Genomic DNA, 144,179 nt, shown 5'->3' with positions numbered 1-144,179 from the left:
TATTCACGAGTACTTATTGATAAACGTTTTTTAAATGAATTAACATGACTTCTAGAAGACAAAATTTAAAATGTCCGATATTTGGTGTAAGTGCAGAGTTGAGAGAGAAAATCCTACCTACGTATGAAAAAGTGATGAAATTCTACGAATGTGTTCGACAAGACTTAAAAGTAAGGAATAACACAACAAAAAAACCTACGTTTTTGGAAATTGCCGAAGTAGTTTGAACGAAAATTGAAGAATTGTGGATAAAATCTTCTATTCCAATTGTCACATACAAAAGAATCTTACAGTTACTAAAAATTTATCACTCGAAGTGTTAATTTGAAAAAGTCTTTGAAGAAACTCAAGGATGAAAAGTTTGAAGACTTCAGAGTACAGATTAGAAAGATTTTTGACATAGCTGCAAGTAAATGTCAAGAATTTGTACGCTGTACTTGTTTGAGAGAAAACAAAGTGCCAAAAGAGGAACAAATGTTTTTAGAAGACCAACGCACTAACTGACTAATGGCTTTAGGAAGAACGGATCTTATCCATAGTAAAAAAATTCTGAATAGAAGATTACGTACTCTCAAACAAGAAATGAGGCACAATAGATAGGATGAAACTAAGAAGAATAAGACAGAATGAGACGCGAGCAAATTTTAACCGAAGAAAGAGTAACAGAAATTCCTTAATTATATTTCGATGGAAGGAAAGACAAGACGGCTAAAACTGTTTTAAAAAGATCGAAGAGGCTTAGAGTGATTGTACAGGAGGAACATATTTCGATTATCAAAGAACCAGGTACTGTTTATGTTGGGTATGGGGTTCCAACATCGGGCAGTGTAAGAAATATTGAAAGAGCTATCCACAGATTTTTAACGACTGAAAAGATATCACATCATGGTTTAATGGCTGTTGGCTCTGATGGAAAAAACACAAATACGGGGAAAACAGACTATCTCGACAATTGCAATGGATAATTTGTTTCTTACACGCCAATGAGTTACCATTGAGGCATTTGTTTACCTATTTGGATGGCCCTACTGCAGGACCTAAATCATTTGCAGGTAAAATTGGTAAAGCATTAGAAATATGCAAGACGCTGCCGTAGGCCAATTTTGAGAAGGTAGGCGGTGAACTACCTCCACAAATATCCACAGATCTCAGTACAGACCAGAAATATTTACAAGAAATTACTACTGCTGTCATAAATGGATCCTGGTCTCCTGGATTTATTAAAGAGAAGCCCAGGTAAACTACCCCATGCCGGCTGGTTGACAAGAGCTAATCGCATACTGCATTTGTATATTTTTACAGAAAATCCACAACAAAATCTTGTGACTTTAGCAACGTTTGTCGTATAATCATACACTCCTGTCTGGTTTGCTATCAAAACACATTCATCCTGCAAAAATGGTTCAAATCATTTATGGAAGCTCATTAACAGCACTAAATATTTGTCCACGAGTTTTTAGCGATAGTGGAGCCTGTTATAATTCTAAACAGTTACTTTGCTCATCCAGAAAACTTGTTGTTGAGTATGATAACAGATTCACGTAAGCACATTAGAGAACTCGCTGCAAGACGCATTTTAAGGCTCGTCAAGTTAATAAAAATTCTGTTTCGCGCATTTTTGAGGTGCCAAAGTGGACTTAAATGTATGTTCTTACATAGACATGATTGACTGGTAACAAAGAATATACGAACCCTCAATACCAATACTGATGAATATTTCCGATGATCACTTTCAAGATCTTATTGAAAATAGAGAAGATACAGTGTTGAAGTTTATGAGACTGCCTTGCCACACCCAGGCTGTGGAAAGATTTGTAAAAGTTGTGACAGAAGCAGTTCTAAGTATATTCGACAAGACAAGACGAGAGGGATTTATAAAATCTAAATTAGCATCTCGAAAACTCATGCCAAAGTTTGAGCCTAAAAAGGATTTTTGCTATAAAAAATGATTTTATTCAAATCAACATAACTTTCTGAATCTGTTTTTAATTTTGAAAAAAATATTTTTATTAATTAAAATCTACTTTTATTTTATCATTTCATGCATAACATACTATATTTACTTATTATTTTGTTTATAGGGTGTTTAATACAAAACGTCTATAAAACCTAAAAAAATAAAATTTCAAGTCTATGGCGGGACCTCAAGATGTCGAGCTAGAACTTCCAAATTGAGAAGTATTAGTTAGAATTACATAAAGCAACTTTTACCTGGTATTCCAATTCGAATTTCGAAAAAAAAAAATTGTCATATAAAAGTGTTCCACCCTAGTGTACGCCTCACCAGGGGGAAGTGTTTAAGTAGATCTTCTTGGGCTCAACAAAACAAAATAGTAAAACGTCCGATACAGCATTAGTAAACGAAATCAGAAATGCATTTTCACATTTATCAGTTAATAGTCAACCGAATTTCAGGTTACAATCAAAAAATTTAACCGTTTCCGTTATATTTTACAAAATACAAAAGGGTTTCGCGACAAACAATTCTGTATTCAATGTTTTGAACAGCTTTTTAAAAATACAAGCTTTTTCAACTGCGTTCAATTGAAATATTTTCGACTGCTGGGCATTTTTTAAGTCTGCGTTTTGATATGTTAAGGGTCTTCGTTTTTTATTACATTTTCGGGACATAACTTTCTACATGACATTTTTAATGGAAACTTAAACGGAGCAAAATTTTAGCATAATGCATAGTAATATCCCAACTCCCAACCCCTTTAACTTCAAACCATCCCCAGTTTGTGATGTTGTAGTGAATAATTGTTAGTAGAGATAGCACAAATAATTTTGAGAAACACTGCTCTATAAATTTGATGGGTTTTTCATTTTTTTAAATCTAGGTATTTGGCAACAATGATTTAAGTCATGGAGAGTTATTTTTCTTAGAAAAGTTGCCAGGTATCGAATCGTAATAAAGGTACTTGCCCCAATAATTTCATATCGTACCTCGTATAAAAAGATAATTTTAAACATGCAAAAAAACTGCTTCTTGCAACACTTCGCGTGGGTTTTCAAATTTGTATTGCTTTATCATAAAAATAAAAAGAATTATGTTTGAAGATATTTTGACAGCCGAATAACAAAAAACATAGTGTGTTTGTATTTAGTTCCCCTTCTGACGGCAAAAAAACTATACAGATATCATTGACGAGCTATATGGGCCGGCTCTGGGCCAAACGCTGTCCGGCGCTACTAAAAACTTCAATGGCGCTATATTAGGCGTCTAGCACAACGCCTTGGCTCCTTGACGCTTTGGCGCCTTGGATAGTCCGACTCAAATAAACCGCTCACTAGATCGATATCTTCGGACTTTTTGTATGAAACAAACTAGACCTAAAAACCATAGATATTCCAATTTATATACAGTAAAATTCACATTCGGAGCCTACTTATTATAGGTACCTACTATTAACCAACGAAAAAATCTGAAAGTTTATTCCATCGAATTTCAGAGTTTTTCATTGGTGGATATAGTTAGGCATCCATATGACGTCACAATATTTCGGTTTTAATTTTAGATCCGAGTTATACATCCCTGGTCGGACTCATAAATAAACCACTCTCTAGATCGATATCTTCTGGATTTTTGCACGAAACAAGTTGGTTTATTTAACAATAGATATGTCAATATTTAGACAAATTTTACGTGTATAACAAAACTACATCACACACCATTGACGAGGGTGAGGAAACTCAAAAAAGGTGCGATCACAGACAATACAGATAATTTTCGTTTGGAGCCTACTTGGCCTAAAATATGTAAAAATAAAAATGTTCTAGAGGAAAATTAAAAACTTAGTTACATAAATAAAATAAATAAATTATACGTAGATACAGGTTAAATCATTAATGAATAAGGTAGAAAGATGGAATTCTACCTAGCATTATATAATCACGATCCAGTATGGCCTCACAATATCCCTATTCCTAGCAAGATCACGGATACTGTCTGAAAAAGCAAATAGATTCATTTTTGCGGTGAAGTTGAATTAAGGAACTACAAATTCGCAAATTAGCAACAAAACGAATATAGATTCTCACATGTTTTTTAGTTACAAACACGTGTTCTATTTTGTGTTCGAGATGTCAAGATTAAGCGTTGGCAACGCGTAATTTCATATTGAACCACTCGGCCTTTTGCTTCCGATTGAGAAATGAGAGTCACAATAATATATTAAAATCCTCCAAAACTACACGACAACGGCGTAGTTCGAAATCAAAATTACAAACTACCATAGATGTACAACTCAGCCATTACTCAGTTGTCTACAGTTTTTTTTCAAAGACATTTAGAGTTTTTCATAGGTGGATATAGTTGCAACAATATGACTACAACAACAATAAGTACATTGGTGTCCAATTTGGGAAAATTTGTGATTCATTTAAAAAAGGTGTTGAAAGCTATTCGAGGTTGTGGTGAATGTAAATCATCTTACATTCGTGATTCATAATATATGATCCCATGAATTCTTTCATACATAATTCTCTCGCGAGTACTGTGCCACAAATAGGCTTTGCCTGAATTATCCGACTAAAAACTTTGCTCTACTCTTTTTTACTTTCTCGACATTATAATGAATATCTTTCAACACCTTTTTAAAACAGGAAATACAAGAATATATAAGTGCAAAACACATTTTAAGTATTTTTAAATTGTCTTGGTACACCTTCTAAATGTCTTTCGTGTTTATATATTATTATATTTCCTGTTTGTGTAATATCTACATATATAATTAATATACAATATATATTGATCATTTTATGCAATACAACCAAAGTAAAAATCGTGGCTCCCTTATCAAGACAAAAAAATTCTCTTTTCTGATAAGAAATACATGACCAATAATGATAACCTTAAATATAATATCTTGTAAAATATATATATATGTATAAATGTAACGAAATACAAACATCTACTGTGTTTTTAATTTTTCTGTTAAAAGCAGAAAATGTAAAAATTCGATACTGTCGTAAAAAGCACAAATTCACATTTCATGTTTGATAATCTTATAAATGTTTCAATTCATTTTAGTTTATTTTTACGACAGATTGACTGTTCATCTCAGCAAACAAATTTCACCTGACATGCGCTGTCCTGAAAAAATCTGATCTTTCTTGTTGTGAGGGAATATTTCGACATTTCAAACATTTTCATTCAGGCTAGTGAATGGGGTAGGCTCCAAATGAGAATTATATTGTCTATGGTTGCGCCTTTTTTAGTTTCCCCTATCCTCATCAATGGTGTGTGACGTATTTATGTAGCACGCATAAAATTTGTCTTTCATATTGGCATATCTATGGTTAAATAGAGGACCAATTTGCTACGTACAAAAAGCCCGAAGATATCGATCTAGTGAGTGGTTTATTTATGGCTGCTACTAAATAATAACGTAATTAATGTGGAACACCTCGACTTTAAACAGGTACCTACCTACTACCTTGTAGGTAATAATATTATGTAGATTGTAGATCGAAACGCTTTTTAAATTTACTGGATCTGAGAACCAATAGAGAGGTTTTTTATTTTTAGATGTGCAATAAATTTACAGTAAAGTAATAATATTATTTTTGTACGAAAAAGTGACATACATATTTTTTTAAAGAATTCATTATTTTGAAAAAAGAGCCCTCTGGTGATATTTGTTTGAAATACTTTCTATTTAGTCCATCCATTATCCAAACCACTCATTCGCTTTTAGAGAAATCTGTAACTGCCATCTATGTAATAATGTTAACATTTTTGTCTAAACCTTTGTACAGATTACTATGACACCGACGGATTTGAATAGTTCGAGCTCGAATCTCCAATTGCGCGCTTCAGTTTTTCCGTATTCATCAAAAAGTCACTTTAGTCAGTGGTATGTTAAATTACTTCAATAGTAATGTAGAGTAACTTTATAGTATGCTTGTACGGATATTAGTTTTAAAACTCGGAGGTTTTTATCCAGCAATCCAATAGTTCCAACAGGAACCAAGATTATCAAGAAGTAGGAACATGAAAGTATATTCGCCGGAATCGATACGAAGAGATTTTACTTTACTTATTATAATAAAACGACAATCGAAATAGTTTTTTATTGAATTAATAATGTGTGTATAAATATTTATAATGATTCTCTTCTCATTTAGTGATACATACCGAGTGAAAATCTTGTTGTTATTAGTTAGAGATACTTGGCTGATTAATTAGTACCTGTCACTGATTGACAGATCAAAAGAAATTTGTTTATTTTCATCGAGGGATATTTTTTATAATTTTTAACCCTGTTCCTGACAAAGGTAGTGTCAAGTCGTGATGGAAAACAGTGATATTGGTGAATCATCTTGTAGGCGAAAACCCAACATCGACAAAATGTCCGATTCAGAGCGTCCTCTGAAAAAGGCAAAGTTTGCTTGGCAAGTCAAAGGCAGATATCACCTGAAAGATCAAGAAGAAGTTGCTGAGAATAACGTGGGAGAAAATAATCCACAGATTTCTCCCGCTCCTAATATTGTTAATGTTGAGCAAATTGAGAGCATCACTGAGGGAATTGAAATGACTTCAAAGGCTGAAGAAAACTTGGAATTACTCGGAGATTATCTTTTGAGGCAACAAGATTTTAGTATAGCGCCAATCATTAATAATTCACCTGGTCAAAGCAGTGCTACTGAGGTGAAATCTCTTATAATTCCTCAAGAGGAAATAAGTGGTCCATCAAGTGAGATTGTTTCCGCAGCTGTTGTTCCTTTAGAGTCCAAAAGTGAAGTCGAAGTTCCTGTTAAAAATTATACGTTTAAAGGTTCAGCGCCAAGTTCATATTATAAATCGTTTGCTGATGATTTCAAATATACACAGCCAATTACAATGCAGCCGAGGCCAGTGAAGTCAGAGGATCAGTACTTGGCTAGATGGCAAGCCCGACAGGTAAATTAAACAATAGAATTATCTTGCCATTTCACAATTGAAACTGATTTTCCAAATCGAGAGGAGCGATAAAGTGTAAGCAACTGATAATATTGACGGTTGTTTTGCATTACAGCTGTTTATAGTTTAGTTTCTGCACTTTTACTTTTTCAATAATATATTTCTCCAGTTATGCAAAATATCAAACAACAATATTTCTCAAAAACAGTAAAAATTCTGAAACAAAACTTTACATAGCTCCTCTGCCAAACTACAAATTTGCACGTCTGACATTGTTCTTGGAGACAATCGATGTATTTTACAAGACAATATTTTTTTATTCTATATTTGATATTTGTAACATTTTTTGATTCTTAAGAAACAAATATTCTGTGTTTTCACCTTAGCAAGTCAAGGTACATTGTGATTTTTCACTGGTAATAACCTAATAGTATATAATGAAATTGAGTATAACACGATTTCTTATAACTTTTTTCTACTGAGATAATTTGATAAGCGATTTGTCGTTCATTTTCCTTATTCAAATTGAGCATACAACAGAGTTTCTATTATTTCTAGAATAAACTGCGACACTTTGCACACCGAAGCGTTGTTTTGTATTTTGTTCTAAATTTTATATCACGGCCTTCTACTACTAGACGTATTATATTTCTCAATGATTTACGCAAACTTTACCTTCTATTGTAGATTGCAAAAGGATTTGTGGATAACACCATCAACAGAGTTCTGGATTCCTGGCTGGTTGCCCCACTCCCCACAACATATGGAGATAGCCAGAACATCGCCATTGACGTTGCGGAGTTCTTCGACAACCTTCCGGCAAACAATGCTGTCGAGAACGAGGGCATCTTGATGGCAATATCAGCTCACGGACTGCAAAACAATCAAAATGGATCTCAGAGCAATGATCCGACACTGCTAAACAGATCTTTTGGTTCTAGGACTCAAAGAATTGAATTATCCGAACCTGATTTTCCAATTCACGACCAGAATTTTCTGAGTAGAGACTCATCGACGCAATATTTATTTTGTACAGACATTGATGGAAATGATGACAGTTTATTTCCTCTGTGTAAGGGTTACCTAAGTAACCCCTCCTCTTTTTCTAAATCGACTAATCTTCCAAATAACGAAAACGATTCTTTAAATCTTAATTATAATTCCAATAAAGATAAATCAGATTCGTCAAACAGTTGTAAAAGTGCTGAGAGTTCTGATAAATGTAATGAAACGTCTTCGTCATCGGAACCTTCTGCGTGGAGGCATTTAACGGAACCTTGTAACTGTTCACACACCCCACGACGGACAAATGTCACTCCCAACATTCCATTTCATCGAAGAGATAATATCGATCTCTTATCAAATCTCACGCCAATTCAGGGTGAAAGTATCTCCGTGGAAGAAGAAGTGTCCGCTGAAAGTTCATCAATCATTGAATCGAAGAAAGAAGATAGTCTTGCAGATGACAAGTCTTCTGATGACAGTACTAATGAAGAGGACTGCCAAAGCAGTAACAATCAATCCTCCAGCAGTGTCTACCCAATGACTGAACCCAGCGATCAACCATTTGATGAGACTTTTGACTTCATGGAAGCTGCTGTTGCATTCGCTATTCAAAATAAAGGGCTCACATCTTTTAGTAGTGTCGACTATGGATAAATGATGCATCCAATTGTGCTACTTTTGTATAACTGTACATAACATACTACATATATATTATTCTGTGTGAATCAATGCACAAATTTTTTTTTAATTTTTTTATTTCATCGTAGTAATTATAGAATACATGATATTCTTGTGCCATTCTTTCAATAAACACAGTATCATATCACATTCCACTATACATGTCAACATATTTTTAGTTTATTAGACTTATCGACCCTGCCTAGTGGAAAATGTTATTAACCAGAAATATTATTGCATATTAGATATTTTTTTAAAGCATGAAAATGTATGCTTATACAGTTTTTTTTAAACATTAAACCCACACAGGAGGCCCAGTATGGGTTTACATTCAAAACAAGATATTTGTATCTTGTGAGTCAATTACTTTTAAGAAAAGCTCTTGTGTGAATTCCTATTGCAAGCGCCCTCGATGTGTGTATGGATCTATACTGGAACATTAAATTATCCCAACCGTTCCTCTTTATTTAATAACCTAATTAGTTTCTTAATAACAGTGGATACCCGAGCTATTTTAAGTTGAACCTGTAATATTTTGTATGAGTTTAATCTAATAAATTGGTGTTCTGTTTCAGGAATCACATTTCACGTCATTAAATACTAACCTGACATTAAATTTATTGTTACAGCAATTTATTGTATGCAAACAAAACAAATGCATATTAAATTGTGCATACATATTAATATATCTGTGCTGTGTCATAATCTTTTTCTAAATGAGATTCTTGAATGGTCAATACATAACATGTCTTGAAATGCGACTAAGTAAAAGTCTGCAGTGCATTCCATTGTGGGTCTTTTCTGCGCAGGATCTTACAACTTTCTGTTTATTTCAATTCCTTTCTGACCCATGGGATGACGAGCTTAATCTAAATGCTAACAAAGGTAGGGATGTTCCACCCTCTGTCACATTTGATTGCCAATCAATTCGATGATCAGCGCCAATCTAAATTTTTAACATTGTGGTGATTGTCGATTCGATTGTCAATTAAATATGCTGAAAGTTGAAACACCCTTACCGAAGTCAGCAATAAATTAATATCCTCTTAGTGCTGCCATAATAATGAATCACATGTCATACTCTACATATGACATTAATTTCTGACATTTTAAAAGTAGGCGCCTGAATCATCTGTTGTACTGTGATTTTAACTTGCAAAAAATAAATTTCTCTAAAAACCTTATTTCAAATTACTAATAAATAAAAAATGGTAACTTATTTTATCCGAACAGGTATATGTTTATCATAACTCTGTAATTTTAATATTTAAAATTCCTAATAAATTAAAAATGGGCAGTTTTTTTAATCCAAATAGGTACCTATTCATGATACCTCTGTTCTGGCAGAATATGCTAACTAGTTAGATTTACAATAGACTAATATAGAATTTATATTTATTTCAAATTTTTTTCCACTAATTGTCTAATTGTATAAATACTTTATGACAATGTTATGTATAATATTATGCGTAATGAATTTGTTCACATATTTTTGTCCACTAATTGTCTAATTGTATAGATACTTAATGACAATATTATGTATAATAGTATGCATAGTGAAAGTGTTCACATATTTTTGTCCACTAATTGTCTAATTGTATAGATACTTTATGACAATATTATGCGTAATGAATGTATTCACCTATTTTTATTGAACTAAATTTTATATTTTATTCCCGTACAATGTTACTAACTCATTAATGTGAAAATTCATGAGTAATAAATTTCCTATTATGAGCCATTCTTTTCGCTATAATTTTTATGACAATGCTTAATTTTTTTTGAAAATAATGGTTAATTTTGAATGATGAATACAATGCTTTACTTGAATTGACAAAATTAAGGGCCAGTTGTTTGACCATCAACTTAATATTTGACATTATCACAAATCGACAATCAATGCCATTTTGAATATTTTCACTTTGTATGATACCTGTTAACTGTCGATCCTCGGTAAAATAGCAGTTTGAAAAATTTATTTTAGGTTATTTGATCAGCCGTTGATTAAACCGTCAAGCACAATGGTCATCATAAATTAACCAAACGCTGACAGGCCGACAATCGGCGGTTATTGAAAACTCTTCAAATATCATAATATTCAAAATAGTGCTGTCAAACAACTGGCCCTAAGACAAAGATTATTACAGTCTGATTTGTCTTCTTTACTCTACTTTGTAGCAGACTACATACATACATATATGATATTATATTATTTCTTGTACTTCAGATACCCACCTTCTGCATTCTATATGGCATAAACACTATTAATTCATGCATCATATAATTTAATTGTTTAAAGGATGCATTAATTAGATGTTTCGATGCTGAGTTCTGTAAGTTGCATTTTTGATTGATATTTTTTCAAGGTTATAAACTTACAAAAGAGAGTGTTTGAAATAATCTGTGTATTTGGTTTTGATGATTTATAAACTAAGGTTATTATTTCATACCAAAAGTGTTCCAAACATGAGTGTTTATGACAATAAAAGATGAACAAAGATCTCAGTATAAACAAACTAACATTTTAAGCCACCATCTTCCCTAAGTTTTGTTACACTTTGAGCGAGTGTGGACATCTCGTCGATTTACTATTTCACCTACACTTTAACAGATCACAAAATATAAACCATGACCAACAATATCTCTTTATAACACTACATACTATAAACAAAATCTAGTTTTGAATAATAAACAACTCCTTAATGTGAATAAACGACTGCTCGGAAGAATTCGGTGGATATACTGCGCAGGTGCTTGAGTGACGAGGGAATTGGCGTTATAAATATTTATACGAAAGGGATCCATGACACCGCTTATGGACAATTATGATTTAGGAAAATAAACAGAATAAAAATCTTGCAGATGTCGCTAGCACAATGAAAGTATTTCGATTTGTTTGAAGATTTTACAAAAGTAGACTACAGGATTCTGACTTAGTCAACACCAAAAAACCCAAGTGTTACAATGTTTACGTACGGGGCACGGCCACTCGCAACCCAACTACTGTGACATCCATACATTTTGCTTTTATTAATTCTCCGATATTAATCTATCTTTTATGATTTATTGCTTTAATTGTATCTCTTTAATTGCACTTTTGCACAATGTACCTATACAATTCAAAGTTGTATTCTCAAATTTATTTATTACTGCAGGTTTGGTCTATTTATGTATTCACTCACTACATAATAATTGATAATTTCTGGCATATATCTTATGATATAACTTCCATAATATTATACGGTATGACTGTCAAAAATTGAAAATAACAACACAAAACAACTTTCAACGCCTGAGAATTTATTATGACCATTTGAATATTTTTGTGAAAAAAATTTGTACGTTGGAATCATGTATTTTATTTTATTCATTAAATTCGTTGTATTCTACATTCATAATGTTAATTTATTTACATATATTATTATTAATTAATGCGAGGGTTTCACAATATGTTTACAGTAATTGAGTTGTTTTAAATTTAGAAATTAGTTACTTCTTTCTTCTCTTCAAATAAGAATCCAGTCTAGCTTTAAATTGGTTTATATTAATAGCATCATTGAGGTGTATATTATAAGTACATACATATTGCATCTCAGATTTATAATTTTTATAACAACTCAGTTCATGTTTACTTGATGACAATATTAAATATTTATGGTACTAAATCATATTCGTACAATGTAAAATTGAAGTGCCGGTTGACGAATAATATCTTAGTTGAAGAACATTCAACATGGTGAAGTTGTAGTACTACTACATTTTTTTTAAATGACTCTTAGTCCTGGAATACCAATCTATTGGCGCATATAGACTTATAAAGACAATATGCGTACATAGACTCCTAAAGTGCTTGAAGTAAGGCAAGGCGCATGGATGACTTTTGTCACCACAACAGTTTCATCACTGTTTGAAAACACATTGCAGTATATTATGTAGTGCCGTGACATTAGAGTGACTTTTCAGTTATCAGTATTGATTTTGAAACAGTATAACACTAGCTTGACAAAAGTCATCCGTGCGCATCTGTTCTAACCACTTGTCATTGAAATAATTCTATGTGTGGACAGGCCAATTAAATTTTACAGATTTTTTTCATGTTATGAAAAGCTAATTTGTTTTCTTTTGAATAACACCAACTAATTCAATGTTTAAACTTTGTAAATAGTGCATTTTCTAATGTGTAGTGATTTTAATGAGTAATCTAGTGATAATAATCATGTGTCACTGTTCTAGCAGAAAAAACACTTGACTCTGGGCAGAAATAGATTGACCTATTTCAACAAACGAATTGCAATCTTTGGAGCACCAAAGTCAGGTGAGAATGCTGTCATTGTTCTACCAGTATTTCAATGGAAGATGGTCATAGGAACTTACGTTATTGATCCCTTCGGCACCGGTGCCTAGTCTGGAAACACACCAAACATCACATGAGAACAGACAGCTCGGCTGTGTAATGATTTACCGGCTTCTGTGGTTCTTCCCTCCTACCAAATAGGTCTCTTCATGAACCATGTTAATTATTTTCCTCAGGGCCTACTGTGTGGAATTCTTGTAAAAAAAATTAAACAGGATTCTCTCAGTATGTATTGCATTGGTTGTTACCATTCAGAATCAAAAAGTTGCTTAAAATGACCTTCAAGAATGTTCAGTTTGTAGATCTGAATATCTAGATACGCAACCTTTCCCCTCCATTTCATTCTGACTCACGACATTCCCTAAATGGGGGTGACCTGGGCTCCGATTTGAACTCTTGTGCGGTGTAAAAAATATATATGAAAGGTTTTCTGCTAGAGTGTGGACAGTGTGACGTGGCAACAATACTATTTTAAATTAAAAATTCATGTAAATCATTACATTATACATTTTTCTGATATCGTTGGTCATAGACTAAAATTGGGATCCCACCTCATCTATTCTACGATGTATTTCATAGAATCTATGAAATAGATCAGTGACAACACGCTTTCTATAGCAGTTCCGTAGAGAGGTTGTATGTGATGTCATTGCTCTAATGTCTTTTGTCTTTTCGTTTTCGTACAAGACGTGTGACAAGAAAGATTGTTCGTCCATGAAATACCTACCTACAATCTCTCTCTGGGACTACCATATACGATAGAAACCCAAAGTTGAATGGACTTCAACTTTGGTTCAATGAAATAGATGTAATAAGGTGGGAATCCAGCATTCTATTTTATTCCAATATGATAGATTGTCTCGTATTTCCTAGTTAGTGGTCAAATATATTAACATATTCTTATCTTAGGCAATGAAATAATAATTATTACAAAAGTTCAGTGTTTCGTGGGAATTATTATTCTTAGAGAAAAATGTGTGTTAATTTAGATACCCTTTTACTAGGAAAGTTAATTCCATGCATAATGTTGATAATATATTTTAATTAAACGATTTTTATTTTACTATAGTGGCTCCACTGATAGATTGTCCGTGGTGAAATCATGAACTACAGATGTCTACACACATTTTAAAATTATCATAATATTTTTCATACTAAAATATGTACTTCCTGATTTTACCAGGTTCAATCGCTCAGTTGCCGAAGTATATGCTTTTGATAGAATGTGACTGTTTTGTAATAATTCTGTATTGAATTAATGATTAAAACATCTTCATGCCTACTCCTACTTATTCTTTTAATGAAAATTAGGTATAGTGTGTCTTTTTTTAATACCTTGTGGCTTTCCCATAATTCATTCTTCAACTGTACTTCCTGTAGGAGGTTTGATATCATCAGTAAATTCAGATTGGTCGAGAACATCACGGAACTGACTGTCCAAAAAACCTATATTAAAATAAGTACAGTCAAACTTGGTTATAACGAGCACGAGGGGACCAACTAAATTTGCTCCTTATAGCCGTTAATATTTATATCCAAATAGGTTTTTTTTTAAGTCGTATGTACCTACCTAAATGCCTCTGCTATCAATATATTCGAAAATGTGCAGTATATTTTCAAAATACGAGTAGGTATTACCTATTAACAAAATAAATTTGAAAAATACACTTATATTACTCAAATTTATTATTAATGATTTTTTTAAAGATTTTGCTTTCATGTTTCTCAATTTCCTCTTCAAAACAATCAATCAAGAAAAATATCACTAAATTGTGTATCTTTTTATCACTAGTTTGTGCGTGCTGTACCTACTACCTACCGCTTGTAAAATCGCACTTGTCATAAATGCGGGATTGTTTTAGTTTTCGGCTGTAAAACATTATTTGTCACAAACCAGTGATGCATTCTTGCGGCCCGCATGTCAATTTCATATGGCCCACTTGGCTGTAGAGAAATGTCTAAATGTTTGGGGTAATTCTTGAACACCCTTGCTGAGAACATTTTTTATAGAGTTTTGGTTAATTTACGCTGTATTTCCTAAATGGAACCAAATTTGAAGAACCGGTTTGTATAACAGAAAATTCAACAGAAACCTAACTCTTGAAATTCGCTGTCAACCCCCTCCCCCTCAATGAAATTAAAAAAATCCCTTTGTAAATTCGCAACCTGTTCACGAAAATAGACAAAGCGGCCCCTCTGTTGAAAAAGTTGTGCATCACTGGTATAAATTTACCCCGTGCAGGGATGTACTCGTAACTAGGTACCTTCACAAACATATTTATTGGTTTTTAAAACAAAATTGACGATGAGTTGTAATACAAAAGAAGATGTAAAAAGGGAACCAACGCGCGAAGCTCAAATTTCGCAGATTTTATGACAATTTTACATTGTGCCCGATGGATAGCAAACGGTTCACATAACCGACAATCTTACACAGGTAGTGCCATAAAAAATATGAATCCGTCCCTAACGGGATAGGAAATTCCCGCCCCTTTGTTTGTTACTACTTACTTCCAGAATAATTCTTGAATAATTAACCCATTCCTGTATTTAAAAATTGTGTTGATATAATTATTTGCTCAGTATATCAGTGAATCCACCTCGTTATAACATTTAACAATTATATGAAGATAAGCCTGAACTAAAATATGGTTTTGCAATTGCTCATTATAGCCGTGAACTCGCTATTGCCGTGATCGTTATAACCAAGTTCGACTGTATATAATATTTTTTCTGAGTTAGGAATTGAATCCGCAACCTCCCTATTTAATGTTGGTGTATACATGCCGAGAGTCCACCAATATTTTTCAAGAATAATAATTTTATTATGAACTAGCTGAAGACCCCGGTGTTGCCAGGGCTAGAGCTACGCAGAGTTTTTCGAACTCAGATGTAGACAATTGTCCTCTTATTTTTAGAGCATGAAGAAAAATCAAACTTCTGCTCTAAAGGTAAACATAATGTGCGTTATAATCTACACATCATAGATGGCGTAAATTTAATTATTTATGAAAATACACATTTATATTATACTAGTGGGCCCGGTCAGACGTTGTCCTGCCACAGACCGCCTTCTACGTAAACCGCATATTATATGGACCTCATTCTATGTAGACCTCCTTTTATCTGGTGGCGCTGTTGTCGGATATTTTATGCGTTTGACATACATAGAATACATGCGTAAGTCACATGCGTCCTAGATATTGTTTTGAGGTTTCATTTGATATTGAGTTTTATTAAATGTCTTTGGTTCCTCCTGTTGCATCAATGATTCCTTCCTTCCATACAACATATTATTGTCTTATGTGTAAGGATTTCATTTGAACATAAAATATTTTATTAAACCCTCATTCTCATTGTTTTATTGAGTGTTAAGAATAAAATGTTTAACAAAACACTTTTTTAGTTTTAATACAAATCACATGAGGCACTCAAAAAAACTAAGTAGTTAAATTATTTCGATTTCATTAGCAGGCTCAACTTGATCCTTTACATCGACATTACTACCGAGTCCGTTGTACCATCCATGTTATTCTTCAAGTATAACTAACTCCCCTGTGACATAGTTTCAGTAGGTCATTTTTCTTGGCATAACTTATCGCCAGTAGTTCATCATAGAGTTGTTTCAAGACCCGGAGAATAATATGGGAAACGTATTTTTATCTGTAGGCTAGGTGAAGTAAGATATGATCTTGTAATTAACTTTCTATTAGAGTAAGGGGGTATTTCACCATCCTGCTCCTAAGCTGTCAGAAGCACTATGCATAGAAGAAAGTATTCTTTCCCAACGCTCAAAAACGCTTATGTGTAAGATAAAGTCCCTCTTTACTATAGGGTACTTGAATCAGCTAATAGTGGTTATTTGTCGGATATGTTAGTCGAGTGTTCTACCTATTGCCTTTCAGTACGTTTTGACTAGACACTGGACACTTTTGACTGCTGTGAAGTTTACACTTTTATTTAGAGTTCAGTGTTTATTTTACTTTAATGTGGATTAATTGAGGATTTTGCCAGATTTTAAGATGCAGAAGCACATGACGGGTTGCGGGCGTCAGTAATGCGAATACCAAGAGTGAACAATAAGCTTGTGAAAAAAATTTGGAAGTCTTGAATGAGGTAGATTTCCATTCCGCTTTTGACTTATGAAAAATGCTGTTAAGTAATCCACAACCGAATCATCGACAAAATATCTTGGAGAACCACCACCCGGTATGTTATTTTAGTACAAATACATAACGAAATGGCTGTACTTAACAAAAATAATAACAGTCTATGCACCCAGTGACGTTAGTTACTGTGTGTAATGTTATTTTGTGTGCCCACATAATATATCGACGGGTTCCGGGCTATTTGTATTAACCGACATTTTTTAAACTTTACACAAGAGCAGTTTAAAGTTTCGATTTTTAGAAAAAAAAATATAACTTTAGCAAATCGCATTATTTTTTTTAAAAAGAAGGATATTACTGTTTTTATAACATATTCCCCATATTCGGATTCATTTTTTTTTTAATACATATTCCTATTTTTAACGAAGATAAATGTCGCTTAATACAAAATGACCTATATTTTACTTTTTTTTGTTCCAGGCTAAATGACTTAACCGCCTATGATTATTGTTTCTTATTCTAGGCTAAATGACTAAACCGCCTAGGTTTATTATTTCTTGTTCCAAGCTAAATGACTTAACCGCCTAGGCATGCAAATAATGGCTCTAAGCTAAGTGCTTTAATCAAAGAGTTGGTCATATTTCAAACCTAAGCTAATTGATTTAAATACCATATCTTAAACTTATTAATGTATGGCTAATTAGTTTATGCGACTGATATTTTTTTAATAAATTGTTTGTAATCATACTTGAAAAATGAAGTTTGTAGAAATTGGCGGTTAAAACATTGATAAATTAAAAGGTAGGTATACATAGGGCCCGTTCCCACTTCCGTTTTAAAAACGGAGGCGGGTCCCGTTTTAAAAACGGATCTAAACGGCGGCTGTATGGAGCTGTTCACACTTGTCCGACACGATTTGAAAACGGATCCGACATTTTTTGTCGGATGGATCGCCAGCGCAGCACGTCCGTTTTCAAATCGTGTCGGAACTCGCTCGCTCATAGTTTTGTATGGAGCTGTTCACACTTGTCGCCTAGTCGTTCTGGCAGAGTCCCCACCACACCCCGACCGCTCACAGTCGCAATGAAGCAGGCACGCTGCGTGCTTGTATTTGGTTATTTTGTTAAGTAAATAAATTAAAACGTATTTTTATCCTAGCAATCTAGCTCGCTAAAAACTCACGGACCGCCACTGGAAGACCCAGTAGCCAACAAACTACAATATTTTATTTTTGATTAAATAAAAACAAAACGCTTGGTGTACACTACTTTTTTATATCAAAATTATCAACATGTTTCAAAATTTATTTTTTAAACCTTACTTATTTTTCTTTATTTTAAAGCTTAAATGGACAAACTTTCTTAAGACAAACGCTTTCTTAGGACAAACGCACTTATTTTTCTTTATTCTTTATTCTCTCAATTTTGTATTTTGATGCGTTAAGCTCTCTGAAATTCGTTCCAGTAGATGGTTAAAGGAAGTGATAGACATTCTAAAATAATTAAAGAACTTTAGTTAACAGGTTCGCTGCCGCCTATGCACAATATAACTGATCCTAGGTGCCAAGCGGCACCACGGTTGAAAATCACTTAGCAGGTGCCGGCGGTTTCGTCCGTTTAGTCGCACTCTTTTTACTCTCTTCTTATTATTTTGATAAAACAAAAATAGACAATTTTTTTGTCTTTTGTTCAAATAATAACTAAAATACAAGTAGCAATTCAAATAAGATAACGAAAGTAACACACATCTCATGAAGAAAAAATATTTATAAAATTTGGTGGTACTCATTGACGCACTCAAGTTCATTTTCTAACTCCCTCTCAATGTCTTCAACTTGCAGAAATTTACGTAAGGGACGAGACTTTTTAGGACGAGATGGTCCAGCATCATCACTCATTATGACAATAAGAAAAATTTTACACAAAAAAATTAAAAAACACAAACTTATCGATTACTTTTTTAAATGGCCCTTTACAAAAATAACCTAATTTTTTCTTGAAAACCAATTGCTACAAAATGTTGATACAATTGTCAACAACAACGCCAGCTACAGAAACAATCATTCGCCGCGAGTGCCGGCAGGAAAATGATGTTTGTGCAGACATACTACTCATGGCTCCGGCCGGAGCCGCCGGCACCCAGTGCCAGACGCCGAATGGCTCCGACCGGAGTCGGCGGCAGCGAACCTGTTAATCACTTCTCAACTCACCAATTAACACTTGGAAAGTTCCTACAAAAATCTTTCACCCAAAATTTTCATTTTTTTCCTTCTTTTTAATAAGTACCTACCACATGACAACAAGTACTTCATCATCATCCATTGCGCACGATCATCTACTGAAAAATGAGCAAATAAAATGTTTTGGTTGAATTGACAATTATTTGTTTTCGTAGAGTATGGTCCGATTTTAAAACGGATCCGTTTTTAAAACGGAAGTGTGAACAGGGCCGTAGAGCACCCGTTTTTAAAACAGGACCCGCCTCCGATTTGAAAACGGAAGTGGGAACGGGCCCATAGGGTGTACCTATCTTGTTAATAATAATGAAATGAGAAATAAAACACACATTATAAATTGTTCAAAGATAAGTTTTTTATTTAAAATGACAATCACCTAGGAACAGCAGTAACTTCTTAGCTTACCAAGGTAACAACTAAAGTTTTTATCACAATTGTATAGGAATCAGAAGTTAAACAGTCTTTTTATCACGTAGCCTACAGTCTTATTACCTGAAATAATTATTCTCATTCTTCTTCATTTCTAAACTTTAACATTTAAGTATTTAAGAACTGTACCTACTTTTTAAAAAACAAAAGAAAAATCTCTTCAATTACAAAAAAAGGTTCTATAGAACCAAACGAAAATAATTTCTTAAATAATCACAATAAAAATGAAAATATTTACGAGCGTTTCTTTGGTTTTCATTTCATTACTTATTTTCTTCTATATTTTTTTCTAACTTTCTCAGTAATCAAATCAAAAACATCTCTCGTTAAAAAAAAAGTTTAGAAGTTTTCTTATCTATTATAGATACTATCCCTAGTTTCTCTTCAATAACAAAAATAATTTTTATCTCCTATGACAATAATTGTAGTTCACTACAGTAACAAAAAAATTGTTATACATAATAATCAAAATTATAAAAAATATCATCTTAGTTAAAATTCAACCAATCTTTTCCTTCTTACTTTCTAATTTATTTTTCTTCTTCTTTATACTTAAACACTTGTTATTTTCCCATCAGACATAATGAAAATTGCTTAATTTGGCAGGTCTGTTTCGTCTTCAATATCAGTATCGATCAGTGTATCTTTGCCAGTATTGCTGGATGGTAGGTTGATATATTCTAAATGAAATATTCTTGGGATAGTCACTGCAAATCAAATATTGAATAACAGAAATGTGTTTAGCCATAATCTTTAAATGTTTACTGTTGAAATCCTAAATAGTTAATGCGACCGACATAATCATTATCTACTGCAAGCTAAATGGTTGAAGTGACAACATCTAACATTTCATGTACAGAGCTAAATGTATGGGTCGACACTGGGTATGAATTTGACAATGAGGCTAAATGTATCAAACGATATTCTTGTATATTTATAAGGTAAAGCTAATTGTATTAAGCGACATTTCTATATATTTATAAGGTCAGGCTAAATGCTTTAACGTACGTTGCCTGTAAATTGTTGCTCCAGGAAAAAAAGTTACGATTGTCTGGTATTTGGTAGTGAGCTTAAGTACACAGTTCCTAAATTTGTCAATATTTTGTGTCGCTTCATACATTGCAGTCCAAAATGGGCCCAAAAATGTGGTTGTATTAAGCGACAAAAAAGTGCTCCGATTGTCACCAAACACAGCTCAAACGACGCAGAAAAATTCGTTGATTCCAAATATATATAAAAGTCTATATCGCCCAAAGTGTCGCTTAATACAATTAGCCCGGAACCCGTCGATATTATTTTACCAACATTATTCTGCTAATAGATACACCATTATATAATTGTTTTCAGGAATAATGCTGCACCAAAAAGGAGTGTTTGGAGGCAATTGTACACCTTCGTCCAGTGTACGTTCACTTCCCTGAGGACCTGGCTCCCAAAATAGGTTTATTTATAATTTGGCTCGGTTCCTAAAAGCTATCCTACAAACATGTTGCAAATCGCAATGTCACCAAGTAAAAACCTCTGCTACTTCAATAACACACTACAGTAGTACATACTATAGCGATAAATAGTAATTCCAATCAATGGAGACTATTAAAATAATGAAAGCGCAAGCCAACTTCATTCACAAGACTCATCGGACAAGTGACAAGCACAGTGTTGTCGCCTGATGGCATTGCCATTGCACTGAAATAATAATTTTGATTACTGAAATTACTTTCCCTTATTTCAGGTGAAAAAATGCTGAAATACACCTCAAAAGAAATGGTGTGTTCTGCATGAACACGCAAGTAATCTGCGATGCCAATTTAATTATTGGATACAATTGTTTCCAGGAGAGATGGCTTGGATCCAGTCAGGAGATCATTGAATAATATTTCTTGTTTAATAATCCTATATAATTTAAGTTCCATATTTGTAAATAATTATCTTTAAAAAGGCAATGGAAATAAAAACAACGAGACGGCGGCTTATTTGAGACAGTGACTGCTTCACACCTAGGGTTGCCAGATGGTATCCAAAAGGAGGACATGTCCTCCTTTTCCATGTTTTGTCCTCCCGTCCTCCCTTACCTACTGTAAGTCCTCCTTTTTGCTAAAAATCAGGCGGGACTGACGGGAGGCGAAAAAGAGGATAGGGCGGCTGAGCGGTGAGTCACCGCTCACGCCTCCACGCAGACCACGCACCAGTCCGGTACGGTGCGTTACGGCGCGTGGTCACGCAGCATGTGCAGAGGCGGTGTTTGTTATTACAATTAGATATTTGTTTGAAACAATTGGTTTTTATTATATTAGATATTGCGCTCACGCGAGGAGAATCTTAGTGATTAATTACTAAATATTTGAGTATATTTAACTTAGTCATTATGAGTAAGCGGAAGTGTAAATTTACTGAAGTATTAAGAGCCAAATACCCGTGTTTTACTAGCGGGCGAGACGACTTCGACGCCAAATGTTCTATTTGCGACTGCCATTTGGATGTGGGCAACGAGCCTTTCCTAAGGCTCAGTAAAACAAGGTGGCTTAGCCTGTTTCCATGCGTAGAAAGAATTTTGAAGCTCTATCCAGCATTAAATGAATAGTGAAGAATATTTCTTAAGCCAAAGAAAAACACCATACATAATAAAAACATTTTTCGAAAACACAACTTCAGAAGCATATTTATGGTTCACACATTCTCTGTATGTCTATTTACGAAGCAAATTTGGCAAAAGTCGAAGAGGAACATAATTTCGTTCTGGAAATTTCAAAGATACTTCAATTCGTACTTCATATGCTTCGTAATTGAAGAAACAACAATTTTTTGCCTCTAAGCGTAAGAGAACAGCTTCGTGATAATGACGAAGTCGAGTCCACTTCCAACGAATTTGTCAGAGTTTACAAGGCTTGTGAAGATTACTTGATGGAATGAATAAAACCCTTGGAAGATTTCAGATGTTTTAAGTTGACATGACATTGCTGAAAGATAACGAAAACCTAAAATATGATTTAGTTTCATTCATTGAGTTCTTGAGCATCAGAGGTGTAAAGATTGACGATGTTAAGCTACACGATCAATTTTGTAACTTGATTTCATTTCTTAAATCAAAATCAGATGAAGATGAAGCATATTATGATTTGAATTTGCACGAGCAGTGAACAATCTTCAACAAAGTGTTAAAAACATTGAATGTTTCTAATAACTGCTCAAGATCTGCGAGTTTTATTTTTGTATAAGCGCACATAACGCAAATATGGAAAGAGTTTTTTGACTGATTAATACTCAGTGGAGCGAAAAGAGGAATAGACTAAGTGTGCAGTTAGTTAAATCTTTAATTCTTACTCAATTCAGCTTCAAAAACATGCCATGTGAAGATTTTTATAATTATTTGTTAAAAACCAAGAACTTCTTTCCAAAATTGGCAGCTCAGCTAAATATGATTAAAATAAAGTAAAATAACATACAAAATTCGTTTAATTTCTGAATATCCTCATTTTTTACAGAAAATCCTCCTTTTTAGACCCATCTGCCCTCCTTTATCAAATTATCATCTGGCAACCCTACTCACACCAGACACCGGCTGCGGCTGCCTGTTCGTTAAGGCGTGCGCAGCAGGGGGATGGTCCAACTATCCCACGGCAGAAGGTCTGAGGCGGGGGCTTCGGGAGCGGAGACTGCGTACCCAGCAATAGCCCTGGAAGTGGACGGCTATTGAGGAATGCTTCGTCTTCATCTCCTTCTATGAAGAACACCTCTTCTGCAGTGGAATTCGGATTATCTGGAAGTAAAAGAGAGAATACTGCACTTTCAGTTTGCATTTGATAATTTACTATAAACGCTCCCGAAATAATTCAATTAATTCTATGAAACAACATTAAGCGTTTGAAAAATATTGGTCAAGGTTTGCAAATTTTTATATTATGAAAAAAATTTAAGGGACAGTAAATTTTGTAATACCTTTGTCTAATTAAATACATTTTTTTTGTTTTGTGTAAAGTAGTAATTACAGTTTGTACGGTAAAAAAATATTTTTTAAGCGACTTTAAAAACATTGTCAATTTTATATTTTTAAGTGCATAAGTCAATTTCAAACACTTTTTATTTTATTTTGAAATACATTAAAACATAGCGAATTTATATGGAATATGGAATCTGAATTCTGACAGTTCGAGATGCACTTTGCAAGGCTTTAGGGAGGGAAATTAAATTTAAAGATTAATTTTTTTTTTATTTTTATATTAACTCCACACAGGAGACCCTGAAGAAAATAATTTCCCTCAGGGCCTATGACATCTTTGGGGATGCTGTGTGGAGGGTCTTTTTGTGGAGAGGAAGGAGTGAACATGGGTCTTGAAGAGTCCCATGTTGTAGGAGGGAGGAAACACAGAGGCCGGCAGTTCGTTCCACAGCCGAGCTGTTGAACTTAAGAACGAATCGTAGAAGCGACCCGTTCTCATGTGACAAATGTCAACCGTGTACAAATGTTGGGCGCGCGTTTGGCGTGTATTCCGACTACGCACCGGTGCCGAAGGGATCAATGACGCTAGTTCCTCAGAGCATTTTCCATTGTAATACCGATAGAACAAGGACAGCATACCTACCCGACGCCTGTGCTCTAAAGATTGCAGTCCGTTTGTTAAGATTGGGGAATCTATCAAACGGACCGCCCGTTTCTGCACAGAGTCAAGAAGTTTAGGGATTAACAGAAAGAAAAATAATTCACAAGAATCATTGCGAAAACATTGTGTGACTTTGAAATTAACGTTATCTCCTAAGGACATTCCCGAGTCGCTTTTTTATTTTCAAGTAGTTTGTTTACACTGTCACTCGTGTTTCGTAAAATCAATGCTTCGATCTCGTTTATTCACCCTGAAAAATAAGACAAATCTATTAATTCGACTCAAATCTCTAGTAAGATCGCATTATAATTAACGAAACCAAAAACCAATGTAATTACCAATAATTAATTAGCAAAAATGTCGTCTGCATAAATAAACCACGTCTGTTTACCGTTTTGACGTTTGCAATTCCATAGAAACAATCGCATTTTAAAGACAGGCGTTGCATTAGACATTATAAAAGCGTTGTTGCCAGACAAATTCGTGTAATACCTATGTAGCGATCGACACTCCTAGAAGGTATATATAACGACAATTATATATACCGATATAGAATGCATGGGTCGCGAACTTTCCGAGACATTTTGCAAGGCACAATTAATTGCGTAACGTAAATAATACCGGCTACCTGCTGTCTACGAGCACCTACTTGCGACGTCTGAGCGAACTACCTACGTCAATACAATAAATTGCGAGTTTGACTAGGTACATTACGCGCATCCGCCAGAAGGTTCTAGGCAATTGCCTAGGCATAATTCTAGCGTCACCAAAACATCTAGATCCAGCGAGGTCAGTCGTTTACCAACGGTCTCGCGTAGCTGCTGCCGACATCGGCTTGGCTATATAAATAGACCCGATGCAGTGAGTCAGTCAGTCAGTCATTAGTCGTTCAACAATTTGCAGTCTCGCGAGTGACAACCTGCGCGCCACCCCGCGCACCGGACCTCCGATACATACACCCGGCTTTGCACGGTTCACCAATGGACTCCTACGGGATCATCACAGCGCCCTGGCCTCAGCATTCCTGGCCAGCGCAACATCCATGCGCCTATACCCCGCGGCATCCTCGCTGGCCTAGATCTCCCGTTCAACCGCCGACAGGTCCATCGTATACGTATATAGTATATACAAACTAACAAAATAGAATAGATCTTATTAACAAGTTACTAATACGCAACACTTGCATTCTGCAAATAACATTGTATGCATGGACATTTTGGAGGTCTTGTTTTGAAATTTTAAATGTAGACTCGTTGTATCAAAAAAATTAGCGTCCTTGCGAGAGCTCTGAAGGGGTACCATCAGTACCTAAAACAGGGCGGGGAAGTGGTGGGCCTCCTCTAGGTCCATCGTATCTTCAGCTACCTTTTTCAGCACTGGAGCACCCGGAATACCCATGGTTTTCACCAGTTTCATCACATCCAACACATCCACGAGTCCGGTCTCAGCGCGCCGTCGCCAACTACCACCTAGACCACTTAACCTCCTGCATCCGGTGTCATCGCTATCGTCCTGAAGTCATCTCCCATGCTGCATTCTGACTCAACAATAAAAACACTGTGACCTTCACAACCTCTTTCGTTGTGTCATCAGATCCCCAAAGCTATATGGGACCAATGGGACCTTGTTTTCTGTGGTGGAACGCACCACAGTTTATAAGCTTGTTTATACTGTTCATAATGTTATGTGACACATAGTTATAGTCAACTTTATAAGAGTTTTGTGAAAAAGCACCTAAGCATTAAATCGTCTGCAATATTTATGTGATGAAATGTGTCCGACATGTTATAATCAAAGAAGATATTGTTAGTTTCTCCTTTCACATACCGTATACTTTTTATTTTCAACCATTTAACTTGGTTACCTTGGTCGTCCTATGTTATATATATCATAAATTTGCTAGCGTGGTCTTTCACATAGATGAATTCGTAATGTTTGAACTATTTAACTTTGTATGGGCTGACGATAACTGGTCAATTCAGCGTTCGTTCATGTTCTATGCTACCATGCATTGAATCTGCTTCCATATGCGTGTGACCAGATTCAAGAAATTTCTGCTCAGGTATGTGGATGTGCTCAAAGTGTTGTACAACCCAAAGTAATATTATTGCTACATATTGGTTCCGGTTCTGCCCCCACATGTATCAGGGAAAAGGCTTATTTCCCTAATATTGTTTGGCAAGTCATTTTTAAGTAGTAGTTCAGGATTGTGCCTATTTCGCAACTTCCACGCTTTCCATTTATTTCGGACCATGGAAAATAGTATGCAAAAAAAGGTGTATACATGAGCCAAATGGGAAGCATTAAAAAGTTAGAACAAATGTTTAAATACAATGATGTGATGTACCGAGGTCAAGGTTACAATTGACACTTATTGTACCTTGTTGTTATTGTACATTGGACGGGAGTCCGCACAAGACTGTAGATTTGGGCGCCGGGTCCAAACCGTGTCTTCAACCGATGCGAATGCTCTTTAACGGCCGATGATGATGACGGTTGTATGAATTATTGCAATCTGCCTCCCGCACCCGGTGCTCGGTGAATGTTGGGCACTGGGTGTGCTGTTGTCTCTGCTCGCTTCTGGCGTTGGCGGTTTTCCTAGGCAGGGCCAGTTGGTCTTGAAGAGGTAACACCAGAAGATTTGGAGCAGAAGACTAGGCGAGGTGAGGCAGTTGGAAGGCAGGAGTCGCTTGTTGAAATAAAAACACTTGTTTTTTATGGTAAAGTTGAACTGATTTAATTATTTTAATGTCGCTGCGTATATTCTATAAGGTTGACTAGCAGCCGACATTTGGCTGGCGACCGAAAAAGGGTGGGGATTTTACCCGCGCCACACACGCGTACATAAGCCACCGTAAAACGTTACATATTCATTTTGCCGGTGGATTAGCTGAAGGCAGACACTTGAATTAGAAATTTTGCAAAGATTTTGCAAGCTCACCTATATTACAATTATATAGTTTTATTACATAGTAGCTATAACAATGTGTATCAAAAAATAAGAAATGTTTGTAAAATAAAATTGTAAAAATGATCTTGAAGCGATCAAATTTTTAAAATGTTTATTGCAGTATTTTTCGCAGGTCCCCCGTAACATAGCGCTCCGAAAAAGGAAAGATTCACTATGCTACGAGGTTCCTGGATTTTTGTAGAGGCAAATATGTAAAATAATTATAAAAAATGGTTACCCTATCTCCTCTGAGGAGATGTACAAGTTAAAATAGGCATGAGTAACATTTTGTAAATTATAATTTTGTTGGTAGAATTTTTTAGAGAAAAATCTGAACATCGTACCGCTCGGCCGGGGTACGTGCAAGATACGGTATTGATGCTTTTCGGGGTCAGAATTTTTGGGCAATTTTGGCTGAAACGGGATACAAATGAGCAGTGTCGGAGAGTGAGGAATTTGTCAGTGGCGTGGAGTTGGCACATTTTATAAATGTAAACATATTTTTTTTAAATGAAAAATGTGGCCAACAACGTCCATTACACCTTGTTGTGTAAGACTGGTTGATTAACTTTTTTGAGAATCAAGAACATAAATGGGTAAAAGGCTAATGATTTCAACTAAAACCGAATCACACTATAGAAATCGGCTTGTGAGATCAATGGTAAGAATCATAATTTGTAGATTTCGCAAAGTTTGTAGTGTATGACAGTAGTTGATTCTGCCAATGGGGTACAAACGTAGGAACAGGAGTGATGATTTCTATTGTTTCTATACTTCCAGCCTTAACAATGTCCTTTATGTGGTAGTTGCCTATGTGTTTTCCAGAAATGTCGGACAGGGTGTACAGTACACCAGATCTGAGATTTTTCTCAAAACTTTTGCCTTGATAAAGCGGGGTGCCAATTTGGCAGAGAAGTATATAGCACCTTGTGACAATGTGTTATTTCTTCTCCGAATAATATCTTCTTTATTGAAAGTGATATGTTTCCTGCGTAGGTTATATCTATCCGAACTTTTTTGGTGGGCCAGTAATAAAGCGTCTGTTACTTTGCTGTGGATAGAAGAAAGTTCTTCTAAACGGCGGGCATACTCTTCTATACGGTCTTCAGACGAGGGGACCGATGAAGGAAAATCAATATTCCGATGTAGAGAGCCGTGAAAAATTTGTTCCATGCCGTGATTGAGGAAGAATGGGGTGTAACCGGTTGTAAGATTTACCATGTTCATAGCTGCTTGAATTTTTTCCAAGTTTTTACACCAAGTACGCTGGTCTTTATCAACTAGGATAGCCAGGGCAGTATTGATTTTTTGGTTTGTACTGGACGGGAGTCCGCACAAGACTGTAGATTTAGGCGCCGGTTCCAAACCGTGTCTTCAACCGATGAGAATGCTCCTTTACGGCCGATGATGATGATAGTAGAAATATTTGATGATGAAATCTGCCTCCCGCACCCAGGCTTGTGAATGTTGGGCACTGGGTGTGCTGTCGTCTCTGCTCGCTTCTGGCGTTGGCGGTTTTCCAGAGGAGGGCCGGCTGGTCTTGAAGAGGTAACACCAGAAGGTTTGGAGCAGAAGACTTGGCGAGGTGAGGCAGATGGTGGGCAGGAGTCACTTGTAGATAATAAAACGCTTGGTTTCGGTGGTAAAGATGAACTAATTTTATTTTATTATGTGGTTGCTTATATGCAATAAGCATGACTCGCACCTGACATTGGGCTGTGAGTAGAAAAGTGGTGGGGGATTCTATCCGCGCCAGTAATGTGTTTATATGCCCCGGCAAAATGTTGCATATTCATTTTGCCGGTAGCATGGTCGAAGGTAGTCGCTTGAATTTGCGAGTTAGAAAAGATTTTGAAGGCTTACATGAATAACAATTACATAGTTTAAATGCATAGTAGTTATAAGAATGTGTATCTTGACAACAGGATTTTTTGTTTGTCAAGATACGACAAAAAATAAGAAATGTTTGTAAATAAATGTGTAAAAATGATCTTAAAGCGATCAAATTTGTAAAATATTGTTAAGTTAGCATTTTTCCCAGGTCCCCCGTAACATAGCGCTCAGAAAGAGATAAGATTCACTATGCTACGAGGTTCCTGGATTTTTGTACACGCAAAAAAGGTAAAAAATATTGTTCAAAAATGGTTATACATATATGTGAAAAACAGCTTTTTTAGTATCTCCTCAGCGGTAATACATAGCAAATAGTATTTATTTAACTACCGCCGAGGGGATGTACAAGTAAAATACAGTCATTTGCAACATTTAAAATTTGATTTTTCCTAGTAAATTTTGAATAGAAAAAATGGAACATCGATCCGCTCGGCAATGGTAGACGCGCGATGCGGTATCAATGCCGTTCGGGGTCAAAGTTTTCAGGCCGCCTGGGCCAAAAATTGGAACAAAATGACCCCAGTGGCGTGGGGTAGGCACATTTTATAAATGTAAAACATTTTGTTATGAAATAAAATGATGTGGCCAACTACGTCCGTTACACTCCCCCCGTTTAGCTATGCTGAACTAAAAAATAGGTTTGTTGGTACGGCGCAGTCCGTGGCGGCCAGTTCCTCTGGGATGGTGCTGGGCTGGTGGCACAGTTGAGTTGGTAGGTGGGGCCGGCAAGATTATAGCGAGCTTCACAGCGGGGCGGACGTAAATTCCGGTGCTCGTCTGGATCCTGGCGGTCCTCACTTGGCCGTCTGCAGCAGGGGTGGCATCAAGGACTCGACCGCGTGGCCAGCTGTTGCGGGGCATAGCGGGGTCCATGATGATCACGAGGTCATCCTTCTTGATGGGGATAACTGGCTGTTGCCATTTTTGGCGAGCAGCCAGGGTGGGGAGATATTCGCGGAGCCACCGTCTCCAGAACATATCAGCGAGTTATTGACTGATACGCCACTGGCGACGGAGGCATACCTCCTCATCCTGCCTGTCGTATAGTGACAGATGAGGCCGGTTTCCGGCTCTTCCCAGTAAAAAGTGGTTGGGGGTGAGGGGCTCTTCGTCCCTGGGATCAACCGAGACGTGTGTGAGGGGGCGGTTGTTTACGGTCCACTCGGCCTCGGCAAACGCTGTCCTCAAGGTCTCTTCGCGTGGAGCTTGTTCCAGCAAGATGGCCTTTAGGGCGTTTTTTACTGATCGCACCAGGCGCTCCCAAGCTCCCCCCATATGAGGAGACATTGGAGGGATGAATTTCCATTCGATCCCCTTTGTTGTCAAATGATCCCTCATCCGGGTATCATTTTTGAGTGATTCGATGGCATCCTTCAGCTCGTTATCAGCACCGTGGAAGTTCGTACCATTGTCTGAGTACAGAGCTTTTGGTTGGCCTCGGCGCGCCGTCATGCGTTGTAAAGCCATGATGGCGGAGTCCGTGGTCAGTGAAGTTGTCAGCTCAAGGTGAATGGCACGAGTAGATAGACATGTGAAGATTGCTCCATATCTTTTCTCCCGATGTCTGCATACGGTGACTTCCATCGGCCCAAAGTAATCGAGTCCACAGTTTGTGAATGGAGGAACATGGTGGGCTAGCCTTGATGGCGGCAAGGGCCCCATCAGTGGGGGGGCTGGCTTGCTCCTGCGCATCTTGCAGGTGGGGCAGTTGTGGGCGATCATCCGAATATTTGTTCGCAGTCGCAGCACAAGGTAGCTGCCTCGCACCTCAGCCATCGTTCTCTCCGTACTTGGGTGATCGGCTTCCTGGTGATGATGTCTCACCAGAAGTCGTGTATAGGCGTGATCACCATCTAATATAATAGGTGTCCGCACTGCTTGGGGCACTTTACTGAGGGCTTGTAATCTGGAGTTCATCCTCAGTAGGCCGTCAGGTCCAAGAAAGGGGCTCAAGGCTTTGAGCCGACTGTCACTTGTCGCTAATGTGGCCAACTACGTCCGTTACATGGTTATAACCACGGAGGAAGGAAAAGAGTGGAGGTGGTCATAGAAACTATTTCTACGACAATTTTGTAGCCAGTTTGCGGTAAGAAGTAAGGTCCGCGCGGTAAGTATGGGTGGGAGTTAAAATGGACACACCCATCCATCTAGCCAGAATGGGGTAAAATCCCCAGTTTTAACCACTTAACACTATTATTTCTTATATTATTTAATTTTTGTAAATTAATTACAAGGATTTTTAATGACAATATATAAAATATCACATATTAATAAACTTTCTTTTATTAGATATCTTATTGGTAAAATACACAACAACAAAATAAGCATTGGAGTCAGTGGCCAGGGACCCCTGATGAAGTCATGGAGGAATGATTTTTTTAAGAACTATCAAAAATAATTTTGATACTTAAAATCTGTTTCAATTTCATTACAAAAATATGTGTAAAATTACAGACCGATGGAAAAAATGCAAAAACCCGTTGGATAACAATACAACGTTCCTTAGCCTTAATATTCACTGATGATAATGTATTTACATCCGATTCCAAAAGCAAACTCTTTTTTTGAAGAGTATTCAGTATTGACTGAATGCTGGATATCTGGAAAAAATGATTAAATCAGATAACTTCTTTACTGCTGAGAACACAATTTATTAAATATTGTTTCTAAACTTCCACGAAGTCACAGATAAAGTGTATCAAAATCGTTTCTGGAGTTCAGCGTCTGCATTGGTTCTAAAGAAAGAGGTTCCTACAAAAAAACGAATTATATTAATTACGATAGTACTACAATATACGTTATCCTATGGATAAGCTATAAAGAGTATGGTGAAATACTCCCTCATTATTGTAATAGAATTGTTTAACCCATGGAACTAGGATCAATGGAAGCGGCATAATTTGTCGAGATGTATTAAATAATACGCAAAACCAATGAAGCTCCCATGATTGTCAACGCCCTTGTGGGAGGGGATAGAGACGGGGAAGAGCGGTAAGCGAGCGCGGAGGGGGTCATGGGTCAGAGATAAGGGCCGAACTGTGAACGGGCTGCACATTATTTTATTTATTTTTTATTAAAAAAACATCCTTAATTTTTTATCACATTTTGGGCATACAGCGCATTACGCATTATTTGCCAAACAAAGAATGGTGGTAAAAATATAAAATTAACTAGTTCGGAAAGGGAAGTAACAAAAGACATACATATTGTTTATTTTACCATACATGTTATTGTACCATACATGTTATTGTAAATTACCTAAATCTGATTTCACGTAACTCTTTTTTTGCCAAATCAAGATTATGATCGAATCGTGTAGTGCGCGTCCAAATAAATCGGTATCAATCTTCAGGAAATGTATAGCAAGTGCAATTGGGTGAAAAACTAATGTTATGAACTTGCTGAAACTCGCAGCGCCATTCCTCGGTGCTAACATTGCGCAATTCATCAGTTTGAATAGGATTTTTTTTTGTATTAGGTAGAATTATTTTAAATAATCAATAGATTTGCAGAGTACAATTTTGTGCATTATTATATTCTTTCCTAATGTAAACTGGTGCTTGACTTTTAGGAAAGGAGTTGTCGTTAATAATATAAGAAAAAAACTTAAAACTTATCCATCACACTAGATGAATCAAAAAGACAGAAAACATTGCAAGTTATAAACCCATATTGCGATGAAGAAACTTAATTTATTTTGTAACAAAAATTGACAACATCCTTCCTCCAGATAAAAAAATATTGGAAAAGTTTCATGAATACAAATCAAAAATAAAAATCTGGCTGAAAGAGTTCGATGAAAAAACTCTAATAAAAACACTAAAAACGATATAAAAGTCAAATTAAATAACTTTACAGTTTTACAGTATATCAACTATATATATATACTAGCTGACCCGGAAACGTTGTTCTGCCATATAAATTATTTTTAGATAGGGACACCCCATTTTTTCTGAATAGGGACACATAATCACCTATTGGTAAGAAATATACTTTACGACCTATTCTCATACCTAAAAAATATACATCCAAAATTTAATAAAAATCGGTCGAGCCGTTTCGGAAGAGTGCGACCACAAACACCATGACACGAGATTTCTTATATATACATATATAAAGATTTATTTTCAAAGAAAGACAAAAATTCCCAGATTACGAATAACTTGATAATATAGAGTTAGGTAGTATTATTTTATTTAATCAACAGATTTGCATAGTACAATTTTGTGCATTATTATATTATTTCCCTATGGAAGCTGGTGCTTGGCTTTAAGGAAAGGAGTGGTCGTAAATAATATAAGAAAAAAACTCTACAGTTGTACAGTGAAAACAAAAAAAAAAACAAAAAAATCAAATTAAAGATAAGTACAGGAGACATGAATAACAATTTTAAATAATTAATAAAATATTATGTTATAAACACAATTTATAGGCATGATACAAAATGAATAAATATAAACATCAAGCTATGGTTCCAAAAATACGATTAAAAAACACGGAATATCTTAGAATATTTATCTACACCGGAAAAAAATAAAACGTGATACAAGTGAACTTTAAAGAGTTATTTATCGAAAACCTAAAATAGTGACACACATCTCGTCGTACCGACGCGCGCACATGCGCGATTGTTCACAAAAATAGGATTTAAAGTACGACCTAGGTATATATATATAGGTACGACGGTTCCCTGATAAATCAACACATCGACAATTCAACACACATTTTAAAAGTACATTATAAAGTCATTAAAAACGAAGGAAAAAAAACCTAACCTAACCTACTTAACCCAGTTAATAAAGTTTTTGTTTTATCACTTTCCATGACTTTATACCACTTTTAAAATTCGTGTTGAATCGTCGATGTGTTGATTTATCAGGTCACCATACAAGACAAATCATTATAAACGTGTGTTATAATTAATAAAAAATAAAGGTTTGTTGGTAATTTTTAATTATTATAAAATAAGTTGACTGATTCGGCCCATTGACATTCGTCAGCCGCGTGATTCCGAGATCGCGTGCTGGCGTGATGGCGGTTGAAATGAACTCGTCAAAAAATTAACTATAAAATGTCTATTTGAGCGGTGTTTAAATACTTTCATGTGAAAGGTAAGACCGTCTTTCTTCTTAATTTTCTTCACAGAATTGCTTTTACACCATTTAACGGCGCAGTTGACCATTTTTCTATGTTTTATCAACGTTTTACTAGGAGCTCAATACGCGACCGAGGTGTAAAAGCTAATGTCAGCCGTCTCCGTAAAATTCCACAAAATTCACACTTGGAGCGCGCGGGCACACTTCACATGCTGTCTCTCTAGTATCCATACTCTTTGGTTTAACCTATCTTTAAAATACTTTTAATGATACACGCCTTTTAATGATACACGCCCAAGTACAAATCAGGGATAGTTCCGGTCGCAGTTTTCTATTTCCGTTTTTGGTGGTATAAAAGTCGTCCTCTTTAAAGTGGTTAGAGCAAATTGTTGAATATTTTGTTGGATTTCAACCATTTTTATCTACAAGCTTTTTCCACTGCTCTCTTACCACTGAATCTACCGGAAACCTGTTAAAATCAAAATATCAATAATATACCCGCAGCGAAAAATGGCCATAACTGGTAATCATACCTACTCTTTGGAATAAGAACGTCCCATCTCACAAATCAATGCTGTGCGATTCTAAGCTCTAAAGTAAGTTTCTTCAAAGCCCAGTATCGCATAACTTTGCCATCATCTATTCCGTCAAGTCGGCTACCTGTGACAAAAGCGTGCGGAAAAGAGCAATTTATTATAAAAAACAACAGTAAAAATACTTACAGGTGAAAATTAATGTCATCTGTAGTTTTTAACTGTTTTTCTGAAGGGTTTTTACATAAATTCACGCTGCACTTCATCGCTTAAAAATAACAAAAGCACTTTACAGATTATAAAGGAAATGTCTGCTCAAGCCGAGCGGTGAAATTATACTGGCCTAGTAAGCCCGGTAAGCCGCGCCCATTCCACGCCCATTTGGGCTTAGTTCATCTTGTTTGATGCGCTGGGACTTAGTTGCCCTAGTGCCAGCTCCACTCTCTTCCTTCTTCCGTGGTTATAACTCTCTACAGTGTTGTTCTGTTGCGAATAAAGAGTGTTATAAAAATGTCCTTTATGCCATATTTGGACAAGAATTCCTTAAATTCTATTGCGATGAATTATTTTCCGTTATCTACGATAATTGCACGGGGGGTTCCGTAAAGTATAAATATGTGTTTTTCCAAAAGGTTTACGACTGCAGTTGCGGCAGCTCTTTTTAAAGGAAAAATCCAACAATATTAGGTGAACAATTCCACTACACTGAGTGTATGCAATGCATGTGTCCAGCATAACTTTTAGGAAAATGTCCAATAAGATCTATTGATAATGATTGCAGTGGTCTATCGGCACGTTTATTTTTACCCATAAGACCAGCAAGGGGTACAGTGCTGTGTTTATAAGCATTAAAAATGTCGCATTTAGAAATGTACTTACGCACTTGTTTGAAAAGTCCGTGCCAATAATATTTCAAGGTTATTTTCTTATAAGTCTAGAAAGTTCTGGGGTGTATGCATTCGGGAGCACTGTGATTATTGAATATTATTTGTTCTCTCTCTACAAGGGGAACAACCACTTTCCACGCATGGTCTTCGAGAATAGAGAAAGGAGGTTTGCAATTCCGGTATAGTTGTCCTTCTTTTATGATAAAATTGGGAAACTGTTGAGGTGAGTTTTTGCAACCGTTAAAAATCTTATATTCCAGGTGTCTTTTATGGAAGGTGTTAGGATTTTGGTATCAGTGTTTAATGCTGCTACTTTAATTCTTGAGAGGGCGTCTGGTACAATTTTGTCAGCGCCTTTACGGTGGATAACGTCAAAAGTGTATTGTGACAGCCGTGATGACCAACGGGCGAGTCTACCGGATGGATTATTTAAAGAGATTTGCCATTTTAGGCCACTATGGTCAGTAACCACAGTAAATTTGCTACCGTCCATATATCCTCGAAAGTGGTGAATAGATTCCATTACTGCCAAATCTTTTTCGGTTATTCTGTAGTTCTTTTCGTGTTTTTTTAAATTTCGGGAAAAGTATGCTACAGTGTGTTCGTCGGGGAATTCTTGGGTTAGGACTCCGCCGATTCCGACATTAAATGCGTCCGTATGGAGCGTGAGAGAAAGTGTGAAATCGGGACAATTCAGCACAGGTGCCGTTTGTAGTGCAGATTTCAAGGTGGTGAAGGCTTCTTCAGTTTCGGGGGACCATAAGAAGTTACTGATGCCTTTGTTGAGGAGTGCTGTTATGCTGGAGAAGTCTTTGATAAACCTTCTATAGTAAACGGCCTTACTATAGAAGATTTAGGTTAGGTCCTAAAAAACCTTTGACTTCTTTTGCGTTCCTGGGTCTGGGGAAATTTGCCATAGCTTCGACTTTAGCTGGGTCTGTTCTCAGACCTTTTTCGTTGACAACAAAGCCTAAGTAACGCAAGTGGGACTTGCGAAATTCCGATTTCTTCATGTTGATGGTCAGACCGGCGAGCTTGAGTTGTTGGAAGACTTTTTCCAACATTGCGATGTGTTTTTATAACGTATCGGTGATGATGATGAGGTCGTCTAGGAAATAGAATAGGTTGGTATCTGATTCTGGACAGAATAATTTGTCCATTAATATTTGTAGTTCAGCGGGGCTGTTTTTGAGACCGAATGGTAATATTTTAAAATGAAACATACCTCTACCCGGTACGACAAATGGAGTTTTTTCACGTATTTTTTGTTAAAGAGGATTGCATATACCATCAGTGATCTGGTAGTTTTCTTTGCTGGTGATAACCCTCAGTTTCTCAAAGCATTGAGTAGGTACAAAAAATCTAATGTATAAACTTATATTACCCACGCACAGGCTGCGCCTTAGTAGGTTCCCTTTCTTATTATTATAAAACTGTAATGTCAAATATATAAATTGGGAAAAATAAAGGAAATATAAAAAAAAAAAAAAAACAACACCTTATAGTTTGATTCCGGTTGCCGGCAGTGAAACTGATTTGTGGATATTAGGTATTATACCCAGGTTTGGTGGAGTGAGAATGCTTGTTATTTTGATACAACCGTTATGTGTACGTATTAAGGGTGAGTTTTTGTGTCTAGAGGAAACCTTGTTAAAAAATTGCTAATTTTTGTAAGGATCTGGAAAAAAAATCCAGATCCTTACAAAAATGTAAGTACGATTAAAAGATTCTACTATTTTAAAGAAGACCTGAAAACAATTGCTTTCTTCGCAGATTCCGAAAACATTTTATACATATACACATAAAAGAATTAGCATTAAGAAGAATTCTTAAAGCCCGACAAAATGCAAAGGGGAAGAAAGTAAGAATATTCTCGACTCTGAAATTAAACTTCGAAGCCCAATGATTATTATGAGATGATAGACTGGAGAACAGAACAAATATTCGAGCCACCATTCACAAAAAAATACCGTGACAGTGAATTATGGGACAAAATTATGAGCGAAGATACAAATATCCGTATTGAAAATTTTCCCTGTCACACACAAGCTGTAGAGAGAGGTGTGCAACTGGTCACTGAAGCTAGTTTGGCTGTTTTCGGAAGTACAGCACGCGATGGATACATTCGAGCAAGAGTAAAATGGAGAAGAAAAATGCCGCAATTCGAAACAAAATAAAATTTTTCTTTTAAATTTCAGGGACCTACCCCGGATGCGATGATAAGACTGAATGCAAAAATTATTTAAAAAAAGTATTAGATTCTTGTTATTCTTTATATTTTAATGCAGATAATAATGTGCGTTTAATTTTTTAAAATTTTCCAAAATGTCCTTCTTTTCCACTGCGCCACCTTAAGATCATATGTGAAAAAATAAAAAAAATATATATTTCAACAGCTATTTATCCATAGCAACATTAAGTAATATAGGGTTGACGAAAATCTAATAATAATTTTTTTCTACCTCTTTCACTCTACTATTTCCTACTGCCCGTAGGGCTTTTTCAGACATGTTTTAAGTAATGCTGAAAAATAATGTATATTATACACATCGGTAGGAACAATAAATACTTATCATGTTGCAAACATGATACGTATTTATTATAATTAATAATAATTATAAATTTTTAAAAATATCAAACATCTGACAGTGACGGACATATATATAATGGAGTTATGCCTGTTAGTTCGATCATCTCCAGAAAAGTTCCCACAAAAAAACTCAACACATAAACACGCTACAAGGTTCACAGAAAACTTATTAATCCCAAAAGCAAACAAAACTATATTTCAAAAAGGACCACACTACATGGCCATTGAAGTATATAACAACCTTCCACGTAGCATCAAACAAATAACCGACATACTTAAATTTAAATCAACACTAAAACATTTTTTTAAACAAATGTCAATACACCTTAAATGAATACCTTACATAAATTAAATACCTCTTTTTTTATTTATTATTTACAAACATTTGTTAACATGTAATTGTTGGGTTATGTAATATAATGTGTATTTGTTGGGTTAGCTGAAAGAAATAGGATGTAACCTATAAGCTATACCCTTTGTACTCTTTTTGTGCAATAAATATTTTTTTGAATTTTGAATTTGAATTTATAGTTTCTTTCACAACCAATTATTATTTTTTGATACCTATTTGATTATATCACAAAGGTCTGTAGATATAGATACTTATTGGCCGTTAGACGAAACAGCGCTAGTGGTGAGTGACATAAATTATTAATTTATAGTTAGTGTTATGGTTGTCATAGTGGAAAAGATAGTGGAGTCGAGTACCTACTTAAAAATAATATCAAAACCAGATTCAATCGGCAATATGTTTTTCTAATATTTTAAGGAAGATGGGCCTAACTTCTGACGCAAATATCTGAACGAATATGTACAAAATATATAAACACTTAGAAAAAAGTGCACATGTTATATAATGTATTCATAAAAATAAAACTACAACAAATAAAACTAAACTAAACTATACAAGAATCCATTTATTTTTTAATTAAACTTACATTTTAATTTGTAGGGTCAACTATTGGATATGGGAAAAAAATAGCAACTGCATGTTGGTAAACAAAAATGCAATAACAATGTATCTTGAACGCAATAACTGTAATTACTATTAAATTTGTTTTACTATTTAAAGATCTCGGCTTAGATTATCAACAAGCATGGCAATAAGTAGAAAATCGGCGATAAATAAATGTCGACTATACAGGGTGTATCGGCACATACCCGACAAACTTTAACCAGCTATTCCTTAGCATATTTGGAGTAAAAAATCTTATGTGCACTTTGCTGTCCGGTAACGTTTTTTTAATAAAAAAATTACTATTCATATTTTCACCACATGTCACCACTGTTTTATCCTTTGTCAAAGTTTGAAAATCCATCTGGCAATATTTTATTCGAATTCCGTTGAATAATGTACGTGTGTACCTATATTGGCGCGCTTTTACAATCACAACGAAATGGCACGGCACCATTCGTCTCATTTTTAACTATTATTATTTAGTGTGTGCGAAAGAGCGAAGACGCTTTTCGACATACTTGCTTATAACAGCTGTTGAACACGAAAAGCAATGCCAATGACAGTGATGGATTGTGGAAATTTTTAATTTTGTTTTTAATTGAAAAAAAATGCTACCAGACAGCAAAGTGCCCATAACATTTTTTACTCCAAATGTGCTAAGGAATAGCTGGTTAAAGTTTGTCGGGTTAGTGCCGATACACCCTGTATAATTAAAGAGACCACAGATATAAATAAAATAACTTAAACTATTTTGGAGCTCGAACCATAATATTATTGAATTTATTCTAGACATACAAAAATGGATATTTTTGTTTATGGGTAAAAAATTAAGATATCTTGTAGCGTCTTCACTGTCACTCGAGTATATAATCCTTAGATTTCGATTTATTCTTACTTCAAAATCACTGCACTCAGATTTATTATTGTCACTGTCTTCATATTCGTATATTATAGAAAACCGTGGCATTACTTTTTTTTCAGAAACCAAAAATAAACAAAATAATATTATGTAGCACTGAGATTTGGGATAACTGTTTGGTAATTTAACAATATATATTTTTTTAATTAACGAAGATAATTAAAATATATTTTTATATATTATATGTTAATAAATTTGTCTCAAGATTTATGTATAACGGTCACCGTACATTTGTTCTAATATCTCGAGCAGGTAGGTAAACATACCGGGTAGAACGCTAAGCACAGAATGGTTCATAACTCTATTACGAGTGAGTAAAAGATAAAATATGAGATTAAATACACGTATGTTTGAGTTAAAGTGTCATTAACATTGGGTAATTTGCGTTTCTGAAGACTTTGCACACCTCGTATAATCATATTTAAAAGAAAATTTCCTCATGATTTCTGATAAAATGTATTCAAGCAGGCTGGACACTTTCCAACCATTCTGACTAAATAAGCTTCCCGAGCAGTGCGCGGGATTTGACCGGTAAGGATTAAATATTTCCTATACTTATTTTAATTACAAAAAACCAATGTTAAAATTTCCGCGATCAAGCTTATCGCCTATATCACCAGCAATTCGGTATTCAACTTTATCAAATACAATTTGTTTCTCTTTATTTCAGAATGTACATCTGGACAAGAAAAAAACTTCAGGAGAATGCATGAAGCTCAAGTGGATGGAAGAATAATTTGATAACGCCCCGGATTTCCAGGAAGACACGAAACGATCGGGATACTTAACCAATTACCTGGGTCGGATCACGTTTGAGACATTGGGTTGTGTGAAGGCGAATGAAACAAGGAGTGCGTGACAATAAAGAGTTGTGTCTTTCCATATTTTTTGGCTACTCATGTGGAGAAATGGCTCGATGGTTGGTCATATGACAAATATGCATTTTCATAAAATGCGTGGTTCACTGCTTGGAAATTCTATCGCTGTGCCCGTTGTGGAGACAAACTACTTGTGATCCATATCAAAGTAGTCGTAAACTCCGTATCAAATTCTAAACAGCAACTTTATCTACCCCTAAAAAAATACAGCACACCCGGTATTTCACGTGCATGGTTTTATTTTATATTTATATATATTATTCAAAGTTCAAAAGGTTTTTTCCTACATCGGAAAGCCGCCAATTGTCTGAATTTTTGGAGTCAAAACATAATATTTGTAGTGAACCACTTCTGCTATAAAAAATAATGATGACATAATCACCCCAATGAACAAAAAGATAAATGCTCCAGTTAAATGACTTATTTGTAGGACAATCGGGTCGTTTTCTGAAGCACTTTGCAGTAGATCAAATTCGTCCACCCACTTGTCTATTAACCCCGCTTCAATTATTCGATATATCCACTTGTCGAAGGCTTCGCGCAATGGTGAAAACTTCTGTATTGCCATTGTTATTATTTGTGAGCCATATGTCTGTTTCAATACGTTCAGTTTCCCTTTGAGTAAATTTTTCCTGTTGAACCGTGCTACCCAATCCCTTAAGTGGAGAACAGTCGAACGGTCACCTTTAAACGCTATTCTTTCCACGAGTGCATTGAATTGTTCAATAGAGTCGAGTACATACAACTTTTGTCGAATTTGTTGGACAATTTCTTCATCTACATCATTGAGAATATCTACTGTCTTTGTTGTCCCGGAAAAACGTAATCCTAAATCCAGCATATCTCTCATCGTTGTTACTTTATCGTCATAATCTATCCTTGTCAAGAAACTAACAAGTGATCCTTGATAACTATTTCGGAGGACCATTGCAATCCACATCCAGAATGCTAGAATATAACAAGCAAATCTCCCTACAGTCTCAAACTCTATAGGCATGCCGAGAGTGGCTGCCCATACAGCCATACCGAGGCCTTTGACGTTTACGGTCTTGTTTATAATAACGAATTTCAAAATAATAAACATGATTAGCAGACCAACAACTGTTACAATTGAAAGATACCAAACCGTGTCTGAAAATGGTTGGAACACTTTGGCAATTGAACTTGTTTTTTCGAATCTAGGTAACACCCACACCAGATCAACAGTCAAGTATACGTTTGATATATCAACAAATTTTACATTATCTACACTGGGTAGGAAAACGCCCAGGCCAACATCAGTCCTATTTGATATTAAATCACCCATTACTCCCGACCAAGTACTTTCTGTCCGAATGCCCCATCTTTCTTTTTCGGAAGCGAGCATCACAACAAGAGAAAAGTTCAATAACTCTGATAAAGAGGTTATTAAATTTCCTTCTATTCCCTCCAGAGCCAATTGTCCATTCGGTTGATTGAGAATCGTGACGTAAGTTTCGCGTGGAACAGCAGTCACTCGCACTTGACATCCGTTCATGTTCAGGGACTTTGGAGGGTAAAGATAAGTGTTATTCACCAAGGAATTGTTCACACACACTCCTATCTCTACCATTGTCGATTGCCCGCAATTACCCGGGAGGTATGGATAGTAAGAATACACTCGTGGATATCCTCGCAAGTAGATGACCACAACTACGTTCACCATGTAAAATGACCAACAAATGTTTAAAATATCTTGTACCACTATTTTCATTTCACTTTCAATATCAAATTCCGTTTTGATAACAAATATCACTCTACCGTTGTAGGAGAAGTAATCTGCTGGTAGAAGAAAAATGTTATATTTGAACGAAGCAGCATCGTCAGTTAAAACGACGAAGTTTTCAACTGTATTTTTGGAGACGAATGGATTACTGTGGATGATGGCTATAGCCGAAAAACCTCTCATGTGGTACACCAGCTGATTTACAGTTCCTTGCAACTCCGGGTTTTCTGTTATCGGCAAGTTATCATCTAAAGTATTTGTGGCTACGATGATGGGAACTCTCTCCTTGCGAATGAAGTATGCTTTAGAAATGTAGCCAACACACGTTCCAATAGCTACGTTTTTGAGGTATCGTTGATTGTGCTTCGTCAGCGAACTTTGTAAATGGTTGATTGCGTAGGTCTGCGTGAATATTGCGAAATTCAAAAGCCACATAGCAACGTTTTTATTCATCGTAAAATATGTAAATTCGAATAGTTACGGTCCCAAGTGTCGTGATGGTTGGATTATTTACCGTCCTGAATGAACCAGTATATGAATCGAAATACAATACCACAACGGTAAAAGTAAATTAAATATAGGTTCCTACTCACCTTCATACACAAGTGATATATACGATGTGATTGAGATCACATAATATGATATTTTAGTCCGAAAGCTTTATAGCCGCAATTTTCGATCAACCATCCATTTTTATAAAAGGTTTTTAAGTTGTGCGATTACTTTTTTAAGACGGTACGTTCAATGCCCAATAAATTTTATCGTTACTCTGAATGAACATGATATCAGGAATTTATCTATTGATTAAAAAAAATATATACCCATATATTTTTGTCTTTCGATAATAATTTGTTTTACCTCCGATTTGTAACATTTTAAAAAGTGTTTAATTTGTAACATTTTAAAAAATAAAAGCGTTTTCGGAAATGATAATTAAAGTCTGATTGGATTTCAATAGTTTTTCAGTAGAACATTGCACAGCATAACAGAGCGCCGTTGAGGTGATTTTTCACAAAAACGGCGCTCTAAAAATTATCCAATTATTATTATTATTATTAACATTAAAAGTGCAAGTTGATGAACGAACATGTCTGTCTGCCCCCTCTAATAAATGATGTGATGGTTACGAGTTAGTTATTGACAACCATCGTTGAAAATGGAAGAGTTGCTTGATTTAACTTTTGCTACGAGTATGTATCAGATCTATCAGATTGTAAGTGCCTTTAATTTAATTAATTTGCCCATTTAATTTTACCTCCCAACATTTCCAAAATGGGGATAACGGATGATATAGTTCTACTGTCTTCAATCAGTTTTAATCTTCGTTCATTATCACAACAAATGAAAGTGTTTAGACTAAAGTAGCAAGAATAAACCTTTTGTTGGAGAATCCTTTGAATAGTGCATGATATACAATGTATTTAATCATCTATTAGTGAATAAAAAATGCACTAATGATTGACGATTTCCATCATAACATGTCGCATGTTACAACAAATGCATTTTATGTGTGACCCTTTTACTAAACCAGAATCAACTATGGTAAGTTGGGGTTAATGCATGCTGTTTCACAGATACCTTTGATAAATATATCTAATGGTTTTTGAATAATAATTAAATCCTAAAAATCGTCTACAAAATAGCCTTCCTAAACAACGATACCGCCTTATCGGTTTTTTAAAATACTTTGACACATTGATTTTTTAAGTATTGTTAAATATTTCGTTATCTTAATCCATTCATGAATGATAGATTGTGAATTGTGAACTACCATGGCGATGTCATCTGATGCAACTTCGTATGGACCCAATTAAAGATTTATGAGTGAAAAATCAAAATGATTACGGTTTAAGTAAGACGGTAAGTACCTAATGTAAGAAATGTTGTCTGGATTTCTTCACTACGTCGATTCAAAATACTTTATTCCATTGATATTCTAAATAACTATACGAAGTGACATATAATTTAGTGTATGGAAGACGCATATTTTGATAATAATTTTTAAGGTTTAATAAAAAAAATGTTTGGCGCAATAACCCCCAAAGACGTTTTTACCCCAACTGACCTTATATCACAATTAATGCACTTATTCCACGAAGCTATCCACGCTATCTTTTACCTATAAAAAACAAAAGCAAATTAAACTAAATAACTATATGTGTTTCAATGTTTATTTGGTTGATTCAATATGTGCGTATACTCACTATGTAATAGTATGGGTCGAGGGAGACCAGCCGGAGAAGTCAAAGGGTCTCCCCAACCGGCCTCTTCCGATCTGCAGGCGCTACCCATCGGCTATATTATGGATGGATTTTAAAAAAGAGAATAAAGAACAGCTCATTTAACAACACACATGAAGATTTTGATGTTTAGGCTTTACAGGAGATGGCTGTGTATATTTTGGAATATTGATTTGAAAGATAGAAAAACAAAACGCTCTGAAGTTATTTTGATACCGAAGATTTGTCTTTTCTGTCACCTAAAATTCTACGTTTTAAGAATCCGAGCTACATTTGTATACACTATAGAAAAATACAGCTTCAGTTTCAATTACACCATTACATGGATCAAAAACAATATTTGATGGTACTCGATACAATACAAAAAAAAACATAAAAAAAGTTGTTTAAGATGAAAATCGCTCTGTTAATTTACTTGACAATGCAAGAGTCAAATACGTTATTCCCTGCAACTTGTGTTATTAATTTATACTCACGAGTCTATTGTTTGTGAGTTTCATCAAATGTCATCCTACCCAATTTCTCTAGGGATTCGCTATAATAACTACCAGTAGATAAATGTATAAAGTGTACATTGAAAAAGCACATACACCCATTTGCATTAAAATTTTATGTAACTCATTAGGTACGTTTTTTTAAATATTTATACCATTTTCAAGATATATTTTATGAGCGTAGAATACCACATCAACAAACCTCAACATCCCTATAGTATTATTATCCACTTTCCAACAATCGAATGAAATATTTTTTTTAACCGTCAAGACAGCAAATAGGGTATTTATCATAAATGGTTTTTAATGACTGAGAAAGAAGTGAAAAGGAATAATAAAAAAGTTGGATTAAAAGCGTTTGAAGATAATTTGAATAAATAAAATATTGTCTCCTGTCCATTGGCTTAATTGCATTTTGATGAAAATTTTAACATTTAATTGACGAATTAGTATTTTACAAATGGCGTACCAACACTTCTCGGTATATTTTTATTTTTCGTGTTGCACAGCCCAGGCAGAACTATTTAGATCTGCAAAGTAAAAAATCTAAATATAAAATTACTAGAATCTTTTCGCTTTAGATTGCATATCACAGGAAAATGCTTGGATTCCAATACATAATCTATTTGTCGTCAAGTTGCCAACCAAAATACACATTGTGTTTTTTCTACCATAAACCTTGAAACTCAAAAGACTTTTCCAAGACTTTCGAATACGCTTGTGTATATCAAAAAGAATTTCAAAATTCTACAAAAAATCACAAACTAGAAACAAGGCAGAAAGTAACAACATATTACTACAGTTCGAAGTACTTGCTTTCTCGTCTAGTATACACGTATTTATATTACTGTCCTGTTAACAATACTTTAAAATCGTTCGGAGCTGGAAACAAACTTATATTATAAAAGGGTAGATATCGGAGTGATGAGGTGACGTAAGCAGTTAATTAGGATCTAGTGTGTATTTGCACTTAACATAAAAAAAGTAATTTAATCTTATGTTATATATCATCGAAGAAGTAAATAATACCAATAAAAATGAAACAGAACAAAACACAGTAAAAATAAAAAGAAAACGGTCACAACTAGGAAAAGAGATCCTGGTTTCAATTCCTAGTTGTGTTGTTCGGTTTCATGTTTCGTTAAGATTTAATAGTATTATCTTTTTATTCCGTGATATTATACATTGATGGGTATAAACTTCAAAATAAGTTAAAGAAAAAGCTGTTCCACCAATGTTCAAAGTTCAGTATAGCGGTGGGCTATGATTTTATTGAGAGCGGGCGCCACGGTACCAGCTCAATATTTTCGTACGGCTCAAAGAGTCGACTCAATTAAACGGAAGCCGTGAGCTCAGAACTTACGATCAATGAGAATACTGTGCTCGCTCAGTACGACTCACCCGATACAGCTCCTGATATGACTCGCCCGATACAGTTCCCCGATACGACTTCCGAGGTACGGCTCCCTGGTACGGTTCCCCCGCTACGGCTCCCGGCTCACTGCTCCCAGCATATGAATGATCGTGCGACTCTTGGTACCTGTACGCCACCTCGAACCAAGAGAAATATAAGATGCATTGTACTTAGTAGGTGTAGGTACATATTTCCAAGTCCAGGTGTCGGACTGTAAGATGCCGTTCAGCATGTTACAACAATTAATACTAGGATAATTTTAATGAATATTTTTCTAAAACATCTCTTGATAAAAATACTTCAACTGAGCAGTGGTACGGTTAACGGTTTAAGTCGTACACACACTGCTCATCAAAAATACTTAGCTCAATTGAGCGATTAGCTCATGAACAACTTCAGCTAGTGCTAGTTCAGTGTGACGGAAGAATTCAACAAAAATAACGATATTCTAGCAAAAAAGGTAAAGGTAAGTTTTTTTTACAGAAAATCTGTATCTAAAATAAATATAAAATATATTTTCTTTCATCCTGATCTATTATCGAGGACTTAGAAAACTACATCATCTTTTGGTGTAAGACAATAAAAAGAACGAAATAATAATATTTTCATCTTGGCCTTGTATTGAATTTTGATAACTGATTAAAATGACTATTGTATATACAGGGTTTTCCAATAAGATGTGTTATTTTGAATAGCCCGCTATTTCGGTAGATGTGACTTTTGAAGCTGTCATTTTTTGACATTTGTCAAGTAGAAACTACGACATTAAGAAAAATTGAACGATACACGCTTCAACAACGCATTGAAATTATTAAAATTCACTTGAGTGAATCAAATGCAAATCATCTTGAGTGATGAGGCCCATTTCCTCCTCGGTGGCTTCGTCAACAAGCAAAATTGTCTCATCTGGGGCTTGGAAAACCCAAGAGTTATTGTTGAAAAGTCTCTCTATCTTAAACGTGTGACTGTTTGGTGCGGTTTACGGTCCGGCGGAGTCATTGGACCTTACTTTTTCGAAAATGAGGCTGGAGCAACAGTTACGGTGAATGGATTGCGCTATCGAGAGATGATTAATGATTTTTTATGGCCTGGATGGTATTGATCTGGACAACGTTTACTTTCAACGAGACGGTGCTACGTGCCACACAAGCAACGAAACCATTGATCTTTTACGATTGAATATCAAAATAACACCTCTTATTGGAAAACCCGTATAAATTAAAATGATGTGTCTGTAGCACGATAAACATTAATAAACTACTACAAATGTTGAAAGTACATTTTTTGTTCTTTATATTCCTTATTTGTATATTATATAACCGATGAGTTTTTTCTGAAAAGGAAAATGAAGACTTGGTTGATAATTCTACTACTACGCCTATGGCTGAAGTTTCTTTTACAATTCAAATGCTTGCTTGAAAGCCGTGCTTTCTTTTCTAAACAAATGTTTACCGATTTCAATGCCAGTGAAAGTTTGGCTGCTGCGGGAGAAGTAATACGTTTAAAAAAAATACTACTAAAGTAATACAATTTTTTCTTTCTTAAAATATAAGCACTAGTATTTTAAGGACGGGTTGTTTTAAAGAATTTAAATAATTTATCAAATTTTTACGTTAATTTTCATGTTCTGTGAAAGTCCTATTTAAGTTCTGTTATTATGTCATTAGGGGTCAGTTTCTTCACAGACCTGAAATAATAACAGAGCTTGAATAGAACTATTACGGAACTCGAAAATTATCTTTGAAATTTTATGAATTGTTTAAATTTCGTGAAATAACCCATCCTTAGAAAAATAGTTGACAATATTTCGAAATCACAATATTTAAGAGAATCACTGCAATTTTTTCTTGGATCACGTCAATGTTTTGGTGTCTATGATAGATTTAGACAAGGTTAAAACATACAAAAGCCCCGTATATCAGTCAGTCCGTATCCTCGCTATGTGCGACATCCTTCGCGTAAATTTAAGCGGGCTAAATCGGCCGCTTGAGCCTAGGTAAGGCGCAGATTAGTAACTCCAATCTCACCAAAATATAAGTAAATTGCATAATTTTATCAGTATGAACTGTTAAGTTCATTGAGCGTTGGGGTTTTTTGATTTTATTAGATAATAATCAATTAAAAATGGACAAATAGTTTTGAAAAGTATTGTACGAGAAATTTTTCAACGTCAGGACAGTGTTTTCGTCGGTTTGTTTGTCATAATTTCACGAATAGTGCATTGACTACAACAAAAAATACTATTTAAAATTATTATCCTCGAGTATAGCGCCATGCTGATTGAAGTGGGGAACTTTATCAAAATATCAACTGAATCAACTAAATTAGCTCGCCTAATACATTTGAAATTTTGAAAGCTCTCGATCTCCGATGACGTAGGAGCATTTGTACATAATGTACATACGCAACTCACGCAGCATAGAAAATCAAGTACTGTCCTCTTACAAAAACATAAAAAATACGTGTAATATTGCTGATATCTAGGCTTCCGACCTATATACGGATTATGTTCCAAGCCGCGCTAACCCAACCAAGCCAAGCTTTAAATCAACCGATATACCGGGCCTATGTAGCATATTATTTTAATTAGGTTTCTAATTACTACGTCATCAAATTTAAAATTTATGTTACTGTTTGATCAAGTATCTCAGTACTTAAATCTGGTCATATTATTGTTTTGTTCAATTTTTTGTCTTTTCTACTAAATTAACAATATATATTTTTTGATTACGCCGTAACAACTAACGCACTGTGATATTATTTCTTTTAACTCAGATTTCAGAATGAATTCAATTCAGTGGCTCGGATACCGTTACTTGGAAACCTCTTGCTGAACTTTGGGGAAACGCAATATCATTTGTGGCATCGGATAATATTTTGTTAATATTCAAAATTAAAAAAATATATTCAGTTTAGCAGATATGCTGTAAGAAACATGAATATTTTGTTATTACATGTTGGGTATTCTCAGTAAGTCATTCTGGCTTATTTCTGTCAATTCCATAAAAAAATTAATTAATTAAATTAAAAAAAATCATAAATATTTTTCTCTACTTTATACAGCATTTATAAAATAATCTAAGAAAACTTCAAGTAAAGCTGTTTTTTCGTCGTGTTGAAAACTTTAATACATTTGAATATAATTATACAAATTTACAATATCTTAAAAGTGGCACGTCTTAAACTATTTTTCGCTCTTGCAACTCATTCTAGTGACTTCCGTTAAGACAATACACTAAAATAAAGTCGGAATCTTGACGGAAGTGAAAAAAAACCATGTACAAAAATATGCGACGCACGGCCCTGGTGTATTGGACAGACCTGCGGTTGAATTTGCCCTGGCAAATCTCTAAATTAAAGTGGGAATCTTAACTACAAAGTGATGAAATCATGTAAAAACAATATTCGGCATGCGGCCTGACGTAATGCGGACGGAAGTTTCGTCGAATTTGGTTTTGGTTTATTTTAATTATTTCTGATTAACATACTACTAAAACATCTGATATATCTAGAGGAATCCCTCGAGAACTTAATAATTCATCGTCTAGAAAAATAAAATTGGTGCTTACCGCTAATTTACCTATAGTTAAAAAACTTCCTATAAAATTTTAAAATTGTTTTACATTAAATATTTTAATGTTAAGGTACTGTTTTTTATTAATCTTAAAAATCTATAAAAATTATGTATTATCGATACTAATTCGCCGGAATTAATAAAAATGTGAGCCTCGAGCAAACCCCCGTTATTAAAGTCTTGTAGCGTCTTAAAAAATACTCTTGTTTTAATGCTTTTACATTTATTATTGAATTGTTCTACTATTTGATGATGGTTTACAACAGTAATAGAAGCTTTTCACCACCACATTTTGCGCTGATATTTCACATACTTCTCTAATCGGAAACACTTTTTCCGTTTTCACGAATAATAAATCGTTTTTCAGCCACAAATGGTACTTTATAACATCACAACATGTCGGTAAGGGCCCGTTCCCACTTCCGTTTTCAAATCGGGGGCGGGTCCCGTTTTCAAAACGGATGCCCTAGTGGCTGTAGTGGATGTATGGAGCTGTTCACACTTGTCCGACACGATTTGAAAACGGATCCGACATTTTTTGTCGGATGGCTCGCCTACGCAGCGCGTCCGTTTTCAAATCGTGTCGGAACACGCTCGCTCATAGTGTTGTATGGAGCTGTTCACACTTGTCGTCCAGTCGTTCCGGCAGAGTCCCCGCCAAACCCCGACCCCTCCCCGCCCGCTCCCTGTCGCAAGGAAGCAGGCACGCTGCGTGCTTGTATTTGGTTATTTTGTTAAGTAAATAAATCAAAACTACAATAATGGATAAGGAAAAAAATCCCGAAAATTTAATACCACTGGTCGAAGAAAGAGTATGGTAATATTTTATCTTTAACTAAATAAAAACAAAACACTCGGTGTACACAACTTTTGTACATCAAAATTTTTATTTTTATTTTTTTAAGTTTACTTTTTTAAAATTTTAAATCTTTACTGAGATGCACGGAAGAGCGTATTAGTTTAATAAACACATAATAAAAAATATTTGAGTTGTTATTGTTTTCTTACTTTAAAATATCGATAGCCTTTCTTCAGGACAAATGCACTTTCTCAATTTTGTATTTTGATATGTTAAGCTCTCTGAAACTCATTCCAGTAGATGGTTAAAGGAAGTGATAGACATTCTCTTAAGCCATTAAGCGCCCTTGAGATGATTTTTCATGGTGAAAACGGCGCTATATAAATAATCCAATCATTATTATTCTAAAATAATTAAAGAACTTTAGTTCATCACTTCTCAACTCACCAATTAACACTTGGAAAATTCCTACAGAAAATCATTCGGCTATGATTGGGTGTACCCAAAATTTTCTTTTCACTTTTTTTTCTTCTTTTTAATAAGTACAACATGACAACAAGAGCTTCATCGTCGTCCATTGCGCACCATTACTGAAGAATGAGCAAATAACATGTTTTTGTTGAATCGATAATTATTTTTTTTCGTAGAGTATGGTCCGTTTTTAAAACGGTAGTGTGAACAGGGCCATTGGCCATCCGTTTTTAAAACGGGACCCGCCCCCGATTTGAAAACGGAAGTGGGAACGGGCCCTAACACGTTGCATTTAAACTGTTTTGGTTCACCAAAGACAGAATAGGAAAAATCTTTTTTTGTGTTGGGTATTTTTTAGTTAATAAGTGAGGCATTAAGAAATCGATGCGCGTGAGTAATTTTGAGTTTCATGCGCTTCGCGTCTTAATTAGACGAGTTTTTCGCGAGCCGAGCCGCGAATTATGGGAAACGAGCAAAGTAACCGCAAGTAGCGTTTCGCTTACCTTCTTATTTCACGAAATGCGCGTAACTTCTACCGTTTAGCCGGAATATGCAATTTTTATAACATTTCAAACCGATAAAATTAGGAAAGTGAAGCTAGAACGAAGACTCTCAATGCAGCCGGAGATTGTAGACAAGTGTCAAGTAGTGTCATTAGTTCGGGATTTACGGGACCTCTTCAACGAAGGATATCTGCCTATAAAACAGATAAGCCTTATTTTATTTAATATTTTTGTTTTTTTCTGATGACAAACATACATTATCTTCACTTTGATTTTGGTTCAAGATTTTTGTGTATGATGGATGGTCTGCGTAAGCGAGCCCTCTGGGTCTGATACAGAGGTATGAAATCGTTGGACCACGACACAATAGAAGAAATAGTAATTTTTATTTTTTTTGTCGGATTTTTATTTTATTTAGGTATTAGAGCCAGGAAGAGGCAAAATAGGCTAGAAGAGATAGGAATAGACTAGAAGACAAACCTAAAAGGGTCGAAAAGATGCAGTAAGTGGTATGAATAGCTAAGATGTGACTAGAAGTGACTAAAATAGACTAGGATATATGAGGTGATTTTGCAGTATTTTTATTATTATTATTAATAGAGACTAGAATGATGGACTCGCCGAACGTCACAGCGGTGCTGCCAAGGTCTGGTATCTATGTGAGGATATTCTGTGAGCGCTTTATTAGCAGCAGGCACAAAACCTGGACGGATGACGAAACTCGTGCTGGCAATGTTGGTGAACGCGGTGGACTCTCTCGCAGCAGCAGCTGGTCCAGTTTCTTCACCACCTAAGATTCTTGCTGCGGAGTCTCCATCTTCTATCTTCGTCGAACGTCACAGCGGTGCTCCCAAGGTCTGGTACCTGGACGGATGACGAACCTCGTGTTGACACTGTTGGTGGACGCGGTGGACTCTCTTGCTGCAGCAGCTGGTCCAGTTTCTTCACCTCCTAGGATTCTTGCTGCAGAGTCTCCATCTTCTATCTTTGTCGAACGTCATAGCGGTGCTCCCAAGGTCTGGTACCTGGACGGATGACGAACCTCGTGCTGACACTGTTGGTGGACGCGGTGGACTCTCTTGCTGCAGCAGCTGGTCCAGTTTCTTCACCTCCTAGGATTCTTGCTGCAGAGTCTCCATCTTCTATCTTTGTCGAACGTCATAGCGGTGCTCCCAAGGTCTGGTACCTGGACGGATGACGAACCTCGTGCTGACACTGTTGATGGACGCGGTGGACTCTCTTGCTGCAGCAGCTGGTCCAGTTTCTTCACCACCTAGGATTCTTGCTGCAGAGTCTCCATCTTCTATCTTCGTGTCACCTGTGTTTTTCTTCATTTTCCTAACTTAACTTCACTTTATTTTTGTAATATTTATATTTTTTGTAATACCTGAATCAACTGTAAAGCGCCCCTGAGGTGATATCTCACAAAAGCGGCACAACACAAATTGTCCAGTAAATTAATTAATTAATTAATCATTTAAACAAAATATTTTATTTGTAAGTTTAAGGTTAAACGCGCTACCTGAAGATGTCATTGTAGGCCAAAAAAAATTAAACATATAGGGTTTTTTGAAATTCTAGCAATATCAAAATCACTCCGCCCTATTATGCAGTATATGCAACCTTTACCAATATCTGCTCTTCTTGAGATAAGATTTATTATACGCCACAATATTTCATGCAAATATTTAAATTTACGAATTTTCCTAGAAATTAATTTTTCTCTGTGGTTATATATTTTTAAATCTGTATTTAAATAATGTAGTAATAATTTCAGCTATCTACATGAAATAATGACTTGAGAAAAAAGTTGTGCTCAAAAGTTCCTCCTAGTCCTAATTCTAAAGTTTCTGAAAGCAAAAGTGTTTGTAAAAACTTTTCCTTTAATTTATAATTATTTCTTACTGATTATAAGCAGGCCTTCAAAAAATGTTTATTTATTTATTCAAGCCAGAAAAAAGCAAATGGTGAAATCAGGTTCAATTGATGTTAGGAAGTTTTCCGTATTTGTTTTTTAAAACAACCGTAATATATTTTAATAGAGAGAGGGAGAGAAAGAGAGAGAGGGAGAGAGAGTCTCTCTCTCAAGTAAGTAATGAATATTCTAATTTCGAATTTTATTATAAGGAAATAGAATACTACTTCAATTCCAATTAGGAAGAGTATTTACTTAGGGTGATTATATTAGAGTTTACGCTTGAGTTAATTTAGGGGTTGATTACATACTAAATTAGTGCTGGGTTTATATTTCTGTCGAAAAAATGAAGCAGTAATACTTGTATGGTTGGTACCAAGCCACTCTGGCATTTGGCATTGGGTGAAGTTAACATTAGTTGAAGTTAGGTTAGTGGAACAGAATTTCTGGGGAAGTATAATCTATATCAATTTTAAATATACCGGTCGTCAATTCACATATTGTGGCATTTCGACTTTTAGGCCCAAGAGAAAAAAATGATTTTCTGTCTAAGAAATAATTTTGTGTATGAATAAGTAAAATTAAACAATCTAAAATTCTTCACCCGAAGTAAAGAAAAAATAAAGTTGACCTTACTCTGGAATTACCGACACGCCTACAATATACGTCTATCGACATATCTCTTCAGTGATTATTAACATAAATTCAATCTAGATTCGGACTTTTTGCTTAAAAGTCAAATAAATAGGACTGTGAGCACCGTTTTTTTTCACCTAAGACGACTCAAGTCGGTCCGAAGAAATCTTCCTACAGAGGCAACAAAACTACTTAATAGTTGGTTACAAGGCAGAATGGTGATTTGCTGGAAAACGGCTCTCTAAAACGGCTTAATACTACCTTTCGTATGTCATTCTCAGACTTTTTCATATTTTTTGTTACCAAATAATGGACTATTATTTTTCAGTCAGCTTATTTTTATTTGTAGTTGATATAGGCATTCGACCATAAAAATTTAAAATAAAAACATTGATACACCACACAACCCACTTTTAAAACTTCGATCTATGATTATCGCATTAATAACGATTTTACACAATATTTTTAATTTAAAATATGTTTATAATACACAAATCTGTAGAAGTACGGCTTCTTATTATCGTTATGCTATCTGTGGATATTAACATTTAAATAAATACATCTTGCACCAAATTTAAACACAATTCACAGTTTTTGTACTTGTTCCGGGAGAGTAGCCCCCGTTAACAGTGGTGAAACTATACGCTCCGTGTTTGACAGCGTATATATTTCGAGGTGACCGGATACATCATCACATCTTTAAAAAGTTATATAAAGTCATGGAAAGTGATGAAAGAAAAACTTTATTAACTGGGTTAAGTAGGTTAGGTAAGATTAGTTTAGGTTAGGTTAGGTTAAAAAAGTTTTTTTTTGTCATCGTTTCTAATGACGTTGTATCATTTTTTAAAAGTGCGTTGAATTGTCACTGTGTTGAGTTATCATGGAACCATATTTCGAAAATGCAATCAAAATGTTTCATGAATGGGTCTAAAAGTAGAATACCGACTCACTTGAAGCATTGCAATAATCTAAGGAAGCTACAAAAACAGTAAATAATCACAAATTCTCTATTTTCATGTAAATTTGTCGTAGTGAATTTTTTCAAGTGTCAAATTCTTTGAAACGAGTAAAATACAACATTCAATATGCGTGCGTATGCTGTGTGTGAGAATTCATTGTCTTTACACGATCTGACAAAGTTGTGAGGGTGAACTTTTTATATGGCGCGTTTGGTAATAAAACCAAAAATTACCATCTCACGCCGGATCATTGTTGGTTTGGTAAAATTGGCGGTTTTAAGTGATAACAAGTCAAGTTTTTCACTGTTCCGACTTTACATGGTAAGGGGTATTAATATAAGGAGTAAACAAGCTTATTACCGTTTTTTTATTTTTATCTCTAGATTAAACAGAAAAAAAAAACTTTTTAAGGAAATTTACAATAATATCGCCTTTCTGCGTTTAAACACGTAACCATTCACACGTTGTCAAATCAAAGATATTCTATCTATGTGTTGTGTTGCAAACTTCCAAATAATAGTATTTTTTTCTCTTTGTGGATCAATATATGTTTTATTCATGGCAGCCAAATAAGGTATGCTTCAAGTAACGAATGGATGAAAAAAGATTATTGTTTAGTTGTACTATAAATAACACGAAATGATTTAAGAAAAATATAAATAAATAAAATAAACATTATTTTATTTCTCGAGGTCAATATTATTATTAACGATGTTATTAATAGGTATAGATATTCGATCAAATATAAAATTTAGAAATTTACCAAAAAAATCCTCCTTCGATTTTCTCGAAAACGAAAGCTCAAATAAAAAAAAAGTCATAACCCAAAATTGACTTTAAATGAAAGGTAAATTCATTCACAAGTTATACCGTTTATACCATGAGTTTCCGAACACCGTGTAAAACAAACTTTCTTTGTATTGGAAATGTTCCTCAAATGCGAGTCGTAAAGCCAATTATTTTTAAATCTAATTAGATTTGACAACAGCGAGTGAATGATGAAACATTTATAAAAAATGTCAAATTAAATGCTTTACCAAAATAGTAAGTTCTGCAAAATAAGTCATACCTTTTTACTAAGTTGTTTGTTTTACTTAATATTTCCGGTTGCGTACGTTCATTGCTGTACGACATGATGAACGCACTTCTTAAGTTGTATTTTAACAATTTTTTTAATGTACAACTACAGCCCTATAGTTACAAAAAAATGAAGACATTTTGACAGTTTGAGATAATTCGCTGGCGTATAACAAGCGCTTAACAACTCTTACATAGTCTCACGTCCCGATTACTGCAACGGCATTTATGCCAGCCTTCAAACTTCAATCAGTGTTTGATGCAGCGGCACGGCTCATACACGGAATCTATAAATATTCGCACATTTCAGAACACCTTCGAAACCTTCACTGGCGCAAGTGTCCCGAAAGAATCGAGTACAAATTGTGCTCGATGGTGTTTAAATCAATATATATGAAATGGTCCACCTTACATCTTTGAACTATGAGTCCCGGAAAACACTGATCCAAGGCAGTCAACTCTCAGATCGGCAACATCATCAGCTATAGGCAGACTGATGGAACCTTAGCGCAAGCTAAATACTAACTTTGGAGATCGCGCTTTCGGAGTATCTCGACCAAGGGCTTGGAGTAAACTCCCTCCGGAAATATGAAGTATATTATATAACAAGCCAAACAGAATTCAGGTCCAAACTAAAAATTTCCTCTTTTCGGCTCTTACCCTTAAACTAAATATACCTGTCTGAGATTAGCATTCTTGTATTGCCTACAATATATCCTTTTCAGACTTATTCATTTTATTATTTGAAGTCTATTATAAACTTATACATCTGTCTTATACCAGAGACGAATCACATTGAAATTTTAGTCGAATCCTTGTACTTTTGTACTGCCCAACATAAGAGTTGCTTTTCCTCTTCTGAACACGCTGATTAAAGAACATAAATATGCATTAGTAAAATAAACACCAGAATTTAATAAAAGCATTTCCAATTATATCCTCTACGTGTGGACTATATATAAATTTCTCTAATAGACAATGAACAGTGATAATCTCAAGTGACCTCCCAGGTAAGTATGGTCCAGTATCTATATTATCTGCATGTACAGAATGTAAATAAATTGTAATATTTATCCATTAGCAGCATCACGTTCCTTAATCAAATGCACTGTACATATAGTTTTGTATTAGTGATCGACGAACCAGTGGATGCAATCTGTTGCCATAAGTTGATAATAGTCTGTCTAGTCTATGGTTAGTAATAGGATAGATTATTGAAGAAATATATAAATTGTACCCTTGAGGTACAATTTATCTTTATCTATTTATCTATTTGCGCCCTTGAGGTAATTTTTCACAAAAGCGGCTCCATAATATATATGATATTATATAATTTTAGTATATATATAATATAATTTTAATAAAATTCATCCAAATATTATTTTTATTCAAAGAAATTGAAAATGTCCGTTGCTAAAATATTGAGCTAATAGAAAACCCTCGTTTATTACAGATATATTTGAAAAGGTTTAAAGGGTTACACGATAAATTACCACAAAAACCTGAGAAAGATTGTTTTTGCATCCAATATGGTGATTGTACCAGCAGCCGACACCCAGCCGGAAAGATTCATCTCAGTGCACAAGTTTTGGTTGAAGTTCTTCGGCCAGTGGTACAACAGCTACCCCATGTTGACTGTCATCTTTTGGCTGCATCTCGCCTACAGGATGCTGATATGGTGGATGCTGTCAGTGTTTCCCGTTGGAGGGGAGATAATGTACCTGTACCATACCGGGGATGATGTTGGAAAGGTGGCGGAAGGGTTGGTTTTTACTCGTTTATATTTTTTCACAGTAATGCAATAAGACTTGATCCTTTCAATGTACCCTGCGGCACGCCGGTGCATTGTCAAAGTGTTTGGTTCCTTTTAAATTAAAGGAATGCTCTATAAAGCGGAAGCAAATTTTAATTTAGCAGCGTTCGCTCTGATTTATTTTGTGAAAATGACCACTCAGATCAAATATTTTTATATTTTGGACATTAATACATATACATAATTAATGATGTCATACATCTATAATTATACATTTTAGTAACATAAATATTTGTAACTTATTTATATATTTATACGAGCCAAATTATTTTTTTTTACACTCACCCCACACAGGAAGCACTGAGGAAAATAATTTACCTCAGGGCCTATATCATCTTTCGGGATGCTATGTGGAGGGTTTTTTTTAAGAAAAGAATTCTGGTAAGGGAAAAGGTATAAGTGGTGGGTAGGAATCTAGGGATCAGTGTGTCCAGGAGTGACGGAGGTTTGAACCAATCCCTCTGGGCAGTCCAACAGTCCCTCTGGGCAGGCGCATCCTGAACAATCCTTACCCGATGAACCCGGGCACCCATGCATAGTCATCAACTACTTGGGGTGACCTATAGCAGAGGTATTAGTTATCCAATAAATGGTTCCCGGGGCGGCGGTACCCAAACCCGCCTCCCAAATAAACTTTAACAATATAGCTTTTACTTTTATCACACATTTTTATACTAAACACATTACTTTTAACATTGTATACGATTCAGAATAAATAGTAATTCAAGCAAATTAATAAACTAAGCTCAATCATCCAGTTATTCCCGTTTCTCTGAAAATATTGATTCGTTCTGTAAATATATAGGTTGTCCCATAAAATAGTGTCATGCGGAAGTCCAGATGTAGAGGACCCCCCGGGGTTCCCAAATCACCCCTCATAAATGTTCCGCGAATTTTTGTAGTTTTCGAGTTTTGATTTTTTTCGTATTTTTTGGGAAACCTTTACTTGACTTGACATGAGATTATCGGTCACAGAGACATGCATTATTGACATGCATGCTTGATTTCTTCATCTAGGGAAACGCCCCCAAAAAATAACCGTAAGTTTTCTCTAAACAAAAAGGGAACTTAGCGGAATAGGCCACTTGCATACAATTTAAGGCGAAATAGGAGACTTGACCTAAAACTTGTCGTTTTTTAGGCCAATTTTAGACGTATGGACACCTTTCTTCAAAAAAACACAAATTGATTTCGAAATATCGTTATTTTATCTAGTAAAGCAAAACGTAAAATTTTGAAAAATTATGTTATTTTCATATCATAATAAAGTGTTACCGTTGGTCGATGCGCAGATTTGTTGTATTTTCAAAGGTGAATTTGTACTATACAACAAATATGTAAAATTTTATAATTATACAGTATAAACAATCAATAAATTATCTACCAAAACTATGTATAAAAAAATTGTTTTTATTTAAAATAAAATAAATAATAAATAAATCCGAGCACGCGTTTTGTGATGAAAAACCTTCAATTTGAATATTTATTTATGGTCTTAAAAATTGGTATAGTTCAGATTTTGTTACAAAAATAATTTACCTATACATTATTGAAACATTAGAAATAATTTATGACCAAAAAATATATTCTTAAAGTATATAATAGTAATTAATTTCGATTCGCGTTTGTGCATTTTTATTAACTCGGCGCAAGACAAAATTTTGTCACTCGCCGCGCCCGGGCGGCGAGCGTACGCGTAGTCTATGCCGGTCTAGTTAATAACATTTAAGAAAAAATCCTCGCTTAAAAACGGGAAGGAAAATACCCTTGGAAAAAAGTTTTATTAGAAAACACAAATTACGATATCAAAAACGTACGTAGGAGATATATTTTTAGAAAAAACAAGGGTTAGTGATGTTTAATTATCCGTGTACATTGTACATACTTTTATGCTACAGGGTGGTTTGAACGAATCACTCAGAATACGCATATATTTTTTATAACATTAAGCGATAATTTTCTGTTGTTTAATTTCCAGGGTAAAAAACCAACTATGGACTATCAGGAGTTTATGTTTATCATCGATGTTCCATGTATAAATGTTAAAACTTATGCCAAACTACATGAAACTGTTTGTGATTGGTGGTCAAAAAGTGCCACGAACCAAAAAATTTTTGATTTGTGATGTGCGATTCAAATCATGTTTTTGTTCATAATTTCCATTTTATTGTCCAATTCACTATTGCATGGGATTGTTAAGTTTTGAATGGAAGGAACTTCTAAATGATAACACATCAAAAACTTTAAAAGGACTCTTGACTTTTATTTGCTCTATTCCCAATTACATTGTGAATATCAGGAGGTCCAAACTACCCAAGACAGACCAAGGAGTGATGTTTACTATTAGAAGCGTTGGCGAAAGAAGAGAACGGTAGAATGAAAAACTGATCCTTTATAATCTTACTTGGGAGTTTGCACCTACCGACATCTATGCATAATTTCTACAACTAATTATCTTGGTTGCATACAATTCAATTTTATTTACTTGGAGAGGTGTGAGTCCTAGATAAAAACTGCATTATTCAATTTTAAACAGGTATAATTCAACATATATTTCATATTTTTGTGTTCGTTTTTGTCAGTTTCATAATGTCATATTGTGAATTGAGCCTCTTGTTTTAGGAAAAAAACGAGGTTATTTTTGACATCCTTACCTATGATATTTCAATTCAAATTTACCTCTGAATTTAATAACTTAAAAAATTAAGCAATAATTAGGTCATTTTACCTCCGTTAAGACCGATTGTAGACATGACAAAATCAACTATTTTCGACACACACGAACTCTGTTGTTCATTTCCAAAACAATATTTTTTCTAACTAGAATTTATTTTAAAAACGTTTGCCTGAAAACAGTAAGATGGCGGTAATGTAAATCTTCGTTATAAAAGTTATGAATTTCAGTTACCAGATGGCACTATTTTTTTGTATTATTTATTTAATTAGTTTATACTACGTTAGAATATAAACGAATATATACAAGGTAACATTTAATTTAATTGTATGTATTTTAATATTTTTACAGAAAGCCTGACATTTCATTTTATATTATTATTATTTCTTCATATATCTTTAGTCCTGATTTTCCATATTATGACATGTATGATGATGTATGTGCCAATTTCTTAATTATGTATATCTCTATTAAAAACATTTTGGCATTTGGTTTTTCATAGTATTTTTATAGTGAATAGCTCACAAGAGTCCCAACTGCTCCGGTCTGGAGCCAGTGAGACTATGGCATCCCCAATTGGGGTATGTTGTTTGGCTGAAGGTAAGTGGGTAAGGGAAGGAGATGGGGAAGAGGAAGGTGGGGAAGTACCTGGCCATTTAGATCTAGTCACTAAACACGGCTAAAGCCATTTGGAGAAACGTTTCAATTCTGAATGGTGGTCTTACACCAAGGCGATACTGGGAGTATCTTCCACTCTGGAACGTGCCGCATATATAGTATTTATTATTTTAATTAATCAATTGTGAAATAACACAAATCAATCAAATAAAATTTATTTGCGTACACAGGGTTCGAACCCGCGACCTTCGGAATGGGAGTCCAAAGCCTTACCACCCGGACTACGCCGGCCGGCATTGTAAAAAATATACCTACATCTGGTCAAAAAACAGAGAACCTGTGTTCGTTCTCTCTCGGTCAACAAAACCGTTATAAATAACATTATTGTTTTCTAAGGCCCACAGAAATAAAAAAAACATTGCGGCTCCGACCGAATGTTTCAGTTTGTAGTATGTAGACCTCAGAACAGGTATAAAACTTATTGAGGACTATGGAAATGGAACAAAAATAAATACAAATAAACTTTTTCAAAGTAATATATTTTAAAAAAAGAATCGGAATGTGGCCTGAAACGGCTTTAGCCGTATTAGGTGACCGAATCTGTATAGCCAGGTATTTTCCCATATTCCTCTTCCTAGCATCCCATATTTGTATTGACATAAAAAAAGATAGTGCTATGTATTTGTCTTTGAGAAAGGAATGAAGGAACCGCAAACAACGCATAACGCTGCTTGCGGTTGCTTCGTTCCTTTCGTTTCAATGTGTTTATAAATTACACTACTACAGCTACACTACTCGCGAAGTTGATCGAAGTTGACCGAATACGATAGTGTGGGCACGAACTTCGCTTCGCTTCGGGCAACTTCGCTTCGCTTCGCCCGACTTCCGATTGTTGTCGGTAAATGCGCCCGAGTCAAAGGACTCGAAGCGTCACGGCATAAATAAACCAATCACTGACTGGTTGGACTGAGTTACTCGCGAAGTTGCACGAGTGTGTGGGCACGCACTTCGAACTTCGGCTAACTTCGTCGAGGACTTCGTCGAAGCGTCGAAGCGTCGAAGCGAGTAGTGTAGCGGCCGCTTTATTCGTCTACTATAATAATATTGCTATTGTTACAATAATATTGCAATTTTGCCATTTTGCCGTGCTTAAAACACTTTATTCAACTTCTCGAAATTAGATGTATATTTGTAGGAAATATAATTGGCATCTGATTATAATATTTACAATATTGTTTTCATTTTAAAAAATTTTTTTGAATACCACACCAGAGTCCCAACTGCTCCCGTCTGGAGCCAGTGAGACTATGGCATCCCCAATTGGGGTTGTTGTGAGACTGAAGGTATTGTGGACCTCGAAGGAGATGACGGGTGTATGATGATGTATATATATATATTTATATTTTATTTTTATTTTTTTAGAACATTTAAACATTAAATTATATGTTAAAATATATAATGTTACATTACATATTATAATTTATAATACTTTATCTTGTCTTCAAATCTTGAACCACTATTATTTATTTTTATTTTATAATATTTTCATAAAATGAGAATTTGTACCCGCTAATCCGATGTCAGCGTCACTGAGCATTATTTTTTTGACAAAACATATTTATGTTGTAACTTGAAAACCAATACCCATATATTCAAACGTAGCGACACTTTTTGAGGATGAGGTTTGTTTGAGTTGCCTTTATGAGCGTTGACTCACACGTGCACCATAATTACGTGGCACTAGTAATTACGCTTGCTCGCTTCAAAATACTCTAACCACAACATATGGCAGTCAGGTTATTTGTGTTTGGTCTTTTCATTCATGTTTTTTGAGAATAATTTACAAAAACAATAATAAATCGATATAGGACCGCTGACCTCTTAGAGTAATAATATACATAGCTGACCTTCTGTCTCTTGAAACGAACATGCACATAAGTATTATATTTGCGGCATTTTTCAGAGCATTAGATACTGTCAGTATCGCCCTGATGAAAGACCAAAAATCATTATTTAAATTTAGACCGTAGAACGGGTATTATTTATTGAATAAGTGAATTTACCTGGCTATTCAGATTTGGTCACCAAACACGGCTAAAGCCATTTCAAGCAACGTTTCAATTCTGAATGGTGGTCTTACACCAGGCGATACTGAGAGTATCTTTCACTATGGAACGTACCGCGAATATACCATACGTATATTAATTCATTAATTGTGAATAACACAAATTAACCAAATAAAATTTACTTGCCCACTTCGGGATTCGATCCCGCAAACTTCGAGTCGAGAGTTTTACAGTATAATGTACAGAATAGCATAACTCATGCTAACACAAACTCGATACTCAAGTCGGGCCATGTCAAGAGTCAGAATAATAGAAGAGTATGTATGAGACGATGTATGAATGTGAATGAGGCAAGGAGTGTGTGCCAAGACCGAGTTGTTTGGCGGTCCGTCCTCTCTGCCTACCCCTGCGGGGAAACGGCGTGATGGTTAGTTAGTAGTAACACAAACTCACACACCTAATAGGTTAGATTTTTTTTCTCTTTTTCTTTTTGTACTTATTTAGTACTTTGATATAAAAAAAAACAAATTCCTGTAATATCGAAAAATCTGTTTTTGAAAAAATAATAAAATACACAGATTTAGGAAATGAGTTCAAAAGAATTTGACATTCTCAGACTATAAAAATATTACCATTTGTAATTTCGGCTACTGGCATTATACCTAGCTCTCTTATAAAAAATTTAGGCGTATTAGATCTATCAAAAAATTTATATATAGAAATGCAAAAGTCAGTCATTTTAAATACATGTAGGATTACAAAATATTATCATATTATTGATATTTAATTTTTTAAAAATATGGTATAATATCATATAATTTAATAATAATAATATTTTAATATATTTTAATTATAATATATATTTTAGTAATTATCATATAATTTAATAAATAATAACTTAATAATATAATCGGTTTGAAAAATGAACAATAACCAAGACTCCGACCATGATAGCGCCATCTGTTGGGATATTTAAAAGAAGCTTTTAGTTCGATGTTCTACCGTATTAAAATTTTCAAATAGGCGCCACCAGACGGCCAATTTTAAAGGTAATTTAAAAATATAAGTTTTCTTTCTTAAATTATAGTATAAAAAATATTAAATTAACTTTAAAAAATGGAAAAATATAATACCAATAATTTATCGTTTAGTTTTGTTAAATAAACGTATCCAAAGTTTTATAATCTGCATTTTAAAAACAAGAACAATTAGTGTTTATGAAAAAATTAAACTACGAACCTATTTTATTTATTTTTTAGTTTTTTTTTTCGTACGTTTAAAGAAAACCCCTTCAGGTATTTTTTGACGATATTCAGCCTTTAATAGTATTTTTTTAAACGCACGTATTACGGTCTGAAAAAGGTCATATTTTCGATTTGATTTTGATAATTACTAAGCCTATGTTAATTTAAAAAATGTATAAAAAAAGTTTTACTTGTTGAAAACACTATCATTATCGATTTGCTTAATAATATTATCATTATTTTAAATTAATAAAAAACTACACTCGGCCTTAACCATGAAAAAAAATACACAAAATCGATACAATATTATGCAATCGTATAACAATATATATAGGTAGGTACCGTAGAAAATAGTTGGAAATAAAACATAGTTTTAATACATATACTACTTCAGTTGTAAGGAATAAAACCTATTTTCAATATCATACGTATCAAATCAAGTAATACTTTAAAGATGAGTATTAGAAATAAAACTTACTTGAAATAGTACATTCATATACCTACCTATTTTGTATCTACTAGGTCAACGCACTGCATTTGTATTTATTTATGTTTACGCACTCCGACGTATAATTTACAAATATGTATTTAAGTACTTATTAGGAAGAAAGCTACAACCGAGAATTCAACAAAAATAATTGTAATTTCATCGGAACCATGCTGTAGTTTTCGTCAGCCGCGCGGGAGTACGGCTCGCAGTGGAATAAATTCGGTATTTCTATTTCTTTCTAAAAAAACCTCCGATCGCGAGACCGTCTTTTAACGAAATTTGAATTCTCGGCCGCTGGTTAAGACGCCTTAAAGAAAAATCGGTTTACGCTAAATTCGAGATAATAAGCGTTTTTTTTAATCGTATTTTCGAAACAATGGCTATTATTTTATATTTCAATTTACGAAATCGGACCATTTTTTATAAACCAGAAAAACGGGACATAATTTATGGGTGTGAATTTTTTAAAAATGAAATTGCCTAAAATCATTTTTTTTTAAACCAGCCGGTACGGAAAAAGATGCTGCATGGTGGATATTTGTGCGAATATCCCCAGATTGCGGGGAATTTCTGAGAATTTAAACTGATTGGGTATTTTGTGGATGTGTGGAAAATGCAGGGATTTTACAATATGAGAACTGACGTAACTATTACCAATTACGAGAGCATTTCCTGGTTATCTAACCATATTGAAAAATAATGTTTACAATTACAATCGAGAATAACCTATAATTTCGTTTCCTTTTGAAGCAAATTTAAAAAAAAAATCTATTTTGAATGAAGGAAAAAGTAAATCTTAAAATAACTAGATAATAAAAAAAAATGTGGACTTACGTATAAAAAATCATTATTCGTAAACTACTAAAAATCGCAGAACATACATGGAAGTGATTTAGGTACCCCCGAGGGTGCTCTATCGCTGGACTTCCGCTTGGCACTATTTTTGGGACATCCTGTATAAATATTGTTCATTTTTGTAGGACCTATTCACGTTTTTCTCAAATCATTTAATAACTCGTTTATTTGCAGATCGTTGTTCTGAGTAACACGACCTCAAATCGGATTTTTCGATATCAAGAATTACTTGAAAAATATTTCAATAAAATATTTTGGAAAACAAATCCTCTATTATAGGAATATATTACAAAGCCGTGGATGAGAATCAATTAATTTATTTGTGTGCTTTCGTCAAAATTATATATTGTTGGTTAAATTACGGAGCGGAAGCTTTCGGGAACAAAGGACACTAGACTTTTCATATCGAATTTCTGCGAAAAACCCATTCGTGCGGAATTGAAGATTTGATTATTCCATATTTAACCCTTAATTCAGTCTTCTGTTAAGGCAGACTTTTACGAGGAAAATTACCTCCATATATATTCAAGAGGCACTGAGATAACCGCGTGTACTGGAAGCTATCCATTTCATTACATGTTATTTTAATAAATTAGAAATGGATAAAAAACAACTAACGCTTCGATGAATTTAAAGATTTTATATTAAAATTGCACGTGTCTGTGCTATAAACAATCAGTTAACTACTTAACTCTTTTTTAATTTAACTTATGTTATTCTATCCTTTGGAAATGTACTAGTTTTGGAGAAACGTTTCAATCAATTAAAAACATATTTGTGACTTGGACTGTGCCATAAGCTTTCAGCTACTATTTTACCTAGGTAAATAATTAACCAGCTATGGTACGAATCTTTTAATAATTTCGGACTTTTGAAATCCAATAAAATGTTAAATTCTTCTTTTTATATATTAGTCTTCTGCAGTCCGGTTTTGGATAAACCAAGTTTTACTTCAAATATCTCAATTTTACCAATTCTTGACGGAATCATTGATCACCCATCTGAAGCCAGCTAAACTAATTAGGTTAGGCCATCAGCCCATCTCACGTCTAACCGATCTTTTTAAGAACTAAGGAAGCCATCCGATCATATTGAAATACCAACAGTCATGAAAATAATATTTATATTAGTCGTTCTAAATGCCAAGCACATTTTCACTTGAATGTGGAGTTTAAAACGGTAATCTCGGCAATTCTGATCAAAGATTTTAAATGAAATACTTGTAGTGAGGTTATAATGGGAAACCATTTATGAGAGCTTTCCCACTTCGGAACCTGACAAATATTCAGATGATCGTATGTCGTGTAATATGGGTTCAAATAAGTATGCCAATTTCAGATGCACCCACATAGTACCTATAGGGAAATTCTTCCCACGTAAGCGGAACAGCGCGATTGTGTCGCCTTTGTTGCAGGATTTCGGTATTGCCTTGTTCCGTTAGATCTCTAGGACGCAGAATAATTTTGTAAATCTCTTATGTTAACATTTTTATCGTCTTAAAACTACATTTATCACAAAAGATCCCCTGAAAAACTCCATTGCAATACCCGTCAAACATTGTCAGTGTACGAAGTAATACTTACACAACGTACATGATAAGGAAATCAACAAACATAGTCAACAAATACGAATATTAGGAAATAAACAAACATGAGGATTAAGATATCATGGTGCGATACTAAAACATCGGTTCAATTCTTGCTCGTTATTCTCACCACCCATAGACATTACTAAATTATGTAACTAATTAATTATTAATTATGTTAATTAAAACTAAGACGCTATGTCCCAACTTCAATAAAGCCAATTACGTCAGAATACACGATTATTTATATGAAATTGACTGGTATATATTGGAATGAGGTTAACTTTGATGAAAATATTGAAGCCTTTTATGAAAATTTGTATAAGGAATTGAAAATTTTGTTACATTTAGCTTAAAGTTACCTTCAAATTTATCTATCTGTCTTAAAAAAGCCCTCAATAACTTAGTAATTGAAAAGGAAAAAAACTCATAATATTTACAAAGAAAATAAAATATTTTTTTGAATTTTTGAATTTTCAACAAGTTTGCATCTTTGTCAAATATTATTTATTCTCTTTGTAAATTATGTCACTTCCGTTCTCTCTGAGGTTGACATAATACTATTATTAGCTGATGACATTAAAATACATCAAATCATTTAAAATATCTACGACTTTTTGTACCTTCAATCGAATTATATAAAATTAGCAACGACCCATACCATTCAAACTCACACTTAATCTTAAACATGAGTTTATTTATTCTGAAATATCACATTTATCAAATATAGTTATACACTGAACAACCATAGCTTATTGTCTGTACCTGATCAGAGAGACTTTGGAATAACCTTTGATACTAAATTATCATATCAATATCATTACTAGTAAAGCAATGAAAATGTTGGGTATCATTATAATAGTATCTAAAGATTTCCAAAATATTCATAAATTCAAAATACTTTATACAACTCTCGTTAGAAATCATTTACATCAATACGTGCAATTTCCATTGCGAGGATCCAATGTAAATTTCTCAAAATAATTAATTTCTTAGTAAGAATTCCCGCAGATGACATTAATTATAATTCTCTCTTACAATCAATTCGACTCTTATCGTTAACAGATTACTTAATATGATAACTTAATTATGAATTTTCTCCTTTGAATTAGTCTCATTAATAAATTATCGTTTGCCTAGTAGTCCAGAGGTTCCCAAAGTGGTCTATATAGACCCCCAAGGGTCGATATCGGCTTGCTGGGGGTCTATGTCAGCGAGAAAAAATTTGGAGGTCCACGAGAGTCAAATGGGGGTACATACGAGCGGACCCCCATTTACCTCAACTCAATATTTAGGAGTTCCGTAAATGACACAATACACCTAACACAAATAAAACAGTTTACGTAATACTATTAATAGACTGAAAAATTACTTATTTGATATTTGTATGCTTATATCTCGTAAAGTTGTTCATTGAGGTACATAAATAGTCAGAATTAATATAATGAACCAAAACATTGCACATTGAAAGTCGCGAATTTTCCTAGTTCCCCAACGTGTTTTTGAAAAATGTCCAGGGTAATAATGACATTCAACATTTAGATGTACTTCATACAGACATCAAAACTAAGTTTGAGTACATTTTGACTGAGGAAATGTAATGTTTAAGAATCGGATATCATATAACAAGAAGAACTGATAGAAAGAATTTAAGGGGCAGTTCTGTATGGCCAGCTACAGAAAGAAATTCCCGTTGGGTTGAACCTGACAAATTTTCAGATAATCGTATGTCGTGTAATATGGGTTCAAATAAGTATGCCAATGCTACTTCATATATATATATGTATAGATTTCTGAAGAAATTCTTATGATAATGAAAACCCTATCAACATCTGTTGCGTTGTTTAGAAGAACTAAGCGCACACACAGACAGACACAAATAGCGACTTTATTTTATAATATTAAGAGATTATCAATAAATAATACAATAGTATTTATTATTAGACTTTATTCTTGTAACAATACGTCTGTTAATGAAACATGTTGTGCCGTATGTATTAAAATAAATAAATAAACATGATTACCTACACTATACCTCGGAACAGAAATCCCTATTGAGAAGGACTGTAGATAAACTACTTTTATTTGTATGTAAATAGTCATTAATGATAAATAAACAGAGTTAATATCCAGATTCAATTTTACTATTTATAATAACAATAAAACTGTTCTTACTGTTTAATTTATTATATACACTGGAAAAATTCATAATTAGATATACTAAATAATGAAAGAAAGATTGTGGCTTATTAATTTATTTAGTAGATCAACTTTAAACAAATACAGCACCTAGCCCCAGATATATAGTTATTTCTTTTTTACTTATTCTACTGATTTATTATGAGTTTTTGCAATACCAAGGCTATTATTATAATATTAGAGTCAGCTGCTTTCAATTTCTACAAATTTATAACCAATAATTATGAATTTTTTGTTTTCTTAAGATCGTTGTTGATCTACAAAAACAGCGTAAAATATATTTTTAATAAAAGCTGTGTTTAATTTTAACTGATTAAAATGGATTTATTTTGTTTTTAACAGTCCAGATTTTAACGTTCTCTTCGGTTCTTTCATCTCGGTATTGCCAGATGTGTGGAAAAAGAAATAATACAATTCAATATTATCTTTTCCCGGAACTGTTCCAGGTTATGGGAAGCAGAGCCTGCATTCATAGCGATAAATGAAGTGTGTGATTCTGGCCAATTTAAACCCATTTTCGTGTATGATATAAACCTGTTTTTTAATCCATGCCTCTACGCCTGAAACAAAACTATCATTTCAACATTTCGTTTTCACATCTTTTTTTTCCACGGATCGACAAACTTTTATACGAAGTAAAGAGGAAGTGAAAAACGAAAGATTTTTAAAAAAAATCATGCATTATTGTCTACAGTAGTGGCGCGCGACAACCCGACTGCATAGGTAAATCTATGTATTTTGATATGTAAGCCTCGAAGAATGTAGCCTGACTTATTTCATCAGTGACCATTTTTATTATAAAGTTCTAAGGCTGTAATAGTGACACGCGTACGTTCGTCGCGTACGTCGGTTGCTTGCGGTAATATGTATGATAATGAAGAGCTGTAGCGCAACGTGATTCTGCGCGCTACGTACGAGGACCATTGGTCTAGCTCGTCAATGCAACGTCGTAGGTCAAACGAGGGTGCACGTAGTACTATTTACAGACTAGATAAGAGTCGACTTAAGCGATCCAATCCATAGTGTTGGCAGAGTGCATTTATTAAATACGGTATTCGGAAGAGTAAAGGCAACAAATTATATTTTAGACAAATATTCCTGGGTTACGATCGACCTGGAAATGTTTTAAAAACTCTAATCACTACTAACGTAAATCACTACTACAGTTAAATTATAGATACGCGTTTAACACAATAACGCGTATAATATTTGTGGAACGTTTAATAACATCATTTTGAGATAAAATTCGGTTAACCTTTTGAACATCAAAGGCACTCCTTAGGCACACCGACATTGTGTGGAGATATTTCAAAATTGTTGTACAACTTCGGGATGTTATTAAATATTTGCGGCTTATTCGTATGTGGGCTGATGAATAACACGAACACTTTCAAAAAGTTACAAGTGGGACGATTTGTGGAATCTATCAAATTTCAACTCCGCCGCAGAAAAATATTGTATTGGGATTTTCGATTTCTTTTACTATTAGGACTACTATTCTGGAAACTGTTTTTGAGGATAATTGTTGAGTTTGAGACTAACCAAGAAATGTATATTTTTTTAATATATTAACACAACTTGAAGAAAAAGTTTTTTGAGAAAAATGAAAATCGTACGAGACTTTCTTGCCAGCAATCAAAATCCTAATCAATAGGAGAGATTGTTACAAATTTCCGTCACGTTTAGTGACGATCAGCGCCATTTTGATATTTTTAATTGTCCCCATCAAACGTCCGTTCTTAACCTATTTCTACTATTGATTACGTTGTGATCAGAGGTTAAGCATAACGATCATGTGGTTCTCCTTGTCAGCTGAACGCACGTTGATCAACAGCTAAAACGGACCTAAAATCGGCGTTTAATGCGGACCACTTAAAATGTCAAAAATCAAAATGGCGCCGATCGCCGATGTGATGGTCATCAACTGTGAAGAGAGTGTGAAAGAACCTAAGAACACAAACCAAATTGTGGTCTTCGTCAGTTGGTTGTCGTTCGATCCGCTTAGCAACTAATTTATCAAAGTAGGTTTTTTGTATCGCAAGGGAACATCTAGAATACAATTGTTCTTTCTACGAATCTGATATACATGTCTTTCAGTCTTGTTAGAAAGTTCTCAATAAGATTTTAATTTTGAGTTTCAAACGTTGAGTACCCACACACTCTTTGTACAAATTGATTGAATACGCTTGAATTGATGATTTTCGGAGCTATCGGATATTGACTGAAGCATATTCTTGTTTTTGAGAAAGTTCATTTTTACTTTTATGTTAATAGCGTGGAGTCAGGGGGACTATGGCATCTCAATTGGGTTTCGTTGAGGGGTGAAGAGATTAGGGAGGAAAATGAGAGAGGGTAGATGATGGTTGGCCAGTACTTGGCTTATCAGATCTGTATACTTAAAATGGCTAAATCTTTTTATATGTCCACTTAATATTTTTCAGTATTATGTATCTTTTACATTTGGAACAATCAATGTACCTGCATATCTGATTTCGAACGCATGGTCATCACAGATCGCTAAATTACTTTCGTTGGATTTTTACTAATATTCTAACATTTTGTTTCAGATTGTACCTAATGCTGAGCGAAGCCTATATGGCTTTCAAGTTGATAGCCTTTATGTACAACCGGAAGAAGGTTCTGTTGCTGATAAACCACCTGAAGAGCGAGGCGTTTTACGCGACGGAACCGGAACACACGACCTTCATCAAAATGTCCATACGGAAGGCGCGCTTCGTGTCCAAGGGATATCTCTACATGTGCTTAAGTGCTATAGTAGGTAGGTAAAACATCTTTATTTATTTAAACGCTGAACATATTACACAGTTTTTTATAAATTTTTATTTATGTGAATTTATATTAAAGTTTCATTTTCGTATCAGTAGCTTTCACGGACCTACGTTTTAAAATGTTGAGTTACCTATTTTCTTGATTTTACGTCCAATCCGTTTTTTCTTTTCGTTTCACATGTTATATAGGCAACGTCTTCAAAATGAGTGCGCACACGAGAGACTTTAATAACTATCTCCAGGTGGCGTTAATTTCTGAAATGGATTTAAAAGAGACAACAGCGGTTTATGTTCTTTTAATCAAACGTAGAACAAATGACCGTTTTGTTGTTCCTGTGACAATAGAAATCGTTGAAAACCATCACAGGATCTCCTAGGGAGGAGGACTAAGAAAATATTCTATGTATCGTTTATAATTATTTTTCTTAATTTATATCTTCCTAAAATGTCAATACTACGAGTAATACAACAAAAAAAAATATTCACTCCAATTTATATTCCTTACTTATTTTAACCAGCGATTCCTGAGCATTTTTATGTACCGAATTTCACCAAGAGCTTTGAACCTCTCTGTTTATAATATTTGGCTGATTTATATAGCACCATTTTAGTAAAAAAATCACCTCAAGGGGTAGTTTATCTTCTGTTAAATGAAAATTATTCGGAATTAAGCCCGGATTCTCCCCGTAGTTTAATGCATATACTAAAATAGTTCAAGTGCCGCCTCTTAAACCAATGCATCAGAACATCGCCGATTCCGAATGAAAAACCTTATTCATCTACATTCAAAGGAATAAATCACTATTTTGATGACGTTTTGTTATCTTTCGTTTTCATCTCCTAGTGTAATGTAAATAAAAAATGGTCCGGATTTTATCGTGAATATTTCACGGCTTTCTGGATCGGACTATGGAAGATTTTGGGTTGTGATTTAAAGATTTCGGATAGTGATTTAGTGCGATCCCCGACAGAATAGCCGGACATGAAAACCATATGGTTTCACAAAATATATGTATAATATAGGGTCTGCACAGTATGAGAACTGTATCGCTACCCGTTTGGGCAGCGTTGAGAGGCGGGTGACGGTAGGGGCAGTTAGAAGGGATTTATTATTGTGGGTCTTCAATAGGCCCAGATTATATAATTGAGGAAAAACAGATGCCGGTAGCTCGTTCCACATGTGAGCCGACTTACACAAAAATGAGTCAAAGAAACGACCTGTTCTCCTAGAGCCAACATCAATTGTGAATGGGTGTTTCGCTCGTATCCGTCGAGTTTCAAGTGCTTATAGGCGGTGTCAGACACTGCCGAAGTTAATTTCGTAAAAACGTGAATCGTATGTACAATGTTTAGTACATGTGTTGGAATTAAGGTTTTGAATTGAACTGTCTAATTTTCATAATGTGCAGATTAAATTTATTGAATTCAGGATAGTGGTTTGAGAAGAAGGTGGCTTTGAAACTATAAATATGTGGTTTTTTCTTTTTCGTGGTTGGTTTGTCCAAATCATTTATTAGTACAAATTTAATGAGTATGCGTTGGTTTTGGGTTCGGGCTTAGAATTGTCGGTGTTATTCTCTTCGGAATTTTGTATTTTACGTTGCTTTTTTAATTCTGGTTTTACTTTGCCCTATTTATCGCAACATTTGAAGAAAATATGGAAATATTATTTTTAAAATTTACAGCCTCATGTCTTTTAGATTTAAACACTTGGAACCCTGGATGAGTTTTAGTTCACTCGGATCGGAAAATTAGTCTATGAAATGTAATCCCGTTTATTCACTCTTGTCGAATAATGAAAGTCGGCAATCATAGGTTAATTTTTGTGTTTGCGATAGCATTACTGGCTCACACTTCTTCTTTAATCTCGTTTTAAGATGGCGGCGCTATGTCTATTTTTTGCCGAGCTATTGGAGTTAGAAATTATCCCGACAGGGTTAACTGTGTAAACTATCTGTCTGAGTTAACTAATAGGTAACGGGTTAAAATGTAATTTGGGTAAAATAAGGGGTGACGGGGTATACTCTTCCTCATTTAGGCGCGATTGCTTACCCACACTCGGCATTCATTACGACGGTTTAACTCAAAAGTTTATTATATCTTCTTTGATGTTTTCTTTGGTGCCAGAATCGAACCAAATTCCTTTGATGGTGTTCGATATCTCCGAGTCGTACATCAAGAAAATAATAAATGAGGAGATATAAAATAATACAAGACGGATTTGTAATAAATATGGCTAAAATTGACGCTTATACGATTTGAGTATACCGGATGGAGTCGGGTTTTTATGTTTTTAGTTTATTTTATTATTTTACATTTGATACGGAAAGTGTATTTGTAACCCATTATGCAAAATAATAATATAGGATATTGGATATGTGCACAAAGACATTATTAAATGAAAAGTACAACTACGACGAAGATATGTTGTAATACTGGCGTGAATACATGCCCAGTCAACATTAGTTTCTAACTAGGCAGTGCCTGTTCTAAGATACTAATGAATTTAATTTTTGCTGTTTAATACGTACCTAATGTCAAATTGTAAATTTCAAAAGCACATTATATTTATTTACATACAAAAGTAATATACCAAAGACAGAAGAAAAGAAGGAAAAATTGAGAAAAAAAAATTAAAAGAAAGAATAAAATTTTGAAAGTAATTAATTAAAAGCGAAAAGTTGTCGATATAAACTACCACGCCGCCATTTTAGTTGATGTGTGATATTCCCCATATAAAAAATTAAAATACACACTTTTTTGAAGAACCCTATTGTATACACTTAATGAATATAAATGTGATTGAAGCAAGGTGTACTTGCCAAACGTTCTTTACCGATTGCTATGAAATTTTGACACAACGTTGCATACGAATACGCCTGTCTTTTTATATTAATATATTATATAGACATGTGAAAGGTAAAAACATGATTTTTTTTAAACAGAACCATCTGTTGAACGTTAACGCAACACGCGCTATTGTTTCTTTATCTGCACAGACATACTGAGTCACAGCAACACGTGGCGGGGTACAGCTAGCATATTTAGGTCTAATATGAGCGTAGTATGAGAATTTTATACTGAAAATAGTCAACGCAGGTGGGCCTGCTGAGTCTGTTCTACAAGTATTTGAATGGAGTATGCTCTAAGGAGCTAGCAGCATTGATCCCCGGTGCACCAGTGCTCGTGCGGGAAACTCAACATACACGAGCGGAACACCCGTTCACAGTTGATATTGGCTTCATGAGAACGGACCAATTTTTGACTCGTTTTTGTGTAAGACGGCTCATATGTAGAACGAGTTACCGGCATCTGATTTTCCTCCTTCATATAATCCGGGCCTTTTCAAAACCCGCATTAATAATCCTTTCCTACAGTCCTTACTTTAACCCGCCTCACAACGCTGCCCAACTGTTTGGCGACATAGCTCATCTGTCTTTACACTATACAGACAGGTACCTTTTGTGAGGTGTCACATAAAGATAAAAAATAAAATAAACACAATTTATTATTCAACAATGAATAAAAATTATTGAACAACTCAATAAATAAAATGATCTACGTCTCGTTATTCTTTCGCACAGCTGAATTGATACAGGGTTTTCCAATAAGAGGTGTTATTTTGATATTCAATCGTAAAAGATCAATGCTTCCGTTGCTTGTGTGGCACGTAGCGCCGTCTTGTTGAAAGTAAACGTTGTCTTGATCAATACTATCCAGGCCATAAAAAATCATTAATCATCTCTCGATAGCGCAATCCATTCACCGTAACTGTTGCTCCAGCCTAATTTTCGAAAAAGTAATGTCCAATGACTCCGCCGGACCATAAAACGCACCAAACAGTCACACGTTGAGGAAAGAGAGGCTTTTCAACAATAACTCTTGGGTTTTCCGAGCCCCAGATGCGACAATTTTGCTTGTTGACGAACCCACCGAGGTGGGAATGGGCCTCATCACTCAAGATGATTTGCATTTGATTGACTCAAGTGAATTTTAATAATTTCAATGCGTTGTTAAAGCGTGTATCGTTCCATTTTTATCAATGACGTAGTTTTTACTTGTCAAATGTCAAAAAATGACAGCTTCAAAAGTAACATGTACCGAAATAGCGGGATATTTAAAATAACATCTCTTATTGGAACACCCTGTATTTCTGAGCTGGGAATTGATATCTAATGCTAGAGGTGATATTTTCAGCTAAAAACTAACTAAAATATTATTCTACAAATTCCAGACAAACATTTTGATGATTTTCACAGCTCTTCCTCGGGTCACCATTTCCTACACAATAGTTACGGTCATCTGTATTATTATTACACAACCACATTTTTAAATATTTGCATAGATTTTGATGCACTTACAAAATAAATTCCTTTCGTGTTTTTAATGAGCATAAATTTATTTTTTTCTTTTATGTTTACCTTTCCTTCAACTTCTAAAATATATCAATATAATGATGTTAAGTCCTTTGTATTTCTGATCAAGATATTTTGCAAAATATCAGCAATTTATCATATCCATGAGCTCGTAAAGCTTTCGTTGAATATTTATTTTTGTACGAATTTGATTTATTTTAATGGTTGAATAAATGTCTTTTCTATTCTCTTTCTTTGCGATGGAACAATTTCCGCCATATGTGAAAATGTATCGAGTAAGGTTCTTTGTCAATGGGCCGACTGATAAATATTCGGTCTTATGCATCCCATTAAAGGATTTATTGCTTTGAAAAAATGTGTGGAAAGTTGGCTATAAAATGTATTAAAAACCCTAATTTTATATGGTGTTAATTTTTTAGATTTTGGTTCAGATCTATTTCAAACAACCTCGTTGTGTCATTTTTATTTAATAAAATAAATTACTTTGTAAATACCACTAATTAATTAAACATCGTTGGACATGTTTCAAAACCAATGATTTCTTAGACAGGATAAACAAATTTCCCGACGAAGAAACCATTGGTTTTGATACAAGTTATTTATTTTATTTAAATTAATTTTTCTATTTATAAAAGACACACGCACACATTGTTGCTTTCAAATTATTTTTAATGAGATTTCATAAAATATGACGATATATTATATTTTCTTTACAACACTAATATACCTATATACCTACCTACCTACCTGCCAATCTGCTAGCCTGAAATCTTTTCAAAACGGTGGTAACGTTTTACTATTTAGCTTTATATTTTGACAGGAAATAAGTCTACCATACCCTTAAAAATGATCTCACTCAATTACAAAAAAACGTTCCAAACGTTCTCTTGTCTGAATTCAGAAACTCCTAATTCCAATTAGGAAAAATTGAAAGCAAATTTGAGTCCATTACGCAGGAATATTTCACAGCACAGATAATCTAAATGAATTTTAATTTTATTTTATTTAGGAAATTTTTATTTTTATTTAACAGTCATTTATATATTAAGCATAAACAATAATTATTTACAATATAAGACCACTAATGTTCTATTAATTCTAGTCGTCGATTCAATATTTGCACCTATACAATATATTTATAAATGAAAAAGAAATATCAAGAATAAACATTATAAGGAATTACAAAATGTTATAAAAACAATTGAAGACAGTTAGTAGTAATACAGTTTTACATGAGTATAATAAAAAACAGAAAAATAAACTAAGAAGATAGGATTATTTCACAAAATAAAAAATTAAGTTATCAGTTTAGTAAGTTGCATTTTATATGTTTAAGAGTGAAGAAGTTTTCACACAGCTTAAAAATAGTTATTGACGTATAACGAATATTAATGTGGCTAATAACAAAAATTAGAAATGTATGTACATAATTAACGATCATATTTATCATCACCAATAATATACGGATAAGACATAATATTAATATTTCCAGAATTGCCTACAATACAAAAACATCTTACTTACGTCATTTACGCCCTTTTCCACCCAAAGCCCGATTCGGGCAGCACGATAAATCGAGAGACGAACACAATCGACTAAATCTATTATTTTCACTTCGCCTAATGACACCCCTGACAGGGTAATGGACATCAATATTCTTTCACTAGACTCGGCCCAAATTTCCTGAGAGAATAGCACAAAGCAGTCCGCTCGAGAATTAGGCGTGTAATTGCTTTGGGACAAAAGAGTTTCTCCATATTTTTTATGTTTTAATTTTTTAATTTCCAAGTGCAACAAGATTTGTATTTTTAAATGTGTCGCCTACCGGTTTCATTTTTTACTAATCAGGGCCTCTAAATATTCAAACATAAATTAAAATAATAGTTTGTTTTTTAGGCTTGTCTAATTATATAAAATAGGGGTTTTATACCAATAATCTTAACACACCGCACTACTATTGTAAAAAGGTTAGCCTTTTTCAAATTCAAAATCTGTTTTAGCAGATGACATTTTTTAAAAATTGCGTTATTGCAAAAGCATTATAAATTTGGCTTTAACCTAACTTTAACCCACCTAACACAACGTAACCTATATTGGTAACTTACATCTGTAGTGATGTCAGAACATCAGGGTATTTTCAGTTATTACATACAAAAAATACCATCATTTTAAATTTGTTGAGTTCATGTCTTAAGTAGACCGGAAACGATCAACAATTGACAATATAAATTGAAGTGCGATTGATGGAACTTCAATAGACCCTTAAATACGTTCTCTCCAGTTGCTTTGTAAACGTCTGCAGAAACATTTCCCGAAGTGTGCGAATAATGGTAATCCTTGCATTTTTCTTTCCATAATCCTGGACAATCGCGAAATAATGCAATGTAAGTAGAAAAATCTTGTTCGCCCAAGAAACTTAATTCCAAAGAGCTCCATAGATAAATCAATAGTATGAAAGATTTTCAATTGCATTGCGAAATGATCATTCCGCTGCGTCAATGTCAAATAAAATACACATCATTCCCCATCGTCAAAAGGCAGACTCAATAAAATGTCAATCGCTTCAATTGCCTCAGTAAACGATCAATTAGTAATGGTCAGTCACATCCAAGACGTAGATTAAGGCGATGCACTACGTCGTGTAATATTTTAAATTGAGCCACTATCAATAACAACCCTTACGTAGATAGCGATAAGATTTAAATTCCCGATTAACACCATTCGCCCGTTTTGATTTATGCAAGAAAAAAACATGGCCAAAAAGTGCCTTTTATTTTATTTTTTGGATGTTCAGTCATAAATATTTAATTTTTTTTCGATCATTTTATAAATAACTTAATTTGCCACATTATACAATAAAATCACAACCGAAAATGGGTTTGTAAGTAAGAGATTTTAAACTTTAAAGCAGTTTTCATAGGCCTTTACATTATTTTTTTCTGGGCTTATAAAAAGACTTATCTAAAAAATGCTCGATTATTTCAAAGGCCAAGATGTATTCTACTCGCAGTATTTAATTAAAGTATCTGAAACATTTCTAGGCGACCAAATTTTCAAACCAAAAACACATGATTTTGCATTACTACGTATGGCATCGCCTTAACTCAACTATCGACAGTTGAAATTGATCGTTTTCGGGGCGCTTTACCTGCATACATCTTCTTATAGCTGGAGAATGATTGTGGCTACAAAGAGATTCGTCAAATATCAGAATTCTTTACACTTTTGCTAAATCCTAACAGTTTGCGACAACTGCCTTACGAACTCATGTTCTGTATTGCTCAACTCTGCCACAATATTTCGTAAAATCCCACTATTCACAAAGGGAAAGACACAATCACGTTACGTATATCCATTTTCGTAAACCTATTTATAACCCCAAATAAAAGTGATCTCCCGGCTTTGAAAGGAGATCGGAATCAGCCAACTTATACACGTAACATTATTATTTTAACCCACACATCTAGAATTCTATAATTGGTAGTTTTATATTGCAATGAAATATAAAACTACGAATTATAGAATGTCTAAATTTTTAACTTTTAAGGTAAAATGCCGAAATCAGAGACGCATCACCAGCGACAATTTGAACGGATCGAAACGAACTACGGCCGTATTGCGGAAGCGTTACCTTCGAAATTCAAAAATTTGTTTGGTAAAAAAAGGTTACTTTGATAACTCGCAGTGAGATGTCAGTGTTGAAACACACAAAAGTGGTTTGAATTTTTCCATACGATTTCACTGGTCAACACATTTTTGTCCCTTTAACGAAAGTAGCCAAATCTGACAGGAAATTTCACGCTGATTTCAGATATGTGATTAGTTTTTTTTCTATTCAGGGTTTTTATGGGGTTTTAAGTTTTACAAAAATGTGTATTATTCACATTTATTCGTGAGTTATCATTGATTTTTTGATTTTTTGACCATCCATTACACTTGGTCATGCTGCAAACATGAAAGAGAACTATGACAACATGAAGCTGCTGTTAACAAAAAATAAATATGTAAAATACGAATGGAAAATATGTGGTGATCTAAAAATAATAGGGCTCCTACTAGGACTGCAAGCGGGATACACAAAGTATTGTTGTTTTCTGTGCGAGTGGGACAACAGAGACAGGAAAAACCATTATGCCAAGAAGGTCTGGCCTACTAGAAAGCACCTTAAACCTAGCACGAAGAATGTTCAACATGCTCCCTTGGTAAAATCTTAAGATAGTACTTACACCCTTACACGTTAAATTGGGTTTGTGAAAATTTTTGTAAAAGGATGGAAATGGCATGATTTACTTACAGCAAAAGTTTCCTAAGATCAGCGACGCAAAAATCAAAGAAGCATATTTGTGGGACCATAAATAAGGGAGGTCTTGACTGATTCGAATTTTATAACAGTGTTGAGACCAGTCGAGCTAGCCGCTTGGTCAGTCTTCAAGAATGTTGTCGAGAACTTTCTTGGAAGTCATAAAAGTGAAGACTATATCAGCATTGTGTCTGAAATGCTCATGGCCTATAAAATATGGGATGTAACATGTCACTAAAAATACACTTCCTTCACTCTCATTTGAATTTTTTCCCCGAAAATATGGGAGATGTCAGTGACGAGCACGGCGAACGATTTCACCAGGACATTGCGGCTATGGAAAAACGATACCAAGGAAAGTGGAGTCCATCTATGCTAGCAGACTATTGCTGGACCCTGCAGAGAGACTCTCAAGATACTCACAAGCGCAAATCAGGAGCAAAAAAATTTAAATTGAATTAGTTTTGAAATTTTGTTAAATAATAAAAAAACCTGATATATAATTTTTTTTTGTTTCATTTCGTGTTTATGGATACTAAATACATATAAAAAATTTAGCTATTCTTAAGGGACTGCACTTAAAAAAATAAATGTCGACCAGTGTTTTTGGGGAGAATTTTTTCATACGAAATGGGTATTTACTCACTGCAATGTAGTGACTGTCCCGCGTTTTACATAGGCAAAACAGCGCGTTATATCAACACGCGAGTCAAAGAACACCTAAGATGCTTAAACAGTAATGGGTTCTCCGAATTTGCAAATCATCTCATAGCAACCAACCATACGTTTGACAAAAATACTGGCATCAGTCTATTACATAAAAAAGGAATAGGTCTTAGGTTGCATAACTTAGAGGCGCTAGAGTTAAGGAAAGCCAAAAATGTCAATAGCAAAGTCAAAAACAACCAAATAAACCTAAATAAAAGTCCTATACTCAGATTGTTCCCTATTGACAAAGAGCACTCGCCTCTCAATCTCCCACCTATCCCTACCTCTTCCACTGTAGTTCAGACTGTCCACTTACCGTGATATCAACACATGTTAATTTAAATTTTAGATGTTTAGTATTATACTGCCCTGATGAAGCTACGGTTGTAGCGAAATCCGTTCGGCATTAAGTATTTACCTATAAGTGATGTTTACAAAGTTATTATTTAATTTTAAATTATAATGTCACATCGCAAAGTAACCGCTTCACATGAAGAAAAAATTAAACATTTTTTTCATTGCGTATTATTAATAAATAGGCCCTAAGCCGTGAGGTGAACTAACTGACATTTTAACAAAAACTAAGTTTTTGTATTCTATATTCCTTAATTAAAAAAAAAAAATTTACTAATATAATTATAAATAAGTATATTTTTATGGTAATTACAATCACATAATTCTTTTAAACAAAACGAGAAATGATTGCTAAATTAAAAAAAAAAAAAAACATTTTTTAATATACCTAAATAATGAACTTATTGTTAAACGTGATCTTCGTTATAATATACGTTTTCATATATGGTGTACTGGACACCTACGCCAGTGACATTGACTGTAAATGCTGGTTTCCTCTGGGGGGTACCTTGGGTAAGGATTCGAATAGAAACACAACATGCGAAAGTCGTCGGACAACTAACTGGTTGGGCCAGTTGTTTGCGTATTTATTGGGTTCGAATTCATAATATCTACACGTGTTAATGTGGAGCAATTATTCTTAAATCTAAACAGAAATATGATAAGCGTCACAGCGCCGAATTAATTACTAAGGTCCCACGGTGTGTCGTGTGAGTAATTCATCCTTGAACTGTTGATATGACACTTGTGCAGTGATTAAAAATCTTATCATCGTACGAGACAAGACTCAAAGGAGTCGGCATCGTAAAATGTGTGACATGAGACAAACATTTATTTTCTTGGTTATTCAATAATTATTTATGTATATCCATCTGCTGTCCGGTACATATGGCGTTAATTTAAATATTTTATCAAAATGCGACATCCACAATTTATGCTTATTTACTTGCAAAATCGTAATTTAAAAAAATATTTAAATTACCGTCATTTATGAACATTTAGATTTTAACTAACATTGTGTTTAACCTTAAAGCATACAATAAACCTAAATAATCTTCCTAGGTCATCATTTCATATTATGGAGAGGGGGAATGTGAATTTATACATGTATTAATTTAATTTTAATGGGCAAATTTCATAATTGTACGGAAGATTGAAGTGGAGTTCAGACTTAGAGGAGATTAAATGCTGAACGGAGGGAAGGCAATTTTAGATAAGGCTTGATAGAAAGAAGAGAGGATATTCGCTTAGATAGAGACAACCAAAAAATATGTGATCTAAAGTTTCCACTACTAGACCACATAAAGTACAATCAAGGAAGTCAAGCACATGAATTTTAAAAAGGTGAGAAGGAACAGAGCAATGTATAATTCTCAGTCGAATAAGTGAGGAAATTTCTTTTTTGGAAAAATGGGGGTAATGTTGAAACCACGGTTTCAATGGAATGGCCCTTTATAATGATCGACTAGTAATGTGTCAATACTCTGCCTAAATATATCTTTGAGGATAGATAAAATGTCAGATAGGAGAATGTGGTTTATGAAGGTAAAAATGGGGTTGGATGCACCTTGTTTTGCCACGAGATCTAAAATATCGTTACGAACGATGCCAACATGTTCAGGAATCCAAATCAGAGTTACGGTTTTTACAGAGCTTTTAATGGAGGCTATCATCACTCCAATGAGGCTTACAAAGTTATTATCAGGTTGAAGAAGAGAACTGGATTTAATATAGGCTTAAATAACACAATAGTAACTAAACTATAAAAAGCAGAAAGATGATACCAAACTAAAATCTATCTTATTTGTAATAAGCATTTACTTTGTGGCTCGTCGCAATTTACAATAAAAGATATGCATTTGTTTTAGACCACTTTAATTTTAATTGCACTCTACCGGTTTTGGAAGCATCTTCCTTTGTCAGGAGAGTATTAAAACTAACCCATGATACAAAATATTGACAGATATATACACAAAAAATATTATTTAAATACAATTTACAATTTAAAGATCATAAATTGTCCATCATTCTACAAAGGTAAGACAACCAGAAATATAAATATTAGAATCACGCAACATTTAAGATGTTTAAATAATAATATTTTTTGTTTGCCAATCATCTTATTTCCATCAATCGTACTTTTAATAAGGACACAGGGGTTAGAATTCTTCACCGTAATAATACAAGCAAAAGATTAGATAACTTAGAAGCCCTTGAAATCAAAAAATTCCTAAATAATAACGCTAGTATATTAAATAACCAAATTAATTTATCGTTTAGTCCCATTCTAGATATATTTCCAGTAAACCGCTCTGTTATTGCCGGAATTCCCGCAATTACCCGTCCCCCTTTGTTAACCTCCCAATCAAACACCTAAATTATATTTTCTTGTCAATATTTGGTATCATAGGTTAGTTTTAATATTCTCCTGACGAAGGAAGGGTGCTTCCGAAACCGGTAGAGGGCAATTAAAATTAAAGTGGTCTAAAACAAATTTATATCTTTTATTGTAAAATATTTCTGTACAAAAATTGGAATACATAAACTATTCAGGAACAACCTTTTCTTTAACTTATTTTGAAGGTTATACTCATCAATGTAATATATCATTGAAGATCAATCTGGACGAAAGACGAAACAGAACAAGACATAAAAAATACGGTCATAACTAGGAATATTAAAATTTTAAAATGTTGCTGCCAAAAATATGGGAAAAATTTGTTGAAGGATGATATTGTTAATTCTGAATTTGAAATATGAGATCGAAAAATATGACGCTTAATAAATAGGTCCAAATGATCTATTGCTTTAAGACACCTGTCTCAGTAATATAAGAGATCCTGGGCTCGATTCCTGGTTGTGACCGTTATCTTTTTAGTGTTTTGTTTAGATTTATCAAAATCATCTTTTTCTTCAATGACATAAACAATTGTTCAATAAGGTCAAAAATCCAGATAATGTGTTGATATTTACTGAATAAATAAAATGGTTAACTTCTACGCAAAACTGGGCAGTACATCATACAATTTACAGAACAAGCTGAAGTATCCGACTTTCCTCGGGCTTTCCACAGAGTTTTTGAAATCAGATGTGTACTGTAATTTTCCTCTTATTTTGAACGGCCAGTGTGAAAAGTTTAAACAAAAAGTATCAAAATTCTGTTTTAAGGTGAGGGAAAGGGAGTTGGGCGTAGTTTTCCAAAATCTCATTCAGACAATGACCTTCTGACTGTTTTGAAGGTCAAGTTTTGTTTTTTTTTTCGTTACCCGGTACGCAATCTAAAAAAACCCGGTACGCAATCAAACAAAAAGTTTTCGTGTTTTTTTTTGTTCTAAACATGCCGTTAAATGATGTGTCTATCTAATGATATTATTTTTATGATATTCCTATCCATATTACTATAGTAAATCTGTTTTTTTTAGTAATATTATTTACTTCTTTGAAAATAAAACCTAGCTTTCGAATGAAGCTGACACAAAAAAATATGTAGGTACAATACAAAGTAGAACAGCAACTAAAAAACTTTTGCAGCTTATTCTGATTCTAGTAGTTCATGCTATTCTAGCAGTTTATTCTATTCTAGCAGTTTATACTGATTCTAGCAGTTTATGCTATTCACGCAGTTTATGCTATTCTAGCAGTTTATGCTGATTCTAGCAAGGTAAATTAATTGCTAACTCTATTATAATTTATTTTTTTAATGAATATCTTTGAAGCGTTTGAACTTTAATTCCATTTCACTACAACTTTTCAAGCTCAGTTTCTTATATGTTTGGAGGTGGTTAACATTTTTAAATTAAAAAGGGGAGGTTATTTGAAATCAAAATGACCGGATATGTGTTGTTTCAAATAATAACCCTTTTAATTTATATCAATTATCAATTTTAATTTTTTCAATTGACTATCATAAAAAATATTCACCAAAAAGTATCTACCTCGGATATTTTCAGATTCATTTTTTATTTTTCACTGACTCTTAAATGATGTATCTATATAATAAGTATTTTCATGAAGGCACTCCGTATCCATATTACAATAGTAAATATCTTGTAAGTTTTAATTTCATTTTACTACTTCTGCTTTCTCTAAATACGAGTAGTATAAAATAAAGTCGCTTCCCGTGTCTGTCTGTTTGTGCGCTTAGTTCTCCTAAACTACGCAACAGATTGTAATACGGTTTTCACTAACGTGTTGAAAATTTTTTCAGGAAGGTTTATGTATAAAATACAAGCATATTCAAGTCAAAAAATATATATTCGGGCGCTTACATTGCTAACGCTGGCTAAACCTTAGAAGATACAACAAAATAATGTACTACGGAATATTGTACATCTTTAAAAGGCCTACAGAAAAGTTCACAGTGGTATACGTCTTTCTTCTAAAGATAATCCACAGTAATCATTTTTATTTTTTACATTTATTATGTGCTATTTGCGACGCTATTTTAATAAATAAAATATTAATACTTATCCAATTAAACGTGTTAGTTATGTTGAGCATTTAATTTATACTAAAATTTTTCTTCACAAAATATAATTTAAATCGACATCTTAAAAGATATCGCAATTTGAAAAATCACTTGCAACTAAACTATTTGCCGCACGCACAAAAGCCGCCGCAGCAAACTACCTACCTATCTTTCTCGCGTTAACAAGTATATCGAAGCTCTCCGTGTTGGGTTGTTTACTGAGAATATTATTTGGTTTTCAAAGATGAAACACAACTTATTCTTATTTTAATATTTTTATTTTGTGAATATTAATTCTTTTGTTATTTGTCGTTTATTTTCCTGGTCACAGTTTTGTATTTAAATTATGTCTTTGAAACGTAGTAATAATAATAATAATAATTGGACAATTTTTATAGCGCCGCTTTTGTGAGTTATCACCTCAGGGGCGCTTAGTAGTTTGAATATACATCGTAGTACCTACAAGGAATGCAAAAATAATGCGTTTGGTAGGTTTTAATGACGCAAACGAAGAAGAAAGGGAAATCCGGCTGTCGAATAGCAGAGAAAGTACTTCTTCGCGAAGAGATAGATAATGGTCTGTTGAACGTGAGGCTCGCCTTAGTCTTGATCGGGTTAGGCTAATATAGATCTCAGATAGCCAGAAAATCTTCCGTACAAAGAAACAATCGATTACTCACTGATCGAAATATGCAAAAAAATCCCTGGTCAATGAATGTTACTAATTTGTGTTCAAATAAAGTTAATGACGTTATGAATTACGATTTTTTCATTGATTACAAGAATGATGCTGTCGTTTCAATTGATACAATTTCTGTTGTCTGTGAACATTGCTCTGCTCTGAAATGGAAAGATGAATCTGAAGGTATGTGTTGCTTACAGGAAAAAGTAAAATAAAATGAAGTTCTTCCTCCACCCGAACCTCTTACACCTCTTACTCTACACTCTCTTCTGACGGGTGATCATAAATCTAAACAATTCATGCGCAATATACGCCGATATAACAACGCGTTTCAAATGTCCTCTTTTAGAAATACAAAAGTTAATAGAATACTCGTATATATATTATCATATTTTTTAAGAGTTCGCACGTTGTTGAGCGGGATTTTATGCCTACATTTCAAATTCAGGGGCAAGTATATCATTTAGCAGATCAGTCCGATGATCACAAATCTTTGCAAATCTATTTTATCTCAGATCCAGAAACACAAGCATCAACGCGGAATAACAGTGTCGCACAACCAATTGATAGTAATTTGGTAAGGTCTCTACAAAATATGTTTCATTCCCATAGCAACTACATGCAGTCTTTCAAAACTGCTATTAAGAGCGTTCCACCAGGCACACCCGACTTCAATGTCGTAATCCATGCAAACAAAGTACCTTTCAGAGAACACAGCGGCCGTTATAATGCCCAATCCATAAGTGAAGTAGCAGTATTGATATAGCTGGACAACAATTTGCAAAAAATCTCAGAGCTGCATAGATCTTATGACAGCTTACAGTATCCTTTGGTGCTATGTCGGGGAGAAGACGGATACGCCATTAATGTTTCTCAAGTTTTACGTAGTGGAGAACCTCTACGTAAAACGGTTTCATGTATGAAATACTATTACTATGACAAGACATAATATTTTTAACCCCTTACTTAAATATGGGATGGTAAAAAACTAACACTTGGTCGATCAATATGCAAAAAATTGAATCAGAGCCATTAGCTCACACTTTCAGGATGCTTTATGGTCGAATGAACACAGCAGCGAGATTGGTTAAACTACCTTCATCGTTCACGGGTGAGCCTCGATATTTGCATGAAAAATCGCAGGGAGCAATGATTTATTCCAGACATCACGGTAAATCTGATCTCTTTATAACTGCAACATGTAACCTGAACTGAACAGAAATCAAGGAAAATATCAACATCAATTTATCTCCACAAGACAGATACGATGTAGTGATCAAATATTTCCAGTGAAACTGTATTTTTCAATGACCATTAACAAGTCACACGGCTCAAACATTCAATGTTGCAGGTTTGAGCGTTGAGTGTTTTTCACATGGACAACTGTATTTAGCCCTTTCGCGTGTAATTTTCAAGCAAAATCTCTTAGTGCTGTCTACTGCAAGAACAACTGTAAACATTGCACATAAAGACATTCTGTAGTTACTGGCAGTATAGTCTGATTCAAGAAAAAAAAATATTTACTGCTTATATAATCTAAAAAAGATCTGCAAAAAAATGTGTGTTTACAACAAAATATTAATTAAAAATATAGCACATCACGCAAAGTAAATTTATTTTTAAAATTACTGGTAAATGCACTTTTTGGAACTTTAGCGATGCTACGAGGTTTATCTAGAATACTCCAGACGCAATGCAAAACGTTCCTACATTCCTACCTACGGCCTACGAGTACTTGTAGCTGAGAAAACTACCTTCGGCAACACGTTGCGAGTTTGACCAGGTACATTTCACGCATTCGCTAGAAAGGTCTACCAGAAGAAACTACCAGAAGTATCCAGACTGAGCGAGTTGTCTCCAGCTTACCAGAGGTCTCGCGTAGTTACCACCGTCGTCGGTTGGACTATATAAATAGGCCCGAGGCAGCGAGCAGTCAGTCAGTCAGTCATTAGTCAGCCAACAATCTACTAGTCTCGTGAGTGACAACGAGCACGCCTCGCGCAGGACGATACACCCGGCATTGCACGGTTCATCCATGGACTCCAATGGGATCATCACAGCGCCCTAGTCCGAGCATTCCTGGCCAGCGCTACACCAGATCATCACAGCCCCCTGGTGCCAGCATATCTGACCAGCGCTATATCCATGCACCTAGACCCCGTGGCATCCTCGCCGGTCTATGCATCTGCTGCACAACCGCTGACCAGGTCCACCGCATCTTCGGCTTCCCTGTTCAGCACTGGAGCACCCAGAAGACCCATTATCTTCACCAGTACCTGACACCTCCACGAGTCCGGTCACCAGTAGTGGCGACGACTCAAAGGCCCGCACTTTGACCAACACTTTACCGATTGCGTCCGGAGTCTTTGCCATCGGTTCTGAAGTCAACTCATAAACTGCATCCTGACTCAATAAAAACACTGTGACCTTCACAACCTCTTTTATTTCGTGTCTCCTCACCAGATCCCCAAAGAACTATAAACTGTCAATGTCAAAGCGCTAACAATGGATCTGATAGTTCATGTGTTGCTTGGACTCTTATGATGCCACATTAGTGCATGGCACCCGTGCGAAGCAGTAGGCGGGTCGCTAGTTCGACATAAAAATACTTTCTTTGATATACCATATAATAACACCATTTATATTGGAAAAAATTCTGTCATTTTTCGACGATTTTTTTAGATGGCATACCGGGTTTAAAAAAATACAAAAAAATTATATAACATTGTAAGGATTTAGAGTTCGAGCAACGTATGTTTGGTCAATTTGATTACAAATAACTATCCCTTTTACTGTACAAATTTTAACCACCCCCTAAACTTGTAAGAAGCTTCAAACTTGAAAGTTATAATAAAGTGAAATTAAACTCTAAATACACTATATTTATTGTTTTGGTGTTTAATTCGTAGAACTCCATTTAATTTTTTAAATAAATTTAAAATAAATCAAATTTAATAATGTTATAATAATTATTAAGTTCTGCAAGTATTTCTGTTATTTTTACAGTTTTTAATGTGACAGCTGTTTCGGCTTTTGAGGCCATTATCAAACTGTCCAAATTAAAAAACTGTCCTAAATACACTACTGGAAAAAGACCAATGAGTTACACCAAGCTGAAGTCAGAATAAACCGTAGGAGTTTTTTTTAGTTGTAATTCAATTTTCTACTCTCTATACTTTTGTGTTATCTTCAATGCTAGGTTTTATTTAAACAAAAATGTATAATATTACACAAAACTGGATTTACTATTGTAACATGAATACGGAGTTCATTAATGTACCTTAATTATATTGATACATCACTTAACAATATAACTAGGAAAAAATCTGTACTTTTTTTATGAATGTTTTTGCAAATTAGTTACCAAAAAAATATATAGCATTGAAAAAGTTGAGAATTGGACAAAATTGGACAAATTTTTGTACATTTTGATTGCAAATAACCTTGCTATCACTTCATTTCATTTAATCTATAGCTTACGGGTCATCCAGTACACAGACGTAACTCTTAAATGTCTGTGTTATTACTTAATCGTTCATTTTGTGCTTGAGATGAGATTTAAGTCAGGGAACCAATATTAAGTATCTAAATACGCAACTCGATAAGCTTAGCCAAATTCAACTGGACATGGATTGGTTCTGTCAATATTTACCATTGTTCAAATTGAAAAGGAACCTTTCTGGGTACTTAAATAAAACAAACCGAAAGGTCTATTCAATTGCTCAATTTTTTTTTATATATATCTGACTGACTTAATTAAAACAAGGCCGAAAACAAACTTTAAATGGTTACATCCAAAGTTAACATTACTTTTGGAGGAGAACTGTTTTTTTCATCATATTTTAAAAGATGTTTTTCCGTCACAAGAGTGCAACATGACCATTTAAGTTTTTCGTCTTAGTTTAAAAGATTTATTTATTTTAATATCAACGGTATAAAATATACCATATACAGTAAATTACAAACATTGACATCTGAAAATATACAATTAACAGAAATTCTGGATGGATATAAAAAGTTAGAGATACAAGTATATGCAACACTTATAGGTAGACTAGGTTAGATTAGTATTGATTGAAATATATGATAGTATAGATACATATTATAGATTCATTATATAGATTCGACGGCCGGCATAGTCCAGTGGTAACGCATTGGACTGCCATTCCGAAGGTCGCGGGTTCGAACCCGGCGTGCGCAAATAAATTTTATTTGATTAATTTGTGTTATTTCACAATTAATTAATTAAAATAATATATAGTATATTTGCGGCACGTTCCAGAGTGGAAGATACTACCAGTATCGCCCTGGTGTAAGACCACCATTCAGAATTGAAACGTTGCTCCAAATGGCTTTAGCCGTGTTTAGTGACTAGATCTGAATAGCCAGGTACTTCCCCACCTTCCTCTTTCCCTTCCCCACTTACCTTCAGCCTCACAAAATCCCCCAATTGGGGATGCCATAGTCTCACTGGCTCCAGACGGGAGCAGTTGGGACTCTTGTGAGGTATTCACTATAAAAAAAATAAAAAAAACATGATATAATATCTTACAATAGCTAATATAAAGATGTTCACGTCACAAGTATACAACATAACCATTTTAGTTTTCAAGACAACAGTTATTTAAAATATGGCGCATTTTGGCAGTGTATAAAAAAATTGTGTTTAAATGGCAAGATATCGTACAAACCGTGCTATGAACGCTTGTTTGTATCTTCTTGTTTTAATTATTATAATAATATCACCAGTTAATACAGTCCGTCAGACCCTGCACAGAAAAGTTCCACATTGGCTGCGCTGCAAGTCGTAGTTAATTTTACTTTTCTGTACAGGCTCATCGGTTTTTGTCGATTCCTTACCGTTACTGAGTCTTTGGGACGATGGTTTTAGTGTCATAAAATGTCACGCAAAATCTTGTGTATATTTTTTATTTGTGAACACGCTCTAAGAAAACAATTAACACTTTTTTTTATTTATTTAAAGTAATAGATAATAATAATAATGTATTTTTAAAATCAATATATATTTTATACATGTGTTGTATCTACGTAATGCTACTCGACTTAAACTAACCAACATAAATGTTTTAACAATCTGGATTTGTTCATAATTTTATCGATGTGTATTTTCTCGAATCTAGGAGAATACGCCTTATTGTGTCACATTATATTCTGTAATACTTCACTGACTGATATCTAGAACCGAAACCGATAAAAATTATATCAAAGTTACTGTTGTTTGGTGGTTTCCTGGTATTTATTTAGCTATTTTGGTTTGTGTAATAACATTCTATTTAAATAGAGTTTTACGAACCTTGAGCCCGCAAGACGTTAAAGTTTATAGGTTACTATATATTAAAAGCCTCTTCCACTTAATAGTGGGCAACCTCTATAAAAATTTTAATTAACAAAAGTATGCAAGAACACACTCATGCTCGTTCCAACATTTATATTTTTTATGAAGGAAATGTTTTGCCATGTATAATTTATGTCATCACAAAACATAATGCCCATAAAAATTTTATTAAGACGGGCAGATAAAATATTATAAATGTTGGTATGTACCTTTTGTCTAAAAGTATACCCCATTATCTTTCTTAATTTTTAACTATAAAGCAGTAAAGTTCCCCAACACTGTCGAATGATGATGATAATACTTAATAATAATTTTCTTGGTAGGTTAAACCATTGATTTGGGATGATGTAAATACCTTACGAGTGTATCTGAATTAATTCAGAATTTTAAATTAATTACGGACTTTAAAAAGATAAAAAAAAAAAAACAGATCTTACGAAAAAATGGGGAAGGAATCTCGAGTGCCGGGCACTATTGTATTCCAACAGAATGTACAGTCTAAGCGAGGGAGATATCTTTTGGATACGTCTTCGAATTTTGAAAGATGTTTTTGGAAGAAATAATACGGAATATGAAATTTAAATAATAGTCCACTACAACTTTCGATGATTTTATTTTAAATATTGGATGACCTGGTGACTAATTTAAAGTTCCTATAAAATGAAATTAAAATTTAAAACACTTTAAGTATTTTAAATAAATAGAATTTCTTTAAAATAAATGCGTTAAAAAGAGACCAATGAGTTACACCTCGCCATAGTCAGAATAAACTGTAAGAATTTTTATTAGTTGTAGTTCAATTTTCCAGGCACTATTGTTTTCCAACAGAATGTACAGTCTAAACGATGGAGATGCATGATCCATTTGAAAGAGATGCCAAATCATCAATCAATGACAAACTACTACGTTATCTCTTCTGCGATTCAGATGTTCTTAGGGATCATCCAGTGAAGAAATTGTTTTTTTTTTAATCTGATCTAAACTCGTGTATTAACGTGTCGTGCGTCGCCGTAGCCGATAGACACGATTAAATTTCATACATTAACCTGTCGTGCGCCGCAATAGCCGATATACACGATCAAACTTCATACATTAACCTGACGTGTGCCCCAGTAGCCGATAGACACGATCAAACTTCATACATTAGCCTGTCGTGCACCGTAGTAGCCGACAAACACAATCGAACTTCATACATTAACCTGTCGTGCGCCGCAGTAGTCGATAGACACGATCGAACTTCATACATTAACCTGTCGTGCACCGTAGTAGCCGACAGACACAATCAAATTTCAAACTTTAACCTGTCCTGCGCCGTAGTAGACGATAGACACAATCAAACTTTATACATTAACATGTCCTGCGCCGCACAGAGGGCTGAAAATCGCCTTTCTTAGACAAAGAGACCTGAATTTTCAAGGTTATTTTTTGGCTAGAAATGGATTCTGCTGATCATTAATATGCTATAAAATTTCGTATGAAGCAATTGCGTGTACAAATGAAGGAGTTATCATTTTTTTAAGAAAAGATTGTATGGCACTGACATTAAAAATGAGGCTATCTCTGGAATCATTAGGTTGGCCATTCTATCCTTACACACAGATATACTACTATTTATTTGTATTTTTTTGACATACTTCGTATTGTGGCGCAACTTGCGATTTTTTTTTTTAAATCGTCAAAGTTGAAAAAAAAACATTTTTAAGTTGATGACTCATTTAAATGCTTAAATGCTTTACATATGAGTATGCTTTGTCTAGTTTACAATATTTTATTTACACTGAAAGCCAATAAATTTTTCTTAAAAAATGATAACTCCTTTATTTGTACACGCAATTGCTTCATACGAAATTGTATAGCATAGTAATGATCAGAAAAATCAATTTCTAGCCAAAAAAAATACTGTTGAAAATTCAAGTCTCTGTCTCTATGAAAGGCGATTTTAAGCCCACTGTGCGCCGTAGTAGACGATAGGCACAATCAAATTTCATACATTAACCTGTCCTGCGCCGTAGTAGACAATAGACACAATCAAACTTCATACATTAACCTGTCCTGCACCGTAGTAGACGATAGACACAATCAAACTTCATACACTAACCTGTCGTGCGCCGCAGTAGCCGCAGTTATTACGTCCGCTTCGGCACTCAATATTTATTGATGTATCTCGTTTAGCTTTATATACGATACAAATTTGGTAAAAGTAAATCTTAAAGAAATTTTAATTGATAGGTATTTATTGTGAAGAATTTTCAAGAAAAATACCCTGTAACATTATCGATTTACATCTCCGCACTTTCTTCTGCTCACGTCCAGTTTACCTCGCCAAGCGGAGAAGCATGAATTTAAAACTTAACTGCAGTTCTTCATCTACCACAGCATGTTCATGTTATGTCATCAGCATTGAGAATAGTATATGACATTTAAAAAAACATGAAATCTAATTATAGGACACGACCTCACTTTACGAACTACCGATGTTTTTTTTCCAATTTGATTTTAAAGTTAAAAAAACCGATTTACAAAATTCCCTTTAAAATCATAGAAAAATTCTGTAAATTCAATTCTTTCAACATTTAATCTTTATGTGAAAATGTATTTTGGAAGTTTACTCAATGAAAACTCATTCTCTCTGTGGCTTTGTAAACACTTCGGGTGTACAACAATTTTGGTATGTTTATGCTGAAAGTATTTGAGATTTCCTTAAGTTTATGAGAAGAGGAGAATAAATATTGTTCTTCTTTATGCGCACCGCCTGAAACCAAAGTTGAGTGAAATATTAACTTGTTTAAATATTTATTGTACGACGAACAAGAAACCCGAAGGTAAAAGTGAACCAGGAACTCTGTGAGACACCTTTGTATATTAATTCCTCTCCTGACAGGTTAAAACACAACATGTCTCAGTTTATTATCTCGAGTTGAATGTTTGTTATCTGGCATAGAATTTTTTTTTGTTACGAGTTATCAAAAATGGAAAGCTGGGAAGATAATGTAGATTTCCTGTCTTAAAACATTATTTTCACTTAAATAAAATTTAAAATCTATTACGCTAGATATAAAGAGTATAAGTAAAACAAAATCATTATTTAATTTTTTTCAATTTCCGGGACAATATTTTCACGTGACACCGAAAAAAAAACTCCATTTAAAAAATAGGCATTTGTTATTTAATCACCCAACAAGTAATCACAGTTTATACATTTGAAATCGCTCTCCTGAAAAATTGTTGTTATTGACTTGTACTCTTTATGCTTAGCACGATAGAAATTTAAATCAACACAAATATTCCAAGTTACAAGTAAACTGACGACATCTGAATTCCTCACAAAATAATATTTTCTGAGCTGAACATATTGCTTGTACAATGGGCTTAGCTGGCAGAACCCATTACACTTTGGTGAGAACCCAAAGTTTTGGACAATATGTCTGTCTGTTACCAGACTCAATTTCTAATATTAAAGCTTTAGGACAAATTTAGCATTATGACGACCAAAGGGGGAATATTTAATTATTATTTTTTTAGCTTCTTGTACACGGAGAAAAATGAGTATTGCTGATTTATTTAAATCCTGTTAAAACGGAACTGCAGGCCTTTAACTAAAATTTTGTACATTCGTAATATATCGGAACACTTGTTCATGCACCTGCGTTTATCCAGATATTATACATAGTAATACCAGGTAAAATTCTCTCTTTTGCCGATGATACTGCAATAACAGTACAAGGTAAAACATGGGAAGATACAATAAGTAAATCCAACAAATGCATTGCAATAGTCAAAGATTGGCTAGATAGAAATCTTCTTAGTCTAAATTATGAGAAAACCGTTTTTATTCCCTTCTATAATTCCCAAAAGGCATCCCCTAAAAACAATCTTAACCTGAAGTTCCATAATGTTAATTGTAACCCTGAGACATGCTCAAACTGCGAAGATGTAAAATTAGGAAATTATATCAAATACTTAGGTGTAACTATTGACTGTCAACTCAAATGGACTTATCACATAGAAAAAACTGTCAATAAACTGAGGCACCTAATTTACATATTCAAACGCATGAGCAATATCGTTAACATAAGAACTATGAGGCTCGTTTATGATGCATTGGTACTTTCATCCATTTCCTACGGAATAATCGCCTGGGGAGGAACATTCAATAACCATGTGAAACCTCTAGAAATTATTCAGAAGTCTATCATTAAGATAATGCACCAGAAGACCAAGACATATCCCACCGATAAATTGTTTAAGGAAACTGACATTATGGAACTAAGGCAGATCTACTGTGTCCAATGTCTTAAATTTGTATACACTCGTCCTTATAATTTCTGTAAAAATCCAAATCGTTCTAGCCAGAGACACAACATATGCATGTACACAGTGCTTCACTGCAAAACTAGGCTAGCCCAAAGACACATTCACTATATTGGCCCAAAATTGTTTAATTCCTTGCCGAGTTCCATCAAGATATGCCAAAACCTAAACTCGTATAAAATAAATGTCAAAAGCTGGGTAAAAAAGTATCTGGAAGTGAGAGAATTTTTTCTATAAGTTATACAAATATGATACCTATATATGATAATATGTTACCATCTAAATTTAAAAAAAAAAAGTTTAACTTCTTTTGAACTCTTTTTTTATTAAAATAACCAAATGTACTATATGATTCTTTATTTTATTTTTTTCTTTATTCTTATCTCTTTTTTCATTTAAACCATAGATAATATAACCACCACTGTTTTAATTTTCACCTTATAATGCCCACGCACAGGCTTCGCCTTTGTGGGATTTTTTTGTTACTCCTTGTATTTTGTATAATTGTATATGTAACTGTATGTATCAAAAAAATTGACAATAAATAAAAAAAAAATTATATAATGTCGAAATGCAAAAATTGCACATTCGTGTTTAACTGAAAGTTTATTACGAAATATGTTACATCATTCGTCAAAGGCCTGCATTCCCGTTTTTAACCCTATTACGAATAAATTGAAGTTTTTTTTTAAAATATTAAAAATATTTTATTTCAGTAAGTTCTCTCCGTGTACATCATCCCCATCTCCTCCCCCCATTCCCTTCAGACTCACAATATACCTCATTTGGGTACCATAATCCCACTTGCTCCGCACATTTGTGACTGTTGTGCGGTATTGACAAAAATAGCCCATCTAAATAAAAGCACTATTCATATACATTCTTCGATTTCAGTTGGCTGTCTAATGCCCATAACTGAGAGGTTTGCGGTCCTCCCAACGAATGTGAAGTACCCCTATTTTGACGTAATGACCAAGCCTGCATACCCGCTAGTATACCTGCTGCAGATTTACTCCAAGACCTCTGTGGTTCTTCTGGATGGGGCTTTAGATACAATAATACCAGCTTTCATTGCAGCAGCACGTAAGTAAAAAAACACTCGAAGTTTTTCTTATTATTAAGCTGATGGATGATTTTACTGATAATATTCGTAATATTTTTGATCTTTTTTTTATTTATTTTTTATTTGAAATACATACATATGACAATTTACAGAAGAAAATCATATGATTCTAAAAACTAATTACAATAAAATATTTTCTATTAAACGTAACTACCCAATTCAATAGAGAAAAACGTTGCTCCTGTTTTGATCTTCAATGATTTTGTTCATTCTTAGTCAGGAAATCAGTTCTTTGCCCACTTGAGCGTTCTTATATATAATGAAGAGAAAATGGTGTTCGTTTGTTTGCTAGCTGTTCTCTCTTTCTAAATCTGTTAAAATAACATGTCTGACGATAATAGAAAAAATAAGATGTTTATGAGTCACGCACTGTGCACAAAGGGCACAAAAAACTCTACTGCGATCGATGCACTGTGCACAAAGGGTACAAAAAACTATACTGCCATCGATGCACTGTGCACTAAAATGACCAAAAATCTACTGCGATTGATGCACTGTACACGAAAGGGCACAAAAACTCTACTGCCATCGATGAACTGTGTATGAAAGAGCACAAAAAACTCTACTGAGATCGATGCACTGTGCGCGAAAGGGCACAAAAACTCTACTGCGATCGATGCACTATGCACGAAAGGGTACAAAAATACACTAGAGATTAAATTTAATTATTTATTTATTTCATTTTATCACTAACTTGTAAATTCCCAGGATTGTAACAATACCACAAGAAAATAGTGAACGGTTTTGTTTCTGCTCCAGTTTAAAACATAAATAAGAATACTTATTTTTGTACCTGTGCGCATAGGAAGTACAAAATTACAAGTGCAAATCGAGTTTTAGTGTAGTGATAGAATTCTAAGTAATTCCAGCTTGCAGTTAAGAGGGCGCCTTCCGTGTAAAGAATTTAGATTTGGGTAACCACCACAAAAGAAACAATATTTAGTTTTAAAAGAATCCGATAGAGGTGTCATTGTCTGAATTCGTATTAGGAATAAATGTGGGGATTTAATAATTTAAATGACACCGACATCTATTGCCATTTTAGAAAAACAAACCCATTTTTAGTTAGCACCAAGCAAATTAGAACGAAAGATGAAATGAAGATGGTTCTCAAAATATGGGTTTATTTCGGATTTAATTACTAAATTTTTTTTTTTAATTTTACAAAAAAGTAATTTGTATAGGTATAAAAAATTACTTTACTTTACTAAAATACTACATAAAATACTTTAAAAAAAGTTAATTTATAACTTTTATAAAATCAATTAAACCAAAAGTAATTAAGTCTAAGTGATTAATGCATAAATTAAGTTGTTAAGCGCCCTTGAGGTGATTTTGTCACGAAAACGGCGTTATATAAATAGTCCAATCATTATTATTATTATTATAAATAAGGTTTTTCTTATATGGTTATCTTTACAGGGTGTCCGGGGGTAAAGTGCTCAAACTTCAGGAGGTTATTCTAAATGCTAGTAGAAGTAAAAAAGAAATGGAAATTTTTCGAATTTCAAAATTTTTTCCACAAAAAATTATTTTCCGTAGAAGAAATTGTTTTTTCTATACAAAAAATAAACCTTTTTACCCGAAAACTATCTTAAAACGTTGGAATTCCAAAAAAGTTAATTTTTCTTTTTTTACTTGTACTATCAAGTAGAATCACCTCCCGAAGTTTGTGCTCTTTACCCCGACATCTTGTATAATATGCGTAATATAATATTTATACACATGTAATATCTACTTTTGTACATTTATATAAATTATATAGACGTTTACATTTTTATGCTCATCCAATTTATTATATTATAAAGATAGATAGAAAGACCCTTAGTGCCTCCTAAGGACTTGCAAATCAGAAGACTAATTGCCGATAATTGCTGCCGCACCGGAGAGGGCGGTATAATTTTTCTATATGATCGCTTCGACCAACAGCCATCCGCGATCACGTCTATCACTGCCACTCCGTCCTACTAACACATTTTTCTTATTGAACAATTTTTGGGACATCGGGGTCATCGGGGTATGTTAACAGCCGTCAAAAGCTCGGACAGTTGAGCAAGTCCAATTCCTGCAGGAGTCATCCCCGATACTGTTGCTACATTGACATCCGGCAAAAATATCGATTTGACGGCCGGCATAGTCCAGTGGTAACGCATTGGACTGCCATTCCAAAGGTCGCGGGTTCGAACCCGGCGTGCGCAAATAAATTTTATTTGATTAATTTGTGTTATTTCACAATTAATTAATTAAAATAATATATAGTATATTTGCGGCACGTTCCAGAGTGGAAGATACTACCAGTATCGCCCTGGTGTAAGACCACCATTCAGAATTGAAACGTTGCTGCAAATGGCTTTAGCCGTGTTTAGTGACTAGATCTGAATAGCCAGGTACTTCCCCACCTTCCTCTTTCCCTTCCCCAGTTACCTTCAGCCTCACAACATTCCCTAATTGGGGATGCCATAGTCTCACTGGCTCCAGACGGGAGCAGTTGGGACTCTTGTGAGGTATTCACTATAAAAAAAAAATAAAAAAAAATCCATTGTATGTTTAGGTTTTGGGTCGCATGTGTTGACTGTAAATTTGGCGCGACACATGTTACATTGAAACAGTATTTTGGACATAAGGCCAAATCTTTTCTCAGATATGACAACAAGATTTCCAAATCCGCATCCAAAAGGAGGATGGTCCAATATGGATTTCAATTGGTCAATAAAATAAAAAATGTCGACCATACGTCTTTCTTGTCCTCCTTTGGCTGTATCATTTTTATCTAACCTAGAAAAGCAAAATCAGCGTTAAAAATGGAAACCGATTTATGAAAAAATACATCGATTTGGATGCCAATATAAGACTATTATAAACTTTTGAATGCTTGTATTACTGAAGATTATTTTTTTCTTATGAAGCAGTTATTCTTTTTTCCCATGAAGCAGATAGTTTGTAGATTAATAATTTATCTCTTTGGAACATATCGTTTATCGATGGTAAAATAACAAACATTAGTAAAATAGATCACTATAACATACATTTTGTCAATGCATTGCGAAAGACCACTTCGGTCGATAAGTTTCTTGTTTATGGCTTTGTTTTGGTTCTTGTTTACGTAGACACGTTCATCAGATAAACTGTAAAAAAAATAAAGTAATAAATAACTAAATAAATATTTCAAAACACAATAATTTCATCGAAAATCTTAAATCCGTTTCACCTTTTTACATTTTCTATATTCTCCTTAAGAGTATAATCCTTAGGTAATGCCTTTTCAGATTGTTCGTGGAAGCTAGAAAAAAATAAAATCATTGATTATAACTGCACTTCAAGTGACCTTTTAAATAACAGTAAAGGGCTCAAATGATTTTATTATTACCTCCGTGCTTTAACATCTTTACAAGACTCGGGCAAAACATTTTGTAGCGGAGTATAGATTTCACATCTGAAACATAATTAAAGAGTTTATTGAAAATAGAACACCTAGCTACGGTTAATCAAAAAACGTACAATAAAGCCAATTCTGGGTAGAAATTGTACAGTCAAAAAAGACCCTCTATACAGCATTCTCAAGGATGACACAGGCTTTGAGAGAAATTATTTTCTTTAGGGCCTCCTTCCGACATAAAAAAATAACATCATTGAACTAAATTAAATTCCCCACAGTTTCAGAACTTTCAATAACTGTTTTCGCTCGCACGTTCATTATTTTTCTGGATTCCACGTTCGAATATTGTTTTTTGAAACAGATGGCCCACATATTATTATTACATATTATATTATATTTCGAATATCGTTGCAGTGTCAATCATTAGAGAAGATGTAAAGTGACGTATGTGTTTTTGTACGTAGAAAGTTAATTCACAAATAAATCACTATCATATGGTAATCCTCAACAAGCAAACTAAATTAATAAAAACTTACCCAGTAATTTCTAATGCATTAGAATTAGTTTTATTTCCCAAAGTACGTATTCTGAAAAAAATAAAATAAAAATTTTTATAACTTTTTACTACACAATACATACATAAAAGTATTAATTAATTTTTATAATAAATTATCGTTTATCGTATTCTGAAAAAAAATAAAATATAAATTTTAATAACTTTTTACTACACAATACATAAATAAAAATATCAATTAATTTTTATAATAAATTATCGTTTATCGTATTCTGAAAAAAATAAAATAATAATTTTTATAACTTTTTACTACACAATACATAAATAAAAATATGAATTACAAATGTTTATAATAAATTATCGTTTATAATAAATATCATTTCTTACCTATTAGCTTGCATCATGCGTTGCATCCTTTGGAATATATTGTTTTCTTTGAAATACGAGATGTCTTTCGCTTTTTTCCCATCTTTGAAAAAACAATATTTATGAACTGATATACTTTACACGCTTAAAATTATCTTTATAGGTTCAAATATTTGCACGTAATTGCACGTCTGTAGATCATAGAACGTTGAACTATACGTCTGCCCCCAAAGCCCTCGAGTTGGCGAATGAAATTTTGCAATGAAAGATATGTTAATCTTCATGTCGGAGCGAGCGCGCTATAATAAATGTGATTTAAAAGCAATAAACGTAAGCGACAGTTGTGAAAATATTTAATTAAACACGATTTATTAACAATATAGCAAAAATTTATTTAAAAATATCTTAAGTAGCATTTAAAGAAGCAATGTGAATTTTTTCATACCTGTAACTTGTAATATAACAGAAACAAATGTGTAAATAATAATTTTTGGAGCATACTTTGAAATTTTTTTCTATCGAGTAAATTTTATGTAATTAACGTTTCGGCCCTAAATATATTCAGATAATATCTTGAAAAATAGCATATATTTTTTTAAGAACTTAGAAACTTAAAGTGTTTAAGGGAAATATGATATAAATCGGTAGAATATCGGAATTCCGGCCTTTAAAAGATATATCAAAAACAAAATTATTATAAATCTGTCATCAGAACTGTCAATTCGTCAGTTCGAACTTGTTTCTAGTGTGTGTGTACGTAAAGCTAGTGTGGAATGAAATCGTCCGAAAAAAGACACCTGAACACGACAATGCCTCGGATTAATGGAGAATAGCGTCTCGATTGAGGATGAAAACGAAAACGGTTGCGTCATACAAAGGCTCCGACGACACCACAGACATATGAATATATAGACTAGAAATTAAAGGTGAGGGGTAAAATCAACTGTTGAAGAACGAAGTGGGTAAAGCTGACTGTGATTCGTCAATAAATCAATCTGACAGTATATAGGCATCTCGCATTATAATATCACCATTTAGTTCTTAAAAGTAAAATCTGCTTTTGAATGAATAGACATTTTTACATGGGAGCGCAAATTACTCGCCACGTTATGAACAAATTTGCGAAGTCCAAATTCGCAAAAAAAAATTTCTTCTATTTTCAGAGTCGAATATTTTGTTTACGTATTTAGTTAAGACACTTTTATAAGTGTTCATAATTTACTTCCCAGTAACAACGATGCGCACACTTGAGAATCGCTACATTCGACCAATGTTGGCTCGATGTGATAGTATATGTTTCTACAACTGATTCATATTATACGACGTGAATAAGCGTAAAATGATGCTTACATATGGAATGTAATACGACAATTGGGTTTATTCTCTTTTTCACATCTATTTTTACAAGTTTTCATATCACAAGCCACTATTTTGGCGTGTTATTTCATAAAATGCCTAGACCATAGCTCGACGCTAGTTCGAACAAGAATGATGACGTCACATTCTCAAGATTCACGGGAAGCCATACGCGAGCCCAGCCGGCTCCAATGGAACCGGTATGGGGAGTGGGGAATAATACGCTTTTAATCACTTAGGGCAGGTCTACTAATATTCATATGTCTATGGACGACACCAAAGCAGAATATCCTTGCGCCTCAGAGGTAGATGTGCTCAATGAAGCTCAAACACATCTAAAAGTTCTACAAGATGTCTCAGCAGAGAACCAGTCAAAGGTCTCAAAAGACCAGCAGCTGAGGATCTCCAGAAACGTATCGGAATTTTAGATCTGTATCTAAGCTGTTGTTAGAGCGCGAGACCATGCGTGCTGATCTGGCTACAGTGACAGCCCAACTGAGAATAACAGAAATACAAAGTACGCCACGAGAAGAGCGAAAAAAGACAGCTTGAGCAAAAAATCATTCAAAAAATGGACCTGTAATGTGGAGAGTTGGGGTGGCAACGGAGGCAAGCCTTTCATTTGCTGACATCGCCCGCAAACAGCCTTATGATTCTCACCAACCCCCACCACTTACCCAATATGAGCACCAAAACCTGCCGTATGCATATTTCCAAGAGATGCAGACGCCAACAAGGATAGTGAAGGTACTAAAAAAATTATCTAAGACATAATTCGGCCATCTGAGCAAAGCTTTCGGGTCACGGGAATAAAAAAGATAAGAAATAAAGGTATCTTAATAAACACGGCAACCGCAGGCGAGCAACGAAAACTATAAAGGGCACCAAGCGATCTCAGAGACTAATATTTTTTTGGTGTACCGCGGGACCTGACTGACGAAGAGGACCGCCTATATAGGACCTTTTATAGGACCGCCTTAACTGGTGTTCCCAAATTCAAGACATTGGAGGAACTATTGCGTGCTGTAAATTAAGTCACTTGGCTGGTGCTCGCACAATAAAAACTTGTCATCGTATTTATGAAATGCCCGCTATCGTGCGTAAATTACTTATTGAACAGGAGAAAATATTTGTAAACTGGACTGTCTGCACTAAATTTCATATGATTAGACGCTCATATAAATATTGCAGAGATACTAAACCTACATGTGAACATTGTGCTAAAAAAAAACACACCCGTGAGTCTTGCCCAAATGCAACTATCAAACCAGTTTGCGCGACATGCACCAAATTTGGTAAGCCTGCTGACCATTAAACCGGAGATGGGAACAACTGCCCAGCCTACATAGCTCATGTAGGCTGGGCTCAAGCTGCTCTTAAAAAAGACCTAGCTACAATAGACTATGCAATGTAAAATACAAGAACACAAAGGCTTGACCATCGATGACTATACTCACATGAAGAACTGTCTGCGAATAATGTATATGAACGCTTGAAGTATACGAAACAAGTTTGAGGAAATTGAGGAAAAGGTGAAAAGATTATGCGATAGTGTTCATGTGCTTGTCATCACTGAAACGGTGCTTGATGTTGGAGAAGAAAAGTTCTTTGGCTTATATGGTTTTCAAGGTGCTTTTTCTTCTCGCCCAAATGAAGAAGAGGAGGTTTCACCATATATGTTCTGGATTCTATGAAGTGCTTTATCATTGAATCAATTTTTTAATAGGCTCGAGAATATTTCCAAACCTGTTAAAGCTAGCGAAAATTATACCGACTTGTAAAGAAGACTGTAAGAAGTGTATTTTTAACTATCGTCCAATATCGAGTTAATCGGTATTTTCAAAGGTGTTTGAGACAATTATCAAAGATAGACTGATAAAATACATCTCTAGTAACGATATCCTAACACCACAGCAATATGGCTATCGGAAAAACTCCAGTACCCAATGTGCCACTTTCGATTTCATTTCTAATACTCAGCAGTATATAGACCAAGGCGAATATCCATAAATGATAATCTAACAGTCATTACTAACCACGTGAATAATTTTTTTTGTGATATAGGTCAAAATTTTGCTAATCTTTTGTGTAGTGCAAATAACACCAGTGAAGAATCTTTAGTAAAAAATTATAATCCAACACAATCTTTGCAAAATGCTTGCTTTGAATTCAAACCAACGAATTGTAATGAAGTTTTAAATGTGATTAATGAGCTAAAATCAGGTTTTTCGAGTGGAAATGACAGTATAAGTGCAATGGTCTACAAACAAAATGCTTCTGAACTAGTTATACCTATTACACACATTGTAAATGTTAGTTTTGAGAATGGCTTGTTCCCTAATCATTGCAAAAATTCCAAAGTTATTCCTTTATTTAAAGTAGGAGATAACAAAGATGTAAATAACTATCGACCTATCTCCTTGCTAAATACGTTATCAAAAATAATAGAGAAATTAGCTAAAATTAGGTTGATGTCTTATGTAAAAAGATATGAAATTCTCTCAGATAATCAATTTGGCTTCCGAGAAAACATGGGAACAAGTGATGCTGCATTAAAAATGATCACCACAGTCGTAGAAGCTCTTGATACTGGCAATAAAGCAATGGCCGTCTTTTTAGACTTGTCTAAGGCATTTGATACCGTATCCCACGGTTTACTCTTAAAAAAACTCAGTTCAATGGGTATTGTTAATAAATCTTTAGATCGGTTCAGAACATATCTTGAAAATAGAACACAGAGAGTATAATTAATGATCACATTAGCTGAAATAAATCAATTGTATATGATGTTCCTCAAGGTAGTGTTCTGGGTCCAATTCTATTTATGTTATATATTAACGACCTCTGTAAACTGAAATTTTCTGGATCTTCAATTGTATTTGCAGATGACACTGTCTTGGTGTTTGCTGCTGACACATGGCATGAAACGTATGCTAAGTGCGAGGCAGGATTAATGGCAGTCAAAAATTGGCTTGATCAAAACTTGTTAACCTTAAACATGAACAAAACTAAATATATTACTTTTAGCATTTCCTCTGTAAATCAACCATCTTTGGAACGTTCATTAAAAATACATTGTTGTGTGCAGGAGTGTAACTGTCAATTTTTGGAAAGAGTAGACAACATCAAATACCTGGGTTTAATTATTGATAAAAATTTAAAATGGAACAATCACATTACTATATAAAGAAACAAAATAATAAGGCTAGCCTACATTTTCAAAAATCTAAGAAACATATTGGACAAAGTTACATTAAAAACTGTATATTATGCTCTTGTTCAATCAATGCTTTCATATAATGTTGTCTGTTGGGGTTCTTGTAACAAAACTACCTTAGATCCTTTGAATGTTGCGCAAAAATTAATTTTAAAAATAATGTTTAAGAGAAATTTTATGTATCCATCAAAGTTATTATATAGTGAAAGAGAAATTATGACAATAAGGCAGTTGTACATAATACAGGCTCTCTGTAAATTTTTCAACAACACTATTACTGCTAAAAGATCTCAACAAGTGCGCAGCACTAGAATGGGTTCTTCTTTAATGTATCAGCCGGTGTATACCAGAACATCCTTGGGACAAAGGAGTTTTTCATATAAAGCTCCGTTGCTATATAATATGCTTGGAGAAAATATAAAAACTATAGGTACGTTAAATTCATTCAAGAAAATGGTCAAAATCTCCGTACTAGCTGAGAGTGATGATTTTGGATCACCCATGTTGTCGCTTATATCATAATTCCTTGTGGAAGCTCTGTTTCGATACAATCCTTATTTACTCACTGTGCATGTACTTATTTACTTCTAAAATAACTTTTGGTTATATATTATTATTATGTTACTTATTATTATCTACTTAATTATCGTATTAATATTTACTTTAATTATTGTCCAGCTAAATTATTTACTTACTTACTTTTTATTATAATATTATCTACTTACCTATCGGTTATTATTTACCTATTTTTATTTAGTTATTTTTATTTTTTCTTATAATCTATTATTCATACTATCCATGTTGTAATTGTTAGTATGGTCACCCTATGCTTGTGTCTGATAAGCCAGCACAGGTACCTTGTACTTTAGTTAACAGAAGAATATTATTGTTGCCAACTTACTTACTAATGCTTCTTTTGTTGACATTTTGTTTTTATTTTTTTCATACATTTGTTACTAAAATTTTGTTTTATTTTTGTCTACCGGTCTCGAAACGTCCGTGTCATAAACTTTTCTTTTTTGGTTTAAATTTAATTTAATTTATTGTTGTTATTATTTTAAATTTACATATATGTATTTTTTTAAATGATATTATTGTAAAGCTGCACATCTTGATACAGGAATGCCCTAGTGAGATGTGCAGAGCATTCTTTTTATGTAAAAACTGTTTTTTGAATGAAATAAATAAATAAATAAAAATCTGTGGCAACTTTAATTATAGATCTGAAAAAAAGCATTTGATACAGTAGATCATGAAATACTTCTACAGAAAATGGAACATTTCGGCATAGTCGGGAAATTTTTAAATCTGCTCCGAAGTTACCTAGATAATAGATTTTGCCTTGTCGATAATGGAGGAAACCTAAGCGGCTTTGGAAAAATTGAATGTGGAGTGCCACAGGGCTCGATTTTAGGACCTTTGCTTTTCTTCCTATACATTAGGGCGTTCCAAAAAATTAAATTTGTTACTTTTCAACGCATACCCTCTAATTTTGTTTTAATAATGACAAAAAACATAAAATTTCGTTAACTTGGGACCACTGCAACCCGTGCTGACTTGCATCGAAACATGTTAGTACTTTTATATTAAGACGCCCGCGAGCAAACGTGTTGATGAGCTTGAATTTACTTACTTTTTTGTTAGTAAACGAATATCACTCATTCAGGCAAGATTTCGTCTGATTTACGCAGTTCTAAAAATTTTTATTTTTAATAGGAGTCGTAAAATACCAAATATCGGATTTTAAACTGCCATCTAATGGACAAGTTCTTGAAATTTTGCTCTACAATATCCCGGAAATGAATTTAACTGTCAATCAAAGTGCTAATCTCACTATTCTCGAGTTTGTTATCTATTGGGACAAGGCGCGTATACCAAACCAAAACTTTACCAACTAACCAACCAACCAAATCTTTGAATTAATAAAAATAAATGAAGATAGAATCTTCTTGCAGCGGCAAAGAGAGCCAGGTCGTCCTGGCTACTTAGGGGGGGTTGACAAAAAACTGACAGATAAAAAGAGAGAGCGCGTCTTAGAACAATTGAGAAAGAAAATCGGCATACTCAATTAGTTTATCTGCGCCAACTCCTTCAACATCGTCTTACGAACCGTTACAAGAACGTATTCCAATTGTTATATCATATGGGGATAACGAACAACTTATTGCTGTACCACGATTGGAAAGTTTTCGGTAAGCAAACAAGCGCAGGCTGTATGGAATGGATTGTAGACTGGAATCTGGAAGATAAAGTGCCAATTCTGTGTTGTTATACTACAGCTTTAAATACAGATCACTTCAATGGTGCTTGTGTGCTTCTTGAACAAAAATTTAATAGAGAAATGTTTATTTTGCTTGCCGCCATCATGTGTATGAGTTGGTATTAAAAGCTGTGTTTGAAGTAAAAATCAGTCAAGTGACTACAAGCCCTGACATCCTACTCTTCCAAAAATTTCGAAATAACTGGAAAAATGTTGATCCCGATAAAATTTAGTGCTATGGAAAAAATCTCACATTGCACCTAACCGCTTCCGAAATCGATGATTTGCTAGGCTTTTACCGTACTGCACTGACAACAAAAATACTTGCAGATGACTATCGAGAGTTGTTAGATCTCTCTGTGATATTTTTAGGCGGAGATACAGCGAAAAAATTAAAGATTCGGCCTTCAGGTGCTCGATGGATGGCAAGGGCGCTTTATTCGTTGAAAATATCATTACTTTGTGCGCAGTTTAAAATTAGTCAAATAATGCTTCGTATAAAGAATCCAGAAAGAAGGTGTCGTCACTGAGGGTAGTGAATGATACAGCTAAAAGAGCTCAATCACGGTCGAAGAGGAACAAAAACAATTTTTGTTCCGATGTGTTCAGGAACACCGAGAGATTTATCCTGAATGTAAAAAACAAACTTTGATGAGAAAATTTAATCAATATACCATTTTTAAATATAAAATACTACATAATTGAACATTTGTGCATAATTAAATTTTATTTATCAGACAAAAATAAAAGTTTAAAATCCTTCCATATTAACTCTGTACAAATGTTTGAACCATATGCTTGGCATCAAGTTGGCACGGGTTGCCGGCGTTTAGTGAAAATAATATTTATTATATGAGTTGTTGAAATCAAATGAAAAAAAATAAGAGGGTATGCGTATTTAAATTCATTAAAAAAATTCTTCCTTCTGTCCTGGTACACCCTACTATACATAAATGATATAACTGAATCGAACATGAAAAAATTAATTGCATTTAATATTATAAAATTTACGAGTCGAAAAATGAACCAAAATAATCGCCTACTAGGCAAATCAAGCCGGAGAAAAGTTAAAATATTGACAAACCAGTCTGAAAACACCACCTAAAAACACCTACGTCTGAAATGTAGAAAGATATTGACGTCACAAGAAGGCTTGCTAGAGAAATAATAAATAGCTAAAAACACCACAATATTTGGCAGTCAAAATTCAAAAATTAACACGAGTGGACGGAACACCTCCAGTTAAAACGGGATCTGTTAATTATAATTATAAATTCCTGAGTGTCAACTAAAATCTGAAGTCGCTTCTGTTCCTCCATCACAGTACAATCATTTTAAAGATTACAACTATTTCTAACGAGCTGTTTACGACCGGCACTCTATCAGCTGAGCCAGACGCATCTGTCATCATTACAATAATGGGGCGTCTCCGAGTGCCGGCTCTTATAATCAAATGACCATGCTGCCAACCTAGAGGCTGATGAATTCCTCCTGGCTACCGACTGAACCAGCCACAGATGCTGACAATCTAAAAGCTGACGAATACCTGCTGGCTACCGACTGAACTGCCCACTGCCAGTGATCGCCTAGGTCCTAGAGGCTGGCCAATCCCTGCTGCATTGATGCTGAAAACCTAGAAGCCGGCCAATTCTTCCTGGCTACCGACTGAATTAGCCATTGATGCTGAAAACATAGAAGCCGGCCAATTCTTCCTGGCTACCAACTGAATTAGCCATTGATGCTGAAAACCTAGAGGCTGGCCAATTCTTCCTGGCTACCGACTGAATTAGCTATTGATGCTGAAAACCTAGAAGCTAGCCAATCCTTCCTGGCTACCAACTGAATAAGCCATTGATGCTGAAACCTAGAAGCCGGCCAATTCTTCCTGGCTACCAACTGAATTAGCCATTGATGCTGAAAACCTAGAAGCCGGCCAATTTTTCCTGGCTACTGACTGAATTAGCCATTGATGCTGAAAACCTGAAGCCGACCAATTCTTCCTGGCTACCGACTGAATTAGCCATTGATGTTGAAAACCTAGAAGGCGGCCAATTTTTCCTGGCTACCAACTGAATTAGCCATTGATGCTGAAAACCTAGAGGCTGGCCAATTCTTCCTGGCTACCGACTAAATTAGCCATTGATGCTGAAAACTTAGAGGCTGGCCAATTATTCCTGGCTACCGACTGAATTGGCCATTGATGCTGAAGCCTAGAGGCTGGCCGATTCCTGCTGGCTAGCAATTGAACTGGCCACTGCTCCAGCAGTCGCCTACGCCATTTGCTGTATCGTATGGCGCGATGTTGCATAATGTGCTCCAATCTGAAATTATCGCTGAAAGAATTCCGATTGTCTCAGTTTTGTATCTGTGTTTAAATCCCAGTTGTATTGAAATACATATAACTATTTTTTGTGAATTGGGTTGGCTGTAAAAAATATGAAGTACATATAAGCTACACCCCTTTGTACGTTCTGTATACCAGTACAATACTTGTTATTAAAATGTGAATTTCGATTCGAATCGTCTTTCTTTTATGATGGTTTGGATAGAACACCTCACGGTGTTTTACTTAAATCATTACCCAGGCTGAGGACTGATGTGTGCCAGTGCTTATTATTTACAGTCTTTTCTTGTGCAGGCAAACACGTCCCGTACAATAACTGAATGTGAAATCTCGGGAAAGCTTCAACTTTACGCTGATAATACTGTGATTTACTATCATTGTAAAAATCTGAAGGAACTTGAAGCTCTAATGAATAAAGATCTCGCAAAGCTGGCTATATGGCAGCGATTAAACAAATTAAGCTCCAATGTTAAAAAAACCCATTACATTACTTTCGGGAAAAAAGATAACATAATCATAATATTATTCTTGAAAATGAAAGGTACAAAATTTTCAATTACCGAAATATTTGGGGTTACTCAGAGACTCTAACCTATTGTGGAACTCCCATGTTGAGAATGTAAAATCCAACATTTCAACGATAACCGGTGTACTCTTTTGACTCCAAGGTGTGCTCCCCACATCTCTACTGCGTGCCACATATTATGCTATGATCTACTCCCACCTGAGTTATCTAGTTAGTATCTGGGGCACCATTACAAAAAAAAGTACCGAAATACAAGTCATACAAAATAGAGCCTTACGGAATATATATCATCTACCATGGGATAAACATGTCAAAGATAATATACTTCATATACTCACAGTCACCAATACTTCCTTTTACGATTCTGCCTAAGTATAAATAGACATACCCACCCCCGAATATACTCCTAATTTATCTCAATTTAAACGGATAACTGAATCTGAAATTATAAAACACATTGACAATCTTAAAACAAATACAGCCAATGGTCCAGATGAATTAAGCTGTATCACAATCAAGTCTATTAAACAACACATTTCTATGCCCTTACAACACATTTTTAATTCCTGCCTTGAAAAAAACATTTTCCCAAATGCATTTAAACTCTCAATTATTGTACCCATACATAAATCTGGATCGATCTCTAAACTTGACAACTACAGACCAATATCGCTGATATCCCAACTTGCAAAGATATTAGAAAAAATCATAAAGATACAAGTACTAGAGTTTCTAGAATCTAATGCACTCTTGTCACCACACCAATATGGTTTCAGATCAGGTCTTAGTACTGATGATGCTTTATTTAATCTAACAAAAAAATTATACACCAATCTAGATTCGAATATGAAAAGTTTAACAATATTCTTAGACCTAAAAAAGGCTTTTGATACCGTCAATCATAATAAACTGCTTGGAAAACTTAATAATATGGGAATCAAAAATAATTGTCTGTCACTTTTAACAAATTATTTACTTGATCGCAGACAATCCACAAAAATTGGCGTAAATATTAGTAAACCAGCATCTATGAGACATGGGGTTCCACAAGGAACAGTTATAGGTCCGCTTTTGTTTCTAATTTATATTAATGACCTATGTAATATTAGTATTCCGGGAAAACTTTTCTCGTATGCTGACGATACTGCAATCACAGTTCATGGTAAATCCTGGGACGAGGTCTCTAAAAATGCAAATAAGTGCACAATTATTGTCAAAGAATGGCTCAATCAAAACCTTCTAACTCTGAACTGTGAAAAAACTATATATATTCCTTTTTATAATACCAAAAAAGCGACACCCTTAACTCATCTAAGTATAAGGTTTCACAAAAATACTTGCAATCCTGTCTTATGCACTAACTGTACAGAAATGAAATCGGGGAATACAGTTAAATATTTAGGAATTATAATAGACAGCCAACTCAAATGGACAAATCATATAGAAAAGCTTGTAAATAAACTTAGATATTTAACTTATATTTTTAAACGTTTAAATAACATAGTAGATATCAAAAGAATCAAATTGGTGTATCATGCATTGGTGCAATCATCAGTATCTTATGGAATAATTGCATGGGGGGGGGATTTATAACACCCATATTAAGCCACTAGAAATAACACAAAAACTAATACTAAAAATAATGTTGCATAAAGATATGACCTACCCCTCCTTGCAATTATTCGAAGAGGCTAAATTGTTAGAGATAAGAAAAATTTACTGTACACAATGTTTAAAATATATATTTGCTCGAAATTTTCTTTTTATAAAAAATGAAAATCGGTCTAGTAATAGGGTAAATAATGTATTTAAAGTTCCACTGTGCAAAACAAGGCTTGCGCAAAGACATGCTTATTTTATTACACCAAAAATTTATAATGCACTCTATACCAATACAGAAATCAAATGTGAAAATATATCATCCTACAGGAAACATAAAAATGTAATAAAGTCTTGGATAAATACCATAGATATTAATATTTACCTGCTGTAACATCTGATCTTAATCTCTATTAACTTTTAACAAATCCTTATTAACTTTTATTTTTCATATTTAATCCCGTAAATACAGTAAATAATGATTTTACTATAAATATTTTCATTCTTTTCTTTTCAATTTTCTACAAAGATAAAATATGTATATTTAGAGTAATTTTAACTGAACTGCCTTAAAGAAACACAAGTATACCCACGAACTGGCGATGCCTATGTGGGATTTTTTTGCTATCATACATTTATGCATATTATTATTTTTATGTATATGCTGTTTATGAACTCGTGTGTGTGTACGTGTATTGTGTGTGTATGTTATGTATGGTGTGTAATACACTATATATGTATACATATGTGCATGTGTACATACACTTTTCTGTAATTCGCATTGTTTCTTTCTTTTTTTAATATGTATGTAAAAAACATAATTTGTATTTTAAAACCATGTATGTAACAAAAAAAAAAAAAAAAAAAATAACATCACAACTGCCATTCTACAAATATTTCTACACTCCTCACACACTAACACTTAACCAGTCTTTAATTCCAATATACTCCAGCATAAAACACGACCACAAAATCAAATACACATAGAGTTATTTACTTACACGACTTAATTTGGATTTAAATCCTTACAATACATTGCACATAAGCAATACAACGCATTTCCTAGTAATCTAAAACTTCCGGCAACGAACAAAAAAACATTGGCAAAAGCTCTTAAAAGCCTTAAAAGTCTTATTTCCTCAACAGTTTTATTAATCACTGACAAATTCTTTCTTTGGAACTCCAAAATAACTTCTGCGTTTATTTATTTTAATGTATTTATGTTGTCTCGCCTTTCATTTTATGTTGTTTTTCCCGAAATGAGTTTTGTAAACTCATTTTTGTAATGTATTATCTTGTAATAAATAAAATAAATTAGTATAAAGAGACAAAAATATAATATGAGATATGAGAATTGCATAAGTAATAAAGGGCCCTGAGGAGCGGGTAAAAAAACAAAGGAGAATAAATTCATGTTAAGAATATACGTATAAATAACAAAGCCAACAATGATATCCTGTGATTGTAAATGAAATATATATAATGAATTTGTTTAATTATTTTTACTCCGAAGAAGGCAGGCTTGTTTTCAAAATGGAACGTTGAATCTAATCTCAAAGTATTGTTAACAATTATTGACTTTTAATTTCATGATATTTCACTAACAGAGTAATTAATTTACTGATATCTTGTTATTCCGGAAAATACTCAATGCGATGAAAATGCAATCAACCCCTGGCTCAATTTAAATTAAATTTTCCTAAGGGGAGATTATATTATTGCTGATCAAAAAGTACGATGTAATTATACTAGTGCTATTTGTTACAGCGATGAAAAAATTAATCAAAAGCTGTTTCTGCTTGAAAAAAGTAGTACCCATCTGGCTTTGCTCAAGTTTCATCACTCAAAAATTTATTCGACATCATATTTCTTGTTGAACCATATGGAACAAATATTAAAGGTGACTTTATTGAACAAATTTATTTTCAAAACTCCATAGCTAATAATGGAAATAGAGATCGATGGTAACTGTTAATTAATGCATCTACCTAGCGAAAGGCAAACTTAACGGTGCCCTTTTCATGATGCCAGAACTGGTAAAAAAACTGATTAACTGGTAAAATAAATTGCAACTACCTACTTTAAATTTATTGCAAACTAACAAATTGAGACTTGATTGAGTGATCCATGCAAATTATATGTGTAAAATTGTTGGTGAAGTTTAAATGGAGTTCGATATAGAAATTAACAGTTTTACAGTACCATGTACAAATTAAAATTACAGGGAAGATACTTTTTCTTCACTTTGGCAATACCGATTAACTTCGTTTCGAAAATATTCCAGTACAATCAGATGAGAGGTTTTTCTAGGGACAGATGGGCGTTTTGTAAGATAAGTAGCAAAACCAATTTATTGGTTTTGTTATTATTCGTTCAAAAAGCGAGTTTCTTTAATATGCTATTTAAATTAATTAAAAAGAAATACTATTCCACAAATTTATCTTGCTTACAAAGCGTTTGACGAAAAAACGATTAAATTTAGTTCGAGAAGAATCTTGCGATCATACATAATGATAAATAGCCAATAAAAATGTACGTTGAGAAAACGAAGATAATGTTGGTAGTTCTTACTCGAAATATAATAAAGTTAAATATAACAATTATTTTACAAGCAATAATTATTCGCCTGAAACACTCATCCACATACAAAAATCTCCTGATAAAAGATACATGACGCCAACGGGACTCGAACCCGTGTCCCTTAGATTTCCGGTCGACAGCTCTGACCACTGAGCTATGGCGGCTTATCTCTTACCCGCGAAATTATTCAATATATACTAGTGTTTCATTCAACAATTACTGCTTGTTACATTTTTCACCTGAAAACAACCAACTTTGTCTTAAAAACATTAGTTTACCAAAAAAAAAATAATAAAGTTAAATATGACCGAAGAAATTAAGGTCCCATTAGCTCAGTTGGTAGAGCCGCGCACCCGGCAAGGTCCTTGGTTCAAGTATCTTTTCCTGATTTTTTGGTTTCAAATTTGTCTTCAATAATTAAATATTACAGTTTGAGGTTTTACTCATAAGGTTATTAAAAAAAAAATCTATCTAGAATCGTACTTTCAGAAAGTGTAGGTAGGTACCTACTACTAATTTCTGCATGCACCGTGTACACATAGTGTGAAAAATATGCATTTATGCAAGCAGCGTTTTGTAAAGATACATATTTTTAACACTTTCGTCAAATGTGTATATTTATTTTTCACACGGTTAAGCAAAAAAAATAATCGCAGTTATGAAATTGTTTTATTAGAAAGCATTGCACCCATACAAGGAAGACGCTGTTAGTTGTCGGGGAATGTATATTCTTTATTAGAAAGCATTGCACCCATACAAGAAAGACGCTGTTAGTTGTCGGGGAATGTATATTCTTTCCAAGAGTGCGTAAATCTCCGCAGAGAAACGTGCTTAAGCTACGGTTCCCTTAAGCGTTTTAACTTACCTAATGGATTCCCTGAAAGAAAGCAAAAGAAAAAATGCACGTAATTTTTTCCCCTGAGGCACATACATAATTCACAATGTTATATGAATACCCCATTAATATTAGGGTATTTTTCATACAAATATAAGTTTTAAATATCATTTAGATTATCAACTCAGAAAAACCTCTTTTGTAAAACGAAATTCTTTTAGGATTTTTATGTGCCTTTTTTTACGCACGTAGAGTTTATATTTGTCTTTGAATCGAGTATTTTATTGGTTTATATGAGCATTTCTACGCATTCCGCAAACGATCAATTTGTGTGAAGTGAAGTGGAAAACAGAGATAAAGGAAAGATTCATTGATATTCCAACAGTCGCATCTTACTAATAAAAAATAGGTGCGGTTCAATAGTGTGTAATTTTTTGGTTCACTTTATTTCTATTATTTTGTGGCGTATTCGTACGTACTAAATACGTGATATTTAACCGCGATAAATATGGAGTGTCAGTTACAGCAATATTAATTAAGCAAGTAAGTAATGATTTTTTTTTTTTTTACTTTTTTACGATTTTTGGGTGTGTTAAGACCAACAAACTAGGCACATGTCAGTGATGTGGTGGTTGATTATGTATACATATTTTTTATAAGATATAATAACTTTACATATTATGTTATATTATTTTATGATGTGGGCCTAACTAGGTGCTTTACCCGTGCCGAGGTACCCATTTTAAATTTAATTATTCAACAAAAGGATAATATATTTGCTACAAATATAAAACTGAGATGAAATAAAATAAAATACAATAATGTGTGGTGAAAAAAAACCCGAAAATGTTATGAGGTACGGTTAAATAATAATATTGAAATACGTAATAATAATTTGTGTTTCTTTATATTTTATTACACTGGTATTGTGAATTACTTAAATAATATGTTATGTTCGTTTAAGTAATAATTTTTTTATAATATTGCTTTTTTTGTTCTTTAATCCATGTTTAAAATCTGTATTTGAAATGTTTTTTAGTTTCCCTTATTTTTAGAATCAAGTTGCAAAAGTGGCATGGTGGGCTAAAATGAAATTCGAAATCATATATTTTTAATTCTCTTCAAAGTAAAAGTTGCATTTACTATTATTAGCTATTATGTTAAAGAAATGCTAAATTAAATCATTTAAGAAGAAGAAGAGTTCATTCACAATTCTAACCATACTTTAAAAGTGGCTTTAATAATAATAGGAAAATAAGAGGTAAGTAATAATTATTTTTCTAAAATTGATTATGAAAAAATAAAAATTGGTAAGTATATGGTTTTACATAAAGCATAAAATCTATAAAAAAAGAACGAAAATAATTTTGTTTAGATTTATCACGGATTACAATGTTTGGATTTATCTCGCATTAAAATGTTTCTAAATGTACCGCCGAACGAAATTAGCTTAACCCTGTTGAAAACCTAGACATTGAATTTGCCCTTACTCGATACGATAAGTAACTGTAGGATAGTTTTCAGTCAAAGAAACTGTTCCACATGTTTGTGTTTTTTTCCATGTCATTATTTGACACATTTGGACCATTTTCTGATATTTCTGTTTAATGTGTCCCAATAAGATAAAATTCTGCTGATAGCAAATGGCACTTTTATTTCTGCATTTCTAGCTCCATATTTCACATCCAATTATAACGAGCAGCTTCCTACTTGTCGTAGCCCATTTTCCAGCTTCGATGTTATTTCACAGTTTTGGCAACGATAGTTTAGCGCTTGCGAAAATTCTAGCCTTAGCAGTTTTAAAGGTAGAGCCTGGTTGGATTCAGGCACTGAACATTTCCGATTCGAAAGAACTTTTTTTCGTAAATGTATTTTAGTTTTTTTTTTGTTTTCTATTAGCTTCTTTAAGTTAACTTACGTTCATAATTACTACATTGTAATTTTTAAATTTAATTTAGTGATTTTGGAAATTACTTTTTTTATTCCTTTATAGAATAAACTGTTTTGTGAGTTCAATTCGTTGTTTGTTGTTGATGATAATCTAATTTTTTGCGATGTGTATAAATGTTCTTCTCGCATATTATTTTTATAAGAAAAAAATGGTGTACAATACAAGGTATTTTTTTAAGAAAATTAATCTTGTCAACATCAGATCTTTCTACTGTCGTTAGAAGGAAGAATTTCGATGTTAAAAAATTTCGCCATTTGGTCAATTAAGTAAGGAAATATTGAGATTACTACGGCACACAGACAATGCTCACATCGCAATTCTACCAGTTTTTCTGTTCAGTTTGTCGAGGATGTGGATGGAAAGGAGCCAATTTTTACATTTAAATAAAATAAACATTTGTCAGTATCACGACTTCCAGTCATTCATTCATTCAGTTTTTCTCAGTCTTACGGGGTCTTATGATAAAAAGGTATCCTACGGATTTTTTTTATAAAGTGTACTTATATGCCGTTATAAGGAATAACTTCTGATAATAGATTAATAGAAAATACAATGTTCGTGTAGAAATATAAACAGAGGTACAGAACGACAAGGATCACTTTGCTGAGGTGTCAGAGGTCAGAAGTGGAACTAAAATAACAAAGTCAGTTTAATAAATTTATTTTTTTAATTTGCTTTCTTCAAACATATTTGTTTTTATAATGTCTAAGCGATATAAATGGGAAAACTTTATGGAACTCTAAAAACCTATAAAAAGTCCTGATAATGTCGAATATAGTTTTTCTTGCGTGTTATTTTTGTATGAAACATTGAAACGAAAATTAAGATTACGTCGAACGTTCTAAATCTCATGGTTTCTATTTCTGAAACATAATTTTTTTTTATTTTAAATAAATTATGTTTTACTCACCGCTTCATGCCTAATTTTCACTTTTTGCAATCAAATTGCTTCTTTCCCTTATTATTTTAAACTACTCTTTAAATTAAATTCGATTTTACAGACTCTACACCTTTCAAAATTTTATATCACGAGGAAACCTTACAGAAGTGAATAAAATAAAAGCGATTTGCCGGCATTCATGTTTCATCTATTTATTTCCAGGTCTCTGCAAGATCCGGATTACCAAATCCCTGCAATCAGACTTTTTCACTGACCCACTCCAACTCATCACCCAAAAGTGACATGTTTTGTAGAATTCAGATAAAAATAATTCGACCGGTCAGTGGTTGAGTGGGCATAGCGCTTGGGTCTCACCCGAGCGTCGCGTGTTCGATTCCTCGGCTGGCTAAGTCCTCCATCACAACACAAGCAACATTTTCGGCTTTCTGTGGTGGTAGTAGGAGATTTTCAAACATTGTTGGGTTATTCGTAACCCGGGAATGTTTGTCTTTCTTTTAAAAAAAAAAAAAAAAAATAGAACACGTCAAAATTTTTGGGCGAACTTTTTTCAATTAGTGGAAAACTTCGAACACATCAAACACCCGCACGACCGAAAATTCACTAATATTTTATTCTATCTAAACAAGCCGTTTAGTTTTTCATTGTTTTATTTCCCGTAGTCGGCCAACTGGACATATTGACATTCAACCTAGAAAATATTCAAATGTTGTCGGAGCGGCACCACGGAAAACAGAAGGCCCGGAGGACAAATGATGGTCACAGGATAGGAATACTAACCAAGGGGGACTGCAGTTTGAAAGCGGTGATCAGGCAGAAGCTGGGAGAAAACATCAACCACCATATTAGCATTATAAGGTAGGTAGGCCGGCATAGTCCAGTGGTAACGCATTGGACTGCCATTCCGAAGGTCGCGGGTTCGAACCCGGCGTGCGCAAATAAATTTTATTTGATTAATTTGTGTTATTTCACAACTAATTAATTAAAATAATATATAGTATATTTGCGGCACGTTCCAGAGTGGAAGATACTACCAGTATCGCCCTGGTGTAAGACCACCATTCAGAATTGAAACGTTGCTCCAAATGGCTTTAGCCGTGTTTAGTGACTAGATCTGAATAGCCAGGTACTTCCCCACCTTCCTCTTTCCCTTCCCCACTTACCTTCAGCCTCACAACATCCCCCAATTGGGAATGCCATAGTCTCACTGGCTCCAGGCGGGAGCAGTTGGGACTCTTGTGAGGTATTCACTATAAAAAAAAAAAAGGTGGTGTAGGTTGTTTATTTGAGGGGCAATATGAAATTATTATTTTAATTGAAAATGTTGAGATTTTAAAAACATTTTAATATTTTCCAGCTTTTTGATGATTTCCAATACAGACAGCACCTATAAAATGTCTTACCCCTACAACCTTTAATATTATTAAGTAATCCATTTTAGGCATTAGCCTAGTACAAACGTACCGCACAACGCAAACAGCAAATAAATAATTAAACAGTCCAAAAAGCAAATAAATTATAGAAAACAATTGTAACTCTAAGTGGTCTATTGAGTTAGTTAAAAATAATGTTCTCACAATTTTAGATAACTTAAAAAAGGTTTCAAAATTCACACATACTTTCAGTGTGGACAAAATGAGATAAAAGCTGAAGAGATATAAGATGTTTCAAAATCCGACTTGAATAAGTATGTACGCCTTTTTTCTTGCGACTCACAATACTTCCAATGTTTGCCGATTTTTTCACATCAAACAATTACTTTACTAAAGATTTTTCTCTCTAACGAGCTCAAATATTTCAGTGTATAAAACGTATGTTTTATATTAAAAACGCAAATGACACGCAGGTATAAGTAAGTACCTATATCGTTAAATGATTATAAATTTCCTAATTATATTCTTACTAAAGATTCTAAGCACCCTGTGAATCCCTTCCACCATTGTGCGGTACCTCCTCCTTTCTTTTTGGAAAATCTTCTCACGTTCACGTGAAGTTGGTATGGACAAGTGGAAACATGAATTTCGAGACGGAACTACGGGTTTCAAGGCTTTAATACCAAAAAAACTCGACAGATGGTACCTTCACATTATTATGTTAATGTGCATACTCACTGATTACTCTTACGTGTCATATATTACGTTTGCACGTGATTAAATTATAAAATATCTTATCTGTATGGGATACCAATGACAGTAAAAACAGGAGATGGTTAAAACAAAATATGAAACCACTTAAAAGTCAAAATAACGAGGGTTGGGTAGGAATCTAGGGATCCGTGTGTACAGGAGTGACGGATATATTCCCCCCACTGCAGCGCAAAGCGTTGGGTCGAGAAACCAGTTGGAGAGGTCTAAGGGTCTCCCCAAACCAGACTTTTCCAATCTGAACACATCTCACCCGATGAACCTGGGTAACCACTTAGGACCTATAGGTGTTGGTTATCTAATAGATGGTTCTCAGGGCGACGGTAACCAAGCCCGCATCCCAAATTTAATTTAATATTTTTTATACAAATGAAGTAAGGAAAATTGCACATAAAGGATGGAAAGACAATATTACTATCTATTTGATTCATAATGACGTCCCATGCCAGTCGCTTCGTACAACGATGCGTTCAATGCATCGATAGTCATAATTGGTCCCTTGGAACGTAACTGCATAATTTAATAACAGATTGGTTCCGTAGTAACCTAGTACATTTTTTCAATCAGTGTTTTTACTCTTTAATATTTAAATTTGTGGTATTCTTACTCAAGTAAACACATTAAATATTGTGTATAAAATGAGTTGACCACTTTTAATAATCAACCTTCCGTACAACACCACCTTTTGGATATTTTAAATTATAAATTTAAATACTAAAAATCTGAATTATGATACAATATTCACCTCATTTTTATTTCACTGGTAGAAAAAGCTGCTTATTGAAGATGTAATATTAACATTTTTTTGTAATTTAAAAAAAAAATGTTGATTGGTGATACAAAAATGTTTTATAAATTAGAAAAAAAGAATCTATCCATGTTTTGAAACGTTGTTGATGTTTGTAATATCCCCAGAAAAAATATTTTTGATTATTTTATCGTGATTAAATTTTCTCCGATCTTCCCTATTATAAGATATTCGTAATAAATGGAAAGCTCTTTTTCAAATATTTCATAAATTACATGCAAGGCGATGGTGAAAATAATATAATATGTGCCTAGGATAATGTACTCGTGCGAATGCCTTATGCTTACTGAATTATAACTAGACTCGTGAGATGGGAGTAAAGAGTACGTTCAAGAAAATCACATCTACGTATTTCGACGGAAAAATATTAATTATTTATTTTTAAGAATGGGTGGTAAAATAATAAACGTAAGAAATAATAGTTTTTTTTTTAAAAGAAATAATGATCAATTAACAAAAAAACATAATCAATTTTTAAATATTTTTAATGACATTTATCTTACCTCGAGTCCGGGACATTGCCTTAAATTTTATGTCAATACCGCACAAGAGCCCCAATTGATCCCAACTGCTTGGAATTTGTACGTCTAAAGCTGGGGAATATTGTGACGCTGAATGTGGTGAGCAAGGAAAGGAGATGAGAATGAGGAATATGTGAAATTATTTAGTTTTTTTCTTCCCGTACCATCGAAAAATTTCCCGATTGGAGATGCCAAAGGTTGCTTTGTATGCAATAAAAGAAAGAGATTTTCAGGGGTTGCGACTTTTACAATATGTTTCATCTGTGTTTTTTATAACGAAAAAGATTTCTCAGCGGAGATGTGGGTCTAAATGGGGATGACACAGTTCTCATAGTATCTCCATTTTAGGATTCTGTGAGATTGAAAGATGTAGGAATGAAGGAAACAGAAAAAATAAAGTTTGGACAGTGCGTAGCTATTTAAGTTCAAAACGGATTCATAGTTTATACCTATTGTCAAACTGATTCAGAACGATGTTTTAACTATTTGATTTTATTCTTCAATTTTAATTTCATATTCGCTTTGTGGCTTCATTTTAAGGTAAATAACTTTGTATACTCCACATACAATCAAAAAAATCGACAAGTTTCAAAACTAATGGTTTCTTCATCGGGATAAACTTATAATGAAAAATATATAACATATCAATTTATAAGTGTTTTATTATATTTAGTAAAAACATAATTCCATTATTTACATTCTATGAAATTTTCACATTGTGAGCTTTGTGCCTCGAAGCAAAGATTTTATCTCTCCAAAAAATTGACTATGAATTTTCTCAATTTTTTAATGTTTCAGTTATATTTCAAAAGTTGAAGATGCATTCAGTGCAGCGGCAGCCATTCAGTTCATGTTAAGTGGCCTCGTCATCTGTCTCATTGGAATACAAATTCTATCGGTAAGATCAATACAATATGGGAATTTGTCAAATAGGATACTTTCATTATTGATTCAATTATGCCATCTTATTCTTATAAATTATCACATAATTAGTTAATTGAAACTTGTGGTGGATACTTATCATAAAAAAATTGTCAATAAAGGTCACTTAGTTATCTATGCTTAGTTATCAGGAACAGATGAGTATATTGAAACCTTTTCTAAACATAATTCTCTACCTACATATGGACAACAGTTTACGGTATCAATAAATACATTATTAAAAGCATATAAAATAATATAATGCATTGCCTTAATTACAGAATGAGCGCACCTAATTTAAATATACTTTAAAAATATAACGTCTCCACTCTAACCGGGGAACTTGCCTTTACCTCATGACCCTATATAAACTCTGCAACAATGCTATCAATTGTCCCATTTTACCAAAACTAATAACAAGACGCGCACAAATCAGTAGAATGTGCGAATCGTTTAATCAAAATCATAACTTGAAGGATCCCGATATATTTTTTGATACGTGCAGTACATTTGGTATAAAATTGAAGGCTGTTTTCCTGTAAAAACAACAACAACAAAAACGTCATAGACATACTTCGTTTATGCTTTTTATGTAATTTGAAACAATTTCTTTACACCACCATTTTTTATTAAATTTTATCATTAAAGAAAATGTTAAAAGTTGGTTGCAAGATGATATTGTCAATTCTGAAATTGAAATGTGAGATCGACAAATATGATAATAAGTAGGTCACAATGGTCGAGTGGTTTAAGACTGTAATGTTTTCGCCTTTTCGCCATTCTTTTATTTTGTTTCAAACAATATAGAATTTTCTTCTCTCTTGGCTATGACCGATGTTTAATTTTTTTTTTTTTCTAAGGCTTTGCATATGTGTTCGCTGGGATGGAAAATTCCTCCCCTACAACACATAAGCCTCCATGAAAATTGGACCCTCTTCTTTGATATCTACAGAAAGCTACTTAAAGCTCTCTTGTACTATATATCTTTATAGACATATGTACTTAACTAATTAATACGTTATTTACGATCTTGAACGCAAATATACCCGTATTTATATTGTAATTAAATTCCATCAAACGTTGTGTAATTTTTTTGATTTATGATATAGGATTTTAATTACTTTCATTTTTGTGGTAACCCTCTTGGTTCTGATCGAGGTGTTGAGTTCAAAGTTGAATTAGTCTTTCTATTGCAAACCTAGACTTAAATGAATTTTCTGAATGAGCTAACTTTCCTATTGTAATTATTCTGATTCCCTGCACCCTAACAAAGTCGTAGTTAAACGCTGATAAAAGATATTATACATGTTTATTTGGACAGGTAATTTAATATAACTCAAATGGTTAATTGTTAGTAAATTTGATTTTGGTGAACTTTTGTGTCTGTGTGGCACCACTCCTTTATGATTCTGCTGCTATAAGGTACATGTAAAGATTGATTTAGTAGGTTAATGTAATTAGTTAATTGCATATTTGACGAACTCGGAATAGCCCATTTGCTGGCATAATTTGGCTCCAATCCTCCATCAAGTAAACGAGATGATCGGGAGTGGACTAGAAATTTGCACAATCCTTTGACACGGCTCCTTGATTGATACCTAAGTTATCGTGTCCCAAGAAGCCTTCCACGTCATCATGTACTGCATTCAAGTTTCCCCCCGGGTCCCGATACCCCCAAATTCCGACACCTCCTTGGACTACAATTTACTTAGGGCGAACCGGTTTCGTCCTACATACAATCATATACTCACGGTTTGTGTGGACTTACGGGTCGTGAATCCTCATTCCACGTCTAAGAGAAGATGCGAGAGTAGTCCATAGGACCTAAAATGCAAGCTGTATGCAGGTCCGCATCCTCCAATAGACAGTACATACGAATAAATATATGTATACATACAGTTTGGGAAAGGTTTATAACTCGCAATACGAGGCTATCTACCTCGCATCCCGAGCTCGGATCTCGCGCCAAGAACTCTGCGAAGCTCTAGGTCTGGTAACCGAATATATACGTAAGAATAAGGTTATACTAATAAATACTAGTAAAATAAGATCATATTTGATAGTTTGTTTTGGAGAGCTATCGAACTCCAGGCTTTTGTTTGTTTGGTTTTGACGTTTTTATTTAAGAGAATCGCCATCTCTATTGGATTTGGTTAATGGTCTTGTTATAGGAGCGACCACTGCCTCCTATTGATGCACTGTATTTGTTTTAAATTTTACCTCCAGGGTTCAACATTAATTTTTGTTCATCCTATCCCGTGATTTTCCAATTGTTTCAAGTAGTTGATTGCCACATTAGAGAGTACTCGACCCTCAAATATCTCAGGCAACTGATGGGGTTTCGTATGAGCACCCAATCAATAAAATTCAAATGTTTCGTATAATTATTCGATATAAATCTGGCTAACCCGTGATTTTTCAATTGTCGATTGTGAATGATAAGTATTTGTAAGCACGCAGCTTCCAGCTGTTTCAGGTAACCAATAAAAACTGTGCGATTATCTAATCAATAGTATTCAAATGTTTCATGTAATTTTTTGATATAAATCTGGCTAACCCGTGATTTTTCAATTGTCGTTTGTGATTGATAAGTATTTGAGAACACGCATCTTCCAGCTGTTTCGGGTAATTAATAAAATCCTTTGTGACTAACTAATTATGGCCAAGGTCGTTTTCAAACTATGCGGTTGACCCAATTCTCCAGTGATCCTTTGTTTTGTAAACAAATAATATAAACATCTCCTGACACACTAACCTAAATGTGAGATTTGTTTATTTTAAAATTCCTTAGAAGTCATTTGTGCCTCTTTACTGATTCAGTTATGATACCGTTTATTGTGCATAGTTAATTTAAATATTTTTAATTCCTTTATTGAAGTTAAACTATTTATTTCATTTTCCGAATTTAGTAAATTTACTAGGTTAAATGAAGAATAAATATAAATATATATTTAAGTACACATATCTCTATTGTCAAAATATGTTAAAAAAAGAGTACATATATTAATAAATAAATATAAAATATATGATTCTACATAGTCTGGAATATTAATAAATACATATTTTCTTTTTCAATAATATAGATATGTTCTCGGGTAGGTATTAAAAATCGCTACCATTTCGATGCTTCGATTAATAAATAAAATACATATATATAATTACAATACTCATATATATATTCTTTATATACAATATTTTATTTTATATTTATAAATATATATACAAATATACAATATACATATATTAATGTGTAATTCTTTGTTTTGTTGTTTTAATTTAATATTCAATTGATATACTTCCACTTCACAGCCCTTCTGTGTCTCCTGGGACCTGAAAATTATTTATAAAAGGAAAACTCACCCACGTCAAGGTATTTCCGGTCGGGTAGTACACAACAACCTTGATGAAGAAATCCTACCTAATTAATTGTATTTTTCAACTAATTTCAAAATAAATCTTTTCGACTATTTATTCCTATTTAATATTTTATTCTCGCTTGAATCGTATAAATTAGCTGATATTTAATTTTTCTTCCGAACGAAATCCTAATCCAGAAAACCCGTTGATTTAATAACACCTTTCTAGTTTAGGCTTTTGAATGATAGCTGTTTCAAATTCTTTTTCGAAATGATAGACTGATGATTAAAATTCCGGTTAAAACGACAAACACTTTTAACACTGTCGCTATACGCACGATGGATTTTAATTGAACAATTTATTAATTCTAAATTTCTTTTTATATATTTTTAAAAGAAAATTTTTTCGAATTGCGCAGACTTTTAATTATCTCGATTCTTAAAATTAATTTCTTTTCCGAACTGTTAATTTTAGAACAAAGGTTTGAGCATTTGTCATTATTTCTTTTCGAACTGTCTAGATTGTGTTTATTTTAAACTAAGACGTAACTATTTATTACTATTATTATTTTTACACAAAATTATAATCTATTTTTAAATATCAATACGCGATCACGTTCACTTTAGATTAACGATAACAAACTCTTAAATTTAATTTGAATGTTTTCACTTTGAATGAAATAATTATTTTTAAATTTTTAATTAATTCACAATTCACTTTTTGCACTTCACTTAACACTTTTAAGCACTGAGTTTAAATTATATTTATTTCCACTGTTTAACCAAATTAAACTGATTTAACAAAACTTCACTGGTGGGGTTTTCAGAATTTAGAAACTGAATTTAAGACTTCTTACAAAACTTTCTAAGTCCAGGTACTTGTTCAGAATTTAACACTTAGATTATTTCACTAGAATTTTACCAATAGACGTAGTACTGCCACGTAACAACTTTTCAAACCCTCGGCGCGACTCACCTCCTGACTGATGAGTTCCATCTTTTATACCCCTCTCAGGTTCCAAAAGACGTATCTGAATTTCTCTTGATGCTTAATTCTATCTCCTATCAACTCGTAAATCCAAACACCCCTTCCATCAATATCGATCGTTCCTACATACGATCTTCTGTTTTCCGGCTCAAGGCGGTGTTCAGTTTCCATCTCACAATTCTAAATCGATAGGGTCCGAATCAGGTAAGTCTGCGTTAATCGCCCAAGCTCCCTTTGTCCTCTGTTCATACAAAAATGTAGTTAAAATCTCATGATTTTGCGTTCCTTTTTTTTCTCAATCCGCGATAGGTCCGTCCTCAATAACATATATATAGATCTCAATTTTATGCATCTCGTGCGAAATTGTTTAAATCCATGCTGAAATCTTTACTACGCATTTTTGAATTTCGATTTGTTTAAATTCTACTTAATTTTATTGTTACTTATATGAGCTTTTCCATTTCCACTCGTACTTTCTATCTCCATGACGCAGATTTGAGTTTTTCCTTTATCTTTGAATTTTATTTTTATCCGCGACGTTTTCTTGCACAAATTCTTCTTGATTCTTATGTCATTTCTCATAACTCTTATAATTACTCATTTTCCAAGTCGTATTTATTAATTTCACGGATAAATTCGAATTGTATCACTTTTTTCCACTTGGATTATTCTTTATCTCCGTTCTTTACCCTTCCTTTTATCTTTTCTCCACTTTTCCCGATGTGTGTAGTCTGCTGGGAAATTTCATACTTCATTTATTATTAATTAATATATAGTTTTCCACACTTCTATGGGAGATATACCTAATTAGACTCTGGGATATCTGTCATTTTTATTGCCTGACCCAATCTCCGCCCAATTTTCTATCTTTCTCATACCAGGATTCACATAAAACATATGCATTGACATCTGTTTATGTTTAAAATTTTGGTACTAGACTCGTAAATTTAGTTTAATTTCAAACCTATTAGTTTTAATCTCTTTTGACTAATCTAAATACTTCCATAAGGTCCACGTTAAAGTTAATCGCTTTTCTAATCGTTTATTACCTTAACGTAAATAAAAATCATGTTCGGATTTCGATTGTTTACCCTTCAAAATATACATGAGACCGCCAACCTTTTGTCTTGTTTCGATCCCTCCGTAATATTGGGTAACTCTAATATATATCTAACCTAATAATTATGTAAAATGTCTACTTTTCCTAAATCTAATCTATCGCTATATGTTTAATTTTACTGTCTTCTTCTAATACTCAATTTTCATTTTCCTAGAACCTTCGTAGCAGTCCAAAATCTCTGTATTATCCTTCCATTCGGTCGCCGCACTTTTCTAAAATGTCTATTTTTTTTGCGAGATTTTCATTCAAAATTGATTTACCAATATGTCCGTTTCATCTTAAATTGATAACGATTAATTTCCATTGTTTCCAAAACTCTCATCTCTCTTTAGTACGATTTTTATCGAACATGACACCCTCCTTCTATCATAAATAATTGTACTACAGTTGAAAATTCTGCCAGTGATTTTCCTTCGCTTTTCCCGTCCTTTTTTATACTATCACGTTTATAGTTTTTCCATTGCATTTTCGTGTGTGTGTTTTTCAACTTGTAAAATCTTCAAAGCACTCGATTTTCTATGGTTCGCCATCACCTAAATGTCTCGGTTATTGTAAACATTTCCTAGAGTTTGTCGCCTTGAACGTCAGTGTTTATACCATAGTGCGTTCACCTCTAATTTTTGTGGGAACGGAAATGCAATTAATTATCTTTTTTAATGTCGGGTCCAAGGTTCAATCCTTTGTCTTTCGTAGACACACCCCCCTTCGTTCACTGATTGGTTACTCAAAATTTTATAGCTCTTTGTTCAGATCTATTGGTTGACAAAATTCAATATTTATTTATAGGCCTAGGAAAAGGGGAAGTACCAGTCGTCCTAGACGATTTTACGACCTCTCTGCTTTCGTCTTAGAACCTCGATATAATTTCAACTATTACAGGAGTCTACTGCAAGCAAGCTGGATCAATTCTTTCTCCGCCAGATGTCGTTAGCATGTCCGTTTTCATAAATAATTTGCATATTTTCTTGCAGCTATGGTTTATCTGTTTTTTCTTTCACTGTGATTTAAAGCCTTTCATCACAAGACACCTGTCCCGGTAAGACAAGATATTCTGTGTTCGTTTCCTACTTGTGACCGTTATTTTTTTTATTTTCCTGTTACATGTATCTTTTTTGATTTATTAGTACTTTCTTCTTCTTCAATGATATATTACATTGAAGGGTACAACCTTTAAAATAAGTTAATAGAAAAAGTTGTTGATGAATAAAATATTTTAATTGGACAGATTGAAAATCCCACGGACCACCCCCTGCAGTTACTATGGATGCTGTTTTACTTCTCGTGCATGATGTCTGAAGTGTTCATGCTCTGCTGGTTTGGAGACGAACTCATTCATAAAGTATGATTTTATTAATCGAGTTACGTTTTTAACGTTGAATTTTACTAACCACAATAGGTTTTTATAAAACTCAATGTTAACAAAAGAATACAGTTTAAAGACCAAATTATATTAGTTTGACAACAAAATTTAAGTCTATACGAGTAAAATACCTCAATCTACCAATAACATTAGATATTACTTCTCTCGCGAGTACCTAAAACCCACAATATTTGAATCCCAAAAATATTAACATAATAGAAATATGACTATATTAAAAGAAAAAAAAACACACTTTGTATTCGTCATTGTACATGGTTTTTGCAAAAAGTGAATTCAAAATCAATGGGTTATGCTAATGTCTCAGACCAAGAACTAAATCCATATAACATTGTTCAAGCACATAATTTTATTGCAATATATATATATACCAAAATCTTCAACTAGATTTGTCAACCCCAATAAATAAAATTGTAAAGAGAGTGAAAAATGGGACCTTATTATGAACTATACATAAATATCTGCTTATTTTACACCGCTCTGTCCAGCTGAAATAAACATTATTATTATTATAAGATTCATCTGGAGGTGAGAGAGAATTAAATTAATTATAATTAACAAATTACTCAAAGCAAAGAGTACGTAGTTAATAAAATCAATAAATATTATGTTTTGTTGCAAAAAATTGTTATTACCCTGTATGCTAAGCCAGATAACCGTTTATGTTTTGCATTTTCGTAGGGCAGACCACATCGTTGGGGTTCCCACTCCCTCTTTCTGTAAAAAATCATTTCTATGAAATTTTCTGATATTGGATTCTCACTATTACTATTTAAAATTATATAAGCCAAACTGTAAAACTTTTCACTATGCCAGTTCTTAAAGTTTAATAAAATTTCAAGATTACCGGAAATTTTCGAACTTGTTTTGTAAGCAACAAGTAGAATTTTTATTGTTGTTTGCGTCATCCACGTGTTTCTCAAATAAATGCCTTGAATACCATGAATTGAACTGATTAAAAAAATAATTGCAAATTTGGAAATGTTATACAAGAATGGCAAGAATCATACGAATCATAAGATTATAAGATTTACAAGAATCACTAGAATCAGTATCAAATGAAAAAAAAGAGTCGCGAGAAACACATAATCACAAAAATAAAAAGAGCCAAAAGAGCTAAAAGAATCACAAGAATAACGTGAATCATATGAATACCACGAATCTCCTGGATAACGTGAATCACGAAAATCACATAATTATAAAAATAACAAGAGTGTCAATAATCAAGAGAATCACGGGAATCACATAATCACAAAAGTTACAAGAATCGCATGAATTACACGAATCTCTAGATTAACATAATCACAAAAGTAATCATAAGAATCATTAAGAAGCACAAGAATCACAATCAGTTAAATAACAGTTGGTATAAAGGCCCCTTTGTGAATACTGTTTCAGAGCAATGACTTGCAGCGAGCTGCCTTCAACAGCAACTGGCCCGACTGCACTGAGGATGTTAAGAGAAGTATTCAAATATTCGCGGAGAGGTCCAAGAAACCCCTGAGGCTTACGGCTGGGAAAATATTCATACTTTCGCTTGACACTTTTACAAATGTAGGTGTTTAGTATTGAAACAGCTTTTGAATATTACCTACTATTTTCCTTACTATCCATCTCCTTCCCTAAAAACAGCCCTACCCACATTGGACCTTATGAAGATTTATGTTGCACTTATTGTCGCAAATATCAGTCGAGCTCGTGTCGTACATCAAGAAGGTGCCACCTTTAATTTTGTCGTCGTATCATATGTGGAAATACCAAAATAAATTCGTTTTTTTTCGTTCGTCTCGTTGTGAAGGAAAATTCACCAGTGCAAAGTGCATCGAGAGCCCGTATTTTTGCCCGGATTCATGGGAGTTCAGGTAGGCTGTTTTCCTTCTTCCACTTATTCCCGTGCTATTCACAAACCAATTGAATGAGCTTTAGTTATCGTTTTTTTACAGTTCACTCAAAGTGTAATAGAACACGCTACAGTAAGTAACCTATAATATAATATTATCCACTTTAAATTTTGCCACAAATTGATTATTGTCACTGAACAGACAAAAACAAATTTGTATTTTCTCAAACAGAACAATGCATATTTATGTCATGAATTCATCAGAAGTAAGGACACATTGTATTTACTTCGACTAACGCGTCCACAATACATTGGATCGGTAGTTTTTCCAGTCATTTTAGTGAATTTGTTGAATGTTGACTGTTTTTGCGTGAACGAATCCCCTATAGCCACAGACTTAAAAAGGTAAATAATCAGTGTGTTACTACTTTCTGATACCACAAATTTATTTTGCCTTGTTAGTTTTTCCAGACACGTAAACAACGAATAACAATACTTCTTGGGATTTTATACTTTTTGCTATATTTCAAGTTGAAACACATTAACTTAATAAGGCAACAAAGTAACTCAAGGGATTTTTCCAAATATTGTGTCAATTAAAATCGGAATATTTTGGAGCCTATGTTGGTAACACGGATTATTAAATAGTTAATGTATGTATTATTATCTCAAAAAGCGGCTGTTATTATCGGGAGATATGACGGGGGGAATATTTTATGGAAAAACTAATTGAAATTTCTTTTGAAAATAATTTCCTAAGTGTGTTATTAAATTACCTATTGAAACGTACTAGGATAAATTCCGTACGTTTATTAAGTTTATTTTTACCCCGAAAACGTAAATTATCATAGTAGGTAATCTTCATTCACCGAACACAACTTTTCAACGACGATGTTTTCTCGATAATCCACATTTTCATATTCATTATATTAGATTTCCAATTTTATTCTCATCGAATACTGAAACGCGTAGGTACTATATTTTTGTAAATTCTCGCGATTGGTGATTTTACCTAATTCCAGATATTATTCTGAAATCAACACATTTTAAATTAATATCTGATTTTGTTATAAAATACTCGTACCATGAATAGCAACTAAATTTAATTATTACTCGTATATCTTCTTAAAATAATTTTAATTTTGTAATTATGACGGACGCGTATTTCTATTTGAAACTTTAGTCACTAATATGAACTGGAAATATTTGTCTATTGTATATAATATATTGTATCTACTGTAATGTAAATATTAATTTATTAAATAAAAAAAACACACTTCGTAATATATCACTTTTTTATTGAACATAACTGACAGCCAACTAGGTTTCGCCTATCTCAAGCATCATCTCTTATAATATTTTGTCTCGCTCCTTTCTATTTGTATCTCTTTCTGTCACCAATAAGAAGTCTTCTTCTCTCATTGTAATTATAAAATAATTATAAATAAATATAATAATTTTTTAAAAGTGGTGTATTATAAAAGTGTGTTTTTTTATTTAATATATATGATGTCATACCCCAAAGTATTTGCTTCCTTCAAAAACAAAAGTATTATTGATTTTTCTCGGCGTATAGTTAAATTGTTTGTATTTTTATAAAAAAATGAGAGTACGTGTGGAAAAAAGTTATGTATGCTCATTAAGATGGTATTGAAAGAAAACCATGTTAAAAGGTTAAGAGCTTCGTAAATAATCTGTATGAGATGTGGAAAGATTAAAAGTAGTAAAAAAACTGAAATTTTTGGAGATGACGAAAAAACTTACACACAATATATGTGTGTGATGCGCATTAGAACATATTTACATTAATCAAGGCGGAAAGGAGGAGAAAGGTTGTAAATGTTGATTATAAAAATTAAAGGGACATTTATAAATATGTATACACAATACCAACGTTTTCGTGATCTATATCTACAAGTGCATCCGTTTCCAACAATATTTTTTCAATAATTCTTTAGAATCTAAATAGAGATTTCTTACCAAGGTGACAGTGATTGCATTACCTCCTCGGAACGAGGCGATATTTAGATTTCTTACCAAGGTGACAATGATCGCATTACCTCCCCGGAACGAGGCGATATTTAGATTTCTTACCCAGGTGACAGTGATCGCATTACCTCCCCGGAACGAGGCGATATTTAGATTTCTTACCCAGGTGACAGTGATCGCATTACCTCCCCGGAACGAGGCGATATTTAGATTTCTTACCAAGGTGACAGTGATCGCATTACCTCCCCGGAACGAGGCGATATTTAGATTTCTTACCCAGGTGACAGTGATCACATTACCTCCCCGGAACGAGGTGATATTTAGATTTCTTACCAAGGTGACAGTGATCACATTACCTCCCCGGAACGAGGTGATATTTAGATTTCTTACCCAGGTGACAGTGATCACATTACCTCCCCGGAACGAGGTGATATTTAGATTTCTTACCAAGGCGACAGTGGTAATATTACCTCCCTGGGACGAAGTGATATTTATTTTATTTTATTTTTTACCTTAGCTCTACACAAGAGGCCAGGAAAAAAATAATTTCCCTCAGGGCCTATATCATGCCTATATAGCGAAGGATGGTCTATGGAGGGTCTTTTTAAGAAAGGGAAGGAGAGGACGTTCTGAAAAGGAAAAATGTATGATGGGTGGGTAGGAAAATGGGGGTGTGTGTTTCCAAGTGTCTTCAACTGCGGTACAAGAGTCGAGAGAGTCCGGCCAATAAGGTCGAAAGGCCTCTCTCAACCAGTCTCTATCAATCCGCCGCCCAGACCTAGACAATCCTCACCCCATGAACCTGAACACCCCTTCTAAGTTACCACACGAAGCGAACCACTTGGGGTGACATATGGCAGAGACGTTGGTTATCGAATAAATGGTTCCCGTGGAGGCGGTATTCAAGTGATTTTTATAAAAATCCACTCTTCTCCCAAAGTAAATCACAAAAAGAAAGTGACATAATTATATCCATCCCACGAGGCTACAGTTTTAATTAAAACACGTTAATGCTTCAACAAAATACTCAAACAAGTATGCTATAATCACCAAAAAAGTGCTTCACGATTCGACAAGTATTTATTGAATTTCACATGAAGAGAAAAGTACTCTTTTACTCATTATCAATAAAAAAATCTTTCTGCCTTGTTCGATTACCAATGTTCATTTTTCTGGTTGTATTCCATCGTCTGGGCGGACGTTAATCGCGATAGGCCCATCACTCTATTCTCCGCTGTTCTACAACGTGGCTTTCCATACAAATAACTAAATGATCGGTGGCTAAGTTTATTGTTAGCCGGACGGGATTTTGCCTTTTTATGCCCCGCTGTCTCAATTTATATCCGAGCTTTTGTGTCACAGTGGGAAAGGAACAAACTTGAGACATAATTACCCGTGTTTTCATTTTTGCATATTTTATGTTACGTGACCATTTTCTGGGTTCAACCTGATTTAAAAAAAAATTATCAATGTAACTTTGTGACATCAATTTCTTAAATAACATGTTAACTTGTTCTACGTGTCTTGAAACTAATTAATTGTGTAGCATTACAACGTTACTAATAATTACTGAAATGTTATGATTTTATTTGGGTTATTGAGTCTTGCTATTAAATGATATTAACATTGTATACTTTATTTTATTTTATATGTATATTTTTTTACAATACTCTATTCTTAACGATTTTGATAACTCATTCAACATTTTACAATTAAAAGGAAATTAATTTTACATAAGAATACAAATTTAAAATAGAGTTCAATGAATAGTGTATATAGATTTTAAAACAGACTTAATTAACAATGTTATTAAAACACTTTAAGCCATAACTTTTGGAAATGTTACTTTTCAATGGTTTCATGCAGAATATTCTTCAAAGTAAAGAATGGTGAAGAAACTTTTGTTGATTGAGGTATTTTTGAATACTAAAAACTAAGTTCATGCGTAAGTACATATTTTTAGGTTATTTTAAGAAAACAATTGATGAAATTAGTCAATTCTCAATTTTTTCATAATTATGAAAAGAATTGCAATATTTTACATCAAAATTTTGAAAAACAAATAACCGCTTTCATTTAAACTTCAAGATTTTACGATGGTTTTACGAATTCGTAAATATTTGTTTTTATTGTCCTCCGTAATCTTTTCATTTTGTGGCTTGAAGGGTTTACCAAACAACAGTCAATTTTATTTATTTGTGCAAGGGTTGGTGAAAGAAATTACAGACAAATATAATTGTAACATCACTTAGAGGGTCTAAATGAGTAATTGCTAGTTAGTAAATATTTTTTCCAGCCGACGCCGACGTAGCAATAATAAGTATTTTTTTAAATTATTAATGTTTAATTTTAAAGTTTCTGTTGCATTACATTTATTTATTAATAATTTTTCAAATCAAAGCGTTAGTAACCTTCCTTTAGATATTAAACCTGCCTTTTATACAAACAATACCCTAGGAAAATTTTTGATTAATACTAAGGACAATGATGACATACTAAGCCATTCGGGTATTTATAAACTCAACTGTAGTGATTGTCCCGTCTTTTACATAGGTAAAACATCGCACAATGTAAACACCAGAGTGAAGGAACATGTACGGTGTTTAAATGGTAAAGGTTTTTTGGAACTCGCCAACCATTTAATATCAGCAGACCATAGATTTAATAAAATAACAGGTACTAGCCTCTTGCATAAAAATAGTATAGGCATTAGGTTAGACAATTTAGAATCACTAGAAATCAGGAAATCTATAAACAGTAACTTGTCAGACCTTTTATTAAATACACAAATTAATTTATCTAATCAAAAAAACACATTCTATAGTCCTTTATTTAACTTGTTTCCCACAATCTATTCCACTCCTTAATAATATGTTTATGTTTTTTCTTATGTCTTTAAAATGTATTATTATATGTATAATAGCCCGGAGTGAAAGAGGTCGAAAAAATTTTTTTTTCGAATTTCAAAAACCCTATATCATTTAATGTTGCTGTAGATGAATAGCTGTTGAAAAATATTTTTTATTTTTTTTGACATATATTATGATCTTCAGGTGGCGCAGAGGACCTGAAATTTTGAAAAAATGATCGATTCTAGAAATTCTTTAAAAATTTAAGACAAAATTATTATCATATTTAACTTTATTATTTGCATTAAAATATAAGGAACATTAAGAAAATATATATTTTTTAATCATTTCAGCCTTCAGTCGTGTCATATGCGTATGGGGTAGCTCCCTGAATTCCAGAGGAAAAGTGTAATTTTGTTCCGAATTTCGGCATTTCTTTTCTCGATTTTATTCTTGCTTGAATATATCCATCGTGTGCTGTACTTCCGCAAACAGCCAAGCTAGCTTCAGTGACCAGCTTCACACCTCTCTCAACAGCCTGTGTGTGACAGGGAAAATTTTCAATCCGGATATTTATATGTTCGCTCATAATTTTGTCCCATAATTCACTGTCACCGTATTTTTTTTTGAATGGTGGCAAGAATATTTTTTCTGTCTTCCAGTTTATCAAATCATAATAATCGTTGGCTTCGAAGTTTAGTTTTGGAGTCAAGAATGTCCTTACTTTTTTCTCCTTTGTATTTTGTCGGGCTTTAAGAATTCTTCTTACTGCTAATTCTTTTATATGCTGTCTTTCGTCTTGTAGCATCGCTAATAAAATATTTTCAGAATGAGCAAAGAAAGAGTTCCGCTCGATTATTCGAAAAAAAATTGTTTTCAGTTCATATTTTAAATAGGAGCATCTTTTTATCATACTAAGGACATTTTTAGGACAATCTTTACATGAAGGTTTTGTTTTTATGGTGAACCATATTGGCGCATACACTTTTATCACAAACGTAGCAATCTCAACCAGACTATGAGTTGGAAACTTTGTTGCTACATATAGTCTCAATATTCTATTTGCACAGGTTAGCCAACGAGAGTGTGCCAGCTTTCCTGGTTGCTTATTAGCCAAATCAGTTTTTACGCTGCCTTGTGTTACAGCTTGACAAATTTCATACAGATATTTTTGATCATTGCTTAGAATTTTCGATATCGGGTAAGACTGTCGTAATTTTATCAATTTTCACCACAGGGAGGTCTTCACAGTGCTGTAACATCTTGCCAATGACTCCTGCGAACGTATTGGGACCTGAAGTACTGCCATCCAAAGTATTAAAAAGATGAGAGAGACGCAGTGGTAATTCGTTGGCATGCAACAAACATATAAACCAGTGTAATGGTCTATTTAAATGTCTTTCAATCAATGCGATTGCTTCATTCTTGAAGCCCGTGTTTACAGCCGCTCCATCGCATCCAATGGCTACAATGGTTGATAAATCTCCGAAGTGCAAATTTAAAAATTCTAAAATTGAATCCTTATTAGAATTAGCGGGTCCAGAAGGAGGCGCGACGTGGCCAATGTACTGAGAATCTGGCTCGGAGAGCAAAACAATATGTTCTTCAGTAATGGTTCTCTTGTGGTACTTGTTATCATGTTTTTCCTGCACAATGGTCTTGTCTTTCCGGCCATCAAAATATAACCCACTTATTTTACCGTCAGAACTCCCGAAGCTCGAAATCTGCCTTCTTTGCAACTCTTCTCGAACTTTTCGGCGCTCGCGTCGTAATTTACTTCTATTTATTACTTTTGAGAAATCTTGTTTACAAATAAAACCAATATCTTGAAGAACTGCACTGACAATGGTTGATGCTGATCTGTCGGAGACACCAGTCCTGTCACAGGCAGTGGCAAGATTTTTTAATCGATGCCTCATCTGATTTGTTTGTGATTTCGATGTGGATGGCGTGGAGTATATCGGAAAAAGTGTATAAAAGTCTGGATCTTGATTGTTGTCTGATAATCTTACACTATCATCCGAGGTCTCTGAAGTCTCTGGTGAGGGGCTCAGAGGTTTCTCAACAGTCTGTTTTTGAAGTAATTTATTTTTCCTCATCAGTCGTAATTGCCTACGCTCCAAAGCCTTGGATGCCACTATATCTTTTGAGCCGATATACATTTTGCGGGTACTTCTCTGATCTTGCAGGAATTCTAAGCTCCTTCTTGAGTATTTTCACTAAACATTTACAAAAATCGACACAAATGCACTTGCAAACAGCAATATCAAAGAGTTTTTTTGTTGCATCTTCATAAAATTCAGTTTTCTTTTTAGGTACTCGACATTTCAAGCATTTGTACTTGTGATAATACCGGGTTAGTTTAGTTACAGTTTGACGTTCAGTTACAATAGGAATAGACGCTTTATTCCACAACGTAATTAGATCAATTGCAATTATTTCACATATATCTTTCACAGAAGGATCTTTTCCATTTGATAACCACTGCAAGTCATTTCTAATCCACAAATAATACTTTATTACATCCGAATAAGTTGGCAACACATTGTCTTTTAATTTTTCTGGGCCACCAAACATAGAACACATTGAATTTTTTCTTGTTTTAGGCATATTACAAAGAAATCACAATCAAGTTTTCGCAGCTGTTCCAACGAACGTGCTAATGTCAGTTAATTACTGATTAACTGCAGCTGTTGTTACGCAAAATAGTGTCAAAGGGTGGGGGGAAGAGGAGTAAGTTAGATGGCTAAAACTAAAATACATTTTGTGACGTTTAAGCTGGATTAGATGATGCGCTTATTTACTAACAAAATCTGAAAAAACAACATTTTTTGTAGAACTTTAGGGTCAGTGCGCCACCTGAAGATGAAGTTGGAATTTGATGATATTTTGTGTACTTTATAGGGTACTACCAAGGCACCCATTGGTAATATAGGAAACACGAAATTTGAAAAAAAGTTTTTTCACTCCGCCCTAATGTATAATTCATGTAAAATTGCTTTTTTGTACTTTGTTATTATATATCTTTAATTCACTATGCCTTTGTAATATTTGACTCCTCCCGCTTTTATAATGTGTTATATTCTGTCTGCCTCTGCTTTCTTATAAATATGCATGACCTCTGTCTTAGTTTTTAGTTATATTTCACATCCTGATGAAGCTCGACTGTAGCGAAACCGGTAGATGTAATAATAAAAAAGTCGTGGTTAATAAACAAAGTGTTTTATTTGATTTAATATAAAATGTCTAACCACAAAGTGATTGCTTCATACGAAAAAATAAATATTTTTTAAGACTTGTTCCATAAAGTTTTATATTAAATTGTATTAAATCAATAATTGCCTTTACTGTTGTCTCTGTCTTACCATGATGTGACTATATTAGAAGCATGTCATGACTAGTATGCCATTGTAAGTGCATCATCAGATTGCGTCCTGTGTAAGAATAAGTTCCCTGTACATGGGCTAGACTGACGACTTAATTAAGACAAAAACTGCCACTTTTAAATGGGTAAGAGCAATACAAACAGGTGTATATTTGCAAAAGGCCTGTGCCCAGAGCTGGAGACCAAAAGATGCAGATTAATTTTTTAAAAGCTCAGTGACTTTATTGTACTTACCAAAACATATACAAGTATGATGAATTAAAATTTTGACTAATTTCTTAGTTAAAATAACTTTCGACTCCAGCTAGTACATAACTTTAGAATAGAACTTATTATTACCCACTACATATTAACTACTTGTATTGTTAAAAATGAATTAATTTAGTAGCTTATTTGAAAGTTGCTGTAATGTGTAGCATAATTATGTTATTAGGTAATTTCCCATCCAAACAAAATGAGGCATTATTAAAATATTTAAGCTGACCGGGAAAGCTCTGGCATTGAAGTGACGCCATTAAGGTATAATTTGTAGAATCAAAAGCTTGTTAGTCCTGTAGTAGCAATGGCGTGCGGGAAAGTCTAATTTCGGTCATGCTAAGTAGATATTATGCGACACATTTGAAAATGAATTAATTATTTTGCTGCTTTGCATGTTGTTTTGTAGACAGTACAAATCATGACTACATACTAATCATGGTGAAAGTAACACAAATAAGAGATTTTGTTTTTACATTCTTGCATGTACTATCGTAAATTGTTTAACACAACATTCAATCCACTTCGTTCGTTGATGGGTTCTTAGGTCATTTTTTACAAATTGTTCGTTCAGTCGATTGTGGAATAGTTGGCCGGCTTTTGGTTTTTCTTTTTCTTTCAATAAGCTTCTTCATGACCTATGTTCATTATTTCCTATGACTGTCACACATCATCCATAAGCATCATACACACATTATGATTCAAAATCTATTGAAAACACAATTTTATGTTCAATAGTTTAGTAATTTCGTATACACACACAAAATTATTCTTCTAGCGACCTTCATTAAAGCAATTTCATCCGTCTATCATCAAAAATGGTGTCACTTTCTCTTTCTAAGATTGATGAGTCTAGACCTGTCGCATGACCTGACCGGACTGTAAAAAACAAAGGAGGTTCAATGACTTAATCATTATTCCACGGTCACCGCAACTGCCAAATGAGGAGATTGAGAGAGAAAGAGAAGGGCGGGAAAATATATTTATCCGTCGTAAATTTTTTTTTAAATTAAAAAAATCTCTAAATAGTATAAAATAAAGTCGCTATACGCGTCTGTCTGTTTATGCGCTTAGTTCTTCTAAACTACGCAACAGATTTTAGTAGGGTTTTCACTATGATTTAGAAAATTTCTTCCAGAAGGTTTATATATACAAAACATGATTATTATATATACTTTTTTTATTTTTTAAAGTGAATACCTCACAAGAGTCCCAACTGCTCCCGTCTGGAGCCAGTGAGACTATGGCATCCCCAAATTGGGGGATGTTGTGAGGCTGAAGGTAAGTGGGGAAGGGAAAGAGGAAGGTGGGGAAGTACCTGGCTATTCAGATCTAGTCACTAAACACGGCTAAAGCCATTTGGAGCAACGTTTCAATTCTGAATGGTGGTCTTACACCAGGGCGATACTGGTAGTATCTTCCACTCTGGAACGTGCCGCAAATATACTATATATTATTTTAATTAATTAATTGTGAAATAACACAAATTAATCAAATAAAATTTATTTGCGCACGCCGGGTTCGAACACGCGACCTTCGGAATGGCAGTCCAATGCGTTACCACTGGACTATGCCGGCCGTCAATATTTAAAGAAAGTAGAGAATATCGATGTTTTGTGTAATAAGTCGTAAAAAAAATATTTTCGGGCCCTTACATTGGTAACAGCTAAACCTTATGAGATACCTTAAAATTATGTTCAACGGAATTGTATGTCTTAATAAGGCCTACAGAAAAGTCCCGTGTAGTATATAGCTATCTCTTAATGATAATCCACGGTAATTATTTTTATCTTTAACATATATAATGGGTTATTTGCGAAGCTATTTTGACAAACATAATATTGATCTTAATCTAATTAAGTATGTTAGTTACGTTGGGTGTTTATTGTAGATTGAAATTGCCCTTTAGAGCAAATCATTTAATTTAATGCCTGAGAAGATTTCATTGA

General features: G+C 33.9%; 2 protein-coding genes and 1 long non-coding RNA gene across 3 annotated transcripts; 2 read left to right on the top strand and 1 right to left on the bottom strand.

Moving 5' to 3' along the window:
- The first annotated feature begins 5,980 nt into the window (after positions 1-5,980).
- Positions 5,981-10,037, top strand: LOC149425781 (uncharacterized). Its single transcript, XM_089644825.1, has 2 exons — positions 5,981-6,904; positions 7,592-10,037. Exons 1-2 carry the CDS (start codon positions 6,296-6,298, stop codon positions 8,561-8,563), a joined length of 1,581 nt encoding a protein of 526 aa, XP_089500951.1. The 5' UTR covers positions 5,981-6,295; the 3' UTR covers positions 8,564-10,037.
- A 9,590-nt stretch (positions 10,038-19,627) lies between these two features.
- Positions 19,628-24,718, bottom strand: LOC149425780 (uncharacterized). Its single transcript, XR_016304238.1, has 3 exons — positions 24,652-24,718; positions 24,215-24,563; positions 19,628-23,472 (listed from the first exon to the last, which is right to left on the bottom strand). It is a non-coding gene; the product is annotated as an uncharacterized LOC149425780 (long non-coding RNA).
- A 33,654-nt stretch (positions 24,719-58,372) lies between these two features.
- Positions 58,373-133,478, top strand: LOC149425779 (4-vinylanisole receptor-like). Its single transcript, XM_089646214.1, has 7 exons — positions 58,373-58,605; positions 72,955-73,166; positions 98,626-98,814; positions 121,339-121,534; positions 124,948-125,047; positions 131,760-131,873; positions 133,311-133,478. Exons 1-7 carry the CDS (start codon positions 58,373-58,375, stop codon positions 133,476-133,478), a joined length of 1,212 nt encoding a protein of 403 aa, XP_089502340.1.
- Positions 133,479-144,179: the final 10,701 nt, after the last annotated feature.

Source organism: Hesperophylax consimilis, chromosome 2 (genome assembly GCF_061612785.1).
Source record: "Hesperophylax consimilis isolate HC1 chromosome 2, BYU_Hcon_1.0, whole genome shotgun sequence".
Lineage (NCBI taxonomy): Eukaryota > Metazoa > Arthropoda > Insecta > Trichoptera > Limnephilidae > Hesperophylax > Hesperophylax consimilis.
This window is presented reverse-complemented; position numbering and strand designations above follow the sequence as displayed.

Bases quoted from the DNA above. Each gene is read 5' to 3' on its own strand.
- LOC149425781 (XM_089644825.1), top strand. From the start codon at position 6,296: ATGGAAAACAGTGATATTGGTGAATCATCTTGTAGGCGAAAACCCAAC. The intron at 6,905-7,591 runs GTAAATTAAACA...CTTCTATTGTAG, and splicing joins CTAGATGGCAAGCCCGACAG to ATTGCAAAAGGATTTGTGGA.
- LOC149425779 (XM_089646214.1), top strand. From the start codon at position 58,373: ATGGTGATTGTACCAGCAGCCGACACCCAGCCGGAAAGATTCATCTCA. The intron at 58,606-72,954 runs GTTGGTTTTTAC...ATTTTGTTTCAG, and splicing joins GTTGGAAAGGTGGCGGAAGG to ATTGTACCTAATGCTGAGCG. The intron at 121,535-124,947 runs GTAGGTAGGCCG...TTAATGTTTCAG, and splicing joins CACCATATTAGCATTATAAG to TTATATTTCAAAAGTTGAAG.